Source organism: Rousettus aegyptiacus, unplaced genomic scaffold (assembly GCF_014176215.1).
Source record: "Rousettus aegyptiacus isolate mRouAeg1 unplaced genomic scaffold, mRouAeg1.p scaffold_m13_p_10, whole genome shotgun sequence".
Taxonomy (NCBI): Eukaryota; Metazoa; Chordata; class Mammalia; order Chiroptera; family Pteropodidae; genus Rousettus; species Rousettus aegyptiacus.
The window spans coordinates 54,402,713-54,521,415 of record NW_023416285.1 but is presented as its reverse complement, the minus strand read 5'-3'; the positions used below and the strand labels follow the sequence as shown (position 1 = coordinate 54,521,415).

Here is a 118,703-nt window from a genome sequence, read left to right as displayed (position 1 = left end):
GAGTAGCATCTAGATATGAATAAAAACAGAGGAGAGGAAAGTTAAGATTACAGTTAGAGATTAAAACATTTTTTGAGTCCCTGGATCTAGTCTTAATTCTGCCATATGTAGATCTCTAGATTTTCAGTTAGATGAGTCAATAAAATTCATTTTTTTTACTTAAATTAATATTGAGTTTCTGTCACTTGCAAGCAAAGAATTCTGATTGATATGCATGTAGTTTTTTTGTTTATACTTAATTTCTAGAAAATTAAAAAGCAGAAATACTAATTATTTTAAATTCATAGTTCAAGATATGCTAAAATATTTTAAAATCAATTAAATGAAAAAGCTATTGTATTAATTCATCCATAAAGTTTATGACAAATATTACATTTTAGTGTATGATGCTAGGTAGACCCTTATTTATAACAATATCATGTAACTGAGCAAAAATGTTTGAAGTGGATGCTCTGTAACCCAATTATATAATTTTGAACCCCAGCTCAACCAATTATAAACTCTCTAATCTTGACTTTTCTCTACCCCAGTCACCTTATATACAAAACTAAGTTTACAAGGGGGTTACCTTCACAGGGTTGTTATAAGGGTTCAATGTAATAATATTTGTAAAGAGTGCCTGGCACATAAGAAGCAGTCTACAAATGTTAATGAATATTTTTAATGCAATTATGCTTTGAATATGTGAAAAAAATTACATCGTAATGAAAACTATTAGTTGTAACTATAGTGTCAGTGATGCAGAAGAGAAGGGTAACGTGCTATAGAAATACTGGTGGACTATAGTCTGGGAAAGTGTTCTGATGAGATAATATTCTGAATAAAAGCTAACTCTTCTGCTTATTTGGCAAGTTGGATTGAGACATTTATAGACATCAGTGTCCTAATCTAAGATGTTTCTATATGAGTAAAAGGAAAGTGAAGCAGAAGGAAAATTTCCATGTTATTAATTCTGGTTGATAATTTGTGTTGTTGAGGAATTTTAAGTTTGGAGACATGTAATACAGCATTATTTACGTAATCTATTTAAGACTACGCAGAGTCCAAGGATACTTTTACTATTATGTGTGTCTATGTGAGAACCATCTTTTGGCCTCACTTTCATATGAAAGAGAAATAGAGACAAATCAACATGCATAGAGATCTATTTAATGCACCCATGGGATATTACGCTGTTTTGAGTCACTCAAGGGAACAAAGCCATAAATAGAAAAGGGGTTAGCAGTGGTACAAAGACTAGAAAGAAAACAGGTAGACAGATTTACCTGGGAAATTTTTATAGGCAGTTTTACTGAAACTAAGCTACAACCTACCAATATGTTGATTTTGTGGAATCTACATGTTTGCCAACAGGTGATTACAAATACGCTAATAAGGAAGTTTAATATGAATGCCTATGCTATAATTTCTCAAAGGAAGTGGATCTGCAAATCAGCAGAGAAAGACTCCTTAGTAAACTGTAGACCATATTTACTCATATAATTACCTTCAGTTTGGGAAGTGGTAAAAGGGAATATTGTATATCTGGGCCATTACTTTCACTAAACCTTTTCAAAATCTCATACACGAGAAGCTATTATAGTTCTAAAATTGTACATGTTTAAATTTGCAACATTAAATGCGCATAAAGTGATTCTTAGTTAAATGTAGTTTGAGAATTACAAACATATTTAATGAGTGTATGTATAATTTTCAAGGTTTAATCTACAAAGAACTTCTGCACTAGAGACCAGTTTTAGACATGATCCAGTCTCTATAGTATGTCACTCGAGTGTAGACACCAGGCTTGTTTGGAAGAGCACATTCATCGCCCCAGCTTACAATACCAGCAAGGAACCAAATGCCTTTACGATCTGCACTAACCAGAGGTCCACCAGAGTCACCCTAGAAAAAAAAAAGAATGTATACAATTACTATAATTTAAAGGTAAATATTGCTTATATTTTTTCTTCTGTAATAAATATAGGGAGAGACTGAAGAAGCAAAAAACCTGAGTATTTTAATATTAAAATGATTCTAGTCTTAAATATTTTTGTGATCTATAATCATTTATTTAAATCAAATATATCAGTGTGTGTCTTTGGCTGTAAAATACGATAATGAAAAACAAGTATGAAAAATTCAACTCAGTTATTACCTAAAAGAGATATTGAAAGTACTGTTACTTATGCAATCATCAGTATGCTGAGGAATTTTCTGATTCTCTCCCCAAACTCTTTTATTTTTAGACAGATGCTCAGAAAAAGGGTTATAATTATCCACCACCAACAAAGGACTATTGCTCTTCCACTCTTATGTAAATATCCATCCAATTTTCAGAACTGTGTTATTTGACTAAGCTACCCTCTACATCCTCATGGTTTTCATCTACTGATATTTAGGTCATATTTTCAGAATAATCGAACACGTTGGCATCTGGACTTTCCTTTGCTTTAATCCTTCATATCATCCTGGATAATTTCAACATCTACTGGGTAAAACTACAGTCTCTTAGTTTTCTTAACTCTGATCATCTACATATTTATTAACTATTTCCATGTCACTTCAGGACAGAGGTGGGAAGGGGTAAAGGGGAAAATTGTCATCACCTAGAGCCTCTCTACCTCTAAAACTCCATTGTTCAGCATCGCGATTTTGCAAGCCTCTTCAGTGTTCTCGTTCCTCTATTTTTTCCTAAATTTGCTATTTACCTTCATTAGGAATGCCAATTCCTGACCCTTCCATCTTCTTTGAGTGTACTAGTTTCTTGTTTTCTATTCTCCCTTGCATGACTATATTCCATAATTTACCCACACCACTACTCTTTCAACAGGATTTTCAGTTTTTTACCTTCCCATCATAACCTGTACCAAACCATACACCGTGAAAGAAGACTGTGTTACAAATTTATAGCTTTCAAACCCACACCTCTTCCCAATAGTTATGTGTCCCTAGCCATATTCCTTTCTCATTTTAAAGAGTAGCCAATCCAAACTGTTCTCATTTCACAATTTTAAAAAACGTTAATTATTTTTTTAATTGTGTAAAAATAAATAACATAAAATTTACCATTTTAACTATTTTTGAGTATACAGTTCAATGGCATTAAGTACATTCATATTGTTGTGTGATCACCACTACCATCCATCTCTAGAGCTTTTTTTCATCTTGTAAAACTGAAACTCTATACCTATTAAATAATAACTTTCCACCAGTCTCTTTCCCAAGATCCTGGCAACCATCATTCTACTTTCTGTCTTTATGTACCTCATATGAGAGGACTCACACAGTATTTGTTCTTTTGTGACTGGTTTACATCACTTAGCATAATGTCTTCAAATTTTAATATGTGTCAGAATTTTCTTTTTAAGGCTAATATTCCATTTTATATATACGCCATTTTTGCTTATGCATATATCCATCAATGGACACTTGAGTTGCTTCTATTTTTTGGCTATTGTGAATAATATTGCTATGATCATGGATATACAAATATCTATTTCAGTTCCAGCTTTCAATTCTTCTGGGTATATACCCAGAAATGGAATTGCTGGTTCATATAGTAATCTATTTTTAATTTTTTTGAGGCACTACTATCCTGTTTTCTATAGAGGCTATACCATTTTACATTCCTATCAGCAGTGCACAAGGCCCATTTCACAATTTAGAAAAATGTGGTTTCCTCCCTTTGAATTTAATGTCTTACTCAGTTTCAAATTTGTAGAGTAGGTGGAGAATAACAGGTAGCATCTTTTCATTTCTTGTCTTTGTCCCTTTTACTTCTCAGGTTAGCTACATCAGCCCACAGCTGTATTTACTCTCCTCTTTAGAGTAAGGATGCATTTAGTTCTTTCCAAGGTTAATCCCTCCATCTGTTCTGTGGATCAAAGACCTGGTTCTAGCAACAATCTTCTTTTTCCTTATTTGTTTTATTTTTCTATATGACTTCATTTTCTTCACTTTCTTTTCCTTTCAAGCATATACAAGTCTTTTATTTTTTTTATCTTTCCTTCTGAAAAATGACAGTCTTTTTAAGCTTAAGACTCCCTCTATTGCTCTGGTTATTTTCCTGTATGGCTAGCACTTTAAAGTTGTAACTATATTGAAGTTTCTGTTTTCTCATTCCACTCTCAACTTACTTCTAAATAGCTTTTCTTTCCTCCAATGTACCTTCCAAAACTTTATCAATAAACAATTGTTGAATTTGATGGCATTTTCCAGCATTTATCTTACTTGGTTTTTCAATGGCACATGTCGCTATTAACTATTCCTCCCTTCCCCCACCTCCCCCCCCTTTTTTTTTCCTGATTCCTGGACTTTGTGACACCAATTTCTATTTTTCTGATATTTCTTGTCTTTTATTTTTAGCCTATTAAAAGCATGTATACCCAAGTTCTGTTGCTTAGGTATTTCTTATTTTATACATTTTAGCTGAGTAATTATATTTATGCTCATGAATTTAACTATTGCCAAGATAGCAATAACTTTTAGGTATCTTCACCCAGAATTCTTTCCTGAGCTTGAGGTTTTTATTTATTATTTATTTACTTTTTAAAGTATTTTATTTTATTTTATTATTAGTTTCAAATATACCATACATTTATATAGTTTATGGAACGATCTCCTCAATTACTATATTACCCCTCTGACTCTACACATAGCCATTACATTACGGCTGACTATGTTCTCTATGCTGCATTCCTCAATCTTGTGACAATCTATCAACTCCTAATTTGTGCTTCTTTAACCCTTCAACCCCTTCTCTCAGCCCCCAACCCTTCTCCCCTCTGGCAGTCACCAGATTGTTCTCTATATTTGTGACTCTCTTTTTTTGATTAGTTTGTTCTTTTTGTTCCTTAGATTTCACATATAAGTGAAATAATATGTTATTTATCTTTCTCTATCTGACCTATTTTGCTCAGCATGATAACCATGTTGTTGCAAATGGTAAAATTTCTTTTTTTATGGCCAAGTAATAATCCGTTGTATATATGAACCATAACTTCTTTATCTAGTAATCTGTTGATGGGCATTCAGGTTGCTCTCATATCTTTGCTATCGGAAATTGTGCTGCCATGAACATAGGGATGCGTAGATATTTATAAATTATTGTTTTGGTTTTTTTTGGTCAAAAGGTAGATTTATTTTTAAGTTTTTGAGGACTCTCCAGACTGCATCCATAGTGGCTGTATCAATTTGCAATTCCACCAACAGTGCACAAGGGGTTCCTTTTCTCCACAGGTGTGAGGTGATATCTCGTGGTTTGAATTTGCATTTCTCTGATGATTGGTGACCTTGAGCATCTTTTCATATGTCTATTAGCCATTCGTATTTCCTCTTTGGTGAAGTATCTGTTTAGGTCTTCTGCCCATTTGTTGTATCTTCTCCCCTTCTGTAGGTCTTCTTTTCATTTCGTTAATGGTTTCTTTCACTGTGCAAAACTTTTAGTTTGATGTAGTTCATGGTTTTTATTTTCAATTGGACATATCTGCCTGGATATTCCATAGGCATCTCAAGTTTGGCACACCCTAAACTGAACTTTCGCCTTCCCCAAACCCATTCTTTTTCCTATATACCCTCCCTTCAGTTGCTCAGGGAGAAATATGGGACTTAGCATTATATTTATCTTTTTTCTTTTTCCTCACATCTAATCCACCCCATAATTTTGTCTATGCAACTGTTATTGTTTCCTCATTCCTACGGTGTTGCTCTCCTATGAGAGCAACCTGAATGCCCTGATTACCTTTCTCAAGCAAAATATTCTAATAGATCCTACTATCTCTAACTCTCTTGCTTTCAGTCTATCTTATACTCCGCATATATTAGATTTGGTAATTAAATAATTAATAGTAATTTTGGTTAGAGTAATTTCAGTGGACCAATAGGGCAAAAGTCTGAAAGCAATAGATCAAAGATTGAGTAACTTGAAAATGTGGAACAACTATAGTAAAATGTTCTTTAGAGATATGACAAAGAGGGGGAAGAAGAAAGAATAGAATGTGTCAAGGGAGAGCCCTAATAATTTCTGCAGAAAATATGGAAGAGTCTATTAGAAGGGACAGTTTGGAAAATATAGATGAAAGTTCAAATGTCTGTGTAGTTGGAAAGAGAGTGGATGAAGAACACAGGCAAGAGATAAGCTTTGAATAATAGAAGAAACTTGTTTATTGTAAGCTTAAAAGTGAAGATAATTACAAATATAAATCTATCAAGTAGAAAAGAAATTAGAGGAGTTCTCATATGATCGCTTTCATTTATTTTTCCAGTTAGTAAAAGGAAATGTCATATGTTAAGGAATATAAGGGCATGGTGAGATACAGTCAAACAATGTAATGAAAGTTTGACATAGCACCATGAAAGATGCATTAAAAAATTCTACAATGTGTTAAAGACTCAGCTGTAATTTTATGACACCAGTTTATAAGTCTGCGAGATTTCTTCTAGCTCTGCTAAGGAGCTCACATATAACAGTAAATAAAGTGGATAGATTGTTTTGTGGTTGGAGATTATTAGGATGGGTATAGGGGAAGTCATTGGGAGTGCTGTTAATAGAGTGGTTAAAATAATAAAATATGGGTTCTAGACTACATAAGGTTAGAAGAGAGTCATGGGGCTGTGAGTAATGGACTGAGAGAAAATGGAGAGAAACAGGAGTTTAAGCTTATCATGACTTTGAATAACAGGTTTAATGAGATAGTTGGAAAGATAGGAACCTGTAGTTATAGATAATTATGTATTGCAAGTACTTGTTTGCCTGTCTTCTCACTCCTATAGGTCAGAAATAGTGCTCTATTCACTTTTAACTTCCCTGCACCTAACATGTGGTCTGGCACACAGTAATCAATAAATAATCATTACCTGAAAAAAAATGAATAAATAAAATAAGGGTCTTCCTGGATTTATTACTCCCTAGATAACTATATTCTGCCTGCCTAGATAACTATAGCAGTACTTTTTTTTTTTGTCTCTAGGATACTTACTTATAAGTAGCATCAGAAGTGTTTGAAACATCTAAAGCATAAGGAAAAGCATCATAGTATAGCATTCAGTGAATAGGCTTTAAAGCCCAATTTCCTAGGTTTAAATCTCAGTTTTGCCATTTAATACCTGTGAGAGTTTAGACAAATTATTTTCTCTCTTTGTCTCATTCTCTTTATCTGAGAAACAAGGTTTATAATAGTACAAACATACATAAAAGAATTTTCATAATTTGAGTAAGTTAATATCTGTAAAGAGGTTAAAACAATGTATGGCACATGGACATGCTATATAAGCATTGATAAATAAATAAAATATTTAGAGTGTTGGAGCCACCCTCAATTAAGAAAGCTCCATCATCATTAGGTTTGGTGTTGGCCCCAGTTGAATGTTTCTCAGTGAAAGAGGATCAACTGAACTAAAATCATTGATATTCAATTTCATCTCTTTATTGTTATTCCAAATTAAGTCTTATTCCCACTTCCACCTATAGCTCTTTATAACAGTAAGGGTGGTTTAGCACTTTAGTACTTTAATGAGACCCATCAGGAGCAATATAATTTTAATTAGCTACTTTGGCTATACAACATATTTAAGCTTTTAAAAATTGTCAATCTTTTGAGAAAATTAATTTTGTTAATTAGAAATTAAAAACTATAAGAAAAAAATGAAATAGGTGGATTTACCTGGCAGGCATCCACACTTCCCTTCAGAAGCCCAGCACACAACATTCCAGGTTTGATCACACCACCATATACCTCTTCCTTGTTGCAGGTCTTGTTATCTATAATCTTCACTGCTCCTTTTTGGAGTATATCAGGACTTGTTCCTAAAGGAAGATTATATAATTTTTGTTAACATCAATATTAGTTTCTCTGGTTAGATTATTAGTATCTAACACTATGTGAAATTTGCAAATTAATGCGAAACACATGTCTTATTAAACTTTTGTCTCCTTTCTTAGTAACAAAGAAGAAATGCTCTAAACACAGCAAACTATTGTTAAAAATGATCACATTTAGAAATACATAGTGTGTCCATCCATATGTAATTGATTTTTTTTATTTTCAATTGTTTTAGAATTTTATATTTATTACATGTATGCCATAGAAAACAAAGTGAAACAATCACATTCCAGAGATATACATTTTATGATCAGTTTTAGATTTTTCTTTTATTTGTTAACATAATTCTGAATCATGGAATTAATATTAGGTTTCTTTTCTTTTGCTTTTAGATGCATTTATGAACATAAATAACCACAAACTCTTTATATGATTAGGGTCATAGAGATGCATATGTTAAAATAGTCTTTTCTCAGGTATCACCTTATCACAGAGGGCTTCTCATTTCATCCCATCAAAATGCCCAATCCCTTGTAGTCCTGATTTTTTTCTATGTACTTACATGCACGAAACATGCTATGTAATCTACTTATATATTATATTTCATGATTAGTGTCTTTCTTTGCTAAGAATGTAAGCTTTATGAGGATATGAATTTTCACCTATTTGATTCATTAATATATCCAAACCATCTAGGACAGTACTTAGAACAAAGGTGGTAATAAATATAAATGTGTATTGCATGAATGAATGAAGTGGAGGAAAATGAATTACTTATTCAAATAATACACTTCTGGATCTTCTGGTCAAGATGGTGGAGTAGGTAAATGTTAGTAGGAGGGGCAGAGGTTGAGAAGAGCTAGTTTCACACTCACATATGATGATTAAAATCGGGAAGGATATCCCTGCTGCGAGGATCCCCCCTGTGAAGTAAGAGGTCCCAGCTCTATACTGGGCTCTCCAGGCCAGGGATCCAGCACCAGGAAGAGAAGTCCCCACAACTTCTGACTGTAAAAACCAACAAAGATTGTGGCTGAGTGAGAGGGAAAGAAGCTGCAGTTCCAGGCAATCTTCTTAAAGGGTCCATGCATGGACTTACTGATGGACTCACTTGCTCTGAGCTCCAGCTCTGGAGCAATAGCTCAGAAAATACCATGGATATATGGGATGAACTAAATTGTCTGGCTTCAGGGTGAGGGCTGGAGGGGCAGCTTCCTCCCAGACAGAGTGCATTGATGTGCCAACAGCAAGCAAGGCTTAACTACAACAGAAAGGCATACACAACCCACACAAGGGATACACCTGGAGCACCTGAGTCACTGGGCCCCACAAGACGCCTACTACATAAGGCTATTCTACTAAGATGACTTTACTACATACATAAAAATAAATATGGAAGGCAGCCCAAATGAGAAGACAAAGAAACATGTACCAAATAAAAGAGGATAACAAAACTCCAGAAAAAGAGCTAAATAAATGGAGAAAAGCAATCTACCTGATATAGAGTTCAACACACTGGTTGTAAGAATGCTCAATTATCGTAGTGAACAGGTCAACAAAGGGATACAAAACATTAAAAATGAAGATGAAAAACATAAAAAAAGAGAGAATCATTCAGAAATGAAGAATGCAATAACTGAAATGAAGACTACATTAGAGGGAAATAAAAGTAGATTAGATAAAGCAGAGGACTGAATCAGTGATTTAGAAGATAAGGTAGCATAAAAAAACCAATCATAACAGTGACAAGAAAAAAGAATCCAAAAAAAAAAAAAAAAAAAAAAGAGAGAGAACAGTTTAAGAAGCCTCTGGGACAGCCTCAAGTGCACCAACGTTTATATCATGGGGTACCAGAAAAAGAAGAGAGAGAGCAAGGAATGGAGAACCTATTTGAGTAAATAATGACGGAAAACTTCTCCAACCTGGCAAAGAAAATAGGCACACAGGCCCAAGAAATGCAGAGAGTGCCAAACAAAATGAACCCAAAGAGGTCCACACCAAGACACATTAAAATGAAAATGCCAACGGTTAAAGTCAAAGAAAGAATCTTAAAAGCATCAAGAGAAAAGCAGTCAGTTACCTCCAAGTGAGCTCCTATAAGACTATCAGCTGATTTCTCAATAGAAACTTTTCAGGCCAGAAGGGATTGACAGGAAATAAACAAAGTGATGAAAAACCAAGATCTACAATCAAGTTACTCTACTCAGCAAAGCTATCATTTAGAATTGAAGGACAGATAAAAAACTCCCCAGACAATAAAAAGCTAAAGGAGTTCATTACCATCAGTATTACAAGAAATGTTAGAGGGACAGCTTTAAGAAAAAGAATAAGAAAAAAAGATAAAAAATATGAATGATAAAATGGCAATAATATATATCTATCAACAATTACTTCAAATGTAAATGAATCAAATGTTCCATTCAAAACATAGGGTAGTACCAGAGGGTTGGGGGAAAAGGGGAGGAGGAAAGTAGATGGGGTAAAAAGTGTCAAATATGAGGCGACAGAAAGAAATCTAACTATGGAAGGTGAAATTAAAAAAAATAGAAATAAAAATAAAAAACAAAAGAGTTAACATAAAATAAAATAAATTAGATCAGTAAAAAAAAAAAGATAGGGTGGCTGAATGAATAAGAAAACAAGACCCTTGTATATGCTGCCTACAAGAGTCTCACTTCAGGTCTAAAGACACACAGACTGAGAGTAAAGGGATGGAAAAAGATATTTTATAAAATGGAAAAAGAAAAAAATTCTGGAGTAGCAATACTTATAATAAACAGCATAGACTTTTTTAAAAAAAGGCTATAACAAGAGAAAAGACCTAGTAATTCCACTCTGGGTATTTATTCTAAGAAACTCAAAACACTACTTTAAAGATATGTGTGCATTGTATTCCATTGCAGTATTATTTATAATAGCCAAGATGTGAAGGCAACTTGGGTGTCCATCAGTGAATGAAAGGATAAAGAAGAGGCGGTACATATATACATATATGTAGTATATTACAAAGGAATATTACTCAACCATAAAAAAGAATCAAATCTTGCCTTCTGCAACAATATGGATAGACCTAGAGGGTATTATGCTGAATGGAGTAAGTCAGTCAGAGAAAGATAAATGCCATATGATTTCACTTACATATGTAATCTAAAGAACACATAAATAAACAAAGAAAACAAACAAACTCATAGATACAGAGAATGTTTTGATGGTTGTCAGATGGGAGGGGCGTTAGGAGGAAGGGTGAAAAAAGGAAAGGGATTAAGAAGTACAAACTGTTAGTTACAAAACAGTCACAGATGTAAAGGATAGCGTATGGAATATAGCCAACAATATTGTAATGACATGTATGATGTCAGATAGATATTATATTTATTGGGGTAATCACTTCGTAAGTTATATAAATGTCTAATCATTGTGCTTTACACCTAAAACTGTTGTAATATTATATGTCAACTATAATTAAAAAATAAAAAAATATTAAAAATAATACATTTCTTTAAAAACTACTATTGTTAAGGGAAATTATGGTAAACAGCTCTATAAAATTGTATTTTTTGTATGAATGTTGTTGAAGATAATTTTCAATCTATTTCACATTATCCTCTTTAAAATGGTCCAGAGAATATATTTCTCAGGTTTAGTTGTGGTTTTGTGTATTGTTTTTTAATTCCTAAAATTTAAACTGTGTAATGAAGGAAATTAGAAACTCACCATCAGACTTTAATGTTCCCCATCCAGTGACCACCACATTTGAATTGGGTGGGAACGTATATGTAGCTTCTGGAAGACATGCTCTTCGAATTTTGCTTGTATATAATACTGGTGAAGACAGATTCACAACAGCAATGTCATTATCATGTGCAGGGTAATGGTAGTCTTCATGAATTATAATATTCTTGATTCTTCGTTTTGTTTGCTGATCACTTAAAAGAAGCCCAAAACCAACACTCCATTCTTTGGGATTATTGGTGCTAAAGCAAATAGAAATTGTAAGAGTTAATATCTTACATTTTTAAAAATAATTAGATAAGTTTTGAATTCCTAGTGTGCATATGTGCATACGAAAGTATAGTTATATGTGAAAGAAAAAATAAAAATAATTATGACATGAATAGATTTTGAATAACTCAGTAAGCTATATTTTAAAAGTCAACCCACGGAAACTACATTTTAATTTTGTTTTATTCAGAAAAGACTCGAGGGGATTTAGAAAAATAGATATCAAAACACAAATAATACGATTAAATAAAATAGGCAAGAATATGACAGAATAAATTTATGGTAATTAAGAATAATCTAAATCCTCTTTATAATCATTAAAAACTATGAGTAGAAGATATTTCAGACTTTTACTATTATTTGTTAAGCAAAGGTTTATATTGTAAGCACTGAAAAATAGTGCTCTAGAACATTTTCAAACTCTTAAGTTTCAGAGGGTTTTTTGTTTAAAAATGAAATCGAAACCAGTAAGTGCTACATAAAAACAATAGGAATTAGTGAAATGAACCATCAAACTAAAAGGTAAAGAAAAAACTTTTTAGGTAAAATAAAAAGGCAAACTTTAGTGCAATAATATATCTTTTAAAAGAATAATTTCAAATAGGGCTGTACTATATATGGGAGAAGGCAGGATGAATTCAAATACTTATGAATAAATAAATAAGAACAAATGTAATAATGATGAGAAAGTCATAGAACACCTATTTTAAATTTGGGAGTTATAATTTCTTTATAAAATTAAATTAATGAATCAAGCTTAGTGATTCTCAACTGAGGGCTATTTTGTCCTCCAGGAGATATCTGGTAATGTCTAGAGACATTTTTGGTTGTCAGTCCTGGAGAATGCTATGGGTGTTTTGTGAGTAGAGGCCAGGAATGCTACTAATTATCTTCCAATGCACAACATGGCCCACCACAATGAAGAATTATTTGGTCCCAAATGTCAGTAGTGCCACTGTTGACAAACCCAGCATTAGCCTAAATATGTCTTTTCTTTTTTAAACTTATAATTCATTAAATAATTTTGAGGCTATACCTTACAATGTTAAACAGTTGAAAGTGCAGTTATGTGGACATACTTTTGAAAGCTATTTATCACACTTTTAGGTACTTGAGTGGCTTTGAGGCCTTTATGTGGTCCAGAACTTACTTTATGAAACAGTGAGCAGCAGTGACAAGCCAGTTGTTACTAATTAGAGTGGCTCCACATCGGTGGACACTGTTTTGTTGAAGGCTAGCTTGCCAGGGCCATTCCCCTTCCTCAGCATTCATGCCCCCTGCTATTTTGTTGCCAGAGGGAGTTATTGTGCGTTGTCCACAACCTGCTCAAAATAGAGTTCATCAGCATAGTATGATATACCTGCTGCTTTTGTATGCATTGCTACAGTAAATGAATTCCCCATAAAACATATCACTATTAACTATTGTTTTCACTATTAACTATTAATTGAGAAAAAACTCAAATAGCCTTGGAGAAGTTAGGACTAACTTCCTGTTGACATGAGATTTCCTGATAATTCATTCAAAGTAGATTGATATCTTCCTCCCCTATCTTCATCACTCACATATACTCTTTGTGTTTCTGTGTGACCTGGATATGACCTGTCGTATGACCTTGATATGGCCTGAGGTAAGTAGAATTATATATTTGAATTTGGAAGATAACATTTGTATAACCAGTTACAAAGTTACATAGGGAAATATGTGCTTATTAATTTTGTGAGCAGTTTAAAATAATGATTGTTATGAAACATTCATAAAAAAGTGTGAATGAATGTGAATGTGACTGAATGAAATATTGAAATATTTATTAATTAGCTAATAATCTCTATTAACAGAGGGCAGGAACTGTATCTTTACAAAAATGTGTCCCCAGAATCTACCTCAGAGAATCTATCTCATAAAAGGAGCTCAACAAAAGTTTGTAGAAATGAAGTCGATATAGTATAATCCACAAGACATTTTGAAATATAAATATTTGACTGCAAAACTCTTTTCTGTAATGGGTATGTTCCTAAGTGTTTAGAGAGTGAAGAGAACTTATCATAAACAACACAGCAAGCACAGATTAAAGCGGTGGCCCTTAACCAGGGATACTTTTGCATACCACCTTCCAACTCCAGGAAAAATATGGCAATACCTGGAGACATTTTTTTGTTGTCATAATTGGGGCAGGGGTATTGGTATCTAGTGGGTAGAGGCCAGGGGTGCCGCTTAAAGTTCTGTAACACACAGTACTGTCCTTAAAACAGAATTACCTGGCCCAAAATGTCAAGAGCATTAAAGTTGAGAAACTCTGAGTCAGAGAAAGGTATTTATTTCAAGAATGAGACCATTTCTATTGGAAAGTTTAGATAGTCAGTTGCTTCACAGAGATGTTAACTACATGTGACATGATGTATCTTGAGATAGTTTTTCCTGAGTGTGGGAAGGTGTTAGAAGCATAGGAGAGGGACAAGTGGACTTTTTTAACAGGTCTTCACTAGCCCTTTGAAGCCCTTAAATTTGTATATTACTTCTGATTCTAGATTGTCTTTGACGCAACCTAAACCCAGGGTTGTTAATGTATTCTATTCATAAAAATCACGTAACTGAAGCAAAACCTTTGTGGTTTCTATTTTTGATGAGAGAGCTCTCACATTGATTCACTAAAAGTAACTCCCTTTTCTTTTCCTCTTTCTTTCCACTCCCTTATCATTAATGCTACAGAGGATAAAACAAACAATCCAGAACTCAAAGGTTTAATGGTTCCTCCTTACCCTCCCTTCTGTTTGGCCAACTCCTAAAGGAAGTTGGCTTTTACTCAACTTCCTTTAGAGTAATATAAAAACATTATGCTTCTCTCTGGGCTAGGAGAGCCTCCCCCTGAGCGACTCTAACTTTCCTGTTTCTGCTCTTACTCAGAGCTTTAACATAATTTATAATTATACATCAATGTCCATTCTGAGTTCTCATTTACTCATAATTGCTGTGTCTGTTAAGCTCTCAGCTGCCACCTCTGCAGTATTACCTTGTTATTACCTTGCTGAAATCTTATGTGGCAACCTTGTAGCTTTTGTCACATGGTAAATTTCAAGTATTTAAAAAATATAATGAGGATTTTCTGGCTGATACTTTCAGACACATCAGAGAATCTACCAAGCTCTTACAGTCTCCCTGCCTTGTTGAGTTTTACTTAATCACCTGTTACTACATTTAAGTACACTTTGTGTCATGTACCAAAACTGTTCTTTCTTTAACCCCGTTTGATTTTTTTCTTGTCTATCTGTCTCTTCTCCCCTTTTATTTAAAATACAATCAAAATCTCAGATAGGCCAAGTCAAATTCAGAATACTGATCCGAACTGTATTTGGTTCCAGTTGTAGGATAGACAAATTGACTGATTTTTTTCTTACCACTGCTTTTATTCCTGTCTTGATTACTTCTCTTCTACCAACCTGACAAATTCCTAATTGTGGATTTTAATCGTATCAATACTAAAGTTTAATTGAAATAATTGATTTTAAGATGTCTTATTAAGCCGTTTGAAAATTGTTCAGTCAAAATATATCAGAAAGAAAAATAATCTGTGTTTAAATTTTGCCCAGATTTCTTAGAAGTAATTATGTTGTGACTAAAAGATAGTAAAAGCTGTTGGGGGTCAGTGTCACCTGGCTCTGAAGGGAAATTCCTCTAATCCAGCTATCTCAATCAGCCTTAGTCTCCAGATAAGAGCAATGCTTCTTCTGACAGCCTGCTACAGGTTCTAGCAACACTGAGGGTCACATTTCCCAGGGCAGCTACTAGGAGAATGATGGCAGAATGCCTCGGCCAGCAAGGAAGATGCTTGCCTGTGAGGCAGCTTACGTCTCACTGTACTAAGCTTGGCTTGTGGGATCAGAATTCCATAGCGAGTTTCTAGACCTGAAGTTTTTATAGGCAGAATAGAAAATGAAATACCCGACATCTATTGAGTGTTTATTATGAGCCATCTACTCTTTTTTTTTTAAGCATAAATTACACATTTTTATTTTTTAAAAAAATATATTTTTGAAGCAATATAATTTAGAGAAAAAGAGCAACATTGTTTTACATTTTTGCACATCTCTTTAATGTCTGTTTTAATAAAAGATGGCGAATTCTTATATATACAATTCTCCTTTCAATCTATTGTGATATGTTGTTTTGATATGCAATTGGAAAGGGAGGAATATTTTAACTCTTGTAAGTACTTTATTGTACTGCCTTCTTTTTTCTTCACAACAACTTGGAGCTGAAGGTTTGAGAGGATAAATAGCCTGTATAAATTCATCCAGTGGTAAATGGCAGATCTGGGGCTCAAACTGATAATGTAACTGGTTTTAGATTCTAAGTTGTTATTTATCACTGCTTATCCCTAGAATGCCTCTGCCATTAGGGCATGTGATAACATGTTTCTCATTTTAAATCCATGATATCAGTTTTTTCAAGGCCACTACAGTCATCTTCACAGAAGTTTCTAAAAACAGGCTTCCCATTACACCTTTATGAATAATACCCCATTGACTTTCAAGTGGAGGTCTTTTTTTTTTTTTTTTTTTTGCCATCCAAGGAATTATGTTTCACTAGAAAAAAACAGTTTATTGATGAACTTACATGTATTGAGAAGATTTTCTGCTGTTGTCATTTTCATGTCTAAAAGCCAAGGGGAAAAAAAGTGGAAATATTTATACATATGAACACATTACTTTAAAATTAATTTATTCTAATATTAATTAATATTAATTATTTTGTTTTTAGGAACACATTTTTCTACAGGCAGAATTATTTATTCAATCTCAGCTATATAATTTGTATGTTCATAGGTTAGCAGAGAGAGTAATAAAATCTTAGTATTCATTTTTCTGTTTCTAAAAATACTCTCAAATTCCTCATTATAAGTAATTTGAAAAAGAGATCTGGGTCCTGGAAAGTACTAAAATATATGAAAAATGATGACCTCGTATCCAAATCACCAGAAAATTGAATGTATTAGACACCTTTTATACAGCACTTTAAATACTCTTGGCCCTTCTCTTATTTCAGCCACAGTGTGGTGACCAATCCCATGAATCTGCTTTACTCAGGAGCCACTTTATAGATTCCCTTCCCAAGTCATCACCAAAGACTTCTCACTTTCTATCAGAAGGATCTCACTGGACAGTATCTGAAGTTTCAATTACTCAAAACATTTAATTAAGCATGCCATTCCATTTCCCATTAATTTGGGATAACAAAAAAAATTTACTTTAATAATAACGCAGACTTTAACATTGTCTACTCATTCTTAGCATCTAGGAAATCTCACAGTATGAGATTTACTCCAGACAAGTCTTCTCTGGAGCCCACATCCCTTCAAAATTGCAAACATGTTCAATTTATGAGAAAGTCATGTGAGGAGGAGGTGAATAAATGCATCACATTAATGTCCCAACTTTCAGCTGCAAAAAACTGCAAATTCACTAGCCATTTCTACTTGAGTTTCTCAAAAAAGAATCACTAGTTGCTTTATAAATTAAATACAATAAATGCCAATGTAGATTTATTTCTATTATACTCTTGGATTTCTATAAATCCAGGAGGGAGTATCCAGTTCCATATGCCAATTACAGTTACATACTTTTGCATTAGGTTGCACAACAAACCAGGAAGACAAGAGAATCCTTTATCCGAAAGTCAACCTGTCTGAACAAAAAGGCAGGAGCAATTCAGCAGTCAGAAGGACTATGAGTAGATATGAGCCATACCTATTAAAACAGGAAGTTGCCATATTTCCATCTTATCCTTCATAACTGCTTTCCAGAGGGTAATTTTTACTTGATGTGATACCTTTAGACTTTAATTTTAAGCTATTTGTTGTTGGTAAAACATGTCAAACCATATTAAGTAAGATCTGTGGAAATAAACTCTTTTGACTGAAAAAATGTTAATTCCTAGACCTTAAGAACTAATTATTTAGAAACTCTTCTATATTTGCAAAAATTCCTTCTTTCTTTTAGGTTTTCTTTATTGATGCATGATTTGCTAAAGGAAAGAAATATTTCTGACTTATAACTTACTTTTAATAGTTGTATTATCCCAGAGCTTAATAGAATATCATTGGGTAGGTGGAAGACAGACAAGTACAGTGAATGAAAAAATAACTTAAGCCATCACTTTGGTCTGAGTTCACTGTGTTTTCTTTTAAGTCCTTTTGTTCACACTGAAAATCTGGAACTCCTATGGATTTACATCTGAATCAAGGAGTCATCACTGTAACCTAAGATATTCTGTTTATAAAGTACCATATAAAGGAAGTGACAAATAACAATGGCACTACCCCTGTCAAGGAGATTCCATCATCAACCAATAATAAGATGAAACAGTTTTAAAAAAACAACCCAGCAAATGTGCACTGATTTTATCCCACAGACCAGGAATCAAAGAATAGACATGGAACCTGCCCTCAATGAACTTGGACTGTAATGGAAGAGATAGACAACTAAGTAGCCAATTTAATATTATGTGATAAGTGCTATGGCAAATTTACATGCAAAAAATTAGATGCACCAAGAAAAGGAAAAGTCACTTAGCATAGAGGGGTGACTGGGGAATAGGAATAGCTGATGACAAAATTAATAAATTAATTTTACTGGAGGAAAAATAGACATAATTCACTCACTGTTGAACATTAGATCAGAGAACGTGCTTAAATGCTCCCTAAAATGGGCTTTTGGATCTGTAATTTTTCATATTTGGTGTCTCTCTAGGGTTAGGAATCCAGAAATGCAATCTTGGATGCACTGGAAAGAATGAGAACTTCCTAAAAGTCTGAAATCCAGTGAATATTTTATTCCTTGAAAAAAGAAATCTGAAACATAATAATAAAACTAAGCTGTGTGATTCTAAAGTACAAGAGTTTTACAGTAGCAGTAGATACATTTATAATATAAATTTTACACATACCATGGGCTTTAACTCTACTTAGATGAATTTATTATTTTACATGAGTCCATATGCTAGATTAGTTAACTATTCCTAATTTTCAAATAGTTTCTCTAGAGTTCTATCATTGAAACTTTAGAGATCAGCTGAATTCTCTTATAGAATGTCTTTTATGGGGGTATTTTTAAATGGTCATGTGGTAGATTTCTGATGACTTTTAAACTGTAAATGTAATTGGACTTACTGAGCAAGGTAACTGTGATAAAATCACTTTTTTCACCATGAAAATTCATTCATAATATTTTCACCAAAAAAAAAAAAAAAAGAAGAAGCTACTTTGGAACATTTATGTGACTGCTGCTATGCACTAAAAGGCAAGAGAATAGAGTACAGACCTGGATTGTGGTTGAACAGTATCTGAAGTCTTTATGCACTGCAGACTTTGATTAGTCACCTGGCTACATAGTTAACCTCAGTAAATGCTTTTCTTTAAGCTTCTAATTAGACTAAAAATTATATCTGTGGGTAGATATTAAATATCACTTGTAATTCCTCAGAGTGATATAGATTTATTTTTCATAGTACAAATCTTCAATGTTTGTCATTTTAACTCTGAAGATAAAGTTTAAAAAAAGTTTTAAGATCTAATTAATTAAAACTTTATATTAATTAAACTTAATTAATAACCAGTCATTTATGCAGGTAGATTTTATGGTAGAACTGTGCTCCAATTATTTTTACCTTTATACAGATTTTAAAAAATATGAAAAAACTCAGAACTGTCTATTTTTATTTGGTGTTTCATATGCTTCTCAGATGACTTAGCCGTTGTTGATTTTAAGTTTTGTACCACTGTGATGAAATGAGGACAAAGCATATACTGAGGAGTATATTTAGACAGCTATGTTATGTAGTGAGCGATGGACAATGTAGATCATAATCTCTCTTATGCTTTTGAAATGCTATCTTTGTGTTTTTAACTGGCCCTTTTGAGGACACACATTGGACTGGAAGTTAAAATTTAGGATTAGCACTTTCAGTTTTGGAAGTTTCTATCTTGATTCTCCCAGGTACCTAGATAACTTGTAAAGGCCTGCATTTTGATGACACAGCTCTGGTGTTTCATCTAGCAGAGACTACTTTGTGGATTTCTTTCACTTCATTCCTACTGCTTTAAGGCTTATCTTAAGAGGTAGCTTCTTCAAGAAGTTTTCCTCCTTATCTCTCTCTTCTCAGAAAATGTCTTAGCTTCATGTTCCCTTGCCAATTTGCATATAGTAGTTTTTGATGTAATAACCGTCACCTAGTAATATTCACTTGTTCATTTTGAATAAATTAATTTTTCTCCTCTGGAACTTATTCCAAGTTGTTTGTTTTAAATTTTTTAAAGAGATCTCTTCTCAGAACTATACATATTTGAAAATAATACTAAAAAATAAAAATATTTAGGCAGTGGTTAATAGACCCAATTACAACCATAGCAGAATTTATAGACTTTTTTTTTAATGCAATACTTATGAGTAAATCCATGACAATTACACAGTTTTTGAAGTTACACAAGTAAGCTGTTATTAAACACAAACCACAACTATTTTTTTATTGCTCAGAAACATAAGATTCTTTTGTGTTTCTTCAGAAATTCTTCATAAGAAACAAAATGTGTGGAGCATACAAAGAATGGAAAAGCTGGTTTGGAAGAAATTTCTGAAGTATTTAAGTGTAAATTCCTACTTAGCCTGAGTAGATAGACTTGGTAAAGATACTTTTTTCTTTTTAACATAGAGCTAGTAATGTCTTGAGCACCTTTTCCTGTCTCTTACTGATTCCCTCCCCCCAACATTATGAGCTTTAATAAAAGCTTTTGGATGCATATCTTATCAGAAAAAGAAATCACTTTAAAGGGAAAAGCACTAAAATTGGTAATTATTGTATAATACTTTCAACTATTTAACATGTATTGAATTAAGAGAAGGAAGGGGAAAAAAAAGTCACATATAATCCTTCAGTAATATGAAAGAAGAATCGAAGTAGTTTTTCTGATAGCTTTAGTAACCTCACATTCTTATCTAACGTGTTTGTGAGTGTCAAAAGAGCTTAGGCTGATGGAATGAAAGGTAAAATATCGCCATTATGTTTTAGTAGGAGTAACTTTATAATGCTAGTTTTTCAGTTACAAGATTTCTAAATTTTTCAAACACTTAAAAAAACTCACATTATGACTCATTTAAATAATATTTGCTATGACAGTAACTCAGATCTAGGAACATGAGAGATAAGAGCCAAACTCATCAGGACATCAAAGATCTAATCCCCAAATTTTGTTTTTTTTATAATGTAATTAAAAATTCAACATTTATTATGAGATAATAGTAGATTTAGATGTAGTTTTAATAAATAATTTTAGATACCATTTACTCAATTTCCCAAAAGGTAATATCTTGCAAAGATGTTGTAACGATAATATCTCCAAAACTACAGTAGAAATCAAAATCAGGATATTGACATTGATGTCATTAAAGTACAGAATATTTCCATCACCTGTCACTTTGCCCTTTAATAGCCACGTTTGCTTTCTCCCATCCCTCCTTAATCTCTGACAACCACTAATCTGTTCTCCCATTCTATAATTTTTTTTTATTTCAAGAATGTCATATGTTCATATAAATAGAATAATACAGTATATAACTTTTGGATTGGCTTCTTTCACTCAACATTGCTTTCTAGAGATTCATTCATGTTCTTTTGATTACTAAGTAGTATTTTATGGTATGAAGCACCTGAGTTTGTTTAACCATTTACTTGTTGAAGGACATTTGGGTTGTTTTCAGTTTTTGACTATTAGAAATAAAGCTGCTATAAACATTCATAAGTTTTTGTTTGAGCATAAGTCATCATTTATCTAGGATAATGCCCAGGAGTGCAATTACTTGGTTATGTGATAGTTGCATTTTAAAATATTTAAAGAAAGTATCAAACTGATTTCTGGAGTGGACATACCATTTTATATTTTCATGGGCATTGTATGAGTGATATAGTTTCTTAGCATCCTTGCCAGCATTTGGTTTTGCCATCATTTTGACTCTCCCTTTTCTTATTTTCCTATATTCTTCACAATTATATCCTTTTCAGGACTTTATTATCACCTTATGGGAATGGCCATTATATTTATGGTTCCTTAATATGGTTCCTTTATGGAACCCCAGAAGACCAATCCTTTATTTCCAAATGTTTGATAAATAACTTTATCTATATATACATATTCTGTCTAATATCATTCTTTAAGCTAAATCACCTGTATTCTATTTTTTATTCATTGTCTCTTGTTTCTCTATGTGTCGTCACCCCACTAATTAGTCAGACTTAAAACTTGGATGTTGTATTCAATTTCTCTCACTATTGTACCTAATGTTCAAGTGTTAAGGTCTGTCAATTTTATAAGTATATGCTCTCTGACATATGTCCACTATTTCTAATATTATTTTCACTATGGTAATTTAAGTTTTCAATTCTTCACGTTTGGAACATTGTAATTCCTTCCTAATTGATCTCTCTATTTAAAGATTCTCCCCTCTGTTCATTATACATAACGTTATCGGATAGAATTTTAGAAAACAAAAATTCGAATGTGTGTCTTTATGTTTTAGTAGAGCATAATGGCCTCTTTATTCCTACCAAAGTGCAAACTCTATCTAAAACTCATCTCTCTTAAGTTTGATTATGTTATAATTCATTCAAGCTAGACATAAGGAATGCTGTGCCTCAAAAGTTTAGGTTCCTGGGAAATCAAAGGAATCTAGGACATATTTTAGAGGAGACAGGGGGGTTGGCCTCTTAGGAGTATGTGAGAAAAGTGGGTTTCCAAATGCCCACAGAAAATTTGAGCTTATTTGGGTTTGACGTTGATTTGTAGTGCACTCTGGCAGGTTGTTATTAGTCAGTATTTCTAGAGAAACAAAATCTATTTATTTATTGTGAGGAATTGGCTTATGATCTGCCATCTGCAAGCTGGAGACCTAAAAAAGCCAATGGTGTAATTCCAGTCCAAGTCCAAAGGCCTGAAGACTGGGCTGCCACTGGTTTAAATTCCAGTCTGAGAGCAGAAGAAAACCAATGTTTCAGCTCAAATGGTCAGGCAGGGAGAATATTCATCCTTCCTCAATTGTAGGAGAACTATTGGTTTTAATTAATCCACTAATTTACATGCTAATGTATTCTGGAAACATCCTCACAGACACACTACAAATAATGCTTAACTAGATATTTGGGTGCCCTGTGGCCCAGTCAAGTTCACACATAAAATTAACCAGCACACAGATGTATTTCAACTTCAGATGGACGATGCTTGACATAATCAAGACAGATGTTTAATCCCATGGGTACAAGACCCTGACCATTATACGGAGAAATTGTTTAACTATTAGGATCCGGTCCATAGATCTAAGTTTCTGAGAATTCGGTTTTAGCAGAGAATGCAAATAAATGCAAAACCACAAATAGCTAAAATAAAGATAGTTGTACAAAACTATTGATAATGAAAAAATAGATTGGGAATTCAGTCAAGAAGTATTAGGAAAGGATATGATGCAGAGAGCATATGGCAGAAGTTCAAGACTCATTCTTAATAAACTAGATCTAAATTGACAAGATAAATTTAGAACACCACTAAATAAAATCTATTGGGGTCTTGTCTTTTAATAGCCTTACTATTTTAGTCTGCAGTCTCAGAGATTTATTCTGTGTTTAGACTAGTCACTCCAGATGGATCTAAGCAAGTAGTCCAGGGAATTAACTCAATTGGCCTACTACATGGAATGTTTTAGTATTAATAATTAAAACTTAGTGCCTATCAAAAATAACTATTGTAAAATTATATTGGTTTTTCTTCTCATGGAGATTAGAAAATAAGAACGATTAGTTTGGAAGGGCATTCTTAGTTCATATTTTTGTGGAAATGAATCTTGTGTACCCTATTAAAAGTGGGTCCCTTAGGGTTTATGATCTCAGGACATCCCAATGATTCGTTTGTTCAATGATTAAAGTACTATGTGATCTGAATTCAGACCAGAATATCTGAATTCAGACCAGAATAATTCAGGTTGGTTTCTATCTATTTTATGCTACTCCCAGTATGGACATAAGGAGCAGGGCCTACTTTACAAAAGTGCCTTCAAACTAATATATCATATAATCTTAATCTAGCAAATATAATTATCTTACCCAAGAACAGAGTTTGTTAAGGTGGCAGAGCTCTGTAATTGCATAAAACTTAAACTTTCATGATCAGAGGTTCAATTACTCTAACAAATGCAATGACTATCTATTAATATTTAAACTTTCTGAAGTATCTGACAGCATCTAAAACTTAATTGTATGGTTCAATAATATACATTTCAAACTCTCACTCAAGGTTGCATTTGAAAAATACTTAAAGAAAATTACTTTAAATAAATTTCTGGCTTTATTGAAAGATACTTTGAAATGCTAACAGAAATAGTGCTCCACATCTCTCAGGAGACTTGGCAACTATTTTTCTGGAATAAAATCAAGAATCAGGAAACAAGGGTATCTGAGTTGTTAAAAGAGATATCAAAAAATCAGCTCACTAAGGCTTACATAATTAAATAAGAAGGCCCAATACACTCTCATTCAAAGGCTATTTGCTTTTCTAATTTTTATATATAAATTATTTAAAATAAATTTTAAGAAAGTAGAAGAAGGAAGATGGAGAAAATAGAAGCAACAGCAAGAACTGTTCGATATTAATGTATGAGAAGGAAAAAATGAAGAACATATATGAGAGCTCAAAACCTCAGATATTGAGGTCATTTAGTGAAGACACCAACAACCCTACATTTTCCTAAATGCCCAGAGGGGGTTAGAATGCCTACTATATATTAATAGATATTCATAGTAATGTCAGAAAAGTAGGTGGTGTGAGAAAGATTTTTATAAAAATATAATTTTAAGAGAATTTTTATATTTTATTAAAAAGATAAAATATAAAGTATTCAGAAAATTTTGTCTATTTAGAAAAACTTATTTCCAATGAACTGTTTATGTTCAAAGTCTTATACTAAGAATATTTTAAAGAACATTTGCTAATAAAAAAGGTTTATAGAGCTGAAGATTAGTTCTTGGTTAACAAAGGACACTGGGCAATAATATGCTTTTAAAAAAAGTCCTCTATGATTTATCAAAGAATGATTGGTTAGTCAGTCGCTTAATGCATGGTACAAATGAAGCCACATATTGTCTCAGGATCAAGCCACATGAAAAAAGGTGTGTCCTACTAACATCATCTATATGTCACTGTTGGCCAGCTGCTCACAAATGAATGCTAGGCCAGAGCTTTATTCTTCTTCATGTAAAACTCTTAATAGTGGGTCAAGGCTGTCATCCTGTACATGAAGTTCTATGTTATTATTCTTTTTATTATTTCTATATAATTTGAGTTTTACTTTATAATTTAGCATAAGTGTTTAAAATATTTTTCATTCTTATTAAATAGATGGTTAAGTGTACCAGTATATACAGGCACTTCTGTGTAGGAAGTGATTATTATTTTTTAAAACAAATTACAGTCATACCCTTAAATATGCCCATAAAAGTTATGAACATTCAACTTTATAAGGCATTTCATTTAAAACCCTCACTTTGTCTTGTGAGGCATATCTTTGCTTTTAAAGAAATGACTTGGATTTTTCTCTCCAGAGCTTCCAGGAAAGAGCCATCATGTGGTCATCCTTTCAGTTGTGTAGTCGGTACATCTAGTCTACATTTTCTCCTTGCTCTTGGCTTGAGAGTTTCTGACAGTAATAGTCAAGCGCATCGTGCTATGAGGTCAACTTGTTTTGTGAGATATCATTGCATTGCTTTACTTGTCCTTCCCTTTCTTTCTTTTTTATTAAAGTTAGAATTACATAAAAATTAAATATTATATGTATGTTCTGCTTTGATTGTTAAGCTATAAAATAACTATGAGATATATAAGCAGTCATATTATAAAGTAATTAATAAAGGAAATTTGATTTTGTTAACTAATTTTAACTATTGACATCTCCATTTTAAAGGAATGTGATATCGTTTAAGCTTAAGTGAATATAAATTTGGGGGTTTGGGAATATACCAAAAGTTTTCCCACTGATATCAATAGTATTAGGTTAAGGAATTTGCTTTATGAAAGATTTTTCAGGAAACTATTCTTTCATGGGCAGGGAAACCTATACCATCAATGGTTTTTTTAGGTTTTATACTAACTAGTCAATTTGATAAATCTTCTGATCCTGTGAGTTTAGAATTGATGGAGAAAACATTGATCTCTCACTGAAGAATATACTCTATAAGTACTGATTGTTGATACCCTGGAAGGTAGTTGTATTGTCACTTTTCATGGAATTCAGAAGTTAATGAGAAATTTAATTGCACATAATGCTCATGGGTCTTAATAAATGAAGCACTCTTTACATTCTAAACCTGGGTTAGCAATGTCTATGAGTAGCATACATGTGGCCCAATTCTCATCAGCTCTCCTCCATTGGGATTCTGGAGGAGAATTAAGCTCTAAAGCCCTAGGGAACTTTAATTTTTATGGAATGAATGAACTCTTTTATGCATCTGGAATAGTACTAACTATGTATTATCTTTGGAAGAACTGAAAGCAGTAACACATACCATTTTCTTTGGGAGGCTTAATTCTTTTATGGGACCTCAGTTGAGAAATTGGTTTATAGAATTATATAGATTTCAAGAGTACAATTCAATAATACATCATAAGTATATTGCATTGTGTGTTCACCACCCTAAGTTAAGTTCGCTTCTGTCACATAGGCTTTTTGCTGAGGACAATACTCTTTTTCTCTTTGGATTCTCCACAGTGCCTAGCAAAGTGTTTGTACAAGTACCTCATAATTGTTTATTAGAATTAATATTTTAATAATATTTGATTTAACTCCTTTCAGCAATTCTTAATGTTGGATATGGATTTACATCCTTTCTTCATTGATATTAAAATTGAGGACAGAATTTTAAAAAATTTGGATTTAGAATGAATGACTACAGATTTGGAAAAAGAAGGCAGATTCTTTTTTCATTAGAAACTTTAAAGCTGTAGCTAAATTAGATTTTTAGCATGGCTCTCCATTCTAAACTGATTCATAAAAAAAAAAAAACGTATAGAATGCATAGTGCACTTAGAATCAGAAGACATAGATTCAAGTCTTGGGTCTGTCCCTTATTTTATGACTTAGGATGAATCACTTCACTGAATTTTCTTTACTTGCAAATGAAGCAACCAGACCAGAGATCTCTAAGGTCTTTTCCAACTACAAAGCCTGCCAAATATCCTCTGTGTGATGACTAGTGCATTTCCATGCATTTTGTCTGGGCCAGAAACCAGTAACCTGTTTTCACTATTCCTGATTTTGCCACTGATCTGCAATAAATAACCTAACATGCATGGCAGTTATAGAGAATACAAATTCTAAGTGATAATCCTGTGAAATTTTGCTTCTTAATTGTAATGCTCCATGGCAAATTTTTAAAATTATCAAACAATATCCTTTTTAGATACTTATTCCAGTATCATTTGCTATGTACCTAGAAAAAGAAAATGAATTTAATATTACTATAAACAAAAAATAACTAGTAAAGTACAATTTTATTCAAATATCCTCAGCCACAGTCAGTATTTAGTCAGTATCTATTTCATAAATTAATAAGTAAATTAAACCGATAATAGATAATTTAAAAATTTTCCTGGTAATAATTTAATATAACTAAAAATAATAGCAGTTTTCCTGGGGTAGGTATAATTATTAAGTACTGAAATGTTAATGAATAATTTAGTGGATTAAATTTTTATTTCTACAAAAGCAATAATTTTTATCCCTTGGTTCAGCTGCCACTGATTTTCTTCATCCCTGAGGCTTGTGAAATATCTTTAAATGAACTATTGCTTTGTTTTGACTCTGTATATAAAAAGCATATATTCCCTAAGATTCAGTTGGCTGTGCAGTGAATATCCAAGTATATAATTATCAGAAGAATAACCATGACAGCTGGGAAAATATTGTTTTGTAAAGCGTACATTTAGAAGAAAATTATCTTGGTTACTGCACTAAAGGTATTAGATGTATGTGGCCATTTTTTTTTTTTCCCGGAAAAAAGCTCGATGAAGTCTATGAACCATAATCTCTGTTTTAAAGATGGAGAAGCTATGAGGTGGATGATTTGTTTTTGATGGAGGTTTAGGAGTGGGGACATGGAGCTGCCCTACTGTCTAGTATTTTGGAATTCTCCCTTAGGAATGCCTTCAGTTCCTTCCCAATCACCCACAGTGAGCCTGAGTTTGGGAAGAGGGTAGGGATGGGCTATTAATAAAATAATAGCATATCTGTGTGTGTATATATATATATATACACACACACACACACATACATACATACAAATACATGTATATATATATAGAGAGAGAGAGAGACTTGCAAATCTATGATCCATATGACATATATTTTGAATTTCTTTTTCTTCTGATTAAAACGCAACAATTAATATTTACTCTGTACCAGTCCTGTTTCCTTCTCTTTTCTTCCTTCCTTCCTTCCTTCCTTCCTTCCTTCCTTCCTTCCTTCCTTCCTTCCTTCCTTCCTTTTTCTTTCTTTCTTTCTTTCTTTCTTTCTTTCTTTCTTTCTTTCTTTCTTTCTTTCTTTCTTTCTTTTTACTTTTTATTATCATCATTCTCATGATTAGATAGTTAGGCTGAAGCACAGAAATATTAGGTAATTTTTCCAAAGCCACATAGCTTACGTAGAGGACATGGATTCAAATCTTATTTAGTAGGACCCATGACCTTAACCACTATTCTATATCCTTTCTTTCTAGGCATAATAATTAGAAACACTGGTACTGTACTCAGCCATTCAGTATAACTAATAGCATTGGCTAGGGATGTCTAAGCTACAGCTGTAGGAAATTGCAACTTTTTCCTCTATGTTAAGTAGCTTATATGAAAATGAAACTCACAACCTTGACATATTTAGAACAGGCTCTAAGCAACTGAACTAACGAAGCAGCATAAGAAGGTCAGGCTATTCAATAAGATGCTGTTACAGCAACCTTGACTACCTAAATAAGCTTTACATAGATCCCTAAGCCAGAGACCTATTTATGTGGTGACTAATGAAGATTCACATCCTCTTTCAGTAAGAGCTGTCTTGAATGTGAGCTTTGAGTTCATACATTTCGTTGTGGTTTTGGAGGACCGGCCCAGCTGGCTGCTGGGTTTGATCCTATGCCTGTAAATCCCCAGTCAGTTTCATGAGACATTTAACTTCTGATGATAGGTGAGGAAGGAGGGAGAGGAAGTTTCTAAGCAATAGGTAGAAGCTAAAACAATACCAAAGCACTGCCTGACTGTTAAGTGTAATACACTTAACAGTCACTGCTTTTAATAAAATTGTAGGATCACTTTGTAATAGAAAACTACTGAGAAAAATTATAAATCTGGAAAGAACTTCTAGAAAGTCTATTTTCCTGGGATCCCACATGTAAATGAACCCTTGGCCTAGTTTTTTTTTTTTTTCCCCCCATAAATATTTAGTTATTTCAGTCCTTCCCGTATGAGTAAGAATACTTTTTTGCCCTTGATCAAATTTGTTGTACAGGAGAACTGATAGCCTAGCTTAGCCGTGCTAAGCATTGGCTGTACTTTTATCAAGACCAGAGAGACACTGATTATGTTGGGAAGGGAGGGACATTTGTCTCTACCTTTTAGACATTACCTTTCACAATCGTGTTAGATGACCAAGAATTAGAATTAGATTGTATATAAGAGTGAGCGCAACAAAGTCCATTTAAGGTCTATTGAAAAAAAAGTTTGATGTTAAAAAGATTCAGACTCAATTCTGGAATTTAGAAGTCTAGATTAAGATGAACTGTGAATATTTTAACAGTGGTTAAAAAGAAATTATCATTGTATATGAAATAATATTTTAAAGAAACAAGTGTTTTTATTTGAATAATTAAATATCATATTCAAATTAAAAGATGAAAATCACTCTATACCATAACATACAAATGCTTACCTGAAATTTTAAGTGAAGAAAAATCTATGTGTAAAGACCCAGTTTCACCATTTAACTTATGATGTAAAATCCTTTCAATCTTCTCCTGAAATTTTGCTGCTTTATTTTTAAAGTGGTTTGTAAACTTCAACACAGTATGTATTACCACATTCCCCTTGGCTCGGCTGCAAAACAGAAACAGACAAATAAATTATGCTTTTATTACTGAGCCTTTATCATCCTTAGAGAGTCATCCTATACTTTGTTAAACAGAGCCCCTGACAGCTATTCCAGTTCCTCACAAAGGCAGTGAAGTGGCACTTTATGGACATGGTGAATAGTAAAGAGAGCGTGATTTAGACACAAAGAAACTGAGTTTGTATCCTAAATTCATCATTTGTCAACTCCTCAACTACAGAAAGCTGTTGGCATTCACTATACTGAAATTTTCTTATCTCTATAATGGGGATGTTAATATTATTTATTGAGTTATTATAAACACCATGTAAGATAATATATGGAAGTATTTTGAAAATCTTAGAGTACTATGTAAAAATTATTTATTAATATAAATTTATCTATGTCACCGTTGGGGCCACTTAGAGTTTGGTGTTGCCCTAACAGTAGTGGGGAGGGAAAGGGATAATGATGGCACAGGCATGTAGTTAGCATTTTTCCTTGGTTCTTCCTCAAATGATGTGTCTCCTTGGGGAGACACGTAGTCCCAGAGTTATAACCAACACAAAGGGGCCAAAATAGCCTACTAAAGGGCAAAAAAAAGCCACAAAAGGCCAATGAAAAGAGAGAAAATCCAGAAGGGCAAAAGGGGAGCCAGAAAGGCAAAAAGGAAGAAGAGCCCAAAAGGACAAAAAGGACCCAGAAGTGGGTATGTTTGCCCTATATTTGGGCTATGACAGGTGGTTCGAAAGTATTAGGTAGCTAGTCAGACGTGAACAACAGGGGAACAAAGGAAGAGAGGCCCGACTCTGTCACCATAGAAACTTCCCTTGAAGACCTTCCTTAAGGACTTCCCAGAAATATCTCCCTGTTAGAGTTATAAATTACTCCAAATTCTAGAGGACAAAGACCATAAAAAGTGCTGGCCTAAACCAGCTATGAACACATGCACAGAAAGTACTGCCCCTAACTTCAGTCTCATTATAATCTCATGACTATGCCGGGAAGTTCATGAATTTAATTATAACAGACTGAATTCTGGGTATACACATGCTCACTAGGCAAAGTTATTGCCTAATGTCAATCAGGTGTCAGTCAAAATGACCTCACTTACCAATGACCTCACCTAGGAATGCCTTTGGAACTACCCATCATGGCCCAAATATAAGAAAGACATGCCCACTTCTGGGTCTTTTTTTTGCCCTTCTGGGCTCTCCTCTCTTTTTGTGGCCTTTTTACCCTTTTGTGGCCTCTTTGGCCTCTTTGCATTGGTTATTGTGCTGGGACCATGTACCTCCTTGGGGCATACTTTGTCTTTCTCCATGGACCTTCTGGGGGCATTCTTTGTCATTCTAAAATATACGTTTAATAAAATTATTAAATCTCAATGATCTGTGATTCTTCGCTGCTGATTTTTTGAAGAAGAACCAAAGAAAAATGCTAACTACACATCTACACTGTCATTATCCCTCTCCCTCCCCCTCCCCTTGGGGTGATGTGAAACTCCAATAAGACCCAACAGTGACAAAGACATTCCTAGATGATTGGCAAGTGAGGTCATTTTGATTAACACCTGGCTGCTACAACTGTGACCATTGGGGTGTTCTTTGGCAGTCTCTAGGCTGGACCCCTATTCCTTTGTTCACCCTTGTCGCTCATGTCTGACTAGCTACCTAACATCTACGTATTATAAATCCACTATGGACTCTGAATAAACGGCCAATAGCAAATAACAAATTAAAATGTAACAGGTAAGATGAGAAAATTATTTTTTATTTTTATTTATTTTTTTAGCGAAGGCATAATTTGCAAGAGCGAGTCGACTCTCAGCTGTTGGAAATCATGACTGAGCAAAAACATTAGGCTAGATTTATTAAATTTGTAATTCTGACTTGAAGATGCAAATGTATAAACCAGAAAATTTAAAAGGTGGCGACTACCGCTGATTTGATGGAATGTCTATTCTGCCTTATTCTGTTTCCATCCTTCCTAACCTCATGCTCTGCATTTATGCATTTAAAAATCCAGAACAGCCGCAGAGCTTTACGTGACTCAAGAAAGATCCACTTTTGACTAAAAACATCCACTTTCAAATCTTCATAACACTCATAAACAAAAAACAGGATTCATGGCCATGACAAAAGATTTTCTAGTGATTATAAAGCCTCGTTATTTAAATAATTTTTCCAGGATAATTATAAATAAATAGATTAGCCAATTTCTGCATCACTTTTATTATTTTATGTTTTAGGTTATATGTACACCAGATGCTCTTCCTTTGAGTGCTCTAAGTGTATTATTTTTACTTCCTTTGTACAGTATTAAGCATTTAGTAATTGCATGCGAATTTACTGAGAATTCTTGCTCCTTTTGCTTTTATGCAGGTGCAACACTAATCTTTCCTTATCTAGTCTGTAGGGACAAACCCTTTATTTCTTAGGCAATGGACAAGGATATATCATATTACTGTTTATTTTAAAGATTTTTGTCAAACCACGGATATCACACTCAACTTTTCTCCTGGGTCAAATAACAGTTTAAAAATAAACTAAATATAGACATATGGATTCTTAATCTGACATCATTAGAGCAATATCATCCTCTTCTCTACTGAAAACATGAACTAAAGGTTATTTTAATTTTACCTTCTCTTGATTTATAAAATGCCCGTTAGTTTTATATGACAAATGCCTATAATTCTTTGCTACTGGTAATTTTCTTTTATATCCCCAAACTTTTAATTCATGCATTTATTCATTTAATGAATGTGTATTAATTAGTCTAGGCAATATGCTAGACAAAGTCCTAGGTACCAGAGCTGAATCTGGCTATCAGCATTATGAAACCATAAGCTTCCTACCATCATACTAATAGGAAAAACAAATAAACAAGAAATTAAAATAATCTTCAAGTTGAGTTCCGTGAAGAAAATAGAGCAATGGCTTGAAAGGTGGAGGTGAGAACATCATAGAAATCTTCAGGGAAGGCCTCCTTGAAGTGAGACCCTAATGACGAGAAAGAATGAGTCATGCTAAGCTCTGAAGGAGGAACATTCCAGAAAGAAGGAATATCAAATGCAAAGTTAGCCTTAACATTCCCCTCAGTTTTGTTAAATAATTGACAGGCTTCTTCCTGACACTAGCCATTGATATTCCTTTTCTGAGATCCCTTACCTTAGAAAACTTGTATTATAAATTCTTTCTCTGCTCCTTTGAATTACATTTTCTAAAAACCTCTTGCAGTTTAACAACCCCAAAAGTACCTTTCTCAAGGACCCGAAGCCCAAACTCTTTGAAATGTAGCCAACAAAGGAGGTAGCCCTTCGTGCTAAGGCGGAAGCCTAACTCTTGTGGGTGCCTTACTCCAAGTTGTAAAACTGCCTCCTGTCATGAAGATATGAGTTGAGTTTTTTGGGGGCAAAGCCAGTTAGCAAACACAGATGGCCAAAATCTCTCTCTCTTACCCCCGACTTTAAAAATGCTATGGCCCTTTGTTTCAGAGGAGTTAAGACTTAGTTCTAGCCTCTCTACCCTACTGCAATAGCCTTGAAAAAATTCTTTTTCATCTGTTTAACTTTGTCTGATGTAATCTATGCTTTGATAGCCCTGTGGTGGCAATAATTTTGTGTGTTTATTGGAAAAATAATAGCAGGTCGGTGTGAATATAAAGTTGTGAGTGAGGATAAGGGTATGAGATGAGGTCAGAGACAGGCAGGCCCAGGGCCAGATCAGGCAGGGTAATATAATGAGTTTGGAATTTGTGGGAAACTGTATGGAGAAGGGATTGTAGTGGAGCAGGAGTGAAAGGTGAAGATTAGACAAGTTGACACAATATTCTAGATATGACTGCTTGGGTTCAAAGTATACCTTTATTATTTATTAAATATGTGGTGTTGGCAAGTCACTTAACCTACATTTACTTCAGTTTCCTCATCTGTATCATGGGAAACTGATATATATATATATACTGATATATATATATATATATATATTTTATATATATATATATATATATATATATATATATATATATATATATACACACACACACACACACACCATACAGGGTTGTTATCAGGTTAAATGGGTTAATATATGTAAAGTTCTTTGGTGATACTGATTAAGACACATGAATTATTTAAAAATAAACCAAGGAAGTTAAATACCACAAGTTTTAGTTTTAGGGAGAGTTAGAGTCCAAAGCATATTAACATTTCTATTAGTGTTTTTAGTTATTATTTTTCCATATTTACTGCTGGTTATCTGTTCCTCGCCAATGTTTGAATAAATCCCTATAAAATAGCTATAGATTTGGAATTTTAGAGGTAATGTAGGAAGAAGGCAAGAGAATTAAAATGTTAATCAAACTACAATCAGAGACTGTACTGTGCTGGTAGCCCTGCAGCCAGGCCAGAAGGACACCTTCAGAACAAAGGAAGATTTCTACTGGGATTGCTAACAATCCATTCTCCACACCTATGATGGGGAAACAGGGACTAACATCATTCCCTATGGCGAAAATCTTGGGAGAACCTATGGATTAAAGGCTGGGAACTACCGGCAGGCCTTTCACTCTACATATTCTTACCTTTTCACTCTATTTCCTCTTCCTCGTCCCCTTCCTCACTGTATGTTGGTATCAAAGGAAGTGGGTTAACAAAGTCTTTTAAACTATAACTCACAGAAACTTAAGAATGATATTTAAATTGAATTCCATGAATTCTCAGGGTCCCTCTTAGTGCCTTTACTCTGTCTATTTCTCTCTCACAGTCCCTCTCACTCTGCCTCTGAGAGGAGACTAAACTCTGTGGAGTGTTATCCCTTTTCTAATAGACTTTCTTTTTGACTCTAACTTTGGTGTGTGTTTTGAATTCTTTCTACACTCTCTGCCAAAGCACCCTCTTCTCTTGGTACAGGGCTTGGTCTCTTCCTCCCCCCTCCCGCCCTCCCCACTTGGGGAAATTGGCCCTGTCCTGCATCAGAGGGGCCAGGAAGGACAGGTAAGAGAGGGAGGCTGGTCGGGTGTAAATATGCATATATTGTGTGAATGTTATGGATTGCTGCAAACCGCACAGCTTCAGTTTCAGCACGTCGTTATTATGTGGGAATGTAAGCTCTGTGTTGCCAGATTTTTTGATTTTTCAACACATTCTGAAAATTCTGTATTTTATGTGAAATGTCCCAACTTTTAACATTTAATTCATAACTCTAAGCTAGATTTAGCCCATTAGCTATTGATTTGCCACTCTTGGATCAGACATTCTGTGCATGGCTCTCTTTTCTTACCCATTGTTTCCTTATATGGAAGTCATCTTCTGATTTGTATTTGCCTTTTGACTTTGCATCTTCAAATAAAAAACGGTCCCATTTAACTACCTAAAACTCACAATCAGCCAGAACTCTTGGTTCTAGTTTAATAATTTTTCAATAGACCTTGAATACCTTTTATCACATTTGAAATACTAGTGATTTTGAAGCCCCAAATTTAAATTTGTTTCAACCTTTCAATTGTATATCAAGCAAAGATATTCTATTGAGTATGAGATATGAAAGCAAATAACAAAGGTTTTTTCTCTGTGCCTTTCAGGCTATTTTACATACCTCACTTGGACAACATGAGATTTGACGTACTGTCTTCTTAATTTGGATCCATGAAATGTTTCATTTATCTATTAAAAATTAAAATGAATAATATATATTAATTTTTAAGTTTTTATTGTGGAGAACTTCACACATACATGAAATCAAATAGACTAATGTAACAAAATCCACGTACCCATCAGTCAGCTTTACCAGTTATCAATAAATGGCCAAACTGGTTTTATTTTACTGCTATCTATATCCCAGGAATTTATTTTTTAATATCATAAAATACATAGCATTAAAATTTCCCCATATTATAACTCATTTAGGAAAAAGATGCAGTGATGGTTAAATGTGTCTTTTTTGAAAACTGTCTTTATACTAGCTCAATTTACTCATTTACAAATATCCTTACATCAACAAATTATGTCACAAAGTGAGGCAAAAATATTGCTTCCTAACAGTAGTGTAATATGTCAGAATATTCATTTTGAAGAGGTGAATTAAAAGGACCAATTAGATTTCATCTTCCATGTTCAGCCTTTTATTGAACATTGATGCAATAAAACTAAACAAAAATGTCCCCAGAATGAGGAGCTACACACACACACACACACACACACACACACACACACACACACACATTTTTTTACTATGTTAGTCCCCTTTCATATCTAGACTACAAACTGTTTTTCCTGCTCTTTCAGCCATATGCTACTTATAGGTTCAACGTAGAATACAGAGAAACCTCACAGAGAAATTTTATCTAAGAATCATTTTTGCAACTGCTCTTGATTTCAGCCTAATTGATTTCTCACAGTAGGACCTCCACAGAGCACCAGGCAATAAATTGCCCTGAGCATGGCTTTTAATTTGGTAAAGACAGGCCTTCAAAAACAGTGATTCATTATTAGAATTGCAAAGATTTAATTTATATTTTTCTTCTTGTTCCAAAGCAATCGGAATGGGTTTATGTATTCAATAAATATCTATTGAAATAAAACTATGAACTAACTAGATGGAGCTATATTTTCTTGGAGACTCAAAAGAGGAAATAGATAATAAGCACACCAAGTAATAAATGTATAAATATGATAATCTGAGACAGTGTTAGATGATATAGAAAAGTAAAATAAAATAATTTGATGGAGTTAATTAGGGGACAGTATTTGAATGATCAAATATGGCCTCTAAGAAGAGGTGACATCTGAGTGAGACCTGAAAGATGAAAAGTTGATATTCAAAGGGAGAAGAGTATTCTTGATGGAAAGAACAGCAGGTCCTAGGAAAGAATGAGATTAATATATTTGAAGGATAGAAGCAAAGTTATTGTGACTCAAGAAAAGCGAGCAAGGAGGAGAGTGTATAAACTGAAGTTTCCCAGGTAGGTAGGGATGAGATACAGAGAGCCTTGTTGGCCATGGTAAGGAGTTCAGATATTATTTCCAAATACAGCGAATGGAGGAATCCTGACAAAATGGTAACTATACTATATTATATTTTTCTTTCATTATGAATTCCAATATATATGCCTCTCCTGGGGCCAAGTGGGTTGGGTTCTATGGGAATTCTGGCAACAGGGAGGTGATGAGGCATTTTCCCTTTCATGGATCATGAAAGAACCTAGAGTACAACTTGAGAGCTCTGTACAAGGATAGAATCACAACAGGACCTGGGAAGAGCTTAGCCAACAAAAATTTGTGGATGCCCAGGGGTAAAACTTACGCTGGACAATATGAGTGTGTTTTACAGCCCCACAGCAGCCAAGAAGGACTGCAAAGAGAGAGGGGGCACTGAAGACTCCTTGCTTCTGAGGCTAAGCTAGTATGGTGGACAGAAAATAGGGAACTGAAGACTTCCTCCCGGGGCCTTTGAGTGGTGAGGCAGAATGCCTGCTGCTCAACCTTTAGCCTACAGAATTTAAGACTATCCCACCTTCCAACTTGTAGGACTGCCTCCAATAACAGAACAGTGGCCCCAATGAGTCTACAAGGAAAAATGACAATTCAAATAAAGGAGCCCAACAGCCTGAGAAAGGAAATAAAACAGATTAGGTGCTCAACAAAAACTTCTGAAGGAAACAGATAGCAACCAAAACAACAGTGGTAAAAAACACACATAAAAACAAATAGGCATAGCAAAAAAAGATTATTTGGTATTAAAAAACCTAATTTCAAGTTAAAAATTCAGTAGTCAATTTAAGAAGATGTTTATCACTCTTGAGATCCAAATTTGTAGCCTGGAAGACCAAATAGAAAAAATACCACAAAATAATAAAATTTAAAAAGAAGAAAATAATGTGTGAAAGAAATGAAACACTTAGAACATTATTCCAGAAGTGGTTATGTGTAATAGGGGTTTAAAAAGAGAGAAAAAAAGAAGTAGATGAAATATAATAATTATAATAAATAGTGAGAAAAATCGTTCTGAATTAAATAAAGATCAAAGCCTGCAGATGCAAAGAGGTAGACCGAGTTTCAGGCATGTTTGATCTATTCAGGGAGTGTTCTTAAATTTTAGATACAAAGAAAAATTTATACAAACTTCTATAAAAATATATATTTATTGACGGAAAAAATAGAATATTTCATTTGTAAAATTTGAAGCTGGAAGCTATTGAAGTAATACCCTCATATGCTGAGAGAAGAAATTTACAATTTAACAATCCTATTCCCAGTCAAGATATAATCTCAAATCGGAGATAAAGAAAGATAGTTATGTATATGAAAGGATTTAGTAATATATCATTTACATATCATGACAGAAAAATATTTGACTAAGGACTCTAATAAAGCAAGATATAAATCAGAATTGAGATCTCAATACAGGGGAAGATTAAGAAGAAAGGAAACAAATGGTGAGCAATATAACCTAGTATACATGTGTGTGTGTGTGTGTGTGTGTGTGTGTGTATGTATGTGTGTGCATGTGCATGCGTGCACATGAGTGTACATGCATGTTTAATACAATGAATGCATAATTTCAATGCTTGAAGTAGAAGCAATATACTTTATTTATTTATTTATTTATTTATTTATTTATTTTTCAGGTTTAGTTTATTTTTAAATCAAATTAATTTCAAAAAATGTTTATTCAATGACTTTTATATGATATATTATCCCAACTAGTTGTAAACAATGTTTAATTATTAGAGAAATTTTTAGCAAAAAAATGCAACGTGGCATAGAGGAACAGACATTGGCTCTCTACTTGCGAATGTAAGACCTTGAGGTGTAAAGCCTCCAAATTCCATTTCTTGAATACCCATTACAGTATCTAGTGGACAACAAAGTACCCACAGTACAAATGAGGAAACAAGGTTCCTTTTTTTAAGTAAGTATTTTTATTAAAATATAGTTAACACAGTATTATATTAGTTTCAGGGGTTCACCGTAGTTATTCATGTATATACCTAAAAAGTGATCACTGTGATAAGCCCAGCAACCATCCAACACTATACAAGAAGCAACATACTTTAACGAACATCCTAACAATAGTTTAGAACTTGAAGTTCTATCTCAGGGACACCTAGTTGTTAGGAATAGGAAAGAGGGCAGAGGAGGGAAGGAAAATAAAAATGTTAAACAGCCTTATCAGGAGTGGGGAATAGAAAAGGGAAGAGAGGATAGAAGTAAAAGTATGTTAAAAGCCTCTTTTCTTTGGGTTGGGGATTAGATAAGAAAAACACATTTTGATGAGGCTAATAATTTTTTAAATAATAATGGAAAAATATTTATGTAATTTTGAGTTCCAGGAAGGATAAGTTAATTTCTAACTATGTATACTGAAATTTTCAAGAAGAAAAAAATATAAAAAAAAATTTAAATTAGCAATAATGAGGAAAAGGAAGCAAAAAAATTACTTAAAGCAAACTGGATAAATAAAATCAAGTATATTACCTGTTGTAATTAACGAGAACAGACAAAATTTTGTCATTAAAAAATCTATTAAGTTGCATTAAAAAGCAAAACCTAGTAATCTATTATTTAAAAGAATCATAAATAAAGAGATGAAAGACTTGAAAATGAAGCTAGGGAAAGAAAATATCACACAATTAATGTAGAACTCAATATAGAATCCAAAAATAGATCCTGGAATATATAGAGATTTAGGCTATAACAAAGATGGCATTTTAAACCATTAGGATAGCTTTTACTATTTAATAAGTAGTGCCAGTTCACCTGCCTATCTATACCTAAAAGAAAATAAATATGGATCTCTATCTTATACCAAAACTATTTCTATCTGGATAAAGACCTAAAAGTAGGAAAAAAAACTGACTTAGGAAACCAAATACACTTCTTTCATGAGGTGTGGAAACCATTTGAATCAAGACAAAAAATTCAGAAAATTAAAAATAAAGTAGACATAAGGCCACATAAATAGTCAGGTGGTAAAATGTACACTTGGGAAGATGTTTTTATGCAAAAAGTAGAGAAAGTTTAACTTCTGTAATTTATAGGTATTTTTACAAATTGACAAGGATGGAAAATTTTGGGCAAATAGAAAAATTGGGCAAAGGATGTGAATGGAAAATTCACATGTGAGTCAGCCTGAATGACCACCATGTAGAGAGAAAAAATCTCTACCTCACCTCATATTCTGGGAAATGCAAATTAAAATGACAGGGAAATGCAATTTAAAGTGACAATAGTAAACATATCAAACTAGCACAAAATAAAAATTAAATTGCACCTGGTGCTGGTGGGGATTGCAAAGAGTACTCAAATACATGACCAGGGGGAAATATGAATTATTTCATTCCTTTGGAAAGCAATCTGACAACATTTATTAAAATTAAAATGCTCGCTTGACAAGAAATCTTAGTCTAGAAAACTATCAAATGCCAATAAATATAAGGATGTCTGTAGAGAATATTTTTTCTGCAATGTTGGTTATATTAGTCAAAACCTGGCAACAAAGTAAAAGACTATAAATAGAGAGTTAAATACACTGTGGTACATCCACACTAAAGAATGTTATGCAGTCATTGAAAAGGTTACATTAGGCCTTTACATTGACTTAGAGATGTTTCCATGAAATACTGCTAAGGAAAGGAGACAAGTTTTATAAAATTATGTATAATATGAAGCCTTTTTAGTAAAATATTGACAAATACTCTATGTATTTATATACACATTATTTTATCAATACATATCATTTTATTGATATGGAATATTTGGAGGCAGAGCTCGAGAATATGTGTAGAGGGAGAAGGGAAGAGTAGAAAAAAGCAAGCATAAAAGAAAAAAAAGTCTATACTTAAAAATACATGTTTTGATCTTTTCCCTCTGTTTTATATTTTTTCTTCCTTCTTATTTTTGTGTGTATGTCTATATAAATATGAGCAAACTTGAAAGTCTTTGGAGGATTTTAAGCTGGTGAGTGATAGAATTTGATTTTCACTTTCAAAAGATTACTTGAGTTACTGTGTTGAGAACAGATTATAAGATTAGGTGAAAGCAACCAGGTAGGAGGCAAGAAAGATGATTGGGGCTACATCTAGGGAGAGAAGTGGATTGATTTCAGATATATTTCAGTAGTGAAATTGATAGAATGTGCTGATTTGTTGGTTGAGAAGAGTATTGCTATAAGTTTTTAGGTTGAACAACTGGGTTGATTTGGAAGAGAAATAGGTCTTGGGGTGATGATCAAGAGGTCTTTTTTTGGAGTCGTCAATGTGATATCTTTTAAACAAAGTTTTTATGAGGTAAGTTAGAGGGAGTATAAATAGAGAAGAGAGAACAGGAGAAAAGAAATGGGAAAGATGGAGAAGGGAGAAGGGAAAGGGAAGCTCTGGACAGTACAGTAGGGACCTACAGTTGACAAGGAACCAACAAAGGCATCTAGGAAAAACAGCTAGTGAAGCAGAAAAAAATATGGAGGGGAAGGTGTCTTAGAAATCAAAAAGAGAAATGGTTTTAGAAAGGAAGAAAAGTAATGGTAAGAGGTTCAAGTAAGAAGTGACCATCATCTTGGCAAAATTGAGGTGTTTGGTGCCTTCTATCAGAGTAGTTTAATGGGATGGAGAGAAAGGAATCCCAGCTGCACTGAGTTCAAAAGAAAAAAGGCGATGAGTGGAAACAGCAAACATATCTAACTTTTTAAACAGTTTTACTGAGAAAAGGAGCAGAGAAATGATGCTGGAGGAGGACACAGAGTCGAGCAATGTCTTTACAAGATGACAGTGTGTGAGCTAGCTAATTATATCTGTGAAGAAAAGACCATGGAATACTGTAGTATATTCTAGGAGAGCAATGATATTATAGTATTTTGTTTCCTGTGAAAAAGAAATACCACGGAAAGGAAGAATAACCTAGCTACTTATATGCTCAGAATAATTTAAATGTTACCTCTCTTTGGTTGCAAAAATATTTCTGATGATTCATAAATCTATCTTTTTCTCTATAAGCTGTTCATCATTTTTCTTTTTTATCCTTTTAAAATCCCTTCCTTCTAGGTTTTGTATTCGTTTCCCCAAAATATTATGACTATATTTGAATATGCTCAGCATTGAGTAGTCTCTGTCTTTGAGGAGATAATTGAACAATAGGTATAGGGATCATGCCTGTAGCTACAAAGAAAAGACACAGTAAGTGACAAATTAGTACTGAAGATTGTGGTTTCTGTAAGTGTTCAGAGACAAGAGACAACATTTTGGGCCTGGAGTGGTTAGATAATAACATTCTAGAACTGATAGTAATAAATCCACAGGTTTATGAAATTTTAAATTTATAAACAACCTTAAAAACAATCTTATCCCATTCTATTCTTCAAATTGGTAAACAGAAACTTGCATAAGCTAACTATTTATCAAGTAATTATGCCAGAAACACAAATAACATTACTTCACGTATTTTCCAGATAGCCAGCTGGTTGTGTCAACACTACCAAATTTGAAATAAAATCTTTATGATAAATTAAAGGATTTTACTGAATCTGTAGATTAATTTGAATGGGATTAGTATAATTAAAATGAGTCTTCTCTTACAGGAACATGCTTTTTCTCCCCATTTATACTTTTATGCTGTTTAGTTAGATTTTATAGCTTTATTCATATAGGTTTTATACAATTTGCATATTTTATTTATATATAGTTTTTTTATAGTTTTTTTTGCTTTTTTAGTTTTAAAATTTATTTTAGTTGTATTTTATAATTTTTGTTGCTAATAAGTGACACTTAATAACTGTTATATTTTGTTATTTTGGGTGATTCTGAAGATCAAAGCATGTTTTAAGTATAACTTTGGTATGTTAACATCTTAGTGCCTCAGTTTCCTCATAAGGAAATGGGAATGTTGTGAGGATTAAACAAATTAATATATAAAGTGTTTAGGCCAGTATTGCAATTAGTAAAGCTAATTATTATTGTTAAGATACTGCCTTACTCCTAATTTTTAGAATTTCTATTCATTGTATTTGGGCATCATACCTGCTGGAGAGTGACAAAAAAAAAAAAAAGAAATGACAACGATTTCTTTTTGAGTTGCTAACTAGAAAAACATGTATCTAAAATATGAAAATGTTCCTTATGAAGGCTTCTCTTCTGTAGTTAAAATACTACCACTTACAGTAAAGTAGTATCTCCTTCCATCTGATTCCTTTCTTCATTTTAGACTAATCATCATTATAATTATTGGAAATTAGAAGAAGAAAAAGGCTGTAACTATTATAATAATGACTAATAGGTAAGTTAGATGAATGATTCATGACTCTATTTGGCACACACTATTATTACTAGTGTTGAACATAATGAGTGTTGTCTACATGGTAATAATTATTATACATGGAGCATCATTGTATTTAGTGAAAACAGAAAGGCATGTAGAAGCAGGCCCTTTGATGCATGTAAATGAAAAAGTTAATGACTTATTTTTATTATTACAGATGAGTTAGCAACTAGAAATAGGGCCTGAAAGAAATATCAGGATTGGTGGTTGGTAGATCAAAATGATATGATAATTAATAACACTGATCATTTTAGAGTATTCATTTTTGAAGTTAACATAGTTTAATCAATTTGAATGAGTTAATCTGAATTTATAGCAGAAATGATTTTCTTATTTGAAGTTCTTTTAAAGTTTTATATTAACTTTGTTGTATACTTATAATTTTTGAGTATTAAATGATGGATTTTGTTTTAGGTAATTTTTTATGCTATCTTTTTTAAGGACTTACAGAATAATAGGACTTTTGCCAAGAATATGACATATTTCATCTTATATAATACCTACAACAATTATATGATATAGGTATTTGTCATCTCATTTTTAGTTGAAACCAAGATGTGAAGATATTAACTTATTTGTTTAAGGCCATACAGCTAGAGAATGGATAAACTTAGAATTGAACAAGGACTCTGAGGCCAAAATTTCTTAACCATTATATCACATTACTTCCCTGTCATTTCCTTTTTCTCATAAAGCTAAGCTAAAAGTAGAGACTTTCTATCAGAATTTTCTATACCAACTCCTAGTATTATGGTAAAATCACACTGAGGCTTTTAAAGACTTTGAACTTGTTGAAAACCTGGAGATAATAAGATATTATAGAAAGACTACAAGCTTTAATCAGATAGACCTAAGTCTGAAGATGTCCTGTCAGGAATCTGCTTAAGGAAATGCAAAATGAATGATGCCACCACTGCTTTTGGCAGAATTTGGTTTGGTTGATAAAATTAATGAGGCATCATTGATAAAGTCTTATATCCAAGGGGCAGTCAATACTCTTCATTAGCTCTTTAATCAGATAAAGGTTAATTTAAAACAAAGCATATTCTTAAAGAGCTACAAGATGATTTTTACTCTGGGCTATGTGTTCTCTTCTACATTGGCCATTCCTGTTCCTTGAAAGACTCCTTAGTCTTCATCAGGTATCTTGGAGATGGGATATATTTTATTAATTTATTTTATTAGTACTTTAGAAATATCCATTAACCATCAGGAGTCAGCATTTCTTAGGTGTCTCAAAATGTGTCCCTTTTAAATTTTTTTCCCGTACATGTTTTCCAACTGACTTTCTGAAAGGGCTGACTACCCTAATTTAGAACTAAGATAGTGGTAAGAAATAGTGTGAAATTATCAATCGTTTCCAACTTGGAAGGTGATTGCTAGGATTCTGGCACTTCCAGGAGCATAGCATTTAAAAGGATAATAAACAGAGAAAAAAATGTCAACTTACCAAAGACACTATCTTTTTATTTAGGTCCACATATTCTTGAGAATATGGTTTTTCAAACTTGCTGTCATAGTCAATGTTATTGACCTTAAAGCTGATGTGATAGTACAAAGGTGTCTTCCCTGAGAAGGAGAGAAAAGAAAAAATAGTCCTCACTTTGCTCATTGTGTAATTACTTTTACTCCCGAGAAAATCAGATGACATAAAATACTCATAAAATTTCAAGGAACTTGACATTTAAATCTTGATTCCTAGTGATTGTTGAAATAATTTTGATAGAGGAATATTTGTTAAATTATAACTTTACCCAAGAATGTATTCAGAATTCTCAATGCAAAATTTCAAAGTGTCAGCTTTTAATTATGAGCAATCTGGAGACAGATATGTTACTATGAGGTGAAATTATATTAAAGCACACATAATTATCTTAGTTTTTGTGATTATCACAGAATACATTTAGGGAAATCAGTGGAGTTTTAGGTTTTGTTTTTTTATAAAGTATCTAGGAAATGAAAATGAATCAAGAAGGAAGTAAAATGAGGCATTACTTGTAAACACCATAAATTGAGTAAATAGAACAAAGAAATCACACCTATGACTTTAGAAAAGTGAAGCAAAGGATAAAGTTGAGGGTTAGGTTGGATTGTACTATGTTAATATGTCAAATTTATTAGAAATAAACTTTTTTATAACTTTTCTGAGGTTCCATTGTACCCTTCCACTTTATAGACTGGGAAGGGGGAGGGGAGAGAGAGAGAGAGAAGGAAAAAGAAGGAGAGAGAGAGCGAGAAGGAGAGAAAGAGGAGAGGGAAAGGGAGAGGCTAGAAAGAGAAAGGAAAGGGAAGAGAAAGAGAAGCGGGAGTTAAAGCATTTTGTAACATTCAGAAAATCTTTCATGTAAGAGAAGTTAATTATTTGGAAGAATCTTTCCTGTACACTCACAAATAATAATAATAAAAAAAATGCGAAGTAAAATGAGATAGTATTTTTCTTTGGTTAAATTGTCAGATGACAAAAATAATAATACCCAGGCTGGGGTAGCTATATTTATATAAGACAAAATAGACTTTAAGCTGAAAACAGTAACAAAAGAAAAAATGGATAAATTCTGAGAAACATGCAACCTTCCCAGACTGAATCATGAAGAAATAGAAAATCTGAACAGACCAATAATGATTAAGGAGATTGAATCAGAAATCAAAAACCTCTCAATACAGAAAAGCTCAGGATCATACGGCCTCACTGGTGAATTCTACCAAACATTTAAAGAAGATTAATGCCAATTCTTCTCAAAATTATCTGAAAATAGAAGAATGTCAGGGTTGAGATTCTAGGCCATTGAAGTAGTATTAGGTTATATTAACTTGTTGGGCTACTAAATAAATTTCAAACACTAAAGAGGAAAGGCAATGTTTAGTTTTGTCATCCTGTTAGAACTCTGAACCCTTAATTAGAAGGGAGAGTGGTAAATTGAATAAAAGGTACTGTTCCATTCAGAGGAACTAACAGACTGTCATAATAAAGGATTAGCTCCTCACTTTCAAATTTATCCTAAACTTTAAGTGAAGAAAATGATTTAGGATCTCCTCTGTTATTTTCATTGGTTTTTCCTTTCCAGAAGGAATACTTTCAATTAATCCAGGTCACATTCTCGACTAGGGTTTAGAGCTCCAGGGAGGATTAGATCCTAATTCTCCTCTTTGTATTTTAACATATTTATTTAGTTTTGATTTCCAAGTGATTTTTTAAAATTGAGATATAATGACATATAACATTATTAGTGTCAGGTGTACAACATAATGGTTTGATATACATACATATTGTAAAGTGATTACCTCTGTAAATCTAATTAACATCCATCCAAGTGATTTTTATTCACATTAAAGACTGAGAAGTGAGGCTTAGATAGGTGGCTCTCAGGCCAGGGTTTCAATTACGAATGCAGCTCAATCATCATTTGTGCTCTCACCCAGAATCTATTGGTCTGGGTGGGAACTCAATGTTATTTTAATTAAGTGCTCCAGATGATTCTAAGGTGAGGCCAGGGTTAAGTATGAGGGCTCCTTGAGGGTATTTACGAGAGTCGAATCCAGTCTTTGGTCTAAAGGAAGGTAACAGGGTCTGCTCTAAATGAGTTTGGTAGATAGAGGCAAAGCATTGCGGTCCACATTATTCATGTTGTAGCAGAATTTTGAGGCAACTTAGAGAAGTGGGGTCCCTGAAGACAGAAATGGAAAAACTCAAAGTTTGGTTTCCATGAAGGTGTTCATTGTTCCTGAATCTCTACTGTGACAAAGGATAGGGAAAGGTAAACTTTCTTGCATTTAAAGGCCCTTCTGCCTATGGCTGTGGTGGTAGCAGGTAAAGAGTTTGTGCCAAAGGCTTTAAAGGCATATTCTCAAGATGCAGTTGTAATTTCTTCACATAATCTCACCTGAGAAAGAAACCCAGAGAAAGAAGAGGGAGAAAAAGAAATGGAAGGATCTCAGGTAAATGGCATGTCGTGGGTGAGGGGCTGCATCCTGTTTTTCTCCTCAAATGCCATGGTTTTTTACAAATCTGAGAGCCTTCTATTTTCTCCATTCAGATTTCTGATATGCCTTGAGCAATTCCTACCATGAATTAATGACCTGCATCTACTAGAAATGTTCCTTTTGTGACAGATCAACATGGAAAGGTATTGATAGCCAAGATTCCTATGTGGGATGAAGTGTGGTCCTATGATATCAGTGATGAAGGAGAATATAGTGTTTAGGTCCCATCTAAATGTTCCATTAGCTTTATTTAGACCGGGATTAAGAAAATGCTTATCTAAACAGAATGGCATGAATCGCCCAGAACAACTCAGAAATTTCTGAAAAGGGAGTAATTAGATGGGCTCTCTAATTACGCACTCTTATAGACTGCAGAAAATGGATGCTCAATGAGGTTTAACATTGAATGAAACTGCTGTTTTTATGATTAGATTTAGATTATGATTTTATTTTCTGGCCAATATCACACCAGTTATATGTTCTTTGGCAAACGTTAGGCACCTGGGATTAATTTGTCTTTTTACAGCTGATGTTAACATCATTCACTTGGTCAGGTGCCCTCTGTGATTCCTCCACTGTTCCTCTTTGCAGTTTTAAAATATTACTTAAAAGTAACCTAAAAATGTCATTCAAGGAAATGGACTTATGTTGAATTTTCTTTTAAGATGCCACTTATCCTATGAGAAATGTAATTTTTTTGTGTGCGTGTGATCAAGATCATACAAATGTTGTGGGTTTATAATTAACTGATAATGGTATCAGGGCACTTCGCACTATATGGTTCAACACACCTAGCACCCTTTCATGTATGATGACTTATTTGCTCAAAACTGGATTCCAGTGGCAACTGATTGCTCCAATTCTTAGCTGCCTTTATCTTAGAAGACGAATAATCTTAAATGCTCTCAGTTTGATTCTTGGCTTCTGTAATCCACATTTAAGACTTGCTCAAAGTAATTTTTCAGGCCAGGATTTCCCAAACATGCCTCCACAGAGTAAAGGAAATGCCTTTCACAGAATCTATTAGATTTAACATTAAACTTGGCACTGAACAGATGCTCTAAAAAGAGAACCTCACTTTGTTATCATTTTGGCCCTTGAAAGTGAGAAAATGAAAATATGTTTGAATTTGAGAAAGAATTATTTCTGTTTAGACTCTGATGCTTTCCCATTCATTTTCTATTCTTTGAAAGTAAAGTTGCTATTTTGGTGGGTAACAGTTTCCATTTACAATTACACAGGAAGATTTGGAAATATCATCCTGAAATAGTAGTGAGAAAATCAACAAGAAAGACTAACTTTCTCTATGCATATCCAGAAACTTTATTGGCAGTCTCATCTGCTGATTTCTTCACCAATTACAGCTTAAACTACTGCCATAGAATTTTTACTCCTGAGGGAAAAAACTGTTATTTATTGATATAATTTCTTCCTTCTTTCTATAGTGATACAAATTGTGACTTTTAACTGAGCATATGCTACCCCAAAATAAAAACTACCATTCCCCACTTGTTACATCTAGGAGTGATCTTTCTAGTGCATTTAGGTTTGACAAATGGGATGGAAGGAAAAGTGGTATGTGCAAACTTCTGAGATGTTTTCTTATTGAGGGAGGATATGCTTTCCTCCTTCCCTTTTCATCTTTTGTCTGGCTAAAATGTGAACCCGATGGCCAGAACCGATGGCAGTCACTTTGGACATTGAAATGATCTGGGCAAAGTAGGTCATGGTGCAACAAAGAGAGAAGAAGCCTGGGTCCCTGCCACTCTGAAATAACATACTTAATCTGGGTCACTGACTCCTGAACTTATTTGCATCTGACTCTTATGTGCATCTGTCTCCCTCTAGATCAGCGATCTGCAACCTTTTTGGCACCAGGGACCCATGCTTCTATGAGAATCTAATGTCTGATGATCTGAGGTGGAGCTGAGGCTGTGATGTAGCACTGGGGAGGGCTGCAAATACAGATGAAGCTTTGCTCACTGGCCTGCATCTCACCTCCTGCTGTGTGGCCTGGTTCCTAACAGGCCACAGACCAGTACCAGTCTGCGGCCCCGAGAGTTGGGAACCTCTGCTCTAGATCAGGGGTTCTCAGTCTTGGTTATACATTGGAACCATATTGGGAGCTTTGACAATAAAAATTTTTATTCTAGACAGTATCTAAAGTAGCACTGTAATAGCAGACTCAAATAGATCTAATAGAGACTGTAATGGCCCACCAAGAGGAAAATATACAGTATCTAGTCCTTTACAGAGGAAGAGTGCTGACTCTGCTTTAGAGTGCTTAGCCTAGTATCAGCCATTGAGTCACCCAGTGAATGCTTGTGTACAGTTTCAGATACACTTATTTTCCCATTTTATCTATTTATCATCTATTTCTTAAAAACTTAACCAAATAGAAAATATAACATTATCATTGTATAGAATCATGTGAAGCAGAAAATGGTAGGGATCCTGGAGTGAATATTTGCTTTGGTTTGTCCAGCTTTCTTTTTTTAACTAATTACTAGCCCAAGAGAAAGAGTAGTTATTGTGAGGAGATGGTTGGTTGCTTCTAGGCTTAGAGTCTGGAGTAGTGAACTAGAAAATCTTAAAATGATACTGAAAGTTTCATTCAAATGAGAAGTATCATAAAGCTGCCTCTATATGATGCCAAAGCATCTGGATGAAAAGTATTCAATTTGGTTAGTCAGAATGAAATTATGTTTGTTTAGTGACAAATATATAAGTTCCTAAAAATATCTTTTTCATTGATATTTTTAGTTCACACAACCCAGAGAACCCCTCCCCCCATTCCCTCTGAGACCGATCACTGTGGAGCCCCAGAGGAATCTGAGCAAATGCCACCAAAACTATTGCTAACACTGACAGGACCTGAGCCGAGGGTAATGAGTGTGATTAAACATATATAAGGGGGAAAAAAGACATTATTAAGACTACATAAACCAGAGGTTCAATAGGCTTAGATGCCACCTACTGGAAACCAAAGAAAAACACCTTCTTTGCAACAGGCTAGGGACTATTATATAATAAATCTTTCTGGGGAAAAAAAAAAGCAAAACACACTTTCATTAATGTCCAGATGGAGATATAGTCCATTAAATACCATGAACAGCCAAGGTGACAAAGCATCTCAGAAAAAAAAAAGAGAAAAATCTTCAGAAAAGAATTTTACAGACATTATGCGACATAAATGACAGAGAATTCAGGATGGTACTTCTGAAAAAACTCAAGGACATCCAAAATGAATCATATCAACAATTTCAGAAATTGAAAAAACAATTAGATGAGCAGAATGAGTTCTTTAGCAAGAGATTAAAACCCTCAAAAAGAACCAAATAGACCTTCTGGAGATGATGAAAATACTACAAGAGTTGAAAATGAAATAGCAAGCATGGGAAATATAGATGACCAAATGGAAGAAAAGATAAGTGATATCGAAGACAGAAATCTAGAAATAAATCAGAAGGAAGAAGAGAGAAACCGAAGAATGAAAAATAATGAAAGAGAAGTACAGGAACTAGCTGATACTATTAGGAAAGGAAACATAAGAATAATGGGCATTATCAAAGGTGAGGAAAAAGGGGAGGAATTAGAAAGTATTTTCAGACAAATAGATGATGAGAATTTTCCAAATCTAAAAAATGAGATAGAGCTTGGAATTCAAGAAGTCAATAGAACACCCAACTATCTCAACCCCAAAATGCCTTCACCTAGACATATCGTATCAAAATTATCAAAAATCAACAATAAAGACAGAATTCTCAGGGCAGCCAGGAAAAAGAAGACAAGAACTTACAAAGGAAAACCCATTAGATTATCGTCAGACTTCTCAGCACAAACCTTACAAGCCAGAAAGGAGTGGAATCAAATATTCCAACTATTAATTGAAAGGAGCTACCAGACAAGAATAATTTATCCAGCTAAGTTCTCCTTTAGATATGAAAAAGAAATAAAGACCTTTCCAGACATACGAAAATTGAGGGAATTCTCACTATGAGGCCTGCGCTATAGAAAATACTGAAAGGGGTCAGCTTACCAAAACAAAATGATGCACACACAATAAAATATGTAATTAGAAGTAAGGTGGCTAGCAGGCTCATAAAAACAGAGGAGTGAAACCCTAACTAGGAACAGGGCATTATAAGCTTAAAATAAGAGATTGCTATGAACATTCAGCATACATAGGGACAAATTGAGACAATAATCACTGAAACACATAGGGTTCAAAGATCCAAATTCACAAAGGGGAATGGAGATAAGGCACACACAGAAGAAAATGAACGACTGTATACACATACACACATATGTATAACTATATATATATATGTATGCATAACTATACTTTACGTATTTATAATGGTAACCACAGGCCAAAGATTCAGAATTGAAGTATAGGACATAAAACAGGAAGGACCAGAGGGAAAACCCACAAAAGCCAACTAAAAAAAAAAAAACAAACAAACAAACAGAAACACAAGAACAAGGAAGCAATAGAAACACTGAACTACCAGAAGGCAAAATAAAATGGGTATAAGAAGACCTCATATTTCAATAATCACCCTAAATATAAATGGATCAAACTCATTAATAAAAAGGCACAGAGTTGCAGAATGGATCAAAAAACAAAACCCAGCCATATGCTGAGACACGGCAGTTCCAAAGACAAACATAGACTCAAAGTGAAAGGGCGGAAAATGATATTTCAAGCGAATGACATTCAGAGAAAAGCGGGAATACTAATATTGGACGAAATAGATTTCGAAATAAAAAATATAAATAAATATGCTGAGGGATACTTCACAATGATAAAGGGAATCATGCACCAAGAAGATATAACACTTATTAATATCTATTCTCCCTAAAAAACTTCTCTCCTTGAAATATGTAAAGCAATTACTAACAGAACTAAAGGGAGATACAGACCAAAACACTATCACAGTAGGGGATCTACATACACTACTGTTGGATATGGACAGATTGTCTAAACTGAAAATCAATAAAGAAATAACATCTTTCAATGACATATTAGACCAACTGGACATAACTGACATTTGCAGAACCTTCTGTCCCAAAACAGCTGCATATACATTCTTCTCTAGTGCACATGAAACATTCTCAAGAATTGACCACATACTAGGACAGAGATAGCCTCAACAAATATAAGAGGGTTGAAATCATACCAACCATATTCTCTGATCATAATGCTTTGAAACTAGAGATCAACTGCAAAAAGAAATCAGGAAGAACCACAAATACATGGAGATTAAGCAACATACTACTGAAGAATAACTGGGTCAGTGAAAAAATAAAAAGAGAGATCAAGAATACATAGAAATGAATGATAATGATAATACAACATATTAAAACTTTTGGAACATAGCAAAAGCGTTCATAAGAGGAAAGTTCATATCATTACAGGCATACCTCCAAAACAAGAACTAGCCCAAAGAAACAACCTAACACTTCATCTTAAAAACTAGAAAAGGAAGAACAAATGAAGCCTAAAGTCAGCAGAAGGAAAGAAATCATCAAAATTAGAGTAGAAATAAATGAAATTGAAAACAAACAAACAAACAAAATAATAGAACAAATAAATGCAACAAAGAGCTGGTTCTTTGAGAAGGTTAATGCAATTGACAAACTCCTGGCTAGACTCACTAAAGTAAAAAAGAAAGAACACAAATAAACAAAATCAGGGATAAAAGAGGGGAAATTATGACAGACACTGAAGAAATACAAAGGATCATACAAGAATACTATGAAAAAGTATATAATGCCAAATTTAATAACCTAGAAGAAATGGACCAGTATTTAGAAAAATACAACCTTCCTAGACTGAATCAAGAAGAACTGAAAAATCTAAATAGACCAATCAGCAGTATAGAAATTGAAACAATCATCAAAAACCTACCAAAAAGTAAAAATCCAGGACCAGATGGCTTCACCAATGAATTCTACCAAACATTCAAAGAAGATTTAATACCTATTCTCCTCAAACTCTTCCAAAGTATTAAAGAGGAGGCAATACTCCCCAACTCATTTTATGAAGCCAATATCACCCTGATACCAAAACCCAGTAAAGATAACACAAAAAAAGAAAACTACAGACCAAGATCTCTCATGAACACAGATGCAAAAGTCCTAAATAATATACTAGCGAACCAAATACAGCAACATATTAGAAAGATTATATACCACAATTAAGTGGGCTTTATCCCAGGGGTACAAGGATGGTTCCACATATGCGAATTGATGAATGAGATACACCACATAAACGAATTATAAAATAAGAATCATATGATCATATCGGTAGATGCAGAAAAAGCCTGTGACAAGATATAGTACTCATTTATGATCAAAACACTTCACAAAATTGGTATAAAAGGAAAGTACCTTAACATAATAAAGGCCATATATGACAAGCCCTCAGCCAACATAATACTTAATGGTGAAAAACTAAAAACCTTCCCTCTAAGATCAGGAGCAAGACAAGGCTGTCCACTATCATCACCGTTATTCAGTATAACATTGGAGGTCCTAGCGACTGCAACCAGGCAAGAAAAAGATATAAAAGGCATCCAGATAGGAAACAAAGAAGTGAAACTGTTACTATTTGCAGATGACATGGTTCTCTATATAGAAAACCCTTAAAACTACACAAGAACACTACTAGAAACAATAAGTAAATACAGTAAAGTTTCTGGTTATAAAATCTATGTTCGAAATTCATCACGTTCCTATACTCTAATAACAAAGAGTCAGAAAAAGAAGTGGAAAAAATAATTCCTTTCGCAGTTGCAACAAAAAGAATAAAATATCTAGGAATAAATCTAACAAAACATGTGAAGGACCTATATAATGAAAACTATAACACCCTATTAAAAGAAATTGAATAAGACACAAAGAAATGGAAAGATATTCTGTGTTCTTAGATTGGAAGAATCAACATAGTTAAAATGACCTTATTACCTAAAACATTAGATAGATTTAATGCATTACCCATCAAAATCCGATTGACATTTTTTAAAGAAATAGAGGAAAAAATCATCAGATTTATATGGAATAGACCCAGAATTGCCAAAGCCATCCTGAGAAAAAAGAATGAGACTGGAGGCGTCACTCTGCCCGACTTCAAATTATACTACAAAGCAACAGTAATCAAAACGGCATGGAATTGGCAGAGAAAACAGACACATGGACAAGTGGAACAAAATCAAGGGTCCAGAAGTAAACCCATATTTATATGAGCAAATAATTTTTGATAAAAAAAAAAGCCAAAAACATACAGTGGAGAAATAATAAAATGCCTCTTCAACTAAGAATTGATGGTGCTGGGAAAACTGGAAAACTACCTGCAAAAGAGTGAAACTAGACTGTTGTCTATTACTACACAGCAGGATTAACTTGAAATGGATTAAGAACCTGAATATAAGACCTGAAATAATAAAATGTGTAGAAGAAAACATAGGAACTAAACTCAAGGACTTTGTACTTAAAGAGGATTTTTTGAATTTGACCTCAAAGGCAAGGGAAGTAAAAGCAAAAACAAATGAATGGGAGTACATCAAACTAAAAAGCTTTGGCTCAGCAAAAGAAACCATCAACAAGACAAAGAGACAACCATCCACATGGGAAAATATATTTGCAAGCAATGCCTCCAATAAGGGCCTAATATCCAAAATATACAAAGAACTCATACAACTCAATAAAAACAAAAAAAGTAAATGGTCCCATCAAAAAATGGGCAGAAGATCTGAACAGACATTTCTCCCTGGAGGACATAAAATGGCCAACAAATATATGAAAAGTTGCTCAACATCACTAGCTATTAGGGAAATGCAAATAAAAACCACAATGAGATACCATTTTACACCTGATAGAATAGCTATAATCAACAGGATAAGTATTAACAAATGTTAGAGAGGATGTGGAGAAATAGGAACCCTCATACACTGCTTATGGAACTGCAAATTGGTATATAACCACTATGGAAAACAGTATGGAGTTTCCTCAAAGAATTAAGAATTGATCTACCATATGATCCAGCAATCACTCTACTGGGTATTTACCTGAAACATTTGAACACTCAGATATTTGCACACCAATGTTCATAGCAATGTTATTCACAGTGGTCAGGACATGGAAGCAACTGAAGTGTCCTATGATAGATGATTGGCTAAAGAATCTGTGATACATATATACAATGGAATATTACTCAGCTATAAGAAGAGATAAAATACTGCCATTTTCAACAACATGGATGGACCCTGAGATAATCATGCTAAGCAAAATAAGCCAGACAGAAAAGGTTGAAAATCACACGATATCGTTTATATGTGGGATATAAACCTAAAAGCAACATACAGGACAAAGAGACTCATGGACGTGGATAATGGACTAGTGGTTACCAGAGGGGAGGGGAGGAGTTAGGGGGAAAATAAATAAATAAAATGTTAAATAAATAAATAAATAAAATATTTAAGAAAAAAGAAAAAGGTAATAAAACCTAGGAATTGGGAAGCCCTATCAAAGTACTTTACTGTCTTAGGAGGTTCTATTCTGATTCCTACAGGACTTGAGAAAACTTACATTATTAATAAAACTAATTGTTCTGGTGCAGAAATACTTAAATTTGGAATGTTTTTCTTTTTAGATGTTTTTATAAGCCACTGAAATTTATAACTTCTGGGAAATAGGTATTACTATGATTAAATCCAAGAATAAGATCTTAAATATATTAGAATCCATTATTCATCCTCACGTGAGTAGTTTCTTCTTAGCCCGCTAAAACTATCTGTATAGAATTACTTTAAAATAAACTGAAGGTGGTGATTATACTCATATGCACAAATATATATAAACTAGTATTTCAAACAAGTATGTTTTATAGGATGGAATTACAAAACACTTTTTAAAATTCTTTAGTAATAGGTTCTATGCCCTATAAATTATAAAACATGGTCTCAATTTAGAAATTAAAATAACCAGGATTTTGTATAAAAATTTGAACTTGATGTAAAGTTGAGAGTTTTCCTTCCCCAAGATTTTTACTCACCAGTCTTGTTATTCCTCCTTTTCCACTCTGTCACCTGGATTTGGACCTCTTTAGGTCCTTACTTGAATGGTAGAGAATTTAGCATCTAGTTTTGGATTCTAGTAACTTAGTACATCTTTAAAACTCATGTCCTTCTAGGTTTTCCTGTACTTTGAAATTCACTTTCCACCTATTGGTGGAGATGTCTCAACTACAGATCCCTCACATAAATAAATGTAACTATTCTAGCTTGCATATATTCCTTTCTCAGCATTTAGACAGCTAGAGATATTCCCATTCTTTAGCTTGAAATCTGATTACTACTCCAAGTGATCTCTTAGACAAAACCTAATATGATGAGGCTTTTTTTTTCTGGGTAGTCTATGTCTGTTTCATAGGAAACATTTATGCAGTATTTGTCTCAAAGACTGATCTTTCAAACTGCCCACAGATTCCATCTCCTCTTTACTATGCTGAACAAGCTCCAAGTCTCTTGCCCTTTAAATATTTCAGGTGTGAATTAGACTTCAGTCCACTGTGTTAGTGAATCTTCAAGAATCTTCTTAGGGTCAAATTGATCTCTCCTTCAAAGCCAACTTCTCAGCTTGATATGAAGGGGAAATCACTCACATATTAAGGTGGTTATAGTATGAGAAATTATAGCTCACCTATCTCTAAAGATAGCCTCTTTAGATATCCTTATGTCCAGTTTCTGGCACTTTTACACCCTTAAAAGACAGTTCTGTGTCTCTGCCTTGAGTGAGCAACTTTATTCAGAGGTTTATGGGTATATGCTATGACTATGACTCTTGGTCTGTCAGTGGTAGCAGCTGGCATTACATTCTACCTAATGATTGTACTTGCACAAGCAATTGGTCTGCGTCTATGGAAGGGTGTACATGGAAAATGGAGCAGACATTAGAAAACAGTAGTCTGGGAGCTGGCCTCTTTACTACTCTATAGAGCTCTAGTTCTATGTAAACTTTTTTCTCCGTATACACTGAAATGGATGTTTATTTAGCTAAACAGCTTCTTTTCTAAATGTGTGTTTTTTTTTTTCTGAAAAACTCTATGTTTTAAAGCAATAGTTCCCAACCTGTGAGCTGTGAATTATATAGGATAATGGCATGGTGGCAACATTTGATTCCAGGGAAAAATATTTATATATACACTAGGCATTTTTCTTATACATATATGTACTATTGATTTTCAAACATAGGTAGATAGAATTAATTAAATACAAGTTAATTTAAAAGCGTTACTAAGTTTATAGTACTTGTTTGTCTGTTCTGTTATTCAATAAAGCAATTCTCTTGTGGGAATGTGAAAAAAAAATGTCAACATAAAAGTCCCTATCCTTCAAAAGTTTAGAAAAGAGTTGGCCGAAGAGAGTAACAGAGCAAGACAAAGAGCACATGGCACAAATAGCTATTTTTAAGAGAAATCAAACTCATGAATCCTATAACATTTTTCTAATTTATGTAAAATATATAGAAAAATTTGTACTGACTTTTTTATTTATTTCATCCTTTAATAATACTTTTTAGAGGGAATTTTTGTGAGAAGAAAACATCATATAAAGAAAAAATATAGGTTTTGAAATAAGAAATCTTCTTTTAGAATTCCAAATTCGAGGCTTTTGTATTTATTTGTTTGTTAATGCATTGATTATCTTTTCAGAAAGTTATAAATTCAACAATGATAGAGACTATAACTACTTTATTAATTAATGTACTCCCAGCACCTAAATATTTACCAGGAATTAAAAAGAGCATGTCAAATTTCTGGGTTCAGAATGCCCTAAGCCAAAGGTCACTAAATAACTAAGACTGCAGTAATTGTTATTAACCATAAAAAAATTCCCTCTGCCAAATAGTCTTGTCTGATTCTTTTCTTTCCCTCATTCTCAAGTTTACAACTTTCTTAATAATGGGAAAGTAATTCCATGTAACTGGAAAGCCAGATGTCATGGTCATGAGTACTTACCATTAGTGGTGAAATGAACAATGAGTCCAATGATTACTGCAGCAATCACCATTATTAAGATACCCAGGGTAATCTTTCCACACCTTGTGAGTTTAATTTTTGTGTCTGACTCTGTTCTTCTGAGGAAATAGGAAAGGAAAGCAAGTGTTAAATATAAGAAAGATATAGAACAGTCTCAAAGATAAATATGGATTTGATGTTAAGTAAAAGGGCATTATTTTACATTAATTATGGATTCAATGGATTACTGAGCTTGAAAACAACATGTAGAATTAATGAATACAATATTTGGCTAGCTTATTTTTCAGTACATATGAATGACAGTGGTAATACTAAAATCAAAATTAATTCATTCAGCAAATAATTTTAGATGTCCTATGTGGTAAGCACAGCTGTAGAAACAAACATTTCATTATGAAGCTTACATTTTAATGAGGAAAGATAGACCAAAAAGGCATAATTAGTAAACTTCATAACTGATAAAATGATATCACGTTCTGTAGGAAAAAAGATAGAGCAGGGTAAAGATTAGATATATGGAGTATGTGTAAAATGGTTGTAGCAAGATGAAATATTAAATAGAGTAGTCAGGTTAAGACTATTGAAAAGGTAAAATCTGAGCAGACTTCAGACAGGTGAGGGGGTTAACCACATAGGTATCTGGAATGTTCTAGACAGGGGGCAACAAAGTGACAAAATCCCTGAGGGTTGTGGGGGTGGGGAGATGCCTGATATGTTAGAACTGCAGTGCAGCTGGAGCAGTGAATAAGGTAAAGAGGAGTAAGACACTAAGTCTGAGAGGTACCAAGGCCCAAATCAGGCAGGGCCTTGTACATCCTTGTAATTATGTTGGCTTTTCCTTTTAGTGAAATGGGAGCTTTGGCCAGAAGACTGTGATGATCTGGCCTAATTTAATAGTGGAATCCCTCTGACTCCTTTGTGGAGAGTAAATTGCGGTGAATAAGAGTGGAAGCAGAGCGACAATAAAGGATATCATTACAATAATCCAAACACAAAATGATGTTGGTGTAAACCAGGATGGTAGAAGTGGAGGAAATGAAAAGGGGTTAAATTTTACATACATTTTGAGTATAGTGTTGATAGGAGTTCTTGATGGATTGGTGTCAAATGTGAACAGAAGAGAGTAGTCAAGGATGGTTTCCAACTCTGTAGCTTGAAGTTTTAAAGGAAAGAGTTGTCATTAACCGTAATGGGAAGGCTATGGGTATAGCAGTTTTTGAGGGGGATAATGTACATTTAGTTTTGTTCATTTTATGTTTTAGCTGTTCACTAGGCATCCAAATAGAGATGTAGGTCGAATATACAAGTCTAGAGTTTGACATAGAGGTCTGGGCTGGTGATGTAAATTTGGCACTCATCAACATACAGTTTAGGCTCTGGTAGTAGATGAAATTAGCAAGGGAATAAGTATAGATAAAAAAGACCAAGATATGATCATTGGGGCACCTCCATATTAAGAGAATATGGAATAGAGGAAGACATAACAAAGGAGTTAGAGAGGAAACAACTAGTGAGAGTAGGAAAAAAAACCCATGGAAAGTGTTGTCCTGGAAGCCAGTAGAAGTGTATCAAGGAGGAAGAAGGGGATCAACTGTGTCAGACAGTGCCAACAGCTCAAATAAGATGAACAAATTAACACAGAAAATTGACCTTTGGATTAGCATCATAAGGTAATTGGTGATCTTGATGAAAGGTGTTTTAGGAGTGGAAGGGGCATGAGACTGGTTAGAGATGGTTTGAAAGAGAGTAGAAACAGAGGAACTAGAGAGTGGTCCTTCATCCTTCTTTCAAAGAGCTTGCTGGAAAGGGGAGCAAAGAAGTGGAGCTTTACATGGTGAAGAAAATGAGAGAGAAGTTTTATTATGGAAAAATGAAAATATAGAAGAAAGTAGGGAAATAGTTTAGTGAACCTCCATATATCCATTGTATAGATTTAAGAACTATGAACATCTTGTAATATTTATATATTTTTCTGACTAAGTTAGATTCGTTACATAAAAATAATTGCCTCATGACATTCAACCGTAAATATTTTATTTTCCTTCTAAAGAGTTAAAAGTATTTTTAAAAAGCATGACCTTTGTTACACCTAATGAAATTACTAATAATTACTTAATATCTTCTAATACCAAATTCATGTTCAAATATTTCTACTTGTCCTTAAAATGTCTCCTATAATTTTCTTATTATTGAAAAAAATCAAAATCTGTACATTGCTCTTGGTTAGTATAACTCCTACATCTCTTCCTGTCTAGAACAGCTTTGATACTTCACCCTTCCTTTTATTTTTCCATGACATTTACTTGAAGATATGGGATCAGTTGACTTATAAAATGTTCTACGTAATAGAAAAACTTTATTTTTCAAAAAAACTTAAATGTTTCATTTTGTGACAATTATATACTCACATGCAGTTGTAAAAAACAATTGAGAGAGATTTGCATGTACCTTTGTCAAAAATCAGTTCGAGGATATTTATAGGGGTTGAGTAAAATGCGAATTTTCTTCTCTACTGCTAATATTATGGATTATATTAATTTTATTTGAATATTGAACCACTATTGTACTCCTGGCATAAGCTACACTGGATATTTTTTTCGAGGAGTTTTTAAATTATAATTAAAATTTCCTTAATAGTTATGAATCTATTAAAAATCTATTTCATACTGAATGAGTTGTGATACTTTGTGTTTTTTCAAGAAATTGGTCTTTTTTGTCTAAGTTGTCAAATTTATGCATGTAGAGTTGGTAGTATTCTCTTATCCTTTTGATTTCTACAGGTATGTAAAGAAATCCTTTGTTTAATTCTCATATTGGTAATCTGCCTTTTATTTTCTTTGTCAGTGTTCTTAGAGGTTTGAAGACTTTATTAATTTTTTTTCTGAGAACCATAGTTTTGTTTTACTGCTTTTTCTATTGTTTTTCTATTTTCATTTCATTAATTTCTACACTCCATTATTTTCTCCTACTTGCTTTAGGTTTGTTTTGTGCTTTTTCTAGATTCTTGTGGTGGAAGCTTAGGTTATTTTTCTAATGCATGTTTTTAATGCTATATTTTCCTCTCAGCACTGGGTTTTTTTTTAGGTGTGACTCATAATTTTATATGTTTTATTTTCGTTATTACTTAATTTAATGTATTTTTAAGATTTACTGTGAGAATTCCTTTTTGTTCTACAGATTATTTAAAAATGTATTATTTAGTTTTTTAGTGTTTTGAGATATTTCTGTTATCTTTTTAAAAATTGATTTATATTTTGATTCCATTATGGTTGGAAAATGTACTATATGCAATTTGAAATCTTTTAAATGTTTTGAAGTTTGCTTTATGGCCCTGCATATGATTTATCTTGATATATGTTCCATGGCCTCCTAAAAAGAATATGTTCTGTTGTTGGGTAGAATTTTCTACAAATGTTGATTAGATCCTGTGGTTGAGGATGTTGTTGAGTTATCCTAGATTTATTGTTTTTCTCTGTAGTCATTTAACACTTATTGACAGAGGTGTTGAAATCTACAACTGTGGCTTTGAATTTTTAAATTTCTCCTTTCAGTTCTTTTGATTTTTGCTTCAATATTTTGCTGATCTGTTGTTTGGTAATACACTTTTATGATTGCTATGTCTTGGCCGATTGACTCTTTTATGACTATACAGTGGCTCCTTTATCATAAAGTGTCCCTCTCTGGTAATTTTCTTTACTCTGAAGTGTACTTCTTTATCTGATATTAACAGTCACTCCTGCTTTTTTCTAAATAATGTTGCACTGTAAATCTTTTTTCATCCTATACTATTAACATGCTTACATCAGTATATTAAAAGTGAGTTTCTTGTTGACATATGATTAGGTTATATTTCTTAAAACCTTTCTATTAATATGTCTTTTAATAGTATATTTAGAATATTTACATTTAGAGTAACTTAATATTTTAGGGCTCAGGTCAGCCTTTTTAAAACCTTAATCAAAACAGCCTTCAGAAGCTCTGGGGATTTATTCATCATTTTTAACAGACTCATAGGGATTTTTTTTTATAGGCATTAAATGATACATACAGCTTGGAAACAATAGTTAGAGTAAGAGAATAATATAATAAAAGCTTTTAGAATAAATTACCATGTTATTTATTAATTGGGAAGCAACTTTATTTCAATGTATCTGTTTGGCATAAACAGAAGAAATTTCTCTTTTGAAATTAAATAATTTATTGTAATCATGCTTACTGAGCATTTTCTATGTGCAAGATATTGGGCTAGGCAAGGGGTATACAATGATGAGCAAGATTACTAATATAAAATGTAAAAACCATAAAGTTAATTTTGTTTTATATAGTATAAATATTGTATAGTTTGCTGGTTGCTGCCACAGAAAGTACTGCCGACTGGGTAGCTGAAAGAAAAGGAATTTATTTTCCCAAAGCTAGAAGTCTGGGATCAATGTGCTGGCAGGTTTGGTTTCTTCTGAGGCCTTTCTCCTAGGCTTATAGAATACTGTCTGCTCCTCGCATCTTTACATGGTCTTCCCTCTGTACATATCTGTGTCCTAATTTCTTCTTTTTTATAAAGACACCAGTCATATTGGATTAGGGCCTATTTAAAAAAAAAACCACCTCATTATAACTTAGTTACCTCTTTAAAGACCCTATCTTCAAATAGTAGTCATTCTCAAGTGTAAGGGGTTAGGGCTTTATCAAATGAATTTTGAGGGCATAAAAGTCAGGTTATCACAAATATTTTTATATTTTTTTGTTTAGTTTATATATTTTATATTAATATAATATAAATTTATTCACATTTACATTTTATTTTTAGATTTTATGTACTATACACCCATATGTATAATATCTCAGATAGGTTTGTATATATGTATGTGTCTGTATAAGGTGTCTCTGAGATATATATATCTCAGATTTATATATTTTTACATATAAATAAAATACATTGAAATGACTATACTAAGTATTGATTAGTTCAAAACACCTATATTAATTTGATTTTTACTTGCAAGCAGAATCAAATATCTTTTAGGAAATTTATTTTTTATTTATTTAATAGTTATCCTCTGAACAGATGATATTTCCTGAACAGATAATATTAAGTAGATCTCAATGCAGGTAAGATTTCCAAGTCTAAATCTTTTCGGAAATTTCATTTTACTTAAAAAAAACTTTGACCATTTAAATATATTTTGTCCAAATTATGTTTCTACCCTGTATATAAAAATGAATATCTTAATATTTCTATTGAAGTCCAATGCTCACGAACTTTTTTGGGTCCATAATAAAATAAAATGTGAACAACCTAAAGAACATCTCACTATGTAAAAATTTAGAGGAAAACACTTTTTCCCAGTCTGATAAATTCACTTAATGAGTTTAAAATAATCTTTAAAAATTTGGGAAGATAACTAAATGATATGGTAAAACCTTGTTAACTTAATTTCCTATAGATGAGTATGTTTTCCTAAGCAACCCTTTCTATACTCACAGATATATGTCCGTATATTTTACTCAACACAGCTTGCCGTGGAATAAGTCTCATACTGTGAGTTCATCAGATTGAAACTTGAAGTGGCAAAAATTTGGAGTATATTTTCCTATTCTTCTCAACTATGTCCTTCTAATAGGTTAAATCATATAAAAATGCTGCTTTTGTAGATCAAAAAATGAATATTGGCAATTTTACAATGTTTCAACCCATAGATATACAGGTAAACTTCATTTACTGTTTTGCCTTCTTATTTGTCTGTAATTTGATGTAATACTGATTCTTGTATACCAAAAGTTGTTTATTAGGGAGTATCGTTTGACTTCTTACTTCCCCCAATGTAAAATTTCTAGAATGAGAGATGTATAGCCTTTTGGAGCTGGAAGAGACCAGCTGGAAGAGAACTAACTATTCTGCTTTCCTAATTTTAAAGAAGGAAAAATTATAAGACATTTCAAATCTAGGGAAAAGAGCTTTTTCCTTTGGTTATTAGTATATTTAGGATTAGGGTTAGAGATAGGATTAGGGTTAATTTCTGATCTCCAAAAGGACAACAAAAGCACTCTGATTTGGAACTGTCACTTATTTTACAGCCAAAATTTAAGATCATTGTAGTGATTTATCTATCTGGATTCACGAGTTTCAAATTATGGCAATTAGTTTAAAGGCAGGTAAACTAAGAATTTGTGTCTTTCACAACAGAGTTTTTTAAGCTATAGATGCTTAGCTACTTGCTAAGGGTTTAATTGATTTGTTCCTGTGTGTTTGAGTGTATGTGTGCACACATGCTTATTTCTAATTCGAAAGGAAAATTCATTTTTGTCACCATTCAGTTTCTTTTCTTTAAAGCATTCTTTAAAAACAATGTCAGACATATAAATTCCACTTTTTCCAAAGCATTATTATGTAGAATGTTGGTTGAAAAATAGACTACTTATTACTCAACAGAAATTGGTACTTGGGAGAGAGTTGAAGCAAGAAATAGATAAAATTGTTTTGATTTCAGCAACATGCCTTAATTTTCCAAAATGTTTTATTCTTTTCACCAGATATATCCTGAAGCAATTCAATGGTAATAATGATAAGTTGATAAGGATATCAAGAATTATTTAGGAATTTTAGAAACAGTGGCTTTGCTGGTAACTTGTACTTAAAAAATTATTAATTCCTTGAAAGAATGAATCCAGGATCTGTCTACACATAATTTCTCATTTATTGTTTCTGGAGCATAAGCAGCATAGTGAGTTAACATGAAGGACATAGAACACACTACTTAGAAGCCAAGATCATATATTTTTACTAGAGTTTCTGTTAATTAAATCAAAAGGATTAATAGTGACAACTTGATGGAAAAGATTTCAAGCGTTCTTTTATAGCTGATTAAGCTAAATATTTATATGAATGTGTAAAATGACTGATTATTTGAGCCATTTATCTGGAAGTTACATGCAGCTCAATATTACACTCTTCACCTAGAATCTAGCTAGATGTTGGCAAGAGTCAAAACCAGACAGTTGTCTAAAAGTTTTGTTAAAAATATTGCTCAATGAGTTTATCAGGCTCAATGAGTTTATCAAGCCATGAATTTTACTAGATCGCCAGGAAAGACTGCAATGTGTAAGTGAACATTTACATTTGTGAATTAATTTGATTAGCTTAAGAATTACAACCTAAAAATTACTTTTCCATCTCTGTATGCCATGAAACCAGTCAGCACACTTCTGTGACTTCCAGGCCGGTTGTTATCTGAGTTCATGGCTCTGTTAATGGGAAGAAACAAACTTTCTTCTTGTTGCTGTTTTTGTTTCTAATTACAATGTTAAGTTACACCACTAAAAATACATTGCTATGAAGCATTGTAATGTTTCGGTAATTAAAAATTAAGACCTAAACTCTGGTCTACCACTTAGGTAAAATAGAATGCTATGAATGTAAATATTGTCTCTATATCAACATACATTATTAAAAATAGATAGATGTAACAATCTTGCATTTTTTTCATTTTCAAAGTGAAATTATCTTTTTAATAGTAAAATCCCCCAATTTTACTTTAGCAATTTCAGCAATTATACATATACTCATCATGAATGGTCTAATCGTGATGGAAAGATTTTTTTTTTTAACCAAAAATTAACAAGCAAAATAGATTCTAATGATAAAATTTATCGATATCATTTATTCTGGTTTTCCTTTACTTATGATTTATGTTGCTCCTATTTTCATAAAAAGTTGAGGGAGCAAATAATTTTTAAGCATTTTAAAATACAAATGAAGCTACTATAATTTGGTCCCTTAAGGAAGTTTGCTCAAGGAGCAATGACAGTACACCCTGTGGCCCACATCCCCTTAAGCCCACCTGTTCTGTAGTGGTGTCCATGCCTGCTCCCTCTGCAGAGGTTGTTGCTTTGCCATCTTCTCCTTGAGTGCTGTGCAGCACAGTCATTCCTCACCTATTTAGCTTATGAGATCCTGTGACTTTTATGTGCTTTATGATAATAGTATAATGATAATACTTGGCACTCAAACCACTTTTCATCTTCAAAGTGCTTTCTGAACATTTGCTAATTAATTTTACATCAGTAAAACAGGAACTGTATATATGCTACTCCATAAATAATAATCACATGACTGAATTGGAGGCAAAATTTAAAACTCAGTTGTTGTGACTAAGGAAGCAATATGATCACATGATTTGAGAAGGACAATGGGCCTCTACTCAGTTTTTGCATTTTGGCAATTTGGAGATGAGTGGCTGCTCTTCTCACTCCCTAGAATCCGCTTCCAAAAATTTTGGCAGTTTTGTTACTCTTTTTGGTGGAAGGCCAATGGCTGTCCAAGCCCTAATCCTCCATTATAATCTGAATGCTCTCCAATTCATAATGGTCTTGTCTCTTTTAATTCATATATCATCCTTTCATGAATCCCTTCCTGAAATTTTTATAGCTACCCTAATACTAGTGCTTATTAAATATTTTTTCTTTCTCTGATATCCAAAGGGCGTTGATTTTTTATTTAAAAAATCTAGGTTCAACTAGTAATTTTCTAAAGTTTTGGATAGCATTCTGGTTTTTAGTAGCCAATTTAGATGTTGGTGTGGAGACTAGATAGGACACATCCTAATATTTAAGCACATGGAAGAGAGAGAATTTGCCAGAGGCCAGAGACAGACCAGTGATAAGGGAGAATCCACTTATACTGGGGCAGAATGCTTCCTTGGGGAACAGTCTTTATTAAAGAGGCTCAACCTTATTATAAGATCAAGTGGGTTTAGTCTTCCACCTATGCAATCTCCTTTCTTCCCAAAACATGTAAAGAGAAAGATAATCAGAAAAATCATATTTGTATTAGAATGAAAGAGAATCATTATGGCATTCTTGTATCAGTTATTAATAGGACTTTGATTAGATTTTTTTATTCTTAAAAAATTTCACTTTAATTTATTTGAGCTTTCCAGTCTTTATGCTTTTCTCCTTTTCTTCAAATATCTACTATGTCTTTCTCCCTCTCATTTGCCTGTGTAAATCCTACTTTATCCTTCAAGTTTAGCTCAATCCTTAGTTCTTCCATGCGGGCTTCTCAGATATACTGCTTTATCATCTGAAACTCATAAACACATGGATGATCCACCAAAATCTACATGGGATTTGGGGTGCATAAGACTAGAAATCAAATGAGAAACTTCCTGAATTATCATCTTAGACTAGTTTTTGACAATCAAGAAAAAAGTATTCTGATATAGGATACATTTTCTTTCTTTGATCAACAAATATTAGATAATTAAGCTGTGGTACATTCAGACAATGGAATATGATTCAGAACTAAGAAGAAATAAACTATCAAGCCATAAAAAGACATGGAGGGAACTTAAATTCATATTACTAAGTGAAAGAAGCCAGTCTGAAAAGGCTACATATTGTATGATTACAATTATATGACATTCTGGAAAAGACAAAACTATGGAAAAAGTAAAAATATCAGTGGTTGCCAGGGGTTGGGGGAGAGAGAAGGATGAATAGGTAAATCACAGAGTGCAGTGAAAATGCTCTGCATGATACTATAATTAATAATTGATACACGTCATTATACATTTGTGCAACTTCATAGAATGTACAAAACCAAGAGAGAATTGTAAGGTGAACTATGGACTTGAGGTGATTACGATGTGTCAGTATAGGTTCATCAGTTGTAGCAAGTGTACTACTCTGATGAGCAAAGTTAATAATAGGGGAGGCTATGCACATGTGGGGTAGGAAGTGTCTGGGAAATTTCTATGCCTTCCTCTAAATTTTGCTGTGAACCTAAAACTGCTCTTGAAAAAATAAAGACTTTCAACAAATGTGTTGCACACCTACTATGGCTTTAGTACTATACAAATTATAGAATTAGAAATAATACCTTAAAATGAACATAATCTCACAACGAAGGCAGTCAAATAAACTGGAGATTAAAACATATCAAAATAAACCCTAGATGGAACATTCATGGAGCACTATGTGAACATGGGAATGAAACCAAATCCTACTGTTGTGGGAGGAGGTCAGAGAAGAATATTCAGAGGGTGTGATATCTGATCCAAGTCCTGAAAGATACATAGGGATATAATATTCTGACAGGTGGAGGTAATGAATCAGCCTAGTAAAAAGCAAGAAAGAGCATTGCAATTTGGGGTGACTGAAAATTACTCCCATGTAATTTGACCAAGCTCTAGATGGTGCAGCTGTGTGCGTGTGTGTGTGTGTGTGTGTGTGTGTGTGTGAGAGAGAGAGAGAGAGAGAGAGAGAGAGAGAGAGAGAGAGAGAGAGGAAGGAGGGAGAGAGGGAGAGGGAGGAAGGGAAGCTGACACAGATGAGGTGGGATTCTATAAGGATTGCTAGACTATATAGGAGTTTGGACTTTACTGTAGAGCAATGCGCTACTAACAAAGAGTCTAAATATTATTAGATTGACATTTCGTTAAAGTAACTATGGCTTGTCATGTGGAAAAGAGATTAAACTATGGAGTTGGAAGAAAACAGCAATTTTTTTTTTTAACTCAGCTATGTACAAGGGCTTTGAAATAAGGCAGTGAGATGGAGATTTCTAGACTCAGTCAAGAGACTTGATATGATTTAATGACTGATTAAATATGGGGAGTTAAGGAGTCGAGAACAACCTTCGTGAATGCTTTTTTGAAATTACAGTTTTAACAAAGGCACCTTATGATACCCTGGTGTATCATATAGCAAACAATGAACTGTGTGATGATAGATCACTTCCTAGCTTGTTAAACAACTTTAGTGTTACTAATTGGACAAGAACCAATTAAAGTTATTTAGTATATACTCCTCTTTGGCTTTGTTCTATTTAATATTTTAATCAACACTTTAGGAAAAAATGTTTTCGTAGGAGTAGCTGAAATGACAGGGTCAAAATCAAGATAGGGTCCAAATCAAAGTAATACTAACAAGTGAAATTGTAAAATTCTGGGAAAGATGCATGATAAGAGAATGCATATTTGCATATTAGTGATATAGTTTTGAAATAAAGTTAAACCAGAATGAGGAAAACATTGTTTTTCAGAAGTGCAAATACCTAATGATCCAATTGTATGATGCGGCTGCTTTAAAAAAGTTCCCCAATTGCTGACCGTAATAAGAAGCATACATTCCAAATCACAGAAAGTAGTATTCACACTGTTTTTCACAGTGATTAGACCATATCTGGAGTACTATATGCAATTCTGGGTGCTGTAGTTTCAGGGAAATAAGGATAAGATAGTGTAAGACCAGTGGAGAAAAGCTGAAATCATGAAATAGCTGGAAACCGTAGAAAGAGTGGTTGAGGGAACTGGACATATTTTTCTCACAAGGACTGAACTAAGGCAAAACATGATAGTTGAGATAAAATATTTGAGGCACTATCATGTTGATCTATTTTGTGAGGTTTTTCTTTTTCTGAAAGTAAAACAAATGTTTAAAATAACATTTTAAAATTGTTTTTATTTCTGGTAATTTCATTTCGTCTTATGACTCTTTCCCTTCACGTTGTCACACAGCATTCTGAGCTTACTGTCATCAAATGAAACTTGTTATAGCAGAAATAGAAATTCAAATAAGCATGAAGAGAGATGAGAATAGAGAGGTCTCATGTCCCCCATCATATTTTAAGTGAGAAAGTGACAACTTTGCTGAGTTCCTTGTGCTATCATGGTGCTTAAGCCCTTGAGTAGAGAGACTTCATAGTGTATAGAAGCAGAGAAAGTCTGAGATGGCCTTGTTGAGTCTGATGGTGATGGAGAGTAATGGAGGCTAATGGTCCATTTATTCTATGCCTCTAAGAAATGTGCAGAAATGAATGTGTGAGAAAACTGGCTGACCTGTTGGGGACTGTACCAGCAGTTAGCATGATCTATTGAATCTGAGTCAAAGAAGAGAATCCAGACTTCTGAGAGGACAAGTGTGGAGGGCTCATAGTGCCTGCAGTGCAGATTGGACAATACGCGCCTCAGAAAATGACAGTCTAGATAAATGATGACCGTAGATTAGCCCTTCAGCCCCAGTGATTTGGCACTATGTTAGCTAGGTCACCTGAAACTGAGAGAAGGGAGAGAGAGATGGTAACTTGCCTGTGAAAATCCCAAGCTGTCTAAGAAAACCCTGAAATGACTACATCTACTGAGAATAGAGCCTATAGATATAACCATTTGGCAGAACAAGGGTCTGAAAGAGAGATATAATTAAGAAAATTACTTTTTTGGAGGGCATACCTGAGTTTATGGCAAGAAAATAGTATACCAGTTAGAGTAGCAAGTTTGAGTATTGCTTAAAAAAGAAGCAGTTTTAAGTTATGAAAAAAAGGGGGTTTCATAAAAGTTTTAGTTTTTCAGCAATTAGGTGTTTAGAAGTATCATGGAAAGACAGGATGATAGCTTTAAAAATTATATGGAAGATACCATTGAAAGAGATTATACAGAGATCATAACTCTAAGTTTCCTTTTAAATTCCATAATTTTATGTGTTTGAAAGTGTCTTCTCTATTTATCTAACATTTATGATGATATACACTAGAACAATTTCAAAAACTAAAAGTATAGTTGACCCTTGAACAACATGGGGGTGGGAAAGGTAGAGACACTGATCTCATCCCCAACCCAGTCCAAAAATCATAAAACTTTTGACTCTCTCCACACTAAGCTACAGATGGTCCTTCACAGAGCAGATTCAAACAACCTTGGATTTAAAACAATACAGTTTATAACAACATGAACTTGAACTGTGCACATCCAAATATACACTGATCTTTTCCAATTAATAACAGTGGCACCTAGAATCTGCAGGCTTGGTGTCAGTGGATTCAATCAACCCAGCACTGAAAACAGTGTTTTCACATTTGCGACTGTAGTTTCCCAACTGTAATTGGTTGAATCTGTGGATGCAAAGGGTTGACAGTAGTTGTTTTTGGAGGTCAAAAGTTATATGTGAGTTTTCCACTGCCCTGGGATTGGTCACTAAACCCCACGTTGTCCAAGGGTCAACTATATTTTCAATTTGAGCTTGGGAAACTGCAGTTGAGAAACTGTGATTGGGCATGCAAAAATACTGTTTTTGATTCACAATTGGTTGAATCTGCAGATGTGAAACCTGAGGATAGGAAGGGCCACCTAGACTGAAAAAATCTGCATATAAATTGGCCAGTTCAGTTCAAATCCTTGTTGTTCAAAAGTTAACTACATTTTACTTTTTTTCCCTCTCTTTTTCTTATTAGAACTCTAAGTGTCCACTTTAAAAGCTATCATTAAAAATCAACCAACAAACCTTTGGCTTGACATGAGTATTAACTGATGCATTGACCTGTAAACTAAATAGTTATCATGAAGCAGCATAAAATGACATTAAAATATAAAGTGAATAAGGCAGAATACAATATCATTTTATATATTGTTGGAGGAGGTCATTGAGAGGACATGACCATGCTTTGATGCAGGAGCTGGACTCTGGCAATCAGAGGCTCCTTACCTGCTCCCCTGCATTTGCTATGTAAATTCCACCCATCATTCCTATGGTAGGAGTCATCTTCAAAGATGCAGCCTTGAGAGAACAATGTGCTGTTGAGGCAATCTGGACTAAATATGTGAGTGAACTCAGTTAAGATACAAACTTAAATTCTGGCGAGCAGGTCCAAAGATCTTCTTTTGCTGCCTCTCAAACCAAGCCGCTTAAGTAAGTTCTCTTGCTTATTAAATCTGCCACCTACCAATCTGGAGTGGTTTGAATCTTATTTTGTTCCTCCTTGCCCTCTGTGTACGGGTGCCAGGTTGAGAACCAACAGTTATGATTATAAACCAAGTAAAATTATATATACATATATTTAGATGAGACCTGGAAGAGAATGTGAGAAAGTGAAAATTGATGTCGATTATTGGCAGTTGCTAATATTTAAAAGCTTTTAATTACTTCTCATTCTTATAATGTTGCTTACACAATGCATTCTTTTACAATGAAGGAACATTTTGGGGGGCTTATTTATTTATAGCCATTTTTAATATTTCCTGTGAAATTTAAAAACAGATCTTTTAAAAGTAAGTATAAAATATATGTTATGTACTTTTCAGTTTTCAAGTAAAAACATTTAATGAGGAGAAATTTTATAAAAACACAAAAGATAAAACATAAAGATATTTCAATGTTTAAAAAGACTTAGAAAGAAGAAATTTTATTGGCTTTTAAATAATAAGTAAGCTTTTTAAGAAGACATTGTTCTATGTCAAAATTTTTATTTAGAATACCAATAAGTTAGTTTAAAAGGTAATCCTAGAATACATGCAATAATTTGAGAAACAGTATTAGGAATTTTGTTAATGAATATATATGCATATACTCATTGTTGATAATTCATACTTTAACTGTTTTTGTAAAAATTGTCTAACTCATAAAAACTAAAATTACTTAATTTTTCTAATCACTCTTACATAAGAATACTTTCTTTGATTTTTGTTAATGTGTATGTGATTATTTTTATGAATATATATCATTATCTTAAGTTCCATAGCTGTATGTGTTTGAAAATATTTGTGTCTGTCTAGTTTAGAACAAGTGCACTCTAGATTTTTTTCAAATGTGTTTTGATTTTGGAAGTCATAATAAAAAATGGCTGCATATAAGATAAAATTTCCTGTGACAACACTCTTCATCCACTATGAGAAGAAATTTAATTTTCCTTTTAATTTTTTTAACTTTCATTTACTTATTCAACAAACATTTACTCAATGTCTTTATTTGTTATGCATCATAATGAGAATTCTGAGATAAAAGTCAACTACATTTTACTTAATTGAAAACTTAAATCCTATGGGAATTTTGTAAAAAGTTTGTATATGTGTGTTGTATGATTATGTAAATTTCATGGGAAAGCTGTGTATGATTATGTAAATTTCATGGGAAATCTGTGATGTAATAAGATTAAATGCTATATATTTTTGTCTTCTGAGTCTCAATAATTATATCATTCAGTATGGTTGAGTTCCATAAGAAACCTGATTGCTTAACACATGTACATAAATCTTGCTTTCTTAAGTGTTAAAAACTTACCTGAACAATTAAAATATAGTATGTCAACATATAGGAACCTATTGAACTTTCCCATATATGTATGTAATTTGAATTATATATATTCACATTTTAGTAAATCTTTTAATTAATGGATAATTTCAAGTCTACTTGAGGCAAATATTATTATGAAAAATATTCTTTTAAATTATAGGCACTTTAGTTCTTATTTTTCCTATTGCTTTGACTCATTTATAAAGCCTTTTTATTTGATCCACTTTTAAAGTATTTAATTTTTTCAATTTTACTTTTAAAATTTAAGAACATTTTAAAGGAGCATAATAAATCTTTTTGGAGGAGACAGATTAAAAGAAACCCTCTAATTAGAGAGAACTTTCTTATGAGAGAATTATTCTTATTTTCTAATTTTCTTAATGCCTACCACTGAGGAGAATCCTACAATTAGGACTTTACATGTCTTTACACAGACATTTTTATCCCTCGGATTATGTGAAATTACAAAGAATCAAAATTCACACCTACCTCTGGGTATCCAGAGTTGGTGGGGAAGAAAAGGAATCTTCATTTTAATCTCGTGCCATAAGCAAGTGTTACCATAAAGTTAAGGGAATTTTATGTTGCAATTGATGTTTCCTGAGACAAGTTTGGAAAAAAATTAAGTTACAGGCAATTTATATAAAACAAGTTTGACAAGTCTTCTAAATAGAAAACTTTTAGAGAAGAAATTGTAAAAAGCTTCAGAGTTTTAGAAAAGTTTCCTTGTTCTGATAAGAGTTACAAATCAAATGAGAATTCCTTCCTTCCTTCCTTCCTTCTTTCCTTCCTTCCTTCCTTCCTTCCTTCCTTCCTCCCTCCCTCCCTCCCTCCCTCCCTCCCTCCCTCCATCCCTCCCTCCCTCCCTCCCTCCCGCCCTTCTTTCTTTCTTTCTTTCTTTCTTTCTTTCTTTCTTTCTTTCTTTCTTTCCTTCTTTCTTTCTTTCTTTCTTTTTCTTTCTTACCAGAATAACATAATTATGTGGATCATAAAATCTGTAGAATAATTTTGAATTTTTTAAAATTGATCTAAATAGGTGGTATATACATATCTTTGCAGCTAATATTGTTTTTTTATAATCCTGTTTTTATAACTTATGATTTTGACAGTTCAAATTTATACTTTTATTATTAAATTGCTCTCTCAAAAGTAGAGAGAAAGTAGTATAGTTAAGGATGAAAAGAAGCAAGTTTGCATCCTAAATCTGTTCAGAACAAACAAAATTTTAGCAAAATTACCCCAAAAGGATACGTAAATCATCACAAGAGGACGAAACGGCTTATAATGAGTATGAGTGGTATCAATTTAGGGGACAGCATTAGAAGTAGAAAGGAGAATAGGAATTGCAGACAGTGTTTGATTCAGTTAAACATGTGTACAGAAAAAGCTACAGTAGTTTAAAAATCATAGTAGAACACTACTTCTGACTCACTTAAAGCCCAGAAGACTTTACCAGGCTTTACCAATACCTTTATACTTTCATCCTCTCAGCATGTCTTCATTGCATTGATATGTATGGAAGCTTTAGTTTTCTTTCCTTCAGAAGAGGTAGTTAGTTAAACATTGGTGGCAGTGGCCAGGGGGAATGCAGGGGATGCATCAAGTTCCTAGGATTGTCAGCTCTTAGAGTTAGAGAAGTCAAGGCCCAAACAGAACATTTTATTAAAATGAGGAGTTTGGAGATTTTAAGGAAGAAATAAATAGTACAAGCTGAATAAAATGTTCAAGAGATCTTTCAAGAGGATTTGGACCTTCCCAAGACTGTTTATTGTTGAGTAATTGTTGGAAAAGTGTAGCACAGATTTTGGGAGAAGCCAGTTTTTCTACCCCTGTGCAGACATCTCCATCATTCCCAAGGGCTGGAAGTTTAGAAAATATCCAGAAGTAGCAATTGTGGCCTGGATGTAGAAAATAGGTGGTTACAGCGATGATGCTTATATATGTAAGTGGCTTTATGGACACAGGCTGTGGGCATATGTGAGCCTGGGAAAGAAAGGAAAATAGACCAGATTCGATGTGGAACAGGTGGAAGCAGCATAGTTCAAAGGGAGGCATGTGTTGTGTATCATCACGCTGAGAGTGAGAATGTGTCTAGAAAGACATAGGGAAGAACATAAAGAAATTTTCTAGACCACTTGAATGTGATGATTCCACAGGTTCCAATTTGAATTAAAGCCAGTGTGTATTTGTTGATAATAAGTACATAATAATTCTCGAAAATCTTGATCATCGGAGCGTGATGATTCCCATAATGTGGAGGGCACTAGTGAAAACATGACTATAATTATAATGTAGAGGTAATTGTATTTAGAGAGTCTGATTCTTAGGTTGAAAATCTAGAGAGCTGGAAAAATAAAAATAATATGAAAAATTAAAATCATTTTAATAATTAGTTTCTAAAGGATAAGTACAAAGGCTTTAAAATCTGAAAATCTACCTTTAAATCCCAACTCCATAAGTTACCAGCTCTGTGATCTTAGACATTTACTTCAATGAACCTTAGTTTTTTTTCTCTCAGAGTTATAATAACAACATGTCACCTGGCTTTGTCACACAGGGGCCTACTGGTTAGCAAATGCTTCATAAATAGCAACTATTTTATCTTTCATTCTTATTACTCTTATTATTTCAGGCCATTATTTCAATGATTAGATTTTTATCTATAAGAAAACATGATTTTTTTTTTGCATGAAATTTTAGTTTATTCTTTTACTTATTGCTAATGAGAATTTTTTTTTACATAGTTTGTACTTTTTCCTTAACATGTAAGACATGTATGGTATGCTGGACACCTGAGCAAATGGTCTCTCAAGGGAGAATCAACAAACAGCTATTCATAGTTCTGTAATATAATCTCAAGAGTTAAATAGTCAGCAATATTAAGCAGATACGCATGTGTATGTGTGCATGAATACATTAGCAAAGCAGTTGGCTGGGAATGAGCGAGTCAACTGTTTGCTCTTTACTCAGTGAAAACCAAATCTAGGCTGCCTGGCGGTGGGAAGCAACCTGACTAACTTAATAAGATATTTGAGTATTGTTAGGTTACAATAATAATGGTATTAGAGTGTTACCTTTGCTTGGTTTATTGTCATACATTATTTTCTTTAAAAATCCTGGGGAAAAAGGCAACTTTTGCTTTCATGGTTTCTATTTATCAAAGAAAATACCCCCAATGTAGAACAGTTAGTGAGGAAATGTGTATGTTTTAAATTAAAATATATTAGCTGAAGTATAACTTCAAAATTGGTCAGTTGAAGAGAGTGAGAGCAGTTTATAACTGGAGTAACCCAGAAAATTTGCTTATATGGGAGTATCCTAGCCAAACTCCTGGCAGTAAAAATGGATATCCTTATAAAACTATTTTATCTGGAGCAAGTTTTAACAGATAGGATAGTAGAAGTTTTGGATAGTCTATAGATTTAATAGTAGGGTAGGCTTGAAAATGTTAACTACCACATTTTCATTATGTTGTTAGAATTTGTTGAAGTTGTCTACTTCATGTGTTTTACCCAAATGAATTTCGTAATCATGTAACGAAATCTCGCTTTATGACATTGCAGATATGCTTTATTTTTACAAAACAAAGAGATCCAGACAGTATTTTTTTAATGAAAACTTCTTGCTTTTCACTAGCAAAAGCCTGATCTGTGTGTGTAAAAAGAGAGGTTTAATGTTAACTTCACTTGATGAGAAAATGTAAATGTTGATAACGAGAGAATATGAACTTTGAAGCTTTCACACTTAATTTTTCCTGATCAGGTTTTGCTTGGCATGGATTCTGAAAAGGAGCTTAAATGCAATTCATTTTTTTAAAAAAGAAAACAGCCTTTATGTAACTACCCAACCAGACTGAGGGTAACTGAAATCCTTTACCTAATAAGATTGGAAATTCTAAATTCAAGACAATTTTGCACTTTTTGCTAAAGAGTGGTGCTTCTTTTTAAAATGTGATTTAGAGCTTTAGAAAAAAAGTCTTGCTTATTATCATTGAAATTAAGGAGAAATATAAAATAGATTTTTAGAATGCATGGCTGGTTGTGAAATAAATTATGTGGTTATATATCTTCAGAGCAAAAATTTGCACTTAAAATATTTTTTATTGTCTCAGTTATTCTATTTTTAAATCTTTTCCTTCATAAGAAAATTTTATATTGCCTGTTTTATACAAAATGCTCAAATTTCCTTATTTACCTGAAGTAAAACTCTATGAAGTAGGGAATCTTATTTCACAGCTTTATAGGAAAGAAAATGGAAACACTGCCCAAGGCCCATAATGGTTCTTCAGTGAGTGGAAGAATAGTATAAATTGCTGGTGAGAGGTGGTGAGTAGTGATGAAGAGCCTTGGTCTGAGTCAGAGAACAAGTAATTTACTTGTCTTTTGACTTTTCCTACTGTGTAAACTGAGTCACATTAATTAACTTCCCTGATCTTTTGCATAGAATTTAAACCATTTTGAAGGAAAATACCTATTACTTCAACTAAATGTGACCATTAGATTACTTTATGAGTTGAGTTTATTTCCTTATTCCTTTCTTTTCTTAAAATAACAGTATGCAAAAATGCCTGATAATAAGGTGAAAATATTACACAACAGTAGAACACAGTTATGCTAATAGTTACCATTGCCATTGATGAAGTTTATCTTTATATTGTTTCCACCTAGAAATGTATCTGTAAGGCTCTGAAATAATGTTAAAGTTTCTCTTTAGTGTGGATGCCTACAAAAAACCCCATTTTTTAAAATTATGAGTCGATGATCCACCAGAAAATTAGGTGAAATAAGTTGTTTAGGCAAAATTCTGTCATTTTCCTGCTATAATTGAAACATCTAAATATCTAGTAATATCCAAGGGATTTAATGAATTTATCTCTTCTGAACAAACATTAGTGTCTCAAAGTCATAGACATAGCCACTAAATTTGAACATTTTTCCCTAGTTGCAAATCTAGTAAAGAAACAGCTGGTTGGAAACCCTGACCATTTTTCCTGACTATTAGAATAAAAATAGTAAACTAAATTGCTGCTGTCATAAAATTGAAAATATTTAGAATATTATGTGATGTTTACTTCAGGACTTTCTTTATAAATGCATTGCAAATTATAAAGGCTATAGAATGCTAATCTTAATTTTATATCTTTCAAAGAGGGAGACTAAAAATAAAAATGTTGAAAATTACCAGCAAAGAAAATTTGGAGACATTGATTCTCTAAGTATCTTTCTAAGGTCTATTCCAAGTATTCTATTTACACACACACACACACACACACACACACACACACACACGTACCCTTTTGTTACTTAAAATATTGTCACTTTTATTTTATTATTGCAAGTGCAATTGTTTAACAATCTCTCTAAATCCTATGAGCTTGCCTTGTTACAAAATGGGACTATATGTATCTTTTTATCTTCAAAAACTTATAGTTTAGGAAAGTTAATAATTTTAGAAGAAATGGAACCTAAATTTAAATAGAAGAATGCACACTAGAAATGTTTTAGTATATTAAGAATGTTGACATTGATAGGCAATCCTAATAGAGTTATAAAAATTTAAATAATACAATTATTGAAATACTAATGTGGAGTGTGAGCAGGAATGAGGTGCTTTTCCTGCTTCAAAATCTTCCAGAACATTTTTGGAGATCATCCAGTTTCTGATTAAATATCTCCTATGTGAAGGGACCTGATTCTTCAAAAGACAACTGATTTTTTATAGAAATGAATTACTAGAAATATGTGGGGAAAGTGATTAGAAATGGACTGGGTTTTGAGATTTGAATTGTGTAAACATAAGAAAAATATAAAGAAAATATGTCTTGGACTTTTTTGAATCATTTAATGTTTATCAAATTGGAAAACAGGAATTGAATTGTGTAAATTAGAGCCTATGACAGACTTAGATGAATAATATAAATTCTTAGCTCCTTTCTAAGAATTTGGAAAGGAGTAATTAGTATGGTTCATGGCAAATTAATGCTCTGGAAGACTCATTTTTGATATTATTATAAAATATTTTCCCTGAGTCTTCTAGGACTTACCCCCTTTTTTTATTACCCTATAATAAATATTCTACTCTTTATTGTTGCTTCTATCATGGTATGTAATATGTTCGTCAACACCAGCATTCTCTGAGGGTCTTAAAGGTAGAGACTGTGTCTTGTTTATATTAGTTTCATCAATGTGTAGTAGAAAGCCTGGAACATAGGCTCAATACATTTTTTTAAGTGAATGATCTACACTGTATAATTAAAACCTCCAAGTACAAAAAATAGTCAATTGTTTGCGCTAAACTTTCTTGAGTAATTCTGACTCATTACTTCTGTTCACTATTTTAAACTCAGAAGGATTCAATTTGAACATCAAATATTCACTTTGCCATTTTTTTTTTTTTAAATTGGTTCATCTATGTGTTTTCTATATGCTGAATAGGATTCTCCCTGGTATTTCTAACTCTTTCTGGCACTGAATCAGGGTGCTAGAAAGTTTCTGCCAGTTTCCAGAGTGACTTTTTAAGGACTGAAAGGATTTATGAATCACTGCCCCACCCATAAATTTTCAAAATTGCCATCATGGAGTTACTTAGCTATCAGGAAAGTGAGACTCATCGGTACATTAAACAATAAAAATATAATAATAATAATAATAATAATAATAAAGCTTTCTTAAAATAGATGTTCTTCTGGTTTTCAAATATCTCTTCAAAAATATGAATATTTGCTAAATAATACTTTTCTTCAATAAATTGAGTTTGCTCTATTTTCTGCTAAATAGGTACTTTCCTTTATATTGCTTTCAACATATACAAATAAACAAAAATATGTTTAAGATTGTGTGATGGGACATGCACACACACACTTACAAACACACCAACTCAGGCACACACACACTCCCCTTGAGGCACTCTCTAAACCACCAGTTTAACGTTGTCCTCACAGGGTGTAGCCAGGGAGTGTCAAGCTGTATGCTCACTTTAGTTATAGGGCTTGATTATAAGGCAGCAGAAAGTGCCAAGCCTTTAGAGCCCAGTTGGCAGTTTTCTTGTTGGAGAAGCAATTAAATAAATTATTTTGGATTGTCTTTCATAAATCATAACTTCCATAAATACTTGGGCAGGGACATGATTTTAAGAATTTATTTGAAATAAGGTAAACCAACAATTTGTACATTTTACCAAGAGTTTTTTAATTTCCAACTTCTTTTCCTTAAAAGTAAATGGCTTCAGTGTAGGTCTCTTCACAATTTTATATGATGAAATACAAGAAATTTTCATCACAATGCTTTTGTTAAGTTAGAAGAAGGAAGCTCTGACATATAGATGATCATGCATAACCTCGCTTTAGTTATATTAGTATCCCATAAAAATTCAGTAACATTCATAATTCAGACTATATAAACTACTGTGCCATTAAATTGTAATGTATTCAATTTAATGTGTATGTATGTGTGTATATGTGTGTAAGAGAAGGAAAGAAAGGGAGAGAGAGAAAAAATTTCTCCAGGATAATTTTATTGAAAATTTTTATTGAAATTTATTAACCTTTCTCTTTGCAAACCAACTCTTCATATTTTTTTTTCACTCATGACTTTCAATTTATTATTTGGATTTAGGTATTAAAGTTTTTTAAACTCAAAAATAATTGCCATTGGTGAGCTAAAGTTCTTAAAATTACTCTTATTTAGTTGTAAAGAAGCTCTGTGTAGTTTAAGTTACCTGAGAAAGTCACGTATGTGTATTTCATAAGCTTCTCTATGGACAAAATAAATTCTCTCTTTCATATAAATGAAAAATATTTTTAATAGAAGTTGTCATGAAAATTATGATTCTTTGGATCTTAGTTGAGGAATGACTATTTTAGCTTTGATCTTAAATGCCTTAAATTCATCAGTTAGTTCCTATGGGAGCATGTTCCTACAGGATAAAAATTGCTGTAGGAGTGTACAATGACTTCATGGATTTAATTTTAGGACTTACTACCCATAAAATATTGAGTAAGCAGAAATTTCAAATATATAGTATTTTTCTTGATTCATGTTATTCCATCTTGAATATTATTCTACTATTTCTTTCTTTGGAAGTTTCAATATTTTGCCCACTTATCAGCTTAAATGAGATTTCTTTAGAGAAGACACCTCTGACCTCGCAGATGTGTCCAGGACCCCCTACTATCCACTCTTGAGTACTTGTTTCCCTTACTTTATCACTTAATACAACTATAATAAAATTCTTAATTCTGTAACTAATTTTCTCTTTCCCCTGGCACATAGCAACAGTACTATGCAACGTTCATATGGTTTTCTTGAGAAAATATAAAATCTGTAGTAATAAGATCAAATAGTGTTTGTGAATCATATTTATATAACAGGATGTTAGAATAGGGCACTTCCAGTTTCTTTTGCAGCTGAAAAGTAGTTTTGGAGCTTTAGATGGGTATACCTGCATAGAGACTTTGCAGCAAAGAGGCACTATATTCCAGTCTGTTCAGTTATCCAGTTACGGTAGGCTGTCACTCGAGTGTACACTCCTGGCTTATCTGCCAGACCACATTGATCACCCCAGCTTACTATACCCACGAGGAACCAGAGCTGCCGTGAATCCTCTTGTACTAGTGGGCCACCAGAATCACCCTGAAGGAAAGAGAGCGATTGATTACTTAAACGTGAAGACGACATCAAAATACTAAGGAGTTTATTTCTATGACAGAACTCATATCCATTATGACAATAAATAAATTTAGTCTGACATTTCTTGTTAAAATATACCAAGTCATGTGAAAATTATCAGAATCTCCCAAGAACACACATTCCTACAGCAAGCGTGAGAAGATGAGAAGCACATTTCCCACGCTCCCTCAGTTGCCTGGTTGACTGCCACTCATCCCAAGGTTTACCTTCTTCAGGAAACCTTCCCTGACCACCTGTGCCTTTTTTCATCCCTGCTACCCCTTCTAACTTTGGATTAGGTTAGTTTGTCACTGTCTTGGTTCTCACATCTTGTGTGTATCTCTTTCACTGCTTCTTCATTATTTTACAAAGCACATTTGTGTGCCTGTTTGAACTTTTATTCCCATGGGTCAGTTCTCCTCATTGTAGCAGCTACACATCTCTGCAACACTCATTGCATTTGTGATACCTGTTCAGTGTCTGTTTTTCTGACTATTCTGTAAGGTTTATCAGGCAAGGAGCATACCTATTCCAGGGACTGCTGTATCCTAAGCTTCTAGCCCATAAGAGATACTAAGAAAATATTTGTTGAATGAATGAATTTTTAGAAGTCTCTTTTGTATTCCTATTCACAGTATACGCCCTGCATGGTGAAAAAAGGAGAAAGAAATTTATATGGAAATGAGTAAAATACTCCTTATAGAATACCAACCAACTCTAAAAATAAATTAATCAACAAATATCTGTGCACACAATTTCTAGTTGAGGAGACAAATTTAGTATAGGTCTTACATGCTGCATGATGGGTTAAGCTTGTGAGTTCTGGAGTTAGATAGCCTGGGTTTGAATCCTTGACTAAACAGATATATGACCTTAAGTAAGCTATTTAATAGATCCCTGTGCTTTAGTGTCCTCATCTATAAATGTTTTTATGTGTTTAAATGAGTTTAGCACACATAGCACTTTGAGTATTACCTGGCATATAATCGGTTTTAATAAATGTCAGCTATTATTACCAAGTGTGCTTCTAGAATAGTTTGCTATTTAGTTGACTGCTCTTAGTGGCTAATCCTTCCATATCTACTTAATTATTGGTCCAAATGGGAAGAAGGGTCAGTATGTGAATCACCAGCTTGCATGGCAAGCACTGCATCCACCTGATTGGCACCTGCTTTCTTTAGATTGTGCATAAATGTTTCACTCAACCAGTTCTTGGCACCTTTTCATCATTGTATTTTTGCTACTATTTCTTCCATAGTAAGGAATTTCTCTGTGTAATGTCTTACCAAGAGTGGGCAAGCAAATATTAAACTAAGAGGAACATGTTTTTCCTATGCTGGTGAGATTCACAGCCTAATAGTGCAGACATTTGAGCTTGTGTTCTCCATTCTTCACCATTGCTTTGCTGAGTGGAGGGAACACATTGTTGTGCTAGTACAGTGTCTGATAAATAGAAAGTAATTTGTACATTTTCTTTGAACAGAGATGAATAGGATATTCTGAGCTCTTATGTAAAGTATTATTTATTTTTGAGGCACAAAATCTACACATTATAGTGTTTCAGCTGAAACAGTGAGGCTTGGAGTAGAACACATAGGAGAAGTTTCATGGTGAGTTAAAGTTCGAACTGGGCTTAGGGGAAGAGCAGAATTTGTATATACAGAAGGCAAAAGGCGTCATGAGTAAGTCATGAGTAACATGCTTTTATACTCTTGCATATCCATAAGTCAGTTCTAAAACACTGTTAGTAGATCTGGAATTGTCAATGTAGAGGTGTATTGTTTATTTGATTGGTGAATTATTTGGAAAAACATGATGAAAGTAGACAATTTGTTGTCAGGGGGCTAGTAATAAGAAAGATATAGGAAGGAGAGTAAGAAGCATTCCTACCACAAAGACATCTCCATTTTAAGGGAACAAAGGCCAGTGAGTAATAAACAGTATCTTGAAAATTTATAAACAATTTCTCTCACCTACACACAACTTGCAGTCAATAAAAATATTTCATTTGGGGGGAAAGTGCACATGGATTGGGGTCTTCACAAAAGCTACGTAAGAACTACTACTTATCTACATTTTTTTTTTAATGAATGTAACCCCTAAACATAAAAGTCAGTAATGTTTGAGGAAAGAATAAACTTGATTATTTTGCATACAATTCCCAGAAAGACAGTGTCAGATTTCTTATTAAAACATTGATTTTTCTTAATTCCAGAAATGTAATTTCTGATACTAAGTAGTAGTTGCTATTAATATATGGGGCTGATTTTCAGACATAGGAATAAAATCTATTAAAAAATTAAACTACAGTTTAGATAATTTAATAAAAACTTTTAGTATTAAAATCTTATTCTAATTACTTTTAAGGAATTTCATATTTATTGTTTGTGTTTTTATATTTGGTTGAAAATTAAAGGCTGTTTTATTTTTACTGTTTTATTATGGCTCAAGTAACTAAACTTTTGGTATGTTTTCTATCTTCAAGGTGCTGATATTAAGGTGTTATTTATATTTTAAAATCAATTATTATCTGTGACTCTTAGATAAGTAATTAATTTATTTAAACCTTCATGGTGGTTAAAAAGTTGAGATTAAAGTTATTAGTGTCAGTGATTATGGTCTAGTTAACAACAATAAGAAAAATAGCTGATAGCTGAGATTTCTTAGTTGCTTAGTATGCACTTGACATATTTAATCTCCATCTAATGTTTAGTAGTACCTAAAGAATTAGATATTATTATTATCAATCCCATTTTATTGATAAAAGAATTAATTATAGAGGTTAAGGAATTCAAACCCAGGTTTGTCTGGTTCTTGAGCTCAGATGATTAAACATTCTGTAATTTGGCTTCTCGGAATTAGTTTTTCTTTTTAAAAATTTTTTTAGGCAAGGCAATCCTTGGTTGACCTCACGGATTGCAAGGACCTTGTCAGCTTACAATCTCCCCCCCCCCCTTTTTTTTTTTTTTTTAATTTTTGCGCCTACAGTACCTAGTCTTCCTAGGTGGTCTCCCATCCAACTACTAACCAGGCCCAACGAAGATCAGACAGGTTTGGGCTTGTTCAAGGTAGTGTGACCGTAGGCTCAGAATTAGTTCTTCATAACAAATCAACTTCATAAAACATTTTTATCTCTAAAATCTAGATCATAAACTTTTAGAGGATTAGAACTGTGTATTATAATTTACCTCTATGTTTATCACAGTATCACATGCCAGTACTTATAAACTTGAATGATGACATTGATAACATTGTCTTGAACTTACCTGGCATGCATCTACTCCACCTTTAGGTACTCCAGCACATAGCATTCCAGGCAAGACTGCTCCATTATAACTAGTTGGTGCATTACATTCACTATTACTTATTATGTTGACCCGTCCTTGCTGTAGATCTTGAACTGTGTTGCCTGTTTAGCAGAAAGCAGAAAACAAATAGACTTCAAGGTATATAAATTAGTGACTTTATGATGAATATGAAAAGAAATAAATGTACTCCAAACATTATTTCTAATTCAGTAAAGAAGGCTGTTGAAGATGTACTTAGGAGTCTCTTCTCAGCAAAGATACATATAATAGAGAAGGATAACCCCTTTAAACAGATCAGTTTTCATTCTGCTTCTACATTTTTTTTTTGCTTTAGCTTTGTGATGTCCCTTAGACTTTGAGAGAAAAATAAATCTGATACCTTAAAATTGACTACTGGCATTTAAATTATCTGCTGACTGACTTTGAATTGGAAAGTTACATATTGAATAACTTTTAATATAACAACAAAAGAGAAATCAGTCTAGTTTCAAGACTGAAGAACTAATCTATTTTATATTGATATTCCCTAAAAATGGCACTGTCATTTTTGTTATAGACACAAATTTTATCTACTCCATAAAATTACTCTGGGTCATGAGAACACAACAAAATATTTTCTTGGACAATTAAATCTTTGTATTATTCCTTGGCAAGACATCTACAACATGGATATAAACCTATGACACTGTTAATGCTGTTCTTCCACTCACTGGCTGATACTCTTATTTTCCCCTTGGCCCTCTTTGTTCTCACATTGCCCTCATATTTATTTCCATTTTATTCATTCACTAAATAGGTCTGAGAAATGCTTATGTACACTTAGAGTTTCTTGCTCAAGGCAGGATTCATTTTATCCCAGAATACTTTAAATAGCTATTGATATCTAGCCAATCCTCTTTTAAAAAATTATTATTTTCTTTATATGGAAGTCATTTGCGTCTTACAGAGTCTCTACATTATTGAAGAACTCATAATTTTAATCACTATATTTTACATTTCGCTCTTACCATGTTTGAGAATTCTCCATATATTCTAAGGGCATTGCTTTGCTTTGCTGGGGAAACTCAGGAATAACTAGTTTAGGCTGACCAGAATATAGAATGATTCTGTCCATAGAACATGTCCTTCAGGTGTTCCCTTATATATATTTATTTATTTGTATGAGAAGTACCAGGAAGTTTTGTTGTTGTCGTTTTATTTTTCCCGAGACACTTACCACCATTTGTTTGTGATCCCCATCCAGTTACATAAGCAGTGGAACCAGGTGAAATATTTTGGGTAGCCTCTGGAAGACATACCCTATGGATATTTTTGGTAAAGACAACTCCTCTGTCAAGTTGCACAGCCGCAATATCATTTTCGTGAGTCGCAGAGTTATAATTCTTATGGACTAAAATAGTCTTTACTCTTATTCTCTGTGTAGGAAATGTTGTAGAAATACCAAAGGTGGCAGTCCATGTATGAGGATCAGTGTAGCTAAAAAAAAAATATATATAAAAACATGGATTTGAATAAGAAATTTGTTAGAATTTCAGATATTTGGATTTTGTGTCTGTCACACCTCACCACTGTCTAAGAACTATTTAATAAATCTCTCTTTGCTATATATTTCTGTATTACATGGCTAGTAAAGTTTAACTCTTTACTGGTACCATGAGTGATCATTTCTCTAAAGAAACAAAGATTTTACAAAATATGTCTTAGATTGGGGAACATCTTGATGTTTTTATGCTCTAATGAGAATATTTTGATACTTTGATGATAACTAATATAACACAAATCTCTTTGATTTCTCCCTTTCCTACATCCATCCAAACAACTAAGAAGTCTGAAATAATGTCCACTTTAATGTTAACTCATTTCACCCAATCCTTAGTTTTTCCCCCTTTCCTTGTCTTAAGCCAGAAGCTCCATTTAAATAGCAGTGATGATAAGGGCTTCTGTTTCATTAAGAAATGATTTTTCTGTGCTAAATGCGATGCTTTTTGAAGACTTTAGCGCATGTGTGTGTGTGTGTGTGTGTGTGTGTGTGTAGAGAGAGAGAGAGCACACATGCAAACGAGAGTGCCCGTGTGCAAGCATATGAGAGTGAAACCATACTAATATTAAAAAATGTAGGGCATTATCTTCGTGGCCCAGAAATTGGAGCTTTTTAATCATACTCCCAAAAACACAAAACATAGGTTAAAAATTGATGAATTTCGTGGACTCGAAACTCAGTATACCATATCCGGGTTTATCAGATGGGTGGGAAAGCATAGGAAAATACATGCAATGTTTACTCTCTAAAACTTATGTAAAAAATACAGAAAAAGTCTTTAAACCACTAATAAATGGACAGAAAAATAATTATAAAATAAGTAAAATATATTAACAGGCAATTCATTGAAGGGTAAACCTAATCAGCTAATAGGTGCGACAAAATACTCAAACTCACTAGTAAGCTGAGAAATGGAAATTATAACAATTATGAGCATCTAATATATAATCAGAAGAGTGACAAAAATTGAAAAAAGAATATATTGTGTTGGTGAGGAGGAGAAATTCAAATTCTTTGCATTACTGGTTGTTAACTTCTGGGAAGCATTCTAGCACATTTGGCAAACTACATATGTACTTCTGCATACATATTTCAAAGATTCTCAAAAGTTTATAGAAAGGCACATATTAAGGTATGTGTGTATGTATGCATGCTCTTTGTGGCAGTGGGAAGTTTGAGCAAACTACTAGTTAAAGGAACATGGTGGATTCAGTGGTGGACTAGATTAAAACTCCAAGGGTTGAACCAAAACAGTAGGAACAATATGAGACATCATACACAATGCTACTTATATAAATTAAAGGAGTATACACACACACGCCAAAAATAAATAAATAAATCTATTGATAATCGTATATTTAAAGATATCTGTCAAATATTAGTATGAGGCATTTAGGGGCAAGGAGGACAGTGGAAGTAGAATCTAGGTAGGAATTAAAAAAAAATAAATGAGAGAAAGGTCTTGTGCAGACAGGTGAAAATAAGGATCTGTAAACTGCAGTTCATTAACTCAACATATTCGTAAGGTTGAATAAATACAAAATGTTGAATAAAACTCCACTTAAGAGTTTTGTTTAGTTTAGATATAGATAATGTAGTTGATACAGAAAATAAAAATTACATATCCAGGAAATGCTTGTACAAAGTACAGTAGCTTCTCAGTGAATGCTAGTTCACTAAAGAAAATATTTTGACAACAAGCAAATACATGACTTTTTTACATTGAACTTCTTTTGTGCAGGGTCTTTATAGTGAAAATTCTAAAAGATATTCTTCTTTGCTACCTTCTCTCCCTGCTTTCCTCCCTTTCTTTCATTCGTCCAAATGAATAGAGCATGGTTTTGAAGCCAGTTAGATTTAGATTTGAATCTTGGCTGCGCTGCATATTAGCAGCATTATTTAGGGCAAGTTACTTAAAATTTCTAATTCTTAGTTTATTTAATGCACAAGATGTAATTGATGATACCGTCTCACACAGTTTTCTTAATTGAGACAAATAGTGTTTGGTACAAGATAAGCACTCAATAAAGGCAACTATTATTTTCATTAATTATAGTTCAACAAGCCATTACAAAGTACCTACTTTGTATAAGAAGTAATATGAGTCTATGTGAATAAAAATATAACTAATTATGGTCTTGTCCTTAAGCAGCTCTACACACTAATGGAAGAGACTAACAGAGAAAAACTACCAAATCATAGGGGCTACTGTTGAAGATAGACAAGTGACTTTCTGTGGGAATAAGTTGGGGGAGAGAAGAGAGTATCAGGGAAGGCTTCATAGAGGAAATGATAATTCAAGATTCCTTTCTATGAGGGCCTCATCACTTCTATGAATCTTGATGTAAGGCTGGTCCAAACAAATCCTCACTGTGGGTTCTAAGTGACAATGAGGTCTACAAGGAGGGTGCCATGTAGTTTGTTGGCTCTCATGTATAAGTTATGGCAATGAACAGAAAGACTTGGGGTGGCAAAATTCAAAGATGTTCTAAGCCTTTAAAATCATGGATTTCTTTGGTTACCATTGGATAGCCAATTTATAAACTGACCATCATTGTAGTGATACTCTTTACTTAGCTTTTGGTGACTGAATCTGAATAAGGCTTAGGATCCAATACTGTTTTTATTACATCCAAATATTTATATTATTATATTAAGTCTAAGTATTTATATTTTTGTTCCCACAGTCAGGGGTGAATCAATTGAATTAATTGAATCAATTAGTGCCATTCCTGTTCCCTGCCTTTTCAGGTGACAATGAAGACTGAAATGTTCTTTAAAACTTTGTTTCTTATGTTTTCTGAGACACAATAATAAATATGTCATTCTAAATCAGAAATTTGATAACTCTCGATATCAGAAATTTCAAATTTATTCATTATGTAAAAAAAATATTATTTTAAGATAGCCATAAGAAAAAGTCAGAATAATTTGAGGCTTTCTAAAACTTTTGTTCAGAAACAGTAGACTAGTCTTATTAAACTTTGCTCCCTCTTAATTTAACACTATTGTGACAGGCACTGTATTATGAGGCAGTATCCTCAAATCTATAAAGGGCTTCTTAGAAATAGTGAAGATTTTACAGAATTTCTATAGGAAAAATGGAGGTTTGGAAGGGATATTAACATTTTAAAGGAAAGAAACATATTGAGCAAATGTTCATAAGTGGGAAAATATAGACAGAGTCCAGGGGAAGAGACTAATGTAATCTGGGTGGAGCTCAAGGTTCATGCTTTAAGAAATAAGTCTGAATTGATCTAATTCGGTATGTGGTAAGAAGGTTGGATTTTAGACAGTGGTTATTGAAAGAGTCTGAGAAGAGAATAGATATGGTCAGAGACACACCTGAATTCAGATCATGATCAATTTTCTGAGTGAACTTTTTGAGTTTAGTTCCCAGCAATGTTTGGGTCCAGGAAGTCTAAAATCCTTCTATTACAAGCAGTAGGACTATTTCTTTGTCAATAGGAAAAGTTTATGTATCCTACTATCCACTGGCAGTTTATTACCCTAATGTTAGCAATAGCCTTTATTCACATCAGTGAATAATTCTCTATAAATTGCCGAAATTCATTTTATTTATGCTACTCTCTCTAATCGATCATTATTTTTGTTCCATGTTTGTTTAATTAGCTTCTGTAATAGATAACATTGTGCTCATAATAGATACTTAATAGTTTTTCGAAAGAATAAGTCAATGGCATAGGGCAGTCTGAGATCAGCTACAATTTATTTGCTTACATGATATAATGTGCAAATTTCCTGCAACAGTTCATTTTGCTAACATTTGACATATGTTTACCTAATGTTAATCCTACCAGAAACAGTAAGACATAGATAACAGCATATACCTATTGTTCTTAATTTGAAAAAAAAAATAATAAAAAAGAGGCTTATAGAGTTTAATAAATTTCCTGACTTTCATAGCTAGGATTTAAATTAAACATACTAACATCTAATTCTTTGTTCTTTGCCTTAATCATATACTATTATCTAAAACAGAGACATAGAATGAATTATCAAGCTGAAGGAGAAAAAAAATTTTTGCTATCATAAATAGGAATAAAATACTCATTTTTTTTTTTTTTTTTGCATTAAATTGTTTCTGACTCAATCTAGTCATGTTTAGTCTTGAGGATATGGGCAGAGTTCTCATGTATATGTCTCCCTTAATTGTTCCAGATGGGTAAGTAGCTGTGGCCTCACCTTTTGAAGCAGTGAGCTGCTGTCAGGATCCACTTGTTACTGATCAGGATGCCTCCACAATGATGAATGTAATTCAACTGTAGACTGACTTGCCACGGCCAGTCTCCGTTCTCAGCCTTGGTGCCTCCTATGACTCTCTCTTCAGACAATGTCATTAGGTCCTGACGGGCTCCACATTCTAATGAGAAAAGGGCATTAATGTGTTGGGAAGATCATGATTCACTTATTTTTAGGAGATGTTGTAAAAGTCTCTCCATCTTTTATGACTTTTCTGTCTTTTATGTATTCTTCCCCAGAACAGGTAGCCTTTCCAAAAGCATAATCAATATGCTATATTTTTTAGAGTACTTATGTGACTTTTACTGACTGTAAACTGCATTTTAGAGAACTTTTCTGAACTTAATTGACATGTGACTTCAAATTCTGGAACAGCTTCATAGTTCTCTGGAATTCCTCATGAGTGGAGGTTAAGATAGATCAGTACTAGTTGTCCCAGCTCAGGCCACCAGTTCACTAGGAAATTTTCATCTTCTCTATAGCCTTGCATTTCAAAGTGTGGCGTTTGGACCTACAGTATGGGTGTCCCCAGGGAGCTTATTAGAAATGTTGCTGCTGTGTGGAAACTATATATCTCAGTGAATAAATGGATCAAAAAACTGTAGTTTGTATATACACACATATACCCACATATACGCATAATGGAATAATGGAATATTAACCTTAAAAAAGAAGACAATCCTGTCATTTGCAATGACATAGATGAACCTGGAGGATATTTGCTAAGTGAAATGAGCCAGACAAAGACATAGTATTACTTATATATCAAATATTTATTTAAAAAAAGTCAAACTCATAGAAATAGAGTAGACAGTAGTTGCCAGGGCTTGTGAGGTGGGTGAAATATGGAGAATTTAGTAAAAGGGTACAAACTTTGAGCTATAAGGTGAATAACATCTGAGGAACTAATGTCTAACATGGTGGCTATAGTTGACAACACTGTATTATATAATTGAAATTTGCTAAGAGAGTAGACCTTAAATGTTCTTAGTAAAAAAAAGAGGAAGTAAAAATGTGAGGTGGTGGTCTATGGCCATGCTACAATGAACAAGCTCAATCCCATCTGATTTCAGAAGCTAAGCAGACTCAGGCCTGGCTAGTACTTGGATGGGAGACCACCTAGGAAGACCAGGTGCTGTAGGTGTAAAATAATAATAATAATAATAATAATAATAATAATAATAATAATGGATTGTAAGCTGACAAGGTCCTTGTAATATGTGAGGTCAACCAAGGGTAACCTTGCCTAAAAAAATAGTGAGGTGATGGATGTGTTAATTAACAAGATGGGTGAATATTTTTACTACATATGTGTATATATGTGTGTGTGTATACATGTGTGTGTATCAGACCATGCCATTGTACACTTTAAATATCCTATAATTTTATTTGTTGATTATACCTCAAAGCTGAAAAATATTGACTCTCAGACCCACACCAGAGGATAAGTCAGAAGTTGCATTCCCCTTTCCCAAATTTATTTAGGAATAATTGATAAATATAATTGTATATATGTAAAGTTTACAAGGTGATGATTTGATATACTTATATATTGTTAAATGGTGACCAAGATCAAGATAATTAACACATTCATCACCTCATATAGTTTATTGTGTGTGTGTGTGTGAGAATGTATGTGTGCACGTGTGTGATGGGAATACTTAAGATCTACTCTTAGCAACTTTCAAGGAATTACTTTAGAAGAAACTTGAAAAGGAATTATCACACAATATTCTCAAGGGTGACAGGGTTTCTAAGTATTCATGAGGTTTATTTAAACATCTTAAGAGAGCCCGTGAGCACTCCAGTAGCCAAAGCTGAAATGGGCTGGGGTGGATTGATCACTTAATTCCTCTAAACTCCTATTTCCATGATTTATTTCCTCTTGTTTAGTCTATTACTAAGAAATTAGAGGTACATCATCACCAAAAATTTCTATTACTGGACTAGCTATAAAGTAGTGACACTTCTTCAATAGGACAACCATCAAAAGGTATTTTTTTAAACAGCCTTCTCAGATAGAAGAGGACCAGACTTCTGTCACGAATACACATGGAACATAGGTTCATTTGTTGTGTCTTCCAACCAAATTCTCTAGTAATTTGCTTTAGTAAATTTTTATTAAAAGGAAGCATGGACTAAATATATAATGAAGTTAAAAAATACCCATAGAGGTAGCATTCTCTTGTAAATGTCACTTAAGTATCTGAGATAGAACAGCTATCTAGGTACATTGAACTAATTTCTAACTATATTTTATCAGCAGACTGACTGATGTTTTCTAGGGGTACCATTTATGCTGTCCTAGCCTAAGAGTATACAGAATGACATTGGAAAGTAATGACTTTTCCTTTAGATTATAGACAAAAGACTGACAATACTTTTTATAATTTTTAATTGTACTTTATGATTAACCTAAATCCACAACAAAGCAAGCTATTCTAGTGGTTAGGAGAAGCCATATAAATGGTGTCACCAAACATAATTTACACATCTACAGAAATGCTACCATAGAATCAAGGCAGGAAATCTTCCTAAAGCTGCCAAGAAATTTTTCATGAGATCAAACTCAATGTAGAAAATGCCACTGCTACTTCTTTCTTCAAAAAGGAGGGGAAAACCTGAATATCACACCACAGACCAATGGAATCAGCAACATTTCAACAACAACCCACATGAATTAACTAAAAATAAAGACACCACCTCAGTAGACACTGCCTTGACAAAGAACACAAATGATTTGAACACTTACTCTTTATATTTTGGTAAATCGTATTTGTAAAATAATTTTAAAACTTACCTTGAGTGAACATAGTTGCTGTACCCTGGTCAGTAAGTGCTGGTATTAAAAAAAAAAAAAGAAAAAGAAAAAGAAAAAAGAGTGAGAGTTAAATCAATACAGTAAGATCATTTTTTTTTACCATAATTTCTTAGTCCTCAGACAACCATACTCAGAATCATAGGGCTATTAAAATACAGATTCCTATGCTCCTCATTCAGTAATGACACAACTTCCACCGGTAGCTAGAAATCTGAAATGATCTTTTAACTCTTCCTTTCTTATCATTTCCACATCTCTTTGGTTTCCAGATTTTGTATCTTCTAACCTTTATATCTCCTTCAAATTAGCCCCATCCTCCATCCCCATGACTACTACGTTAGTTTGTGCTTTCATCATTTGATATCTACACTCTTATGAAACCTTCAAACTGGGTTTCCTGCTTCTACTTTGTCTTCAATGTATCCATCTCTACTTTCTCAGACTGATTTTTCTAAAAACGTATGTCACATCATATCCTTCCCTGTTTGAAATTTTTCAATGAGAAATTAGCTTTTTATTTCCTATTAGATAAACCTAAACTTCCTAGACAGGTTTTTATGCTCTCTAAAATCAATTTATGCAAGCTTATTTGCTGCCAGAAGTTTAAAAGTTCTTGAGTATTACATCTGCTTTGTAAATGTCACAGGAGCAAAAACACCTTTTGGAGGCAGATAACGAAAAGAACTGACCACTGCTTTTTCCCTCTCTGAACAAGAGATGGCTTCAAATCCTGATTCCCCTAACAACCTGGACAATTATCTAGCTTTTATGAGGGGAAAGAATAAAAGTATAAGATTTGAGGACTAAACAAACTGTGACATATGAATGTCAGCCAGTCAGAAAGGATACAACCAGCCATGGTGCTGGAGCAGTGTCTTAGAAGTCCTTTCTGTGCTGGGCATTAACTCTTCAGTTGCAGGGGGTGGAGCTGGGAGTCTAGGATAGGAATGAGAGGATTAGGAGGGGCTGAGGAGACAACTTTGTGGACGTGGTGCAGTGATTGTTTACCAAAAGATTTCAAATTGTTTTCCTAAGTGTTGGTAAACAATCTGATTGAATACCAGTCCAGTGTGGGAGCCATTAAAATCCTTTAATCTTGAGCTTATTATAAGAAAATCATGGTTTACTAAGCTAGCAGTATATCACGAAGTTGAAGAAATGTCCTTAAATTCTAGGGACAGTTTAAGTAATTTTTTTCTATTAGTCATGTAACAAATATTAATGGAGTATCTATTAGATGCTAGATATTGGGGAGTAGAAAGACAGGATCGACAAGGCAGACTGGTTTTTGCCTTTAGGAAGCTTATAGAGTAGGATGAAGACAATCAGTACAAAAGTCACGTCAATAATTTTGTAGTTTCCACTGTGATAAATGTTAAGGTTAACGAAGGAATCTGTGACAAAGGTAAATAACTGAGTAATAGAAGTTAGAAAATTATTAGAAAGCAATACTTTTGATAAGACCTGAAGGATGCACATGGGTGATCTAGGAAGTGTTATAACAAATTGGAACAATGTGTGCAAAGGCCCTGAGGTAGGAGGGAGAGGAGCTTGGCCGCTGGAGAAAATGTAAGTGTGCCTAGAATACAGTGAGTAAGGAAGAGAGTGGCGTAAGTGGCTGGAGAGGTAAGTATGAACCAGATCATGCAATGCTTTAGATGAGATGGCCATATCATTTATTGTTCAAACCAGGACACTTAGGGAGCAATATTAATAATGATTCTTGGACAATTGACATGAACTAAAACTGTCTTCGGCAAACCAGGAAATATGATATCCCGCTCACAGAGGTGTGTGTGGGCAAGGGTGGGGTATGTTTGTGAGAATCTGTGAGAGGCTTTTAAGTGAGATTGCATTATAAAATATTTCTTTGATCAATATATGAACAATAGATTGGAAGGAGTAAAGAAAGTATGTAAGGGGAGTAGTATGGAGACTAGTGCAGATGTTTAAGAATGATGTTGGTTTGGACCTGAGTGATAGCAGTAGGGATAGAAGAAAATGGACATAGATTCAAGACAGGCTTAGGTACTTAAATGTGACAACATTACTATAAAGGAAACATGCTAAATACTGTGAAAGCAGAGCACACAGAGCCTTACTTAGTCGGAGGGATCCAAAAAGGCTTCCATGAGGAAATAACCTTTAAGCTGTGCATGATAGGCCAAATGAAGGATTTTGAACTTTGATTTCTAACCTGGCAGACTGAGTGGGTATTGGCGCCATTATCCAAAATTGGAAGGAAGGAGGAAGGGCAGGTTGCAGTGGTAAGTAGACTAGGAGTAGGGTGTAAAGGTGAGCTCACTTTTGGATACATTTAGGCCATCTGGGAAGAAATATGTAGCTGGATAGTATTTGAATCTGAAGCTCATAATCCCCATAATTGTTACCATCTTGGCATAAATTTTTCTAAACTTTTTCTAATAGATGTGTTAATTTTTTATATAAGGTTAAAAAAAAGGCAAAAAATAAAAAATAAAAGATAGGCTGAGGTATACATGATTTTCAGAGAGAAGATAAAGATATTGCTAAATCTTCTAATTCCCTTCCTTATTCTACAAGTATTTACCAGATAACTTCCAACTGCATGCCCTGTTCTAGGAGAGGTGGATTATTAATTAAATTGTTCTCTGACTTTGTACAGCTATTTACCATTCCTGTAACATACCCACAAGTTGAACATCTGACAACATCCCTCATAAGGAGTATTGAAAGGGAAAATGAATTTAAAAATTTTAGCAAATAAAATTTACTATATGTATGCTAAATGGTTTTTAAATTTAGTATTTTTATATTAGAGGGCTATACATTATATCTAGCTTTATAATATATTTTCATGACGTTTAATTATAAGTGGAAAAAACAAGGTCAGTCTCTCATTAAATTAAAACATGAATTATAACTGGTTAAATTAAAGGATATAGTGAAATAAAATGGTATTAAAAATGGTACTTGCATGTTATCTCGGTTGAAAGGTTTATTTCCAAGTTTCCAGAGTTATTCCGCATTTTGTGTAAAACGGATTCAATTCTGCTTTTCATTGTTGGTCCATTATTTTGTCTAGAGTATTTAAATTTCATAACAACATCTGCTATTATACCATTACCATCTTGCCTGAAAACCATAAAGATATTTTTTAAATGAATAAGTATGATAATTTTCTGTTCTTCTCTTTATATATTCTTTCTCAATAAACATTAAAAAATTCATGTGAGGTATTTAAATTTCGAACAGATTCTCATAACAGTGTTTGCCTCTTAATGATATATCACAATGCTATCTCACAAATATTTTATTTCAATGTGTAGTACATTGTACCCACTATTCAGTATAGCTAGCTTTGAAGTCAGAATGGTAGAGCCTGAATAACAACAGCCTTGCCATTTACTGTTTGACATGGGGTGAACTATTTATTTCTTAATCTTTCTGTATCTAACTCTCCTCACATTAAAATGGGTTTTTATGAAGATTACATAAATTAATATGTTCAAAGCTTTTGGAAAGAATACATAGTATACAGGAAGTGTACTATAAGTATTACCTATTATTAGACTTCACAAATCTTCTCCCCCCTCTAATCTCATTAAAGTAACCAAAGGCTGAATTGCCAAAGTTATGTGGCTTAGAGGCTCGAGCTAAATTTCTGGTACCTGCATCCATCCATTCATGTGGCTACAAAATCAAATTTTAACTTTTGTAGTCATATGTTAAGATTTTATCTCCATTTCAATTAACCACAGATATTCATCACTACAAACCTTGATAATTTGACTAATGGCTTAATTATTTAACATCAATTTCTACTTCCTTCTATGTAAATTATCATGTAAAATACTTCCTCTGCTGAACATTGGATACCTTCTTTTCTGAAAAGTTGCATTAGGCAAATTTGGTTTTGATGCTCTCATATTCACTCTAGGCTTCCTTCTCGCATGTCAGTTGCCAGTTCTGCCATAATATTCATTTCAGATACTTAATATTTACTTAATAAATATTGCGCTAGGCACTATTTTTAGATTCAGAAATTTGCTATGGCCAAAATTTACACTTGTCATTCTTATGGATCTTGCAGTTTAGAAGGAGAAGCAGACAAAAAAACCAAGTAATTATAACTTCCATATCTAGCAACATGAAAGCCTAAACAATTAAAAACTTTTTAAATTAAAAAAAACTTTTTAAATAAAACAATCGGAAATGCTAGAAAAATAGAAATTCTATTTGAAATGCAAAACTGAGGTCACATGAAAGTAAGAGAAATCTTGGAAGACCAACAATAAAAAACATGAATATTATGGGGTAAACACGCGAATATAAAACAGGCTTGAGTTTTAGCATTTAGATTCTGGAGATGAGGGCTTGGGCTAGTGCAAAATAGGGAGATGGACATGAGGTTTCACAATAAGGCCAAGATTCTCAACAAACTAAATCCTCAGTGAAAGCATGGGTTAGAAAGAAAAAAATCTGCTTATCATCTCACAAAAGAAAAATAAAGAAGTTTCTTTGTCTAGGAAGTCCAGGTCAGGAAGGAAAAAAGAATTCATAATCATGAGCCTGGCTGCATAAAGTATTTGATTTGCATTTATACTATCATGGTCCCAGAAACTTTAAGAAATTGTTAAAAAAAAAATCAACTACATAAACTTGAATATCTAACTGGCTTTTAAAAGCTTTTCATGATTCAAATAGCATCCCATCAAGCAACTAGAAGGGGTTGTACAAACTGGAATGTTTTTATAGGGTGGGGCAAAGGAGCCATTAACAAAAGAAAAGAAAGAATTATTTTCATACCAGGTAATTGGGGGGAAGGAAATGGAAAAGATTTTTGGGAGGAGATAGAGAGGGTCCACTTGATAATTTCATTGGTGCTTGACCAGAAAATACCAGATTGATTGATTAAGATTACATTTCTGGGATAGGTTGGAACTGCAAGTAGATCAGGTATTAAACCTAGGTTTGGTATCGGGCTTTTAGCACGAATGACACCATTTTGGGCCTGTGGTTTTCTCTTTAACATAATTAACCCCACCCCCTCCAAATAGCCTATATTCTGCTGATACTCCTTGAGTGTCTGCTAGAAACAAATACTCTGGCAAATGTGTGTTAAGTCCAGGCTGCATAGGATCCTAGTTCTAAAGCGGATTAAAAATAAGGATACAACCTCAATGGTAAAGAATATATCGTGAGTTGAATTGTAACCTCACATAAACTATATTTCATTTCTTTAATATGTTTTTTTCTAATTCAAACTGGTTTTGCCCAGATAATTGCATTATGACTTACTTGCTTTTTCTACCTTCTACCATTGTTATAACTGCTTCTTTAATCATTAAGTCTTAGGGCATAAGATTTGTTGAGCCTCACGTTTTTAATCACAGGGACAATAAGTTTCATTTACACTAAGGAAAATATCTTAGCTGTAGAGGTGTTCAGCTCCAGGCCTATTGAGGGAGAACAAGCCCCTGGCACAGGAACAGAGGAGATCGAGCCATGGCTGATTCCAGAAACACACATAATCATCAATTACCCCAGCCTGGTTCAATCATCCAATCAGTAGCACCCATGCCCCTAAATCCCTTAGTTTACATGAGGATTGATTTTTCCCTATATAATTTGTATTTCCAAGACACCTGAGGAAGGGGAGCAGATTGTTAAGAGCATTAGCTTGTCTGTGTCTCTAATACTGCAACTCCAATGAATCTTACTTTCTTTGTTGCAAAACCTGCATGTATTTTTTCTTTGACTCAGACATGTGCAGGCAGACAGACCCTTTTTTGCTTAGGTAACAGAATTGGAAGAATAAGAACATCCTCAAAAACTTTATATAATAAAGTTACGGGTAAACATATTTGAATGGCTAATGACATAAAAGGAGAAATCATAAATACGAGAAAAGTAAAGGGTATTATCAAATCACACCAGGATTCTCTAAAGAAACAAATAGAACTTGCAGACAGGCAAATAAGGTCATAACATAGTTTATAATTGAAATTAAAACTGTATAGGTGGGTTATATAGAATATTAGGCAAAGCTGAAGACAAATTAGTTAACTAAAAGAGATGAAGAAATCACATGGAATGTAACACAGAGAAAGAGATGAAAAAGATAGAGGATCAGAAACAGGAGAAAGCTTAATATTTTCCTAATGCAGTGCTAAAGAAGAACACAGAAAAATAAAGGAACAGTAATATTAAAAGAAATAATTAGAATCATCCAAAAGTTATGAAGACAAGAAGCCTCAGATCACAATGAGTCTGTAGCATACTAACTAAAAAACCCACACACAAATACATTACATGAAACTCTGAACTCCAAAGATAAATGAATGATTTCAAACAATGGACAAAAACTAGTCACCAAAGAACATTTTTGACTGAAGGGCAATTTCTCAGTGGCAACAGTGGAAGACAACATATAATTTTATTTTCACAATGCTGAGAGAAAATCACTATCAACTTAGAATTTTATATCCACACTAAAGTATTATTCAAGAATGAAACTAAAAAAAAAAAAAAGACATTTTTGGATCAAAGTAGAACAACAACAACAAAAATACAGTTAATTACTCATGTACTCCATGCAAGCACTTATACAGGAAGTATTCTGTAAGAAGGAAATCAACCCAGAAGAAGGGTATGAGGTACAGAAAAAAATATGGAACAAATGGTTAACTGGTGATCTAAAAAAACATTGACAATATAATTTCAATGACTAATTGGCATTACAAATAAGGTGAACTGAAACATAACAACATGAATAAGCATTCCAAGTTTTCTTATTATTTGGAAGAAGGGCAATGAATTAAGCCAACTCTCCTTGATTAAATTTTAAGGATAATCACTAAAATATGACAAATAGAATATAGAACTTCTAAACTACTGAAAGGAGAAAATGAAGAAAACTCAGTCATATGAAAGAAGATAAGACAGTAGGAAAAAGAAGCATAAAAAAAGATAAAGAGCACAATAATATGGAAATAATAAATACATATTTAACATTCATCACAATAAATGTAAATTGACTACGCTCTCCAGTTAAAGGCAAAGATGGTCAGAATGCATTAGAATGTAATCTAAGTGTCTTCTTGTTTTAGGAGAAACATCTAACCTATAAGGATATATCAATGTTGAAAATAAAAGGGTGGATAAAGATTTACTGAAAAATAATCACGGGAAAGTCAGTGTGGCCATAATTGTATCAGACATAAGGACTTTAAAATAAAAATAATTATTTAAGGACAAAAAGGATTAATACCTTAATAAAAGAATTCATGAAAAAGATATAACAATTCTAAACACATAGGCACTTAATAATATATCCTCAAAATATATTACACAAGGAGAAACATTTATAGTGGTGAGGTTACTTTGAATAACATAATTGTTGAACTAAATAGAAAGGAACAGAATTGATTATCCAGAAACTGACTCACAGACATACCTCAACAATATCTCATAGAAGTGGTATCATAAATCTAAGAAAATAACTTATATGGAAAAAATATATTAAATTTCTGCTTCTTGCCATACACAAACAAAACACCTAAATATAAACAGCAAAATTTAAAACTTACAAGAAAATTTTGGGGAATATCTTTATATATGTGAGGAGAAAGAATTATTTAAGATATTTTACAATTGATTTTCTACAACAAAAGATGCCATAAACAGAATATAAAGATATGCTATAGACAGGGAGAATGTATTTGCAACTCAGAAAGTGACAAATGATTAGTATGTACTATAAGTACAGAACTCATACAACTCAGTAAGAAAATGAGTAACAAGCAATAAAAAATGAAAAGGATATGAATATGCAATTCAAAGAAGAATCCTTAGTGAATGATGATAAACCTATAAATAGAAGCTCAAACAGGAGGACTATTTTACGCTACTAATTTATTTGATCTTCATAACAAGCCTATCAGAGTCCTGCCCCTTTCTCTTGAAAACTGTGAATAAAAACCGGCTTTTCAAGGGCAATGATTTGTTGGACTTACTGTATCTCAGATTTTCCATGAACACATTTCATTTTAAAATGAAAGGATATGGGGAAAAGGGGTTGTGTGAATGTGTGTGTGTGTATTTCAGGAAGAGGGAATAGTTTATATGAAGGTCTTAGGTTAGGGAGAGTGAAGAACTGAAAAAATTCTAATGGTGAGTAAAGAAAAAGGTAGAGAGTAGTGAAAGATAAGCCCAGAAATGAAAATGGTAGGAGGAAATCAGGAAAAGGAAAGTTTGGTAAACTTCATTATGTATATATAACTTACAAGAAAATATGTATACACACACATATAAATATGTATACATGTACATATATATCCATTATATATCAAAAATAGATATATCTCTGATATGTATATAACATGTATTGAGAGAAAAACAGGGATTAAAGATGACTCCCATATTTCTTGAGAAACTAGATTGAAGGTGCTGCCATTTATACAGGTAGGTAACAATAGAAGAGTAACATTTTGTGAGGGGGTGGATTCAAGTCTGTACATGTTAAAGTTGAGTTGTCTGCAAGATATACATATGATGGTATCAAGTAGATGGCTGTATGTATTCATGTCTAGAGGTGAGAGAGAGTTCTGTCTCAGAGATATGACTTTGAGAATAATGAGCATGTAGGTGTCAATGAAGCCACTGAAAGGAGAGAATGAAGAACTGAGAAGATGAGAGGCTTGTAGCACAGCTTGACATTCAACAGCATTTGAAAAATGCATAGAGTGGGAATAAGAGCTAGCAAAGAAAATGGAAAAAGAGTAAGTAAGGAGATAAGAAGGGTCATAGAAACCATAGGATGGTAATATTTCAAGGAAGATTGAATATCCAACAATGTCAAATACTGTTGAGAAGTCCAAAGTGAGGAGTGATGTGATTCCTTTGGAGTTTTGATTTGGACGCCATTTTTTTTCAATCACAGTTGACATTCAGTATTATATTAGTTTCAAGTGTACAATATAGTGGTTAGACACTTAAATAATTACATAGTAATCCCTCCGATAAGTCTAATACCCACCTGGCACCATATACAGTTATTTCAATACTATTGTCTATATTCCCTATGTTGTCATTGTTGAACTTGGCTAGTACAATTGGCATTTTGTGGTAGGGTCAGAAGGGGGATTTCAGGGGATTTGGAAATAAATAAAAGGAAAGAAAATACAGATAGTTCATTCAGTCATACATAGTTTGAGAGCTAGTGGCTAGTACAGAGACCTTTCACAAGAAAGTACTAAGGCAAATGTGAACAGAAATAATTGAAATGCCTTCTGAAAATTACTTTTATTCATGGACTCTTCCTACTCCTCTAACCCCTCAGCAAAACTTATCTGACCAGAGCTCCATTCTCCTTGGTACTTATTAGGAGACTCTACAGAGGATAAAAAAATAGTAATTTCCTGTGGTATTAGTATTTGAGAAAGAATTAAATCTTCTTTCTTCCAAAGAACTTTTGCATAATATTTGATAGACTGAACAATGTGAGCATTTGAGGTATTTGTAGTAGGGTCAGTAAAGGGTGACTATTTTAGTTGGAAATGCTTGTCTTATCATGTGAATAGGTACACATTCAACTAATGCAGGAATGACAAATAGCCAGCATGCATGCTGCTACTTCCTCTATTATGAATTCATGACAGACATAGTTGGATTTGCCACAGAATCCTTTAGATTATAGCGTTTGTGGCAGACAAAACCCAAAAGCCACTTTTGATGTTGGTTATTATGTTCTGATCTTGGATGAAAATTCCCAGGACCACAGCCTTGCACAGTTCCAGGGGACATTGTTTTCGTAGACTGCATTGTGAATGGTAGCCACTGGCTTTATACAATAGGATAGCACTGTTACTGTACCTTCACCCTAATCTCTCTCCACCCTTTCTTCCTTTTCCTATCATGACTTAAAGTAATATTGTCATTTACATTGGTAAATAAATAGATAATATGTAGCATGCTTTGGTTTTGTTTTGGCATTGTTTTTAAAGCTGCCCGTAATACTATTTTCATAATATTGCAACAAATTGTGTGTATATCTCAATTATCCATGTTATAAACCAAAGTCAAGTGCACCAAATTGTATCTAAGCTTATGTATTTTTTATATCGTTCCACTTACCTCAGTTTGACGACATGAGCTCTGATGAACTGATCTCTTAAATTTGATTCTTTGAATGTTTTAGTAATCTGTAGAAAGAAAGGGGGAAAAAACCCTTCTGTCATTACAGTCTTTCCTTTCCTTAGTTCTTGCTCCCAATCTTGCAACATGGGAATCATGTTAGTGAAAAATAGGGACTTGAGTTATTAGTTCAGTTCAGTCTAGTTCAATTCCATTTCAGAACACATGAATTGATTTAAGCAGATTATCTAAACTTTTAATGCAGCGTCTATTTCTTGCTCTATTACACAAAGATGATATTGGACAGGATGCATCTTTACTAGGAGTCATTCTAAACACACCAGATATTTCACTCATTGAGTGCTCATGTTATGTGATCTGGCGTCTGTTCCTAGGTGTTTGGGTTAGGAACTAAGTCCACTGACACAGCTTACACTGTGTGTTCCTGTAACTGTTTTCAAATGGGCAAAACCAAATTAAAATGAGTAACAATGGAGACCTTGAAGAGAAGCATGTAGAGAAACAAAGAGCAGTCTTTTTCTTGCTATTTCTGATTAATGCCTATGCTTCAGAGGTTATTTTTAGCATCAGTTGGTAATTTCCTGACCTAACCTTAGTTATCTCTCTGAATCATTGCTCAGTCCCAGCAAGGATGGGCCCCTTGAGGTATAAAGTTTAGCTCCACAATGAACTAAGAGTGATTCTGTGACTGGAACAGTTCTTCCAAGATGCAAGGTCAGATTTGCGGAGATTTTATAATGGAGAGTGGATTTCATTTGCTTGTACTGTGTAAGTTGCACCAAGGTAAAGGTGGACATGAAAAGATGGAGGTTAGGAAGTAAAGGAATATGCTGAATATTACGTTAATCCAGATTTTGAATCCAATCTTCTTGAAATTATAAAGTTTATACAATCTCTATTACAACATATTATATCTTACTTTTTTTCTATCAGTCATTGGCAGATATCAGATTAACCAGCTGTATGACAAAATGATAATTTTTTTCTTTCTAGAGAGGCCTTGAATATTTTTAAGAATAATGAGACTATGTTTTATCCAAATAATTCATGTTCTTTTTTTAAAAAAAATCAAGGAATACTAATATGTATTAAGAAAGAAAAAAGTCATCCAAAATGTTATGATCTAGAATTAACTGTTACTGTCATTTGGTGAACTATATTCCAGTTAATCACATAGAAGGATGAGTCTTAACATGTTTATTAATATGATATGAGATATTTAATAAAATGACTTTAATTTTATTTTACTTTAACAGAAGTAAAAGGAACAGACCTAAGGCTGAAGTAACTGCTAAAATTTGGATAAATGTTTCTTATAATTATATTTTAATTCATGATTTGATATTGTACAGGCTAGACTGGATCAAAATATTAAAAATTCACTTTAATTATGACATTTTTGTTATGTGGAAACATTAAGAGGAAATTTGGTGAAGGCTAAGATAATAAGTAACATAAAGAAAGCAAGTTGATTAATTGGTTGATATATCTATATAAAAGAACAAAAGAAGAGGCCTATGAATAAAAATCTATATTTCACAAAGTGAGTAGAAATATTGACTCTTTCATTAGAATTTATTAAATACTTGGTAGAAAATCAGTAAGCAGATGCTTGAAGAGGATGCCAGTAAGATAGTAGAAAGAGCAGTAGACAAAGAACACAGAGATAAATTAGCTTGCTATGAGAAATCGAATAAACCTTGTAACCTTTCTTCCTTTTGATTTCCTCATCGTTAAAAGGAGAACAGTAAAAAATGTATTAAAAAAATTTCTGTGTGTACAGTTGATGACCACAACTTACAGAAGCTATGCATTTATTTTTAGTGAGCTTTATAGTCAACCTTTGGCCATTCCCCTTCCTTCAAAATTATTACTGTGTTCAAAGGGTCAGATGAGTTTATTTTGACACTCACTTTTTAAAAAAATTGTATTATTGACCCTTTTATTACATTGGACAAAAGTCAAGTAAACAATGAAAAAAAAACTATTTTATATTTCCCTCCTGACTAATTGAGAGTGACAATGCTATCTTTGTATTCTAGAATAGTCTAGAATCCTCATATTTCAGTAACAGTCATTCATAAAAATTGAAATCTACTGAGAGCAGGTATATGTACACTGATGCCCAGTGAGTTCTACTGTTACTGCTATCTCACTCAATATATCTTTACACATATGTGTGGGACCAGCTGATATAAAACTGAACAAGGGTGTCGATCAATATGTTACAGAATGAAAACCTAAGTTTCTTCTTTTCCTGTTCCCCCTTGCCCAAGGAAAAAATACCTGTAGAGTAACATCTGAGTATTTTCTTTCATTACTCCAATAAATTATTGTGAATTTCTCCCTGGAATTCACAGAGAAATAAGAGAAAGAGGAGAAGTAACCATGGACTCCACAGAAATACAATGGATCATAAGAAAATATTATGAGCAATTATACACCAACAAATTGGACAATCTGGAAGAAATGGACACATTCTTAGAAACATACAATCTCTCAAGAATAAGTCAAGAAGAAACAGAAAATCTGAACTGACCAATTACTACCAACTAAATAGAATCAGTAATCAAAACCTCCCCCAAAATGAAAGTCCTGGACCAGATGGCTTCATAGGAAAATTTTGCCACACATTCATAGAATTATCAACTATTGTTTTTAAACTATTCCAAAAAAATTCAAGAAGAGGGAAGTCTCCCTAACTCCTTTTATGAGGCCACCATTACCTTGATTCCCAAACCAGGAAAAGACAATATAAAAAAAGAAAACTATAGGCTAATATCTCTTATGAACACTGATGCAAAAATCTTCAACAAAATATTAGCAAACCGAATTCAGCAGTATATTAAAAATATCATACACCATGATCAAGATAGATTTATTCCTGGGATGCAAGATTGGTTCAATATCTGCAAATCAATGTGATACACCACATTAACAAATCAAAAGATTAAAAGCATATAATCATATCAATAGATGCAGACAAAGCATTCAACAAAATCCAGCATCCATTTATGATAAAAACTCTTAGCAAAATGGGAATAGAGTGAGCATACCTTAAAATAATAAAGGACATATATGACAACTATAACATCATACTCAATAGGGAAAGGCTAAAAGTATTTTCCTTAAGATCAGTAACAATATAAGGATGCCCACTTTCACCACTCCTCTTCAACATTGTATTGGAAGTATTAGCCACAGCAATAAGACAAGAAAGAGAAATAAAAGACATCCAAATTGGAAAGGAAGAAGTAAAACTCTCATTATTTGCCAATGACATGATACTATTTATAGAGAACCCTAAAGATTCCACCAAAAAACTGTTAGAATTGATCAATGAATTCAGTAAAGTAGCAGGTTACAAAATAAATATTCAGAAGTCAGTGGCATTTTTATATACCAATGATGAACTTTCAAAAAGAGAAATTAAGAAATAATCCCATTTACAATTGCATCAAAAACTAGAATATCTGCAAATCAAATTAACCAAGAAGATAGAAGACCTATCTTCAGAAAATTATAAGTCATTGAAAAAAGAAACTGAAGAAGATACAAATAAATGGAAGCATATACCGTGTTCATGAGTAGGAAGAATCATTATTGTTAAAATGGCCATACTACCCTAAGAAATTTATAGATTCAATGCAATCCCTGTCAAAATACCAATGGCATTTTTGAGAGAGCTAGAACAAATAATCCTAAAATTTATATGGAGCCATAAAAACCCCAAATAGCCATGGTAATCTCGAGAAAGAAGAACAAAGTTGGAGGTATCACACCATCTGTTATCGAACTATACTATGAGGCTATAGTAATCAAAACAGTATGGTACTGGCATAAAAACAGATACGTTAATCAATGGAACAGAATAGAGAGCCCAGAAATTAATCTACACCTATACACTCACTTAATATATGACAAAGGAGGTAAGAATATACAATGGGGTAAAGACAGTCTCTTCAATAAATGGTGATGGGAAAATTGGGCAGATACATGCAAAAAAAGAAGCTGGCCCATCTTCTTACACCGTATACAAGAATAGACTCAAAATAGATTAAAGACTTAAATGTAAGACCTGAAACCATAAAACTTTTAAAAGAAAACATAGGCAGTAAACTCTCTGACAAGACAAACAAAAGAAAAAATAAACAAATGGGACTACATCAAACTAAAAAGTTTTTGTACAGCAAAGGAAACCATCAACAAAACAAAAAGACAATAGACTGGGAGAAGATATTCGCTAATGATACATCTGATAAGGGGTTAATATCCGAAATTTATAAAGAACTTATACATCTCAAAAAAAAAAAAAAAAAAGAATCCAATTAAACTATGGGCAGAAGACCTAAACAGATATTTCTCCAAAGAGGAACTGCAGATGGCTAATAGACATATGAAAAGATGCTCAATGTCGCTAACCATCAGAGAAATGCAAATCAAAACCATAATGAGATATCACCTCACACCCGTCAGAATGGCTATCATCAATAAATCAAAAAACAGCAAATGTTGGTGAGGATTCAGAGAAAAGGGAACCCTCATACGTTGTTGGTGGGATTGCAAATTGGTACAACCACTATGGAAAACAGTATGGAGCTTTCTCAAAAAATTAAAAATGGATATACCTTTTGACCCAGCAATTGTACTTCTGGATATTTATCCAAAGAAAACCAAAACAATAATTTGTAAACATCTATGCGCCCCAATATTCATGGCAGCACAGTTTACAATAACCAAGATATGGAAACAACATAAATGCCCCTCAACACATGATTGGATAAAGAAATTATGGTTCATATGTACATTGGAATATTATTCAGCCATTAAAAAAATGAAATCCTACCATTTGCAATGACATGGATGGACCTAGATGTTATTATGCTGAGTGAAATAAGTCAGATAGAGAGAGATAAATACCATATGATTTCACTTACATATGCAATCTAAGGAACAAAAAGAACAAACTAATCAAAAACAGACTCAAATATAGTGGACAATTTGGTGATGGACAGAGGGGAAGGAGATTGAGGGCTGGGAGAATGGGGAGAAGTATTAAAGAAATACAAATTAGTAGTTGTTAGTTGAGCATAGGTATGGGGAGCATGACAGAGGGAATGCAGTTAGCATTAATATGATGGCTAAGTGGAGGGCCAGGGGAGGGAGGGATCAATTGGGGGGGATCGTTTTATGAACAATATAAATGTCTAACCAATGTATTGTATACTTGAAACTAATTTAAACAAATAAATTTATTTTATAAATGCAGAAAATAGTCCTTGCCATCATGGAGCTTACACCTAATGGGGAGAAACAGGCACAAATCAAATTATCATCCACATTTACGTAGAATTGTAACTGTGATAAATATAGCATTATAGTAGAGGAATTTGATCCAATAAATGAGATAAGAGAATCTTCTTAGAGGAAATAATTATGGAGCTGATATCTTCAGGAAGAATCAGAATTAGTTTGAAGAAGAAGAAAAAAGCCTCACAGGTGGAGTAAACGGCACATGCACAGTTCTGCAGTGGGAACAAACAGGTTGAATTTAAGGAATGAAAGAAGGCCAGTGCAAGTATGTAGCCTAGAGAGCAAAGAGGCGAGGGCGATAGGAAAGGCCAGACCATGCAGGTCTGTGTGTGAAACATTTAGTCTTTATCGAAAATAATGGGAAGTTACTGAAGTGTTTTAAATAAGAGTATAATATAATCAGATTTTTAATTCAAGGACAGTATTTTTTGCTGTGTATTGATAATCAATTTTAGGAAAGAAATAATTCAAATTATGCTGTTATTATGGACTAGATGGCTTGGATGAACATGGTGGTAGCAGATGCGAAGAGAAATAAATGGATTTGAGGGAAATATTGGTGCTAAAACCTACAGGGAGTAGTAATAAATTTAATATTTGGAATGACAGAGAGCAGTATGAATTCAAGGATGAATTCTAGGTTTTTGTTTTGAAAAACCAAATGAATGATATTGCCATTAATGAGGATAGAATTGTTGGAAGAAGGTTAGGATGGTGTGGGGAGATCGTGGGTTTGGTTTTGGGACATAATGTATTTGAGATTTTTAAAAACAGTCAAGTACAGGTACCAAGTTGGCAGTTGGATGAAAATATGTGAAGTACAAAAGAAAAGTCTAGGCTCGAGATAGAGTAAGTTATTAGTATATAAGTTTTGGTTGAAGTAATGGCCATAGATGAGATCATCTAGAGATAGAAAGGAGGAGGGTATAGGTCAAAGCCTTGGGGAATTTCAACATTTAATGGCAATCAATATAGAGGGAGGTGAGTCTGTAAAGGACACAGAAAGAGGGGCCAGAGAGAATAAGAAAAACAGTTTAATGGATGGTATGAATGTTTCAAATGGCAATAATAAAATCATAGGTGTTTTGAGTTAGAAAGTACTATAAAAATCTAGCCCAATGATTAATTACTGATGAGTAAACTGAGAACGAGAAAAGAAAAGTGAATTGCTTAATGTAATAGAAGGTCCTGGAACTATTTCACTGCTCGTTAAATATAACAATGTTGTCTGTGGAACAAGAATAATGATGGCACTCACGTTACCATTGAGAAATGGTTTGATCCTTGAATTTGAGGTTAGAAGACCTTGATTTGGATTCTGGTTCTACCACTTACCAGCAGAATGGCCTTTGACGTTTCTTAATCTCACTGTCTTTGCTTGTCTGTCTATAAAAATGATTTATTAATTCATATGGCTGTGGTGAGCTGAAGGTTATATCTATATCTTTGTGAAAGTGCCATGTAAACTATTAAGCACTGTATTAAACTATTTGTATAATGTTTTAAATGTTAAAAGTCTTTTTATAGAAGGATAAATGTATATTAACTACAAAAATCATATATTAGAAAAATTTTGAGGGAAATCTTGCTCTGACAATTTTTAAGTATATTATAAAGCCATAGTACTCTAAATAGTTCGTAAGGCAAGATTAATCAGTGAAAGTACAGTACAGAAAAAAGAAAAAAAGGAATTGAACTTTAATGTATGTTAAAAGTAGCCTGACAAATAAAGTAATTGCACTAATTAGCATATGATTTTGGTATCACCACTTAGCTATTTTTGGGGGGGAGGGGGGAAGCTGGGTATCTACTTTACTATAAAAAAGTTTCCAGATGAATCAAAGATAGAATTATAAAAATGAAATAATAAAAGTAAAAAATGAAAATGTGAGTGAATATGTTAAAGAGTATATTGGAGTAGAGAAAGATATGTTTAAACTGGCACAAAAGTGAGAAAGAAAACAATTGATAATTTTGGCTACACAAAGGTATTAAATATATTTGGCATAAAGACCCTATATTATAAACAAAGTTGAATGGCAAATTACATATTAGAGAAATACATGTGACATGAACAGGTAAATTTTAATATTTAAGTAAGAAAGTTTTTTTTCAAATTTATATGAAAAAGACAAATGCTTCAATAAGAAAATGGGCAAGGTCATAACCAGGAAATTTTAAAAATCATGAAAAATGACCTATTGATATATGTAGGCAGATTAAATCTTACTAGTAATTAAAGAATTACAAATTAAGATAATGAAATATCACTTATCATTTATTGGATTAGTAATTAAAAAGATTTACAATGCCTAGTAATAATGTGTGGGGAAATAAGCATATTTATGAATACTTATGAACTGCTAATGAAAATGTAAACTGAGCCACTTTTGGAGTGTAATCTAGAAATTAAGATGTTTAAAATGCATAGACCACTATATTAACATAAGCAAGTGCTTGAATAAATAAATACATGGAGAAATAGAAGAATTTTAACTATTCTTCAAATATTAAAATAATAACTCTGTACTCCTCCACTCATTTGTGTGGCTGACGTATAGGGTTTTTCTTCCAAAGAATATAGTTTGGAAAAGGGAGGAAGTAATTTTACAACATAGAAATCTGAAAAACACTTCCACAACCAGGTAATCAATGTCAACATTGATGTCATGTTGATAATATGTACCCCTTTTATATGATGTAATGAAAATGATGCTTTTCCTTTGCAGTCTTCCTCTCCAAAACATATAACCTCAGTCTAAACACGAGGAAAATATCAGAAAAAAAAAAAAAACAATTGTGGAACATTCTCCAAAATATTCATCAGTATCCTCAAAACTGTCAAGGTTATCAAAAACAAGAAAAATCTGAGGAATTGTCATGCTACAAAAGCCTAAGGAGACATAACAACTCAATGTAATGTAGTATCCTGGATGGGATCAGGGAACAGAAAAGAAGATTAAGTAACAACTAAGGAAATCTGAATAAAATATGGAATTTGGTTAATAACAATGTTATCAATATTCATTCATTAATTGTAACAAACACACTATTGTATGTAAGATGTTAATTAATAATATTTAATCTTTTTTATATTTAATAATTTTAAGTTTAATAATTTTTTATCATTGGGAGTTGTGTTTTAAAGACTTATTGGGTATCTTCCAAAGGTGCTGGTAGTACTTTATAAAAGACATTTTTTAGTTCATACTTTTCAAATTGCTGAACATATGCTTTCTTATGCTATTTTTCTTCAAATTAGCCTTTTGTGATTTTACATAGCTAGCTCTATTAGGAATGAGCCAACCTAACATACTTGATCTGTCTGGCAGGGACTGAGTGAGTGACCTTCTTAGGGCTAAAGACATCTCTGGCATCTTGTTGTAATGTCAAATAGCTGGGTTCTAATTCCCTACAATGAAGCTGGGATTGTTCTCAATACACACCCTTTCAGTTTGTTCCCTTTGTTAAGCTGAGAACACAGCTGAAACATTACAAGATGTCTTTGTGTGGATGTAAGGACTTCATTATGAATAACTGTCCTCAGACTAGCCTCCTGAAGTGTAGTTTCTTTAAGAAACTTAAGAATGTCTGTTGGTTAGAAGTCCAAACAATGGGATCTCATGATACAAATGATGGAACTAAATATGTCTGTTAATTTCTCAGAACAGGTTAGTAGGAGAGAGCAGTAAGTTGGGAGGAGATTGCTTTGGTGACCCTAAGATGGAAGTTTTATCAGCATTTCCACATTTTTTGTAACATTCCCTAATTCAGCTCTTAACTTCTTGACTCTTTTCTGGACCACCGTAATGAGCTTCCAACTAATCTTACCTTGTGCAGGCTCTTCTCTTTATAATCTAATTTTTACATTTCTGAACACAAATCTTTTGAATCCTGTTCCCATGATGTTGCCTCCAGCTTAAGACTTTTTGCCTACAAAATAATGTCTAAACTTGTGGGCTAAGCACCTTCTCTCTTCTATCCCTTGACTTAGGTTGTGGTGTCATCGATTCATCCTTACAGCCAACCTGAAGAGTCGTCTTTACAAGAAACCATCTCTGATCTTCATGATTGTATAAATTTATCCTCTCACCACAAACTCATGTCTGCTTTGCTTTCATGTCATGTGCTAACTATATATTTTGATTTTAAGTATTTACAGGCTTGTTTAATCTCCCATATTAGACTAAGCTCCACGAAGGCAAGATCCATTATCCATTTTAGTATGTTCACAGCATTTGGCAGGTTTGATGCTTACAAATGTTTATTGCAGGAACAGGAGGCTCCCATTTCTGACATAATAATCCCACGTTCCCCAGTGTTAATCCTATGTCTGCCTCCTGGCCTAAATTCTTTTTCCAAACCATTTTGATTCAGCTGTTTATTCTAATGTCATTAAACATTTAAATAATATACCTAACTTCCCTTGTTCTATCTAATTCCATGCTCACCAAGCAGTTTTCTCAACTTGGCTCCCAATAAAGTTTGCTTCTGGGGAAAAATGTGTTAGACAAGTAGATGATTCATTCCTGCAGCCATGATAGTTCTCATTATAGATTTACTCAGTGGTTTCCAAAGTGTGGTCCTTGTACCATTAGCATCAGCTTCTCCTGGGAACCTGTTATAAATGCAAATTCTTGGTCCACCCCAGTCCTACTGAATCAGAAACTGACATCAGGGGCCAGAAGTCTGTGTTTTAACAAGACCACCAGGTGATTATGTTACATGCTAAAATTTTAGAGCCATTGGAATAAGTTATATTCTTTGGGCTCTTAAAAAGGTAAGGGTAAGTGAGCAATCTTAAAACTGGTCAATTCTGACTCTGCAGGGCTGAAAGCCAGGCCCTGGTCTGTGATGATAAATAAATACTAAGAGTCCATTTGTGAAGTTTTCTGGAGAGCAGACTGTGGGCCTGTTCAAATAAATAAGAGCCCAAATTTGCTTTGTATAGTTTCTATATCTATCATTGAACCAAAGTGTGATATTGTCCAAACATGCTATTGTTGTTATACAAAGATGTCTTTTAACACCAACTGCCTGTATGTTCAGCAGGATAAGGGGTCGGGGGGAAACTAAGACAAAATAAAAAGTATTTTAGAAGGCGATCTCAAGAAAAGCAGTAATGGTCAACTTGCACAAAAAACAGACTTCTAATCTTTGAAGTTACAATTATATACTTATATATTATATATGTATTTAGTCGTGACCCTTGTAACATTTTTTACTCATGACTTAAAAAGATATGAATAATAACCAGTATAACAGCAAGTTAACTTGGAAAAAACATAAAGAAATACATCTTTCTCTATTCAAGGGAGGAAAATATGCAGAGCATCTAGCAATCACAAATGTATCACAAAATAATAAGTTTATTATCATATTTGTTATGTAATAAAATAAAGAGCGAAGACAAATGTTAACTTACCATAGATTCAATTTTTTCACTCAAATTTCTATATTTTTGTGTAGCTGGTGAATTTAATTCATCACTATATTTATCATTTAGAATTTGAAAGCTGCTATGGTAAAAGTAAGATTTTTGATCTGTAAAACAAAGAAAAGATAGAATCAGTCTCACATTAGTAAGTACTTTAATATTTAGTGTATTGAGGATTATTAGAAGATACATTACATGATTAATTTTTTTTGCTTCCCTTAAAGAATATAAATGTAACTATAATAAAAGTATTCTTTCAGTTTTAAGAAAGATTGGCAAAGCTGGAACTTCAAAAGATGTATAAAAATCAGAGCCATATTATTTGAGAAATTTAATTGATCAGAAACATTATAACTTTTATTCTAACTATATTTTAGGAAGATTCGTGATTACAGATTTATTCATTCAAGCAATATTAATGAATGTCTATAACATAATTGAAGAATAACCCAAAGTAAATCTGAATAGTTTTAAAATTTATTTCAAACAATATTCTTTTTAGAGGACTTAGTGACTTGTCATTAGTTTTTTGGACTGAGCTAGAAAATAAGTTTTCTATAAGATATCTAGTTGTCCAGTGTGAATTATTTTCATCAAAAGGGGTCTTCCAGAGGATATATTCAACTGTGAGGGAAATAAAAATCCCTAAAACATACTCGTACACATCTTATAAACACTATAAACATGAATCTAATCTAATCTGTCTCAGGAAAAATCCCTGCTTTTTGATCATTGTGCATAAATTTTGCAGAGAAATACCTCTATCACAGGAAAGAATCAGAGATTATGGGGGAAGGGTTGTGTAGATCTTTGTGGTAGATGGAGAAGTCTTTCTAGGACCATAAATAGTCACTGGGATACACTTTGAAGAACACTTGCCTAGACTTTTCCCTTTGTGTTTAAGTGTGACGATACAGTGTAATTAAGAGTGAAAATTCATTAATTTAATCTAAAACTTGATATTTCTTTTGCTGAGCTCTGTAATTTGCCTAGACATAGTTGAGTCCAGGTGATTAGATAGCAAAATGTAGTCAAAAGGAAAGTTTAGCCACATCTTTACAATTAGATTGGCTGAAGATTATTCCTAGTTACTGGTTTTTCTAAAATAGGTACTTGTATTGCACCATTGAGAATTTTTCAACCTTTTGCATAATTAAGCATTTTAGCCCATTTACTATAAGACATACGATAAATTATGTTCTCTCTCACTCTTTCTCCATACTCACAGAAACCTACACACCTATACACACATCTCCACACACGTTTTAAAGAATTAACAGACATAGCTAAAATTTTTTAAAAAGTATATTTTTAAGTGAAAAAAGCAAATTATAGCATAGATTATCAAGTGAAATTTGACACATTTTACTTATCTACATGAAAACATCTGAAAGAATATTCACTGAGATATTAAGGATAGTTGTTTATGAATGAGCAGAGTATATGCATTCTTCACATTATTTGTTTCTTGTCCATGTTTTCTATACTTTTGTAATGTAATAATGAAAAAATAAGAAACAAATGACAAAAGAACATAATTCTTTTTAAAATTTGCTTTTATCCCTTTCTCCTACTTAATTGCAAATTCAACTCCTATTGAAACTGTTCAGCTGCTAAAACTGTGTTTTTCAGGAGACAGATCATGAATTAACAAGTACCTAGGTACATCCAGATTTTAGGTGTTGAAACTTAAGTTTCTTTGCAATATTGCATTTTTACAACTTTATCAGGTTATTAATGAAAAGGGAAATCTTTGTATCAATAAAAAAACACAAAATATGTAAATTATAGTATCAGAAAAGTACCAAGACTTTTTTCCTTTGGCTATAATAATTCTTGCCTGGGTAATAGTGTTTATTATACTTAAAAAACATCAAAAGAGAGAAGAGAAAAAGTAAGAATTGAGGGAAAATATAGAAACAAAAATATAATAAGATATATAAGTAAGATATATAATTATTTTATATTAAGAAATAAAGGTGACCATTAAAGAATGCCAGACTTTTAATCTGAAAGTGTATTTATTTAGACTAAAAAGTGGTACTTTTAATCTTCTGATACTTACCAAAAACTAAGAAGTAGAGCAGTAGAGCTGCCATCACTGCCACGATTAACACCAATGCAACAACAACAAAAAACACTACACGTGGATTCAGGAATCTTGAGGTCGATGGCACCCGAGCTGGCCTTAGAACAAGAGAAAAACATCAAAGGCCGCTCATTTTACTCAGAGAAGCCATTATTTCAGTGTTCATAATCATTTTCTGTCTTCCCAAGTCTCTTTAGCTTGCATGTGGTTCTATTTACAGGAAACCGAGTGATTCTTGATCAAAATACAGTCCTGGAAATAAACCTGTCCTGAACAACATTCTCCTTAATGGCTTTTCTCTCAATTATTTTTCAGCACAAACATGTCGACATTTAGGTAGTTTGACAGAAGAATAAGGAAATCTGACCTATGGTTTGCAATTGCTTTTCCTTTTTTTTTTTTTTTTTTTTTTTTGCCAGTTTATGAAATTCTTAAGAATAACAACTCATTATTCTCTGTTTTGTTCTCTTTCCAAGACCCTGCATTACACACATATGCACATGGTAAGCTCTCTCCCCTGGGAACTGTCTGTCACCAGGGTTATAGAGAAAAGTGATCATTTTGTATGAGGAAGCGAGTGGAGGGAGTCAGAACAGTGGCATTTCTCACTGTAATATTCTCCATATTATTAAAATGGGGGCATGGCCAGAGGCCGATTGCTGAGATCCAAGAGAGTAGCAAGTCTCTGAAATGAATTAGAATGGCACCACCAGTAGTGGATTTGTGTGATTAATTATTTTTATTCCCCATGAATTTACCAACTGAAGTGTAAGCCAACAGATTTGTACTAATATAGCATTTGGTATTACATCAGGCATATAGCCCAGGTACTATCTTCACTGCATCCTTCCCTACCACATAGACACTCGCACTGGAGAGGTCACCAGAAGAGCTGAGTGTGAATTCTTGTTTTTTCTCTTGTTTGCTTGGAGATCATATTGTCATTTATCTGAGACTTAATTCATCTGAAAAATAGGAATAATAATACCTGCCTCACCAGGCTGTTTTGAAGATCAATGAGGTTATCTCGGGTGTTGTATAGTACTTATTTCTAGTTAAATAGGTTATGCACTAGGCTGTGAGCTCTTGAGGGGAAAGGTGGTATTCATGCTTATGTTTCTGACAGTTTGTAGGGTGCCTGGCATAGATAGGTGGTTCATAAATATTTATGATATTTATAAATATTTGCTGCATGTGTTAACTCCTAGCCATGTTTCAGATTTAAAAGCCTTAACAGAGCTCAGAAGTAGTTACATTTACCCAGAATATAATCTGACTTTCATTTTTCTATTTGTTTTGCCAACATTCTCATGTAAGTGTAAAGGGGAATGTTCTGAGAGTCAGAGATCCCCAGACATTTAAGTTTCAGAGCAGGTTTGCCTGGTGGTGTTTGGACTCTACCCAACTCACAGACTTATGGAAAGATACTTCCTGAAATATTGCTATATACCCCCCTGCACATTATGTACTGTGGCTCTGGGACCACTAACATGTCAGAAGATTACTGAAGGTGAACATAGAATTACCAGCTTTCAATTTTGTTGAATAAACGTATTAAAAATTGAGCATGCTCAAACATTATCCTTTGCTTAAAGGTCATTTAAATATGTAAAAGTAGGAAGTACAAATCTCAGAATAATAAAGACATGATGAATAATTTAGCCTTAGTTTTATGATGTCATTTTACTCCTTTGCTATTCTAGTGAAACTGGTGTCACTGACACTGGTCCAGAGTCAAAACATTTGGGAACCACTAGTGGTAGTTTACAAGTT

At 33.3% G+C, this 118,703-nt stretch overlaps 2 protein-coding genes and 1 pseudogene across 2 annotated transcripts; 1 reads left to right on the top strand and 2 right to left on the bottom strand.

Moving 5' to 3' along the window:
- Positions 1-1,722: 1,722 nt before the first annotated feature.
- Positions 1,723-66,190, bottom strand: LOC107520511 (transmembrane protease serine 11C-like). The gene is made up of 10 exons (XM_016164399.2): positions 66,135-66,190; positions 58,279-58,394; positions 44,725-44,843; positions 35,563-35,630; positions 29,807-29,970; positions 16,419-16,457; positions 12,955-13,126; positions 11,517-11,776; positions 7,644-7,786; positions 1,723-1,884 (listed from the first exon to the last, which is right to left on the bottom strand). The coding sequence occupies exons 1-10, from the start codon at positions 66,188-66,190 to the stop codon at positions 1,723-1,725; spliced, it is 1,299 nt and encodes a 432-aa protein (XP_016019885.1).
- Positions 66,191-81,824: 15,634 nt separating this feature from the next.
- On the bottom strand, positions 81,825-117,033 carry TMPRSS11D (transmembrane serine protease 11D; the record flags this gene model as incomplete). The annotated part of the gene is made up of 9 exons (XM_036226489.1): positions 81,825-81,986; positions 85,289-85,431; positions 86,547-86,806; positions 91,077-91,254; positions 93,934-93,972; positions 96,911-97,068; positions 104,071-104,138; positions 114,830-114,948; positions 116,907-117,033. Coding segments are annotated over 9 exons (1,254 nt in total), but the record flags the coding sequence as incomplete, so codon positions are not given.
- Positions 92,159-92,277, top strand: LOC118609274 (annotated as a pseudogene).
- Positions 117,034-118,703: the final 1,670 nt, after the last annotated feature.

Bases quoted from the DNA above. Each gene is read 5' to 3' on its own strand.
- LOC107520511 (XM_016164399.2), bottom strand. From the start codon at position 66,190: ATGGCAAAGCAACAACCTCTGCAGAGGGAGCAGGCATGGACACCACTA. The intron at 35,631-44,724 runs GTAAGTTGACAT...AATTTTTAATAG, and splicing joins ATAAAAAGATAGTGTCTTTG to ATAAATGAAACATTTCATGG. The intron at 1,885-7,643 runs GTAAATCCACCT...TTTTTTTTCTAG, and splicing joins GAAGTGTGGATGCCTGCCAG to GGTGACTCTGGTGGACCTCT.